The sequence below is a fragment of the Doryrhamphus excisus genome, chromosome 17, assembly GCF_030265055.1.
Source record: "Doryrhamphus excisus isolate RoL2022-K1 chromosome 17, RoL_Dexc_1.0, whole genome shotgun sequence".
Classification (NCBI taxonomy): domain Eukaryota; kingdom Metazoa; phylum Chordata; class Actinopteri; order Syngnathiformes; family Syngnathidae; genus Doryrhamphus; species Doryrhamphus excisus.
In genome coordinates, this window is record NC_080482.1 from 8,183,601 (window position 1) to 8,326,055 (window position 142,455).

At 39.2% G+C, this 142,455-nt stretch overlaps 9 protein-coding genes and 1 long non-coding RNA gene across 14 annotated transcripts in view; 3 read left to right on the plus strand and 7 right to left on the minus strand.

The window, feature by feature from the left end:
* The first annotated feature begins 4,001 nt into the window (after positions 1–4,001).
* bcam (basal cell adhesion molecule (Lutheran blood group)) lies at positions 4,002–61,768 on the plus strand. Of its 3 annotated transcripts, XM_058053154.1 has the most exons (16): positions 4,004–4,318; positions 43,762–43,889; positions 43,979–44,195; positions 46,840–46,913; positions 48,076–48,172; positions 48,247–48,429; positions 48,800–48,921; positions 48,993–49,134; positions 49,460–49,575; positions 51,827–51,968; positions 53,141–53,265; positions 53,704–53,845; positions 55,243–55,266; positions 57,070–57,211; positions 58,140–58,239; positions 59,428–61,768. In XM_058053154.1, exons 1-16 carry the CDS (start codon positions 4,252–4,254, stop codon positions 59,428–59,430), a joined length of 1,824 nt encoding a protein of 607 aa, XP_057909137.1. In that variant the 5' UTR covers positions 4,004–4,251; the 3' UTR covers positions 59,431–61,768. The 3 variants fall into 3 exon arrangements, with proteins under 3 accessions (XP_057909140.1, XP_057909137.1, XP_057909139.1); XM_058053156.1 differs by lacking the exon at positions 55,243–55,266; XM_058053157.1 differs by lacking the exons at positions 57,070–57,211; positions 58,140–58,239; positions 59,428–61,768 and adding an exon at positions 55,854–57,059 and having other exon boundaries at positions 4,002–4,318.
* A 12,169-nt stretch (positions 61,769–73,937) lies between these two features.
* Positions 73,938–76,902, minus strand: LOC131105436 (trypsinogen-like protein 3). Its single transcript, XM_058053551.1, has 5 exons — positions 76,393–76,902; positions 76,183–76,327; positions 75,835–76,085; positions 75,594–75,733; positions 73,938–74,406 (listed from the first exon to the last, which is right to left on the minus strand). Exons 1-5 carry the CDS (start codon positions 76,577–76,579, stop codon positions 74,212–74,214), a joined length of 918 nt encoding a protein of 305 aa, XP_057909534.1. The 5' UTR covers positions 76,580–76,902; the 3' UTR covers positions 73,938–74,211.
* A 1,375-nt stretch (positions 76,903–78,277) lies between these two features.
* Positions 78,278–80,414, minus strand: apoc2 (apolipoprotein C-II). The gene is made up of 4 exons (XM_058053425.1): positions 80,305–80,414; positions 80,098–80,153; positions 78,660–78,816; positions 78,278–78,583 (listed from the first exon to the last, which is right to left on the minus strand). The coding sequence occupies exons 2-4, from the start codon at positions 80,144–80,146 to the stop codon at positions 78,490–78,492; spliced, it is 300 nt and encodes a 99-aa protein (XP_057909408.1). The 5' UTR covers positions 80,147–80,153; positions 80,305–80,414; the 3' UTR covers positions 78,278–78,489.
* A 1,579-nt stretch (positions 80,415–81,993) lies between these two features.
* Positions 81,994–83,390, minus strand: LOC131105460 (uncharacterized). The gene is made up of 3 exons (XR_009119937.1): positions 83,359–83,390; positions 82,748–82,875; positions 81,994–82,319 (listed from the first exon to the last, which is right to left on the minus strand). It is a non-coding gene; the product is annotated as an uncharacterized LOC131105460 (long non-coding RNA).
* Positions 83,391–85,765: 2,375 nt separating this feature from the next.
* apoa2 (apolipoprotein A-II) lies at positions 85,766–87,086 on the minus strand. The gene is made up of 4 exons (XM_058053457.1): positions 86,970–87,086; positions 86,796–86,840; positions 86,243–86,456; positions 85,766–86,160 (listed from the first exon to the last, which is right to left on the minus strand). The coding sequence occupies exons 2-4, from the start codon at positions 86,836–86,838 to the stop codon at positions 86,004–86,006; spliced, it is 414 nt and encodes a 137-aa protein (XP_057909440.1). The 5' UTR covers positions 86,839–86,840; positions 86,970–87,086; the 3' UTR covers positions 85,766–86,003.
* Positions 87,087–89,298: 2,212 nt separating this feature from the next.
* apoc4 (apolipoprotein C-IV) lies at positions 89,299–90,106 on the minus strand. The gene is made up of 4 exons (XM_058053651.1): positions 89,984–90,106; positions 89,871–89,910; positions 89,704–89,788; positions 89,299–89,516 (listed from the first exon to the last, which is right to left on the minus strand). The coding sequence occupies exons 1-4, from the start codon at positions 90,089–90,091 to the stop codon at positions 89,330–89,332; spliced, it is 420 nt and encodes a 139-aa protein (XP_057909634.1). The 5' UTR covers positions 90,092–90,106; the 3' UTR covers positions 89,299–89,329.
* A 31,188-nt stretch (positions 90,107–121,294) lies between these two features.
* Positions 121,295–124,032, minus strand: apoeb (apolipoprotein Eb). 2 transcript variants are annotated; one of them, XM_058053193.1, is made up of 5 exons: positions 123,957–124,032; positions 123,822–123,885; positions 123,587–123,740; positions 122,061–122,348; positions 121,295–121,983 (listed from the first exon to the last, which is right to left on the minus strand). In XM_058053193.1, the coding sequence occupies exons 2-5, from the start codon at positions 123,862–123,864 to the stop codon at positions 121,638–121,640; spliced, it is 831 nt and encodes a 276-aa protein (XP_057909176.1). In that variant the 5' UTR covers positions 123,865–123,885; positions 123,957–124,032; the 3' UTR covers positions 121,295–121,637. The 2 variants fall into 2 exon arrangements, with proteins under 2 accessions (XP_057909176.1, XP_057909175.1); XM_058053192.1 differs by having other exon boundaries at positions 123,822–123,966.
* Positions 124,033–128,948: 4,916 nt separating this feature from the next.
* On the minus strand, positions 128,949–131,303 carry LOC131105381 (apolipoprotein Eb-like). Of its 2 annotated transcripts, XM_058053429.1 has the most exons (5): positions 131,205–131,262; positions 130,890–131,089; positions 130,753–130,803; positions 129,754–129,904; positions 128,949–129,679 (listed from the first exon to the last, which is right to left on the minus strand). In XM_058053429.1, exons 3-5 carry the CDS (start codon positions 130,790–130,792, stop codon positions 129,106–129,108), a joined length of 765 nt encoding a protein of 254 aa, XP_057909412.1. In that variant the 5' UTR covers positions 130,793–130,803; positions 130,890–131,089; positions 131,205–131,262; the 3' UTR covers positions 128,949–129,105. The 2 variants fall into 2 exon arrangements, with proteins under 2 accessions (XP_057909412.1, XP_057909410.1); XM_058053427.1 differs by having other exon boundaries at positions 130,890–131,303.
* Positions 131,304–132,708: 1,405 nt separating this feature from the next.
* On the plus strand, positions 132,709–135,240 carry LOC131105342 (apolipoprotein A-IV-like). The gene is made up of 4 exons (XM_058053359.1): positions 132,709–132,821; positions 132,890–132,941; positions 133,022–133,172; positions 134,498–135,240. The coding sequence occupies exons 1-4, from the start codon at positions 132,744–132,746 to the stop codon at positions 135,072–135,074; spliced, it is 858 nt and encodes a 285-aa protein (XP_057909342.1). The 5' UTR covers positions 132,709–132,743; the 3' UTR covers positions 135,075–135,240.
* A 2,607-nt stretch (positions 135,241–137,847) lies between these two features.
* LOC131105452 (meprin A subunit beta-like) overlaps positions 137,848–142,455 on the plus strand; it is a 12,450-nt gene continuing 7,842 nt past the window's right edge. Inside the window, exons 1-8 of the mRNA XM_058053585.1 lie at positions 137,848–139,072; positions 140,738–140,839; positions 140,928–141,000; positions 141,086–141,107; positions 141,678–141,716; positions 141,806–141,828; positions 141,906–141,984; positions 142,120–142,237. Of these exons, the coding sequence (XP_057909568.1) occupies positions 140,938–141,000; positions 141,086–141,107; positions 141,678–141,716; positions 141,806–141,828; positions 141,906–141,984; positions 142,120–142,237 (344 nt within the window). The 5' untranslated portion in view covers positions 137,848–139,072; positions 140,738–140,839; positions 140,928–140,937. The remainder of the gene's footprint in view (positions 139,073–140,737; positions 140,840–140,927; positions 141,001–141,085; positions 141,108–141,677; positions 141,717–141,805; positions 141,829–141,905; positions 141,985–142,119; positions 142,238–142,455) is intronic.

Genomic DNA, 142,455 nt, shown 5'->3' on the forward strand with positions numbered 1-142,455 from the left:
CTGAGGTTGGTGTCATTGTTAAGACAATGCAACACAATCTCGGAATCCTGGTTTTCCCGATCTTCTGATTATGGCAATGTTGTAACATTACGATGTTATTTGATTCACGGTAAAGAAGTTTAAAGCCCTTCTTTGTTGAAGTGGCGGCCCAAGCATGTTAAATAATGGGCCACTTCTCGTAACAGCAGTTGACACACATTCCAGTCGTGCTTGCTTCTCAATAACAGCTGGTTAATATTTTTTTCAAGCTCTTATGGACGAGGTGAAGCCATGAAACCGTACTCGCAAGTGCTTCTGCACCCCCACCCGCTCTTCTTTTTGATAGCTGAGCTGGCTGGAATCAACCCACAGCTGTTCTATACATAGCTTCGCCTGGCAGCACTTTATTCAGGCTGCCGAGCGTATGATGGCACCTAGTTTACCCTTTCACCTTCCCCGAATGTCTTTCTCCTTTTTTTTTTCTCTCTCCTTGTCTATTCTAGGCTTTCTCAGCAGGTGAAAGCAAGCAGGAGGAGGGTATCCCGCTGATGTAACATCAATACGTATCAATACAACCACTTTGTCCCTGATATGGACCCATGAGTTATCATGGATCGGTGTTGTGACATAAGTACCAGTTGCATGTACATAGCTTGGTGTACCCTTACGTAAGTCTGATATCATGCCGCATAACTGTGTCTATAGATGCTGATGCAGCCCGCTAAGGGCATCATTCTTACGTAAGGCTTCCATAGCGCAGCAGTGATTTACTGTATTGCTTCATTACTTAATGGAGCTGCAGGGAGGAGAAGGAGGGTGGAAGAGGATGAAAAACAGAGGTGACCGATAATAAGAAACGTGTGTGACGGCACAATATGGATGGATGGTAAAGACTCAAGGAAATGGGGTCCATCCATTCAATCACTGACTTAAATTACTTGATTTTTAGCCATGATAATTAGAGTACAAGGTTTCCACCATATTGTTTTATATGGGCCCGCAAAAACTCATGAGGAAAACTATTGTTATTTTAGTAACATCCATCCATTTTTTTATGCCGTTTATCCTCATTAGGGGTGCAACGTCATGCTGGAGCCTATGCCAGCTGACTTCGGGCGAGAGGCTGCCAACAGAAGAAATGTCAGATGCTATCACAAATATTTGGAATAATGGAATAATTATTATTGTAAGTAGAACTCCTATATATTTCATCCTTCCATCCATTTTCTGTATTGCTTATATGCTGGAACCTATCCCAGCTGTCTTCAGGCGAGAGGCGGGCTACACTCTGGATTGGTCGCCAGCCAATCACAGGGCACATATAGACAAACAACCATTCACACTCACATTCATACCTATGGACAATTTGGAGTTGCCAATTAACCTAGCATGTTTTTGGAATGTGGGAGGAAACCGGAATACCCGGAGAAAACACATGCACACACCGAGAATCGAACCCATGTCTTCCAGATCACCTGACTGTGTTAACAACATGCTAACAACTCGTTAATTGGACCACAGAGGTGTAATATTTGACCATAACATACTCGTATCCTGCAAAAGTATCCATAACATTATCCAATACTCTTTACAAACAAGTATTCCTAGTTGATACTAATAATATCCTTTGTCATCTATATCATAAAGCCGAGATGCATTTTTTTATGATAAGAATGTTAAAATGTCACCTAATAAATGTTTATTTCAACCACAATTTGATTGAGAGTTCCACTGAAATGGCAAGTTTTAAAAGTAGATACACTGAAACACTCTAGGGGGAGTCCAAGAGCAAAAAAAAAACTAAAAAAAAAAAAAACCTAAATTGCTTCTTCTTCTTGGTTTAAAAGATTTTTCCCAAGTCAACTTTATAGATTAACTTTGGACCTACAAAGCTAAGACCACTTTTGTCAATAAGCCACTTTGTCCCCCCTCCCCTCCTGCACAATAACTTTGCCTGCAGCATAGCCTGTAAATACCCAAACACATTGTGAAGGGATTTCATGTCTCGGAATGAATGGTATGTCTGCTAGTAACAGACAGCTTAACCCACTCCCAACAAATTGCTGCCACTTGCTTTGAAAATGAAAAGCATGTTTTCAGGGTGCATGTTGGGGATGCTGGCGAGGGAACTACAAAATACCCGACAAGACAGCTGGAGAATTCTGATCTTTTTTTTTTTTTTTAAGAGCGTTGAATCACGTGATTAGGGTTAGTTTAGTGTTCACACCAAAGTGTGATTTCTACTTGGACACCATGTTGTGATTTAATTTCAATTTTACAGAGAACTGACACAAAATAAATGCTAAAAAAAACTAATTGAGAATCTTAGAAGGATTAATTTGTAATATTCATAACAATATATTTTTACTATATTTTATTTATATTTTTTCCATTTATATTTTAGTTTATTTTGTTGTAAACTATTATTTTGAATTATTTTACTTGATGTAATTTGTAATTACCGATAGGAAGTGGCCTGTGTGGAACTAATGTTAATGTTAACATTAATGTTAAGTTGCTTTAAAATACTCGATTCAAATATAATTACAAGCTGACGTTTGCAAAGAACTGTGATTTAAAATAAACTAAACCCGTTATAATAAACTAACAAATAAACTAATAAAAATACTAATAAAAAAAAAGAAAATAAAAATAAATTAATAAATAAAAATAAATAAACTAACCTGTTAGCTAGGACATACGGTTTTAGCTTATGGTTTTAGCTAACACGTGCTGTGCTTCAATATTGGCTAACACCATGCGGTCTTACTGTGTTAGCTAGCTAACAAATAAAGCAGTTAGCTACGCGATTTAGCTGTAAATACAAGATGAATTATAAAGGTAAAGTCACTTTGGTAAACTTTAGTCAGCTAAAAGTAACCCTAAATTCTAATACTAAGCATTGCCACCCAGCTGAAACTCAAAATATTATATTCTAACTCAATAAAATATTGCTAGTTAGCTTGGTAGTTCTTTGGAAGCGTATTGTGATAGATGATGGGGTTTCTTTGGTGAAATGTGCATTTAAATTAGGGTTACCAACCGTTCTGTGCTTAGAAATACAAGTACGAGTCTCGTATTGAGTTGACAAGCCATGTACTTCATTTTAGTACTGTGAGAATCAAAACAGTCTGTAAAATATGCAGTCATTTGATGCCATTGTGTGTCTTTTATGGCAGTTTTACTTTTTTATGGCACTGTTAGCAGCTAGCTCGCAGGTGCTATCTGCTTAGCTTCTGATCTGGTCATATGCCTTCATATTAGTAGTTTTTTTTTTTTAACCACAGATTGTCTGAGATTGTATGTAAAATATGGAGTAATTTGACGCCAATGTGTGTCTTTTCTGGCAGTTTAGTTTACATACACTGTTAGCAGCTAGCTAGCAGGTGCTATCTGTTTAGCTTCTGGTCTGGTCATATGCCTTCATATTAGTAGTTTTTTTTTTTTAACCACAGATTGTCTGAGATTGTATGTAAAATATGGAGTAATTTGACGCCATTGTGTGTCTTTTCTGGCGGTTTAGTTTACATACACTGTTAGCAGCTAGCTAGCAGGAGCTATCTTCTTAGCTTCTGGTCTGGTCATATGCCTTTTATATTAGTAGTTTGTTTTGTTTTTTTACCACATTGACATTTTGTCCTTAAAATAGCAAGGGATTACTGTAATCATAAATAGTTTTCACTGATAATGGAAATTGTTTGTCGACCCTATTTCCATTTATTCTGTTGTTTTTAGGTGTTTGTTCCTGTTGTATTTGTTTTATAGTGTTTCTTCTGGATTGTTTGTGTGTTTTGGGTGCTTTGGACAAGACATAGTTGTAATATTTTTCTGACATCATTTAGCTTCTTGTCATGCTTATTGATAAAAATCAACTTCCGTTTCTGGAAAGCTCAGTCTGAGATTATTCAGGCTGGTCTTCCCCTTTTTTTTCTCTCTCTCTGTGCCAGTGAGGTGGGGGTGGGTTAAAGTGTGTGTGTGTGAGAGAGAGAGAGAGAGAGAGAGAGAAGAGGAGTGCTTGAAGAGGGGAGGGGGCCACCTTTTGTGCAAATATATCAAGAGAAGTACCACCCGCCTCAGATTACTAAGTGCGTGTGCGCGCGTACGAGAGCGAGAGTAAAAAAAAAAAGCTTTGCACTTCCAGAAAGATTGGAAAGCTCCACACAGCCTCTTCGCTTGCTTCATTGCTTGCTTGCTTGCTTTACCGACTGTTTCAGAACAGAACCGAGAGAAACAAAGTTGTGAGGAAAAAAAAAGAAAAGAAAAGCTGTCATCATGGACGTGATAAGAAGATTGGGACATGCGTCTTTTGCGTGCACCTTGCTGCTCTGCGCATTGCAACGTAAGTCCACTTATTATTCTCTTAAGTTTATTAGGAATCCAAGAATGCAATAGCACATCGAATTAATCACTTTATTTGTATGGAACAAAAAAAAGTTGCTAAGTTGGTGTCTGGTGTTTTTTTTTTTAATTTCTAACTTGCTTGTGTAGTTTCAGTCATTCCGTCTACTTTAATGCTGCCACTTCTTTGAAGTAGTGCGGGAAGTCCCCCCCCCCCCACTCTTGTCCACACTTGATTGCACTTGTTGGCGCACCACCACCCAGTGACCCTTTTCTATTGGGACACCACTGCAGGTCCACTGTAGCCTAATACATCCAGACACATTAGACTATGTCCTGCATCAGTTGGCAGTACTATAAATCACAATTAATCAGTCAAAATTAATTTAATTTTTTTTTTTTTTTTTAGCAAAAATAGGAATACTTCAGTCGTGTAAAAAAAAAAAATTGTCACATGTACCCCTACCATGTTTCCTGTGCTATAATTTTCCTGACAAATACACCACGGGGCCGCACAGCGAACGAGTGGTTAGCACGCAGGTCTCACAGCAAAGGGACCCGAGTTCAATTCCATCCTCGGCCATCTCTGTGTGGTGTTTGCATGTTCTCCCCCGTGCATGTGTGGGTTTTCTCTGGGTACTCTGGTTTCCTCCCACATTCCAAAAACATGCTAGGAGACCCGAGTTCAATTCCACACTAGGCCATCTCTGTGTGGAGTTTGTGTGGGTTTTCTCCGGGTACTCCGGTTTCCTCCCACATTCCAAAAACATGCTAGGTTAATTGGCGACTCCAAATTGTCCATAGGTATGAATGTGAGTGTGAATGGTTGTTTGTCTATATGTGCCCTGTGATTGGCTGGCGACCAGTCCTGGGTGTACCCCGCCTTTAGCCCGAAGACAGCTGGGATAGGCTCCAGCACTCCCCGCGACCCTTGTGAAGATTAAAAAAAAAAAAAAACATGGCCGCCATCAAGCAAAGTGATTTAGCAAGTAAGCCATTTACCATTTGTCTGATGATTATACAACTTTGAGCATTTCAAGGGCAACGCATAGGGGGCGCCACAAATGTCATTTAGAATCACCACTGGGGGGAGTGGGGTCCTAATTTTGGACTATGTTCATTTCCAGACTAGCTGCATGATTGTGGGTTCCCTTTACGCTCAAACATCTTCTTCAAAGCTAAATGAATACACCAAAAAAAAAGAACATTAGAGCTGAAAGCTGCACGGACGCTCCTCTTTTAATAGAAAAAAAAACTAACAGCATTTTTGTTGCTTTTCAATTAAGAATGCCTTTTTTTCTTCCCACTTAATGGTTCTCGAGTTGTTTAAAGTGGTCCAAGCTGGCTGTCAGCCGGGCGGGGCTGTGCCCCAAAGGTATAGCACAGGGGGGGAGGGGGGTTAGTGGAAGGTGGGCGGTTGCCTCGGGGTGCACATTTTTTCAAAAGAAGAAGAAAAATTCTAGTTGTAGTAATAGTAGTAGAAGCGCCGGTGTTGGTGGTGTTCTTTTTTCCCCCCTCTTAAAGGGGACATTTTTCCACTTTTCTGACCTATAAATGTTGTTGCAATGTTGTATTCTCCTGTTAAATGCTGCCAAAGGGTCAGATAATGAGGTTTGCTCAGATGGCTCGGCAAATTTTCTACTGACATCAATGCGATCCGGATTTCCTTATATTGGCTGCAGATTTCCTTCACTCAGTAAACCCCGACCTATGTATCCAGAAGTCCTCGGGAGCACTTGGGAATGTGACCAAACACAGTTGAGTGGCGTACCTAAACAAGTCAATTAAACAAACCATTTGGACAGAAAGCAGGAAGTCCATGGAAACATGACAGAAAGCTTCTTGTGTGGGTTATTGTGTGTAGCTGCTCTATAGGAGTCCACAACTCAATACAAAGTGCAGAAAATGAACATTCATTTATTCATTCATTTGCTACCGCTTTTCCTCACGAGGGTTGCAGGGGTGCTGGAGCCTATCCCAGCTGTCTTTGGGCGAGAGGCGGGGTACACTCTGAACTGGTCGGCAGCCAATCACAGGGCACATATAGACAAACAACCATTCACACTCACATTCATACCTATGGACAATTTGGAGTCGCCAATTAACCTAGCATGTTTTTGGAATGTGGGAGGAAACCGGAGTACACGGAGAAAACCCACGCATGCACCGGGGAGTACATGCAAACTCCACACAGAGATGGCCGAGGGTGGAATTGAACCCTGGTTTCCTAGCTGTGAGGTCTGCGCCCTGAAAATGAACATAATAGGTCCAATTTTAATCTGGCTGGCTATGTTAGTTGTGTATTTAAATGGGCAGACAGATACATGGTGCAACAGATTTGTTTTGATTCACTTCTGCATTGCCAACTATTACTATGATCTCCAAGGATCATCCAAAAATGGTGTTGGGTTTTATGGGTGACTTGTTCTCACGCTCTGGATTCTCTTGCTGTTTTTTTACTAAATGACTGGACTGTATCAATGCGGCTATAAGACAGTATTTATTCCTTGGAAAACAGTTGTTTGTCCTATATTGGGACTCCAGAGGTTTATACATGTAAACCAACAGATGGCACTTGTACTGTATCGTTCTGCAAAGTCCAGTTCCCTGTACATACAAAGTACCCTCTGTATTGCTGACTCACTGTCACTGTATGGTCGTCTTATATTCTGGTCAATACGTCATCATTTGAGCAGTATTTTAGTGATGTACAGTATATCATCAATCTTGAGTTTTTGGTTGGTGTTACCAGTTAACCTTTGTGCTCCATACACTCCAAAACAAACATATTATTATGGGATGTTAGAGACAGAGGTACTTTGCTGTCTGCTAGCTAATTGAAGGATACAGTGCACATCTTCTACTCTGCATTGATCTCTATCCTGAGGTCTGTTTTAGTTGCTGGGAACTGTAGGAATTTTGGCAAATCTCAGTTTTCCCCTCTATCTGTTCTAATATTAGCCGCACTTGTAAGGTCTCAGCGGGACAAGTTCCTCGTCTCTCTCACACACACACACACACAAACACACACATACCAACCAGACCTAAGTCTAGTATGTCCATGTACTAAATAGCATCATGGGACACATAACACGTCAGCATGACATGTGCATTTGCAGTATGTTCCCACGTTTTTGCCCTATGACCCACTTCAGATTTGTTAGTGAAAGGGGAAGCTAGTGCAACGTTTGTCTATAACTTCCAAGGGCAAAGAAGACAGAACTAAGAACGAGGAGGTGTAGCTAACAGTAGCGACTCAAAAGCAGTGGAAAGAATCACAGTGACAAGCTCACTTGAAAGTGTTAGCGACCACCGCACGGTGTCATCTTTGTCTAGGACCGCTTTAATTCCTGTAGTCATTTCCTCACTTTTAATTTCTGCACCCCCCTACACACACACACACAGTACCCCCTGTAGCTAGTTGTAATCATTATGGTATTAGGCCAGAAAAAAGGGCTCATTTAGCCATGAGGCCATAAAAGCCAGCAGGAATGCATTAAGAGAGGGAATCTGATTTTTCGGTATGTTACAGAGGTGGACCGATCTCCCACACGGTATACCTAGATTGACGGACAGGAAGTGTAACTATTAGTCTTAATGCAGAACTTTATACACTTCATTTTAAAATGCATTGACGCTGGTTACACAAATGCTACACAGCTTTATGTTTTGAATATGGTAATGTTTTTGGTATGTGATTATGTACGAGTATGCATTGTTTTTGACGATACACAAACACTGGAAACTTTGCGTAGCATTGTTTTTTTGCAAAGAGCAAGTCTATGTTTGCCCAGCCTGTCATTCAGGCATCTGGGAGTGGTGGTCCTGGAGTGTTGGGGTGGTAATTATTGAGGTGATTCATACCCCTCAGTCCATGAGGGGGGGTATGTTTTTTTTTCTGACAGCACCTTTGAGATGGAATAAGTGACATTCCCAAAGACGTGTTGGAGCCCGCTTTGTTAGGTTCGTTTGTCATCTCTTTACCTTCCGCATAAAATAACTTCCTTTCTTTCCCTAAAGCCCCCCCTCTTGCCGTCAATAATACGTGTACAAACAAGGAGGATAACATTGTGTTCCATCGCGGAGGTGTGAAGTTTTAAGAGTTTGAATATCCAGGAGAACCCACCCCCATTAGTGCTTTGAATGGGGGTTAGGGTTTGAAATGTCCTTTCATAAACCCACTTGTGCTTGTTTGTGTTTGCGGTGAACAACACATGAAACTCAATTATTGCAGCCCGGGTCAGGGTGATAAGCTGGCAGTCCCACCCAAAACTCTTCCCTCGTCTGGGTAGCATCCTCATTTTGTCTCAATCTTTTGTTATTTAACCCTTTTTTGAGATTTGTTTGTGTACATTCTGCAGTCTTCCAGGTTATAGTCCTGAAAAGTTGAGTCTCAACAACTTGGTTGCTGAGACGGTTTTCACAAAAGAGGGAGTTTTTCTTCTCTGATCCTAAAACTCTTGCTGCTGTAGTGTGATTCTTGTTGTGGTCCATGAATAAAATGTCTTGACTTTGTTTTACCCCAATGGGTTGTGATCAAAATGCTTTGGAAAACATGCCTGTATACATCTAATAATCTAATACCGATACAGAAGGTTTTATAGAAATGGTTAATGAGTTTTTTACAGGAGTAAAAAAACGAGTAAAACAGTGAGTAAATAAATACCAAATATATAATAGTTCAAACCTGACAGAGATTGTAAATGAGTTTTTAAATATTCTATATATATATATTAAAACTCTTGTGATTCTTATTGTGGTCCATGTGTAAAATGCCTTGACTTTGTGGTGCCCCAATGGGTTGTGATAAAAATGCTTTGGAAAACATGCCTGCATACATCTAATAATCTAATACCAATACTGAAGGTTTTATAGAAATGGTCAATGAGTTATGGACAAGTAGTTACTAAGTCCCATCTGTGACGTTTCGCTTGACATCTGCCATGTTTTTCACCCAATTTTGCTCATTTTTTTACACACTTCAGTCCCCGAAAAGTGGTGACTAAATTTCATGGTGATTTGGCTAAACACTCGAAAAATAATATCACAGACAACACATCCTTTTGTGGGAAGCCTTTCAGGAGTGGAAGCGTTACGAAAACTACATACAGTAAAGCCCATGGGGTGACCTATTTTTTTTTTTATTACATGCCTGGATTTATGAAACTGTCTCTGACTCATACCAAATATTTAAACCTACCCTTTCTCCTTCATAAGTATATATCTACAGCCATGACATCCAGTGGTATTCCTGCATGTTTGCTTGCCTGCCGGCTTCACTCTTTGCATGCTGTTTTCCCCATCAGTGACTAGTTTTAGCTGTTTTTTGCATTTACACTCAGATTTATGGCTGCTATTGATGATTTTTAGAGTAGGAATGCCCCCCCCCCCACTCCCTAGTTGACTTTGTTCACGATTATCCAAAGCTGATCTTTGCTATAGTGTTCAGATTTAAAATTTAATGCAATTCATAGGCGAAACAGAAGCATAGTTTCTTATCAGTGGCCTCATAATGTCAGATAGTTTAATCACTGAGGGGAAGCAAAAAGAAGGTGATTAAGACTTTTATTGTTGCTTCCTTGTCAGTAGGAGCTGAAGGAAGGAAGGAAGGAAGGAAGGATGGGAGGGAGAGAGGGAGGGAGGAAGGAAGGGAGGAAAGCACGGCCATGGAGAGAGATGAACGCACTGAATGAGAGATGATTAAAGCCAACCAATGTGTTGCAGCAATGGAGTCTCATGTTATTCTTTTCCTCAGGGGAGGACTGTGATGGTGATGGGTAATTTAAAATGTAGCCTTGAAATGAGAAAGAGGCTCTGCATGTCTACATGCATGTCCTTGTCTCCACTGGAGGTGGGGTTGCCCAACGCTCTTTCAGGAAGAAGAGGTGAAGTGCAGCCAAGCCATTTATCCATGCTAAATATTGCTGCCCCTAGATAGGAATAACTGCCTTTATTTGGAAATGTCATTCTTGTTGTGATGACTCAGAAAGAACAAAATAGTTTTGAGGCTCAGTAGAGTGAATCAGAACACATGCTGCTCTTTGTAATGGTTGTGGAAAATTTGCTTTGGTTAGAGTCTGTTTTGGTTTGAGTCGGATGTTAACCTAGGCATAACTGTATGCTGTATTTATGTAAATAACAACAGCAGTAAAACAGTGAGTAAATAAATACCAAATATATAGTAGATCAAACCTGACATAGAGATTGTAAATGAGTTTTAAAATATTCAGACAAAGTGATATCAGAAACTGTTGTATTCATTAAATTAAAAATGAGTGAATTCAGGGATAAATGATATCAGACACAGGGTTCTCAGTATTGTAAAGGATATTCCAGAGTCTATGATATCAGACACCATTATATTAATAAAATAATATACATTAATTCAGGAATAAATGATATCAAACACAGGAATTTATTAAGGAATAAATTATAAGACACTGCTGTTTGCATTGAATAATAATAACATTCATTCATTTCTACCGGGGTACACCCTGGACTGGTCGCCAGCCAATCACAGGGCACATATAGACAAACAACCATTCACACTCACATTCATACCTATGGACAATTTGGAGTCGCCAATTAACCTAGCATGTTTTTGGAATGTGGGAGGAAACCGGAGTACCCGGAGAAAACCCAAGCATGCACGGGGAGAACATGCAAACTCCACACAGAGATGGCCGAGGGTGGAATCGAAACCTGGTCTTCTAGCTGTGAGGTCTGCGCGTTAACCACTCGATCGCCGTGCCGCCCTAATAACATGATAAAGGAAAAAATATCAGATACTGTTGTATTTTCCTGTTGTATTTTGTATATATTTTTCCTCTTTCAAGCCATTCCATAGTTTTACTCCACACACTGATATGCTAAATGTATTTAGTGTGGTGGGACTTGGGTTGTTGTCATCAATCAATCAGAGATAAAAGGTAACACAAGAGATGACAGCAGGAAGAATAGTGAGCCCGCATTGAGAAATCCCAATTAAGAAAGGGGAATGCCATGCCAAAAAAAAAAGCCTTGAACCATGGACAGGGAGATCATTTTCCTGGCAGTAGAGAAGAAATCCTAACCCATCCAACCCTAAACCCACCATCTGACTGTTGGCTGGTGAGGAGCGTCCTCCGGGAGCATCACAAGCTGTTGCTTTTCAGACATCAACAGTTGCCTCAACAGCAGTTGTCCAATACATTGCTCCTTCCAGAAAGACCACCCCAAACCCCCTCCTCACCCTCACACAGATCACACTTTGGGTTCGGTTACCACCTCATGGTGATCCTCCATGCTGGTTTGGTGGCACAGTTGTGCAAGCTTGCATGCTTGTTTTTTTTCGCTTTGTGCTTCTTTGGGCTTTCCTCCCCATGTGTGGGTTACACTAGATGTCCCATTTCTGTTTGATTTCTCACAGTACAGTTCAGATTGATTAATCTTAATGTGTCAGATATGGAAATATCATACTGTATCTGGGGCTTGAATTAACAAAAAAATAGTAATTATTCCAGACTATGTATTTGTTCACACATAAATGGGTGAGAAGTAGGGCTGTCAATTGATTAAAATATTTGATTGTGATTAATCATATTTTGTCCATAGTTAACTCACAATTAATCGCAGATGGAAATGAGTTTTTATCTATAATAAGTAGGGGAAATAGGGCGGCACGGCGGTCTAGTGGTTAGCGCGCAGACAACACAGCTAGGAGACCAGGGTTCAATTCCACCCTCGGCCATCTCTGTGTGGAGTTTGTGGGTTTTCTCCGGGTACTCCGGTTTCCTCCCACATAATTCCAAAGGTTAATTGGCGACTCCAAATTGTCCATAGGTATGAATGTGAGTGTGAATGGTGGTTTGTCTATATGTGCCCTGTGATTGGTTGGCGACCAGTCCAGGATGTACCCCGCCTCTCGCCCGAAGACAGCTGGGATAGGCTCCCGCGACCCTCGTGAGGAAAAAGCGGTAGAAAATGAATGAATGAATGAATATCTTTGTGGTAAACAATTTGATGTTCAACTGTGACGATAATTACATCAAATCTTATGTCATGGGATATCAATTTGGGCCATTAATTAAAAAATAGAGTCAGCTAGCATATTTTTGTATTACTAGTTTTCTTTATTATTAGCATATTATCTCTTAAACTCGCCCACAAACGTTCAGCAAATACAAAATGTGAGCAAGTGAGACCTCTCACACTAACATGTTTTTGTTGTAACCACCTTTCGGGGGACTGACCATGGTCATTGACCAATTGACTAATGATTAAAAAAAACTTATATTGGATGTTGGTATTACATGTATGTTAGCATGTCCTCCAAAGCATTTTGACCACACCCCATAGGGGCTTCCACAGATGCCACGTCAAATCACACACAGCTGCACCGATATGCCTTCTTGGCTTGGTCCTGTGTAAAAGGCATTTGTACGTAGATAATTCTGGCTCTTCTATTAAAGCTATGATGTGACTATCTGTGTGACAAAGGCTAAAATGACCTTCATGGATCTGATTTAGTGAGCTCCACACCAAAATGTAAGTGGATTTTCCATGGGTCATGCCTTATCCCTCTACAAAAGTATTGTGGAAATCGTTGGACAATAGCCACCCTTGAACCTTTGCATCCATACATTCCCTTAGAAATTATCAGAAATCTCAAAATTCATGGGAAATTCATGCAAAAATTGTCAAGTAGTTTTTGCATTATCCTGCCAAAAATGCCATAATGCAGTCCATACCATGGCTATAGAACCACTGACTGTTTCTCTACCCCCTCTTCTCCGGCATGGAGGATTAATTTCTCCACTCCCGTCTTCTCAGCCCCCCCCCGGCCCAGTTAAAGCAATAAGGTCTCATTGTCAAACAGTGACCAGCCTTGGCGGAGAGGTTAAACACAGCTGCTTAACCATTAACTAGATTAAATTCACAGGGCTCTGCAGGAATGTTCTCGTGTCGATTGCGACGTGGAAGATTGGACACGAGAAGTGGTTTAAGAGTCGCCGTGATGTCGGCGGGTCGCTTTTATCACAGCGGCTTTGTCAATTTGCACATGTATATATGCAGACGTATTCGTAGGTAAACAGAAACCGTCGACGGCACCGTGAACTTTCGGTCACCCCTCGTGGTTATCAATATGCGACGATGATAAGCGCAAGAGGAAAATTCCTCAGGCATCCATAGGCCGATTTTGTCAAACCACTACACATTACAAGAGTAGTTGGCGCTACAGCCATGTGAATTAGCAGAAAAAGAGCAGTGAACAGGTTTTCTTATCTGATCAGCTCATTACCTGAATATTTTCAAAAGATATGGCAGTCTCAGATGGATGATGATTCATTACTCACACTTGATTGATGAAGTGAGTGATGATGAGTCTTATGGTTTGGACAGTCAACAGCTAACAACTTGTTATATCAAATGGAAACACTGTACAAAATACAGAATGAAGACTGACTAAACATTGTCGTGACCCTGAAGTTGCTAAAAATCCGGTTTTACACATGTGTAGTACCTTGGATGGGAATGTCAAAAATGCCTTCAATGCCAATGTTGAACGTTCTAGTTTATGTTCTAGTTTAACTTTAATCCAAAATTGACAATGACAATGTTGCTGTAGCTTGATTTATATGCAGATCAGTTATGTAACTAGAACAAAGTGAGGTGTTTTTCAGGCTTTACAGTCGAAATATGTATCTCGTAAGGTGCATCGTTTTTTTTTTAGCGGTTTTTGCCTTCCTATAACACAGACGAGAAAGACGTGTGGTCATGTTTCGCATAAGGATCCAATCCACTTTATTTATATAGCATATTTTATAATGCTACGTTCACACCGACGCCGAATCGATGGCGAATTAAATCGGCAAATTAAATCGGCGAGCAAAGCGGCGGCAAAGCGTAACAAAGCTTAATGAAAGCGTAAAGACCGTAAGAAAGGTTTGAGCAATTCGGGACATTCGGCAAGAGCGCCAAAAATTTTTAAACTGTTTAAAAATTTGAGGCGATCTGTCACGAATTGCGTAAAGCGGGGAGAGCGTATTAAAGCTTATCAAAGAGTCACAAAGCTTATCAAAGTTTTGCTCAAAGCGTAGGAAAGCTTAACAGAGCTTGGTTCAAAGGATCAATGGATCTGCTGCATCTTTATTATGCTCTGGATCAGAGGCGGGATGCAGTCGGGATCTCGAAATTTTCCATTGCGTAACAGAGCTTAACAGAGCATAAACATATCTGAGGAGATCGTGAGATTTTTTGAAAAATGACGCCGATTTCGTCGCCGATTCAAAGCGCGACATTCGGCGTCGGTGTGAACGTAGCATAAACAGTTCTGTACAGACTAGTAAAATAAAAAGAAAAGTAAGACTTAAAGCTTTCGATGTTGGGGGCCTTTTTTATGGGAGAGAGTTCCATAGCTTGGGGCCAACCACAGAAAAGGCTCGATCCCCTCTGGTTTTAAGTCTCGTCTTGGGCACCACAAGTTGGAGCTGGCCCTCGGACCTCAGTGACCGCGCTGGAGAGTAAATTTGGATGAGGTCTGAGATGTATTTGGGGGCCAGCCCATTCAACGCCTTAAAAACAAACAATAAAATCTTAAAATCAATCCTAAAGTGCACAGGCAAGGATTGTGGATGATGGGTAAAATTTCCCCCAAACCTGCATTTTTCCCTTAATTTAGCTTTTTTTTTTCTTTCTCCCAATTGTCGTTGACCCTGATGTTGGTACCCCCAGATTTCGAGGGTCTATTGCATTGCATTATTGCATTATTGTACTATTGCATTACTGTTGCATTGTGTTGCCCCATTGTAGAACTAAATAGGAATACTCCAAATAATAATAATGTGTGCGACTGCATCCATGTTTGGTGTGATCTATGTCGGATAGCTTTGTTGCTTTCACCACAACCGGGCTTGGGAAATGAATGTCAGATGGTAAACTATGAGCCGCCATTTTGACTTTAAAATAGTCCACTAAATCCCAAAGGTCTATGAAGGTCTACGATTGCGGAAGTCATGCACTCGACTGAATGAAATCCAAGTTGCTAACCATGACTTCATGTCTACTTGTATGGGAAAAAAAAGACGTTATGTTACCTGAGCGTTCTACCGGGGCGGAGCAGTGTCACAAAAAAAAAAACAGGTGTCAGTTTTCATGGCCTTCATGGCAGTCAGGCGGCCGCCTCAAGGACATAACTCGTCTTTTTATTGACAGTTTTACTTCCAGGAGGAGCCCCTTGTGAAGCAACCACCATGGGACCGGAGTTGTCTTTCTTCGCTTGTGTGAACTTGACTTTGTAGGGAAAGAGTTTAACTAGCATGCGTTGACTGCTAATGCTACTCAAGTCTCATCCTGTCCTTTACCTGAGTTGCTTCTCTATCGGTTCTGTAAAGAAAGTATTCTGCTTTTCCACCATTCATTATTGGCCTTGTATCCGAGTGGGGTCCAAAGCTATTAGGACTCTAATGACACGGAAAATATGTGCATTTGTTGTTTAATCATCAGTATTCCGAACAAGATCCAGAGAAAACAGTGCTCTCTCTCTCTCTCTCTCTCAAGTTTCCTGTTTTTGATCCATCCCAGCAGGAACAAGCACAAGCCTCCTGCTTTGTATGAATATTTAATCCAAAATCAATAGCATCCAATTGGGTTATAACCCCATCAGGCTAAATATTCCCAATTATGCGTCTGTACAATTCTGCAGAGCAACAACAACAGCAGTGATGGATGCTAATGTCCGACTTGGAGTGGTTAAGCGATATCGCCTGTTGCTATTAAAGGGAACATCATTTTAAGCCCGGCGGTTTCTCCCTTAGAGGCTTTTCATACGTTTCATGGAGTAGTTTTAGATTTAGTTAATTATTTATTTTGTCAGGCGGCATGGTGGTCGAGTGGTTAGTGCGCAGACCCACACAGCTAGGAGACCAGGGTTCAATTCCACCCTCGGGCATCTCTGTGTGGAGTTTGCATGTTCTCCCCGTGCATGCGTGGGTTTTCTCCGGGTACTCCGGTTTCCTCCCACATTCCAAAAACATGCTAGGTTAATTGGCGACTCCAAATTGTCCATAGGTATGAATGTGAGTGTGAATGGTTGTTTGTCTATATGTGCCCTGTGATTGGCTGGCGACCAGTCCAGGGTGTACCCCGCCTCTCGGGCTGGGATAGGCTCCAGCACCCTCGTGAGGAAAAAGTGGTAGAAAATGAATGAATTTATTTTGTCAAGCACGAGTCTGTATTTTCAGCAGTGCAACATGGATATTTGGTCTTTTTCCCGGACCCCCCCCACCCTTTTTTTTAGCCCCGCCCCCTCTCACACACATCACACACTTCAACATTGATCTCTGTAGACAATGATGAAAGACGTGCCGGCTCCCCATGTCAATTAGCGGTCCAAGAGCTTGTGTGTGCCGTTTTTGTGTGTCTATTGAAAGCAGTGTGCAAGGGTGGTGGTGGTGGTGGTGTACGTGCTTGGTTAATGGTCGAGGCAGACCGGACACATGTTCAATAATAAGGGCTGACAAAGGATGACAGGCAGTGGGAGGAGTATGATGGGGTGTTTAGTGTGTTACTCCTTTAAAGACCATGATGGGATTTAAATCTACAACACAATCATATATACAGCCATACTTTGGATAGTATTCAGGGCATTTATTAAATATTGGTCTTTATTACAAATAGTGCTTAAGGAATGTATTCGACCACCTCCCAATGTCAGGGTTATGACAGAGTTAACATACATTTTTTTAGATGTTCATTTATCCATTTTATTCATATGCATGTTGAATTGTTTTGGGCATATAAAACAGTAAAAACATATTGAGTCAACCACTGATGACATCATAGACAGGCAATGTATGTTCAGGTCCAGTTGCTATTTTGTTTAGCTACCTAATAGATAAAAATACACTAAAGAGGACCTATTGACTCTTTCCTATAGAGCAGCTACACACAATAACCGGCACAGAAAACTTTTTAGATTTTCCAGAATCTGCACCTATTCCAGCTGTACTTCTTGCCTAAACGCTCTGTTTTAATTTATTCCACCCACGGTCCGCCTCCCGTAATACCCACTCCTTTGTGATTGGTCACACGGCCAAAGTGCTCCCTAATTATGAACCATATAAGGAAGTCCACCCCTCTGTGACATCACAAAGGGACAGTTTTACCACGCCTTTTGAAACAGAGTGTTTTGAGCCATCCCAAACTTCTTTCCGGGCTCACTTCCAAATGCGTAAACCTCATTATCTGAAACTTTGGCATTTTTTAATACGAGAATACAACATTCTAACTACATTTGTAGGTCGGAAAAGTGGAAAAAGAATAATAGATCCCCTTTAAGAACACAGTTGGACTTCGACCACAACAGAACTTGCACCAAATTATACGTTAACTAGAGAATCCACTTAAGCCGAGTCAAAATGAACTGAAAAACACGCTAACCAAGGTTCCATTTTATATACAGTATAAATGCTTTATGAAGACTAGAGAAGGCCATGCAAATTAGGAGTTTTTTTGGTTATTATTTGTATTTTTGGTACTTTATAACATATAATAATTGAATAGTCTGTATTTATTACACTTTCCTTACATATTTATATTATTATGTTTTTGACATACATATAGTATGGTAACAACAGTTAAACCATTGGAGAAAAAGTTGCTGCATTATGTTTCCATGCATTTTTCATTGAGTACCTGAACAAGGACACATTGTTAAGACATTCCTCCAGGCTGTTGGAATTCAGGTATTAATGGTGGGCTCAGCACCCACATACACACACACAGTAGAGAAGGGGAATGAAATGGAGAAGGAAGTGCACAGGGAAGCAAAGTAAGGCACAGCCAGAGGTACAGGTGATAAACGCCAAAGAACATTTTTCCTGAAGGTCTGAGCCTGTCATGTGCCTCCAGAGTGCTTGGAAACACAGCAGTGGGAACATGACTTGGCCATGTGTGTGGGCATCCATCAATTAGCGAATCATGTGAACATGACTGGGATTTTAACAAAGGTTTTGAATAGGCGTGTGTATGTGTGATGGCAGTACCAGCTGCTGATGGGGGGGCGTAAGCTGAGGTGGCCTCCTTTTTAGCTTTCCTTTCTCCATCTCCATCGTTCCTTCATTTAATTCTTGCCTTGTTTTGCATTGTGTCGCCAGCTGGGAGAGAGTGTGATCCAGGCTGTCATAGTTAGACCTCCTTGGCAAAAATCCCCCCCTATGTTCCACACCCACACAGGACCAGCCCTACCCTGCTTGGGCCCATCTGTTTGTGTCGATGTCTGATGCCGGTTCAGGGTTCTGGCCGGCCTCTGAAAATTCTGCAAAATAAGCAATACAGTGTGGAACCTTCACAAGTCCAAACGCTCCAGTTTTGGCCCAGTGGGTGGGCAGGGTCTCCAATTCAAACATGACACTACTTATCCATGATTGTCTGCCTGTGGAAACAAGCGTCCATATCTGACTGAGCCAGGTTGAGTCTGCGGGTCCGCTTGTAAACACGCCACCCGGGGCTTGTTTGTGTTGCGCTAGAGTGCAATATGACGTATCAGATAAATACAGGAAGCTGCACTCTTCATATCATGTGATGACTTGTGGTCAATTGCATGTTGAAATATGCTGGTTTATATCCAAAATGGCCAACTTGTATTTGGCCACACCTTCACCTGTAGCTTCTTCAGCAGTTGTCATCTCGGAGGTGTGTTTGGGTTCCTTATCGTGTTGGGATCTTGGGTTTTCCAAGATGGAGAATCGTGTTCTTCCACACAATATCACAGTACATGCTGGAATTGATGTTTTTATGTCGGCTGCACTCATGCACCACCATGACTTAATTGTAGGCAAGACTAATTTATTTAGTCATTGAGTAATTTTCCATGGGCAGCAAATCCGTACTGCTGTACAGTGACTACTCTAAAGTATATCCAAGTTTATTTTCTACAGTATTTGGCACTTGTCGAGATATACTGTTATAGGTTACAGTATGTGAAGTAATCGGATTTGCCACCTTATGCGTCATCACTTGTCAAAGTTAAGGTTGCGGCGAAATTAGGCACATTTTCCATTCATTATTAAATATTTACAGTTTTGTTGTGTAATATTAGGTCCGCACGGTGGTCGAGTGGTTAGCATGCAGACCTCATAGCTAGGAGATCAGGGTTCAATTCCACCCACAGCATGCAAAATAGGCCGACACCGGAAAATACAAGATGGGGAAGTATCAAGAAGAAAAATGATTCAAAAGAATGGGAATCTGGCTGCACGGTGGTGAGTGGTTAGCGTGCAGGCCTCACAGCTAGGAGACCCGAGTTCGATTCCACCCTCGGCTATCTTTGTGTGGAGTTAGCATGTTCTCCGGTTTCCTCCCACATTCCAAAAACATGCTAGGTTAATTAGCGACTCCAAATTGTCCATAGGTATGAATGTGAGTGTGAATGGTTGTTTGTCTATATGTGCCCTGTGATTGGCTGGCGACCAGTCCAGGGTGTACCTCGCCTCTCGCCTGTAGACAGCTGGGATAGGCTCCAGCACCCCCGTGACCCTTGTGAGGAAAAGCGGTAGAAAATGAATGAATGAATGTATAATATTATGCAACAATTCTGAGTAGTTATGTTATTTTTACATCTATATGGCCCATATTGACCCTGGAACAGATTATGTCTATCTTCATCATTACCGATACTGTGTCCAACAACAAAAAGGAAATGCAGTTATGAATGAAACATCTTTCACATTATGAACGTGAACCCCCCCCCCCCCCCCCCCCCCCCCCCCCCCCCCCACAATGGCTATAAAATATGCTGGAAAATCCCCATAGGAAGACGAATCAGTTTGCCAGACGTGTGGCAGTTGGCAGAAGAGGAGAAGCAGCAGGAATCGGATGCTTCTGATATCACTCTTTGCTCAGCTGCTGCTGCTTCCCCCCCAACAAAAGATGGAGGGGGCAGGAAAATACATACTGTAAATCATGACTACATAAGGGAGATAGAAGGGGGGGATACCAAAATGAAGGGATTTTATGTATCATTATGAATAAGAATATCTATCTATTGCTTGTCATCACGGGTGTCACACTAGTGGTTAGCGCGCAGACCTCACAGCTAGGAGACCAGGGTTCAATTCCACCCTCGGCCATCTCTGTGTGGAGTTTGCATGTTCTCCCCGTGCATGCGTGGGGTTTCTCCGGGTACTCCGGTTTCCTCCCACATTCCAAAAACATGCTAGGTTAATTGGCGACTCCAAATTGTCCATAGGTATGAATGTGAGTGTGAATGGTTGTGTGACTATATGTCTCGCCCGAAGATAGCTGGGATAGGCTCCAGCACCCCCGCGACCCTTGTGAGGAAAAGCGGTTGAAAATGAATGAATGGTTGTCATCACTGGGGAGAGGGGTGTAGCCTATCATCTATTATTACTTTAACACAATAGAACATGGAAAATGTTTGCATCACGCCAATGATAGACAGCTTCCACATTCTCATGCCCCCCCCTCCCCCACCCATTTCTGTAACATTCCTGTGCTCACAGTAGTTCTCCCCTCATCCTGAATTTGACAACCCTTGTCTCCGCTCTTCCTGTTCTTGCCCTATACCTGAGTATACCCGTCCCCCCCATGCCCCTCACCACCTTCTTTCCTATTTCGTCCTCGTCCTTCCTGCTGTCTTGCACCTGCATGGACAAGCTTTAGCCTGCATCTCAAGTGTATAAATGTGACCCGAGGCGTCCAATCTAAAAGTGGAATGTGTGTAAGTCTAACCTCTTAAAAAAAAAAAAAAAAAAGCCGGCTGTTCTTAGATGACATTTCCTGACATACACTTTTCATGACATTCATAAGAAAAGACTCACACTGGTGACTCACATCCAAACAATGAAGTATTATATTAAAAGAAATTCCAGGTAGTTGAACCGGGGCTTTAACCTCAAACTCACCCCACCCTTCCAAGTGCTCGCCCACACCAAATGTCGCACCAAGTTTTTTAAAACGTCACCCCGGTGGGACGGTTTTAGTGGTATGGATTGCAGGGTGCAAAACTTATATCACTCACAAAGACGGGAAGTCCCGCACACATGGCAGACATGCTTGTTCTGGATGCTGCAATGGCGGGGCGGAGCTGATTGGCGTTATAAAGTATATAAGTATCGACCGATATCAATACCAATACCAATCGGAGCACTTCTAATATACAGTATACATATTTTAATCGAAATTATAATGTAAGAAAAAGTATATAGTAAAATTTAATAATGTACAAATACAAATTTACACAAATTTGTTTGTATATTTTATTTATCCAAAATATAATAAAAAATTGTTCAGCTTTTCATTTTATAAAATTAAAATTTTAAGATTTTTGTGTTTTTTAATTAAACAAAAAAAATATTATATCTAAAAAAAATAATGCTTTTTATTTGTTTTTTTATGTTCATTTTACCTATTGACAATTTGCCACTTAACCTAACATGCATGTTTTTGGAATATGGGAGGAAACCGGGGAGAACATGCAAATTCCACACAGAGATGCCCGAGGGTGGAATCGAACTCGGGTCTCCTAGCTGTGTGGCCTGCGCGCTAACCACTTGTCCGCCTCCACTCATTCAATGGATGCATTTTATCCCCAACCTTTTACGTCATGTTTTTATGTTGTAAAAAGTAAAAATCAGTTTAAAAAACTGTGATGCAGGTTCTGCTATTCCGTCTTTTTTAGGGGGGGGGTGAAGAAATGCTCTCTTATCGCTATCTAACCTCATCCGTCTTTCTTCACCTTCGTCTGACCAGTCGTCCATGCCTCTCCTCCTCCCTGCCTTCTTCATAAACTCCAAAGATTATTGCCAGATGCTTGGGAATGGAGGAGGATGAGGAGGTGGTGATGGTGCCAGGCTAGTTAAGGTGCTGATAGTTCAGTGTCAACACCCCCAACACAACTTCTTCAAAGCTGCCTCTGTGCATGCTGATAAAAGAATATACTGACATACTATACTATATATGTATGTGGGTATTTTCCACTTCAGAGTTCTCAGAGCTGGGAGTGACCTGAAGAAGTATTTTAGGAAGCTATGTCTGTTTCAAGATAAACTCTATTAATAAAGACAGACAGCACCACCACCCCCATCCTATAAAAAGTAATGTAAGGACACGCTCTTTCCATATACATCCTCTTTTTATCCTCTAATCTCTGCATCTTTTTTACAGTTTTGCCAAATTGCACAATGTATTCATCCATATTTTGGGGATTTTTACGATAATGCATATTTTGCATGTTCATAGCAATGTCAAGATAACTAAACTGTGGAGAAGTCTAATCCCAGGGGTCTGTAAAGTGTGACCCAGGGGCTATTTTGGGGTTACAGCCTATTTTTTATTGGCCCTCCACATACAAATAATTCATTTTTAATAAGATATATGATTAGATATTACACTGATTTTCTTGTCGGCTATAAGACAAATCAAAGATGTGATCTTTCACTTTTTCTGTTTGCGGCCCTAAGTGGAAAATGTTTGGACACCCCCGTCTTGTCGGTTTTAATGACGTTTTTCACAGCAGGTGTGATTATATAAATAAGCAGTAAACAATACTGCAGCTGGACTTTGCAGAACATACTAAAGTAGACCTACACTGAAGTTTGTAAAGAGGTGATGAAGATATGTGGTTGATTTTATTTAATTTAAGTCCTGTTTATTGAATTTTATTTTGTCAGATTTTTGCTTTATTTTATAACTTTTAATTTAATTTTAAGAATTTTTAAATGCATTTCATTGAATTTATATTTTTAAAATATTTTTTAAATTTATTTTAGTCATTTAAAAATTATTTAACTGTCTTTATTATTATTTTGTTCCATTACTTTGTATTTGAATCTGTATTTTTTCACAAAAAGGCTGAGTTTTCCCCATTTTTAGTTGGGAACTGAGATTTTCCTGAAAGTTACCTATGTTGTTCTGCTGATTACTAAAGAACGGAAACAGTACAGAGACAAAGTACTGAAAGGGTTTCCTTTAGAAAAATGGCTAAGACTTAATGATTTCATTTTACTTGGCCACACATTTTTAGTCGGGAACTGAGATTTTCCTGAAACTTACCTATGTTCTTCTGCTGATTACTAAAGAACGGAAACAGTACAGAGACAAAGTATTGAAAGGGTTTCCTTTTGAAAAATGGCTTAGACTGAATGATTTCATTTTACTTGGCCACACATTTTTAGTCAGGAACTGAGATTTTCCTGAAACTTGAGTACCCGTTTGGGTCGCCATGCTGATGAGATGGGTAGAGACCTGATTGAGGTGCAAATGTGTCCCAATATGGCGAGACTGTGTTGAGCTTGCATCTGCTTTGTTCATGCCGGTGTGTGACTTTCAAAGAGACAAAGAGCGGAGGTTGGCAGAGGTCACATGACTTGCTTTTGCGTGTATGCCGCAGACTCTACTTTCTTCATCACGTCAGCCCGCCTGGTTATCGGCCTCCCTCATCACTTGGAGGCGGGGCCGCGTGCAGGTCCAGACACGTGTTGTATTGTCTCTCTCTTGGGTTCCTCACATTCTTGATGTTATCAGTTGGCTCCGGTTAGCTTTAGCTGATACCATCTAGGACGGGGCGGTGTGTTATTTGGCGTGACTTTGACAGATGGTGTGGTCATGTCAGCCTTGATGCCCCGAGAAGGAAGGAGCACTTTACCGCTACTTCTTCTTCTTCTTCTTGCAGAGTCCACCTTCTCACGCTTATTTTGATTTGCAAATGTGCAGAATCACTTGAAATGCTAATCTCTGCTGATGAATATTGAAATCAAAAGCCCGTATGTCATAACTAATCACCTCATCATCCAAGCTATGAATAATAATCTAAACTCTTAACCAGTGTGGAAACAAAAAAATCCTGGGTAGCAAATTGGAATTTTACACAGTGGAATATTTTTAAAAGGGCTGTCAATCGGATAAAATATAAAATTGCGGTTAATCGTATGCTGACCGTAGTTAACTCCTAATCCATAGCAATTAATCACAGGTAGAAAGACGTATTTATCTATGAGAAGTGTATGTTTAAAAGATCATTTTAAGGTTTTTAATACACAGATCAACATTAGACTGGAATATATGTTTGTCTTATACAATTTTTTCATTATTAAACATCATTGAATGGACCTCAACGTATAAAAAACAAATACAATGTAGATCAAGTAGTCATTAGTCAAGTAAACTGTCCATCACTCGAGCAAATAATCTCACAAAATATAATTGTGACTAATAAATAAAGGTTCACGCCCAACGACTAAGTTAATCCTCATTAAAGGGAATTTCCGTTAACTCTTTATCCAAGAGCTAACATTGACAGCCCTCATTTTTATGTCAGAACATTTCAAGCATGTGTGTTTTGTTAAGATGACTCAGCATTTTATGCTAACCGATTACATGCAATCATATTTTTATAGTCATATATACACAAAAATAGATAAATCTTACAGCAACTAAGTAACTTTGATAACATTAAAATACAATAATTATGACCAGTAATTACTATTATATTTCACAGAAAATTGTCAATGAATTAGATTTTAAATATTTACATAACATTTGGAAAAATATAGGAAATTACAAATTTATTTTATTTTTGTTAATTTAACAATTCAAATATATAGTAAATTATTGAAAATCATGGAATTTTTTTACATTTTCAAAATAACATATATTCAATGATATGCCATAATATTTACTTATAATTTGTATTGCCATTTTTATTATTATTTGTATTGCTGATTGGCTGGGGCACACCACATGATTCTTCGGTCCCATTTAATAGAGATCTGTGATTGGGTTTCCATTGTAATTCAAGTTTAAGTTGCAGTGTATCTATTTTTTTATATCTTTAATAGCACGGGTGTTGTTTTGTTCTTTGAGCTGTAAATTAGACAATACTGAACAGCGCCTCTGCTGGTTGCACCCAAGTAGTGCACTCCATGAATCCATTCTGAATTCAATGTAGCACTGCTTCTATGTTCGGGGTATATAATCCAGCCTAGAGCATTTGGTGTCCCCTGCAGGCTTCATGTCAGCAGCTTGACTTTGATGTCTGGCCTCAACGTAATTCGTCCGTCTCTGTTTACTCCCCCTGCTGTACACATAATGTCGGTCGATCAATAATAATGTGACCTATGGCGATCCACTCTGGTTAGCTTTTCTTTATATTCGACCCCCCTCCGGCCTGAGTCAGTGCATTGTCTGACCCAGAAGAACCTCATGCATGCCCTGTCCTTGCCTTCTTTACCAATATGGGCTGTCTTGCTGTGATAAAATGGCCACAATGCCCGTTACCGTGGCAACATATAGCCCCCCTGGAATCTCTTACATACAAAATTAGGATAGGAATGGAATATAAGAATTAAATGAGAGGTTGGATCAGCTGTTTATTCATGAACCCCCCCCCCCCCCCAAAAAAAAACATACACACACCCACACCCCCGGCCCCACTGATGATAGTAGACGACAGGTGTGCCATTATTCTGCTGATTGGCCGGCATTTCTAAGAGGTTATAATACAAACAGACTAGCTAACAGTCATGAAAGCACATGCTAACCAAAGATGTAGGCGAATTAGTGTCTTCTGTATTAATTAGATTTTTATCCAAAAGGAGACTGAGGGCAAACAGTTTTGGGAACTTCCTACAGGATAATTTTGTTGTGTGTCTTTCTGAATGTTTGTGAGGTCACTGATGTTGGACCGGAGACAGAGACGTTGTAAACAGAAACAGTGAAAATCACGCCGTGTTAAACTTAAGGAATTACCTGCACATTTTATCCTATAAGGGGCTGCACGGCGATCGTGTGGTTAGCGCGCAATGGGGGACTGTTTCATAGACTAGTCCAAAAGGACTCATAATAGCATTTATGGAGTCCATTATGGAGTGGTTGGCACATCTGTTTCAGAGTGGATTCTTTTCGAATCTCTGTGTTCCGTTTGTACGTTTTCTTCATGTTTGTGTGTGTTTACAGCTAATTGGTTGAACAGTCATTGATCTCCAATATAAGTGTCCTATGATTGACAGGATTGTATGGATGTCACCTACTAATTTTGAGTACGCGGTGTCCATATAGTCCATAAACAGAACGGAATGTGTGGTGTATGCCTGTCTCTCTCGTTCTCTTCCCTCTCTTGCCCTCTAGCCTCATATCCTGCATGCATAGTAAGCATGAGCAGACACTCTTCGTTTTATTTTCTCCGGCCTGTCTTCAAGTGTCGTTGCAAAAATAGAATCTAACTCATGTGAAATATGCACTTGACATGCCGCAAAGTATCAAGCGTCAAGATAAGGGTGGTGCCACGTTTTATCTTTCCGTAATGAGCTGGCTGCCATCAGTTTGGAGACTTTTTTTTGAGATTGCGAGAGGAGGTCGTCGCAAAATGAATTGCTTGGTTTGTTACAGTGTAGTCACACAACAACACACCAGCCAGTCACCCGTGCCGTCTCCCATCTAATTAAACCTCACCCTGCTTCCCTACACACAAAAAAAAAACAGAAAGCCTGAAACCTCAACGCCAAGCTGCATGGTGTCAGCTTCTTCTGCCAAGAACTGCACAATTGTCTGCAGAGGCGCGATGTTTACCCTCTCGTTTAAACACCGTCAAGGCACAGCGTGAAGGCTTCTTTCCTGAGGACACAAAAGTGCAAGATATTCCACAGGGTGGATTTAGAAATCTACTAGAAGACAGTGAAGAATGCAGGAGAATAGTAATTAATGGAATTATCCTATCTCTGAGGTATAAAAGGGGGGATTAATAGACGGATTTGGTTGGGATTCTGCAACCCTTCGCTCCGTTTCATCATGGGAGTCTGGTTTGTGTTTCGAAAACGTGTGTGTGTTGGTTGTCGGCATGCGTCTCACTGTGCTGCAGAAGGCTCCATGTGTCTGTGCCAGCGGGCTTGTGACCATATCTGCCTGCCAGCCAGCCGGTGATTGCCAGTGTACTGATGTGTGACTCTATACCCCCCCCACACACACACTCACTGGGGTTCATCCAAGCATTATAAAGTTAATCCACCATAATAGGCAAAAAAGGCCCAAAATTGAGTGGTGCTGGGGGTAGGGTAGGGTAGGCGAGATGGAGGCTCAGATGGGAGGCGGAGCATGAAAAAGTTTTTCTAAGTGTGTGTGTGTGTGTGTGTATACGTGTGTGTGTGTGTGTGAGAGGTATGACACGCAAAAAGGCTTTAGATTTGGGGTCAGACTAAATCCCGGGCTTACGTTGTGTTTGGGGACAGCAGGTGTTGCTGGTCAATGTTGTTCTTGATAAAAATCAGGGCCCATGTGACTGCAAAGCTACATAAGTATAATAAGATTGATGAGCTAGATAGCAATGTAAGAAAATGTTGACAAATTAATCCTTAATGATAAGAAATGTGCCTGAAATAAACCAAAATAAGCATCATAACAAGGAATGGAAACAAGTCCAAAAGATTTAACATAGTAGCCATTGCAGTCATATGTTGTATTGTCCTTGAATGCATCACATCAAGCAACTCATTCATTCATTTTCTACCGCTTTTCCTCATGAGGGTCGCAGGGGTGCTGGAGTCTATCCCAGCTGTCTTCGGGCGAGAGGCGGGGTACACCCTGAACTGGTGGCCAGCCAATCACAGGGCACATATAGACAAACAACCATTCACACTCACATTCATACCTATGGACAATTTGGAGTCGCCAATTAGCCTAGCATGTTTTTTGGAATGTGGGAAGAAACCGGAGTACCCGGAGAAAACCCACGCATGCACGGGAAGAACATGCAAACTCCACACAGAGATGGCCGAGGGTGGAATTGAAGGGTGGTCTCCTAGCTGTGAGGTCTGCGCGCTAACCACTAGACCGCCGTGCCGCCCTCCACACAACATAGCGACTTCAAATGCGAAGAGTGGCAATTGTGAAAGGTGTGTGCATCTTACTGCATAGTTGTTTATTATTATCAGCCACAGCAACAACCGCTGGGATTTCATTGTTGGCGCACAGCGCCGACGGCGAAGCGCGGCGTAGAAACTGATGCCTGTCACGGTGTTCCAATTGCTTTTTAGCCACATTTCTGTTACATTACATTACATTACATTTACTTTTCTTTCTCTTCCATTGTCTTGCCATGTAAGCGATTATTCGAAAACATGGAAGGAGGCGTGGGTGCGCAGCGCTGCGCCAGACTGTGCTGTTCACGAAATTAGAGCCCTATAAGTTAACGCCACCTATCTTAAACAATACATTTACTGCTTGCATCTTTGAAAAAAAAAATGCATAGTCTTGTTTTTTCACACTTTTGGTGTGTGACTTAGCTAACAAAGGAAGAACTCTATTGATTTTGAATGACTTCATGAACACTACAAGCTAACATGGCATATCTTAAAAATGCCATATGTATGTTTTTGCTCACGATTTGCATATTTAAAAAATGGATGCGGTGAGTGCAATGAGGGGTTAGCGCGCAGACCTCACAGCTAGGAGGACCAGAGTTCGATTCCACCCTCGGCCATCTTTGCGTGGAGTTTGCATGTTCTCCCCGTGTATGCGTGGGTTTTCTCCGGGTACTCCGGTTTCCTCCCACATTCCAAAAACATGCTAGGTTAATTAGCGACTCCAAATTGTCCATAGGTATGAATGTGAGTGTGAATGGTAGTTTGTCTATATGTGCCCTGTGATTGGCTGGCGACCAGTCCAGGGTGTACCCCGCCTCTCGCAAGAAGACAGCTGGGATAGGCTCCAGCACCCCCGCAACCCTCGTGAGGAAAAGCGGTATAAAATAAATGAATGAATGAATGAAAAATGGATGCATGCCACCATTTTGCTACCTTTTTTCAACATTCAAAGACTTTCCAGTACATAAAGCAAGAACCCTATTGATTGTTTCACTGTTTTTCTTTTGATGATATTCCACTTTGTACTGTACCTTCTGTACTGTACATTTCCAACATGAGAGTAGTCCCAGTGAAACATACAGAATTCTCTCAGCAGTCACATGACGAGGCGTGAAAGACGAGTGGGCATGTGTAGGTCAGCTGGAGGTCATTCGCAGGTCAGGCATTGGCGAGAGTTTTCCTGGCACAATGACTGAGCTCAAGCATCAGCGGGGAGTTCCCTGGGTCTCCATGCCCTCCCTCCGTTTGAGCACTGCCTTTGTCATTACTGTATAACACTACACTGTTTGTCCCTGACCGAAGCGAGGAGGAGGAGGAGGACAGTAGAGTGCAGGGGCAAAGTGGGGGCTTGTATGAAGCCAGAGGGCAGGTGCGGGGCTAATTTGGTGATGCAGGAGTGAGTGGAGGTAAGCTTGATGCAGGCGCTGACCCATGCTGTGTGTTACACCCTTTATCTGCTGCCTTTCATTATTCTTTCTTGGGGTGGGGAGGGGTCACTGTGGCCTCTTGCTTGGATGGCTTTTCCAAGCTCCTCAAAGGTGGCTGTGTTTACGCTTTGCCCTTCTATATCCCTCTATCAGCGCTCCACACTTGGGGAGGGGCTTAGCCAGTCTATTGAACTCGGCGTACAGATAAGAAAAAACACAGCAAACTGATGAGGAGAAACGAAAGAAATGAAGGAATAATCCAAAACAGGCTCTCATATTGGCTTGTTATCTCATTACTGCGGGGGTTGGCTTGTCACGCCTGGCTGCTTGGACCCCCCCCCCTCTCTCTATACATAGAAAAGCACAGAATTCCCAGGTTATCCGTGCCGTATTTGTGTACCTATGATGGAGAATAACAGCAAAAATGGCTATCCATTTTTACCCTCCCGTGTATTCCCGTACTGTGTGGCCATTAGAGGAGGACTGGGAAAGGAGCGTCTGTCAGCTAAAGTGGTGAAGATGTACTTCTGCTACTTGTGCCAAAATGAGGGCTCATTAAGGAGGCAAGGGAGGGATGTTTGTAACAGAGATGGGCAAAGTGGTGCTCTTACAACACAAGAGGCACACGCCAAATAGACAACTCCATTATGTCTAATAATACAGAAGGGCACATTTTTCACATTTGGGGGCCCTACATATTTAATGATTTTCTAACAGTAATATATGTATATCCATACAGCCTTTTTATGAACAACAAAATCCATCATTCCACCCTCGGCCATCTCTGTGTGGAGTTTGCATGTTCTCCCCGTGCATGCGTGGGTTTTTTCCGGGTACTCCGGTTTCCTCCCACATTCCAAAAACATGCTAGGTTAATTGGCGACTCCAAATTGTCCATAGGTATGAATGTGAGTGTGAATGGTTGTTTGTCTATATGTGCCCTGTGATTGGCTGGCGACCAGTCCAGGGTGTACCCCGCCTCTCGCCCGAAGACAGCTGGGATAGGCTCCAGCACCCCCGCGACCCTCGTGAGGAAAAGCGGTAGAAAATGAATGAATGAAAATCCATCATATTCTTCAGGTGCTCCAACTTGCTGCTTTTAAAGTTATGGCTTTTCATGACAACATTTTATAACGTCACACCAGAAGGTACTGCCCTGGAGAGGCCCGCACTATGTACTATATATGCACTACAAATACATGAAGAATAGCCTTGTGTAAAAAGAGGGGCGGAGAGGCTTCACCACACATCTTTAAACTATACATTGGTGTCCTATACTAAAGCTATACGTTTTGTTTTTCTTCAGGAATCAGACTAATGTAGCATGATGTTGTTTTTATTTGATCATTTTTAATACTGTAATGTTTTGGGGGTGTCTGGAAGTGATTATAGAATAGGTTATTTGATGCTGAAGTAACCAGAATTCCTAAAATTCCCAATTAGTAACATCAGGAAGTCATGTACAGTACATCTCTCTGTTATTTGCCCTCATTGTTTGTGGAAGGGTGTGTGTGTGTGTGTGTGTGTAGCCCCACCTTCCTCACTTGGGAACTGACCCTTTTTGTTTGACCAAAACAGCACGGGGGTGCTAAAATCCAGCAACAGGAAAGAATGGAGTTGCTGAGATATGAAGGACAGTCAGGTGTGTTTGTGAATGCAGCATTAGTCGTAATGTAAATAGCCAGCAGGTTACCATGTTGTATATACAGTATATATATTTATATATATATGTGTGTGTGTGTGTGTGTGTGTGCATTCATGTGAAGTCTTAGCTCAGGCACTATTGCATTACAGTAAAAGCAGCATGTTGCTGTGTATTTATCTGTGCTTGGAAATGACTTTGAGAATTAATTGATTCAAGAGGGAGTGACACAGAGAGAGGGAGAGAGAAAGAGAGAGAGAGAGACAGTGCACTTTATATCCAAAGCCTTTTAGTGAGATTAGCTGCAGCCTTAATGTCTTTTCCTTTTTATTTATACCGACTCAGCCTTCCTCTTTTCCTCCTCCCATGTCTGTGTGTCTCACTTTGACAGAATACAAATGTTTTTTGTCAGTTTCTGGAATAATAGAACACAAGGCAGTTATCCATTATGAAACAACCCCATACTGTGTTCAAAGTAGGGATGTTCCGATCCGGATTTTATGCTGCCGATATCGATAATCCATGAATGAAATCGGCCGATACAAGGTTTTTTCTTGTTAGAAAATGGCAAAGAGATAACATTTATTTTCATAGTTTTTTTCTAGTCTAACAAAGCCTGTATGCTTGTTTTACCAAAGCATTGGCTGTAGCGTTTCTGTATCCTTGTTAAATCGTATTTCTCCTCTTGTAGAATTGTACTCCTCCTTGTAGTTCTTTATGAACTGAAGTTGTAGTTACAGTCGAGATCGCTAGCAAACAGGAAATACGACAGCGCTGCAAAGAAAATTGATGACAGTTGTCTACAGCCAGTCAGCACGCAGAACACAATGGGCTGGTTCTCAATTAGCCAATTAGCACAGTTGTGGCTGTATATTTAACCGACTGACAGATGGAAGAATGGCATCTTTACTTCAGCAGAACACGGACAACAGACATATAAAACAGAACACAGTTACAATACATGGTGCTCTAATACACCATAAGGACATAGAATACAATGAACGTTCATACACTGTTAAAAGAAATGTAAAATTACTGTTCTTTTGTATTTACCTACACTTTAAAACTATAGGGGGAGCTGTACAGCAGAATATATATCTTATTGATTCTAGCTTTCAGAGTGTGTGACAACCATCAATAACCCTGCCTCTCTCATTAACAAATGCACCTCGTTAGAAGAAGCCATAATGATTGGTGGCGACGTAGCTACGACATATGCAAGCATATTGCCTCTGTCTTGAATTCTCATCACTGCAGTCCATTAACGAGATTTGTTTTCTTTGACAAATAGGTGAAGACCCAGAGCTGACCTCATCTTAATCAGGGGTCTCAAACTCAATTTACCTGGGGGCCACTGGAGCTAGGATCTGGGCGAGGCTGGGCCGCATCAGGTTAAAAAATATATATAGAAAAAAATAAAAATAAAAATATTAATAAATATTAAGTATATTAAATATTAAGAAATATACATAATATAATAGTCTTCAATCCTTCTGCTATACCCTCCACTTTTTCAGTGCTTTGGTTCTTTGCAAAAGCTTTGATAAAACATTAAATTATAATAAATTATAATAAATTATTATAAATTAATTTTTATTTATTATTAAATTATTAAATAAATGTTTAATGTTAATTTTTATTTTTCGACACAAAATAAGATGGAAAAATAAATAAGCAAATCAAAAAGCAAATGAAACAAGTGAAATTAATTTTTATTTATTATTAAATAAATGTTTAATTTTTATTTTTGACATAAAATAAGATAGAAAAATAAATAAGCAAATCAAAAAAACAAAGGAAACAAATGAACAAATTATTTTTTTATTTATTATTAAATTATTAAATAAATGTTTAATGTTAATTTTTATTTTTCAACACAAAATAAGATGGAAAAATAAATAAGCAAATCAAAAAACTAATTAAACAAATTAAACTTTCATATCAAGACACGAGACATGAGTTTGAGACCCCTCATCTTAATCTTCAACTTCTTGTTGTTGCTTGTTGCCGTTCCTCCATTATTGCCTCCTTCTAAATGTCATTTTTGGCCAGCGGCTGTTAAGGAAAGAATAACGAATGATGTGCGAGATAGAAAAGGAGAAAAAAGGGCAGCCCTGTGTATGAATTGAAGGCCCCACGGGTTGAAGGAGGCCCATATTTTGGGGGGATGAGGGGCACCCTGAAACATTAAATATTAACATCGTCTCTCATCTTTGCCCCCTCTGTGACACCCGCTGATTGTTTTTTTTTTTCTTCCCCCTTTCAGTCCATCAGGACACTCTCTCTCTAGCGCCTGTTCATCAAATTGAGTTTCCAGCTGTACATAAATGAAAAGAGGCCAAGCGGGTGGGGGGGAGGCTAGCGCGCTAACTAGCTTCTCTTTTCTATTATCGTGCAATTTGATTTGAAAAGTAATGACCTTCCATTTCATATTTATATCCATCAGTATTGAAGATTTGTCTAAGAGTTGGATTTTTTTTTAAATTTTTTTTTTGTACAAGTACGTGCCCGTTTCCAAGCAGTTATGACGTGTTTTAGGTTACTTTCAAGTGTGAAGATGATATCTGTGCTTCATTCATGTAATTTTTATGGGCTCTCTGGAGCATCCGGAGGAGACGAGGTTTTGATTAAAGCTAGGAGACAGACCTAAAAAGCAGATGTAATGATTAGATCTATGTGTACTGCAATTAGATACAGGATATATGATGCTTTGATATTGTGTTAGTGTGTCTGGGCTTGTGGAGTGTCGCTACCTGAGCTAGCAAGGAAAAGTCACACCTGGAACCCCTGTGGCACAAACACACACTGAGGTCATAGGTGTTTGACTTTTTAGAATCATTTTTTTATTGCCTCTAAAATACCACAGCATGAGAATACACAATTTAATTTTGTGCACTGTATATTTGGGATGCTCCAATCTGGGTTTTACTGTTTGCTGCCAATTCCGATACCAGTTGGTAGTTTGATACTTATAGGTTATTACATGGTTTGTCTGGTATCAGGCCAGGTATCATGCCCACAAGTGTCAGTATCAGCCCGAGACCGAAGGTCTAGCATGCGGGGGCATGATACTGGGCCTGATACCAGACAAACCATGTGATGATCTTGTTATCACATACTATTTAATCATGAGCTTATTATCACATACTTTTGTTTTTCCATCATGTAACGTGCCAGAGAATTGAATTTTGATTTGAGAGAATCAGGCCATTTTCTTTTCTGATTGATAAAATAATGTAGCGACCCTGACGTGTTCATGTTGACATGTTGTGCTCTTGAGTGTCTGACTGTTCCGGGTGACTGTGAATGCACCAGGGGTGGGGGCGTGTCGTGTTAAGGAAGCACTGTTGCGTTGCTGGCGGTGGTTGCAACGGCGTGGTTACGGCCAACAGTAGCCAGTATTGTTGTGTAATAAAAGCTTGTTAGCGATCACAGTCGTGTCCTTTCCTCTCTATATTTTAATATTTTTATATAACTCTATATTTTATCAGTATCACTGCCCTGGGCTTTGACACAGTATCATTTCGGCCTTTTCCCGTATCATTCATGGGTGGTTTCTAGGGTACAGGGCCAATTAATACTGTAGTATGTGATAATAATCGGTGTCCGATTAATCGGGGTATCCCTCCTGTATTCTGTTTGACATCGGTTTTCTGCCTTGCTTCTTTTGCATTTTGAAGCACTTTGTTTTTGACGCAGTGTAGAACTTCATTTGGATTCAGTGGCTGTGCTTGAGGAAAAGGAGACACAGAGGACGTCAAAGGACAGGGAGGAAGGACATAGCTGAGTTTGTCTGATGATGTTCCCACGGATTTTTCGTAACACCGCAGAGTCAAACGTGAGGCTGTTAGTAAATTACCCTGCGGGGGGCCATAAATGAAACAATGTCTACTTCTTGTATTTCTTCTTTGCATTTATCCTCATTTTCCTCTTACGGGACAAAAACACTCGTTGACCGTACCGCCCTAAAATGTGACCTTTAACTCTTATCGCCAGGACAACAGGACCCGCAAAGGGGAATCCAGCAGTGGGACAAAAGAGTGTGTAAAGACCATGTTGCCCACTTCAGCTCTTTTGTTTGTTAGAGGAAAAAGGGGGCAGTGGAATAACACAGACACACACCAGGCAGAGTGTGTGATTTATCAGTTACAACTGCACACGCTGCCGCGTTAACGCTATGTGTCTTGTCACTCAGGAATGCTCATATGCGGCCAACAGACGGCACCTGCTGAGTCAGCGCGGCGATGACTTAAAGTTGGAGTCTGTTCCATAAAATGTTGACATAGTTGGAAAAATACAATTAGCAGCAACCCTTTCCCCCCCGTTCTCATGCTAGGTGGTCATTGCATTAACTGGAAAATATATTTTTTTTCAGGACAATCTCTGTCCTGAATGTCCTGAACTCCTGTTTCCATGTCAGTATCAGGTATCAAGCCAATTAATGCTGCCTGGAGAAGTATTTCTCCCATATGTTGGCTGTACGGAGACATAACAACCCACACCCATAAGGAAACCCACTCCTCTGTGACATCACAAAAGAACAGTTTTGCCACGCCCTCTGAAACCGAGTATTTTGAGCCATCACAAACTTTCTGTGCTCACTTCCAAATGTTTGTCAGTGACCGCTATCGAGCCAAATAATGCTGCCTGGAGAAGTATTTGTCCCATATGTAGGATGTACGGAGACATAAAACCCACACCCATAAGGAACCCCTCTTCTCTGTGACATCACAAAAGAATCGTTTGGCCACGCCCTCTGAAACCGGGCATTTTGAGCCATCCCAAAAATCTTTCAGGGCTAATTTCCAAATATTTGTCAGTGACTGGTATCGAGCCAAATAATGCCGCCTGGAGAAGTATTTGTCCCATATGTAGGATGTACGGAGACATAACACTCATGCCCATTAGGAACCCCACTCCTCTGTGACATCACAAAAGAACAGTTTTGCCACACCCTCTGAAACCGGGCATTTTGAACCATCCCAAAAATGTTTCAGGGCTAATTTCCAAATATTTGTCAGTGACTGGTATCGAGCCAAATAATGTCGCCTGGAGAAGTAGTCGTGCCATGTGTGGGATGTATGGAGCTTCACTTCTCATCACCGAGGTCATGTTGTTGACCTCTTTACACAGTTGAATCAACAGTGCCCCTGCTGTTTACAGTCACGTAGATTACTCCATGTTGCCTCAGTTGAGGGACGAATAAAGGCATATCTTGCCTCAAGGCACTATATTTCATCGACAGACTACTTAGTCTGTTATTATGTTGAGCCCTAAGAGGTATCATCTCTGCTTATTGTCAGATAATTGGGACATTTTGTCATCGTTACTCATGCAGCAAATGAACTGACTTGCAATGAAGAAGCTGAGTGGAGTTGTGTTTTCACTTCAAAAATGTTGATGGGGGGGGGGGGGCATTTATTTAGGGGAGTGTTCGCTTGGAGTGTTCGCTGAGCTTGTTTCATAAACAGAAAAGCAGAACTCATGGGATGTCAGAGAGCGTATCGCCTACAGCCACGTCCATCTGTGACATCACAAAAGAACAGTTTTGCCACTCCCTCTGAAACCCAGCATTTTGAGCCATGCCAAACTTCTTTTCGGGCTCGCTTCCAAATGCGTAAACCTCATTATGTGAAACTTCGGCATCATCCAACATGAGAATACAGTAAACCTCGGATATATCGGACTCGGATATATCGGAAATTCGCTCACAACGGACAGATAAAAAAGAACCGATTTTTCTGTAATGCATTTCCAATAAAAATTCATTGCATATATCGGATTTTTTATAACGGATTTCGCCTTTTTCGGACAAAATCTCCAGTCCCGTTCCAATGCATTTCCATTAAATTTCCCTCGCATATATCGGATGGCCGCATCGTGGCGCTCCGATTCGCCGAATCGTGACAGGCCGCTATACGACGTCATTTGCAGCGTTTGCAGCGTTGCCTGCGCGTCCAGGTACATTGGAAACATAGTCAAGGAAGTGCCTTTTTATAACGGATAAAATCCGATTTACGCATATACCGGATATAAATCCGATATATGCGTAAAACGGACATTTTCCGGTATACGCATATAACGGATTTCGCTTATATCGGACAAAACCAGTGGGAACAATTGAATCCGATTTCTCCTTAATTTATAGGTCAGAAAAGTGGAAAAAGAAACAAATTAATATTATCATTAATTGTTATCATCTTGAGAATGTACAGTACTTTCCGTGCAGAGCGAAACCACATGAGTTGCAACACAGATCTGCCCCACTCGGCTCTACTACTTGTAGCGTGACACTTTTTCGTTCCCGTGAGACTTTAGTGTTTGCTTTTTACAGTAACCCCCCCCCCCCCCGTACGTTTAACTTCCTCTCAGCGGTGTGTCACCACGCTTGCCTTTCACACTCGCCCTCGCTATTTGACGTTCATTGTTGGCTTGTATGTGTTGCAGCAGCTGCTCTGCACCTGTTCTGGTCTCATCAGCGCACCGCTGACAGACTTTAGGGCCGTCACCCCATTCTCTGGCCCCCAGCTTGATCCTGCCCACGCTCACCCACAAACACTTTTATGTCACTGTACAGTACAATATCACAGTCTCTGCTAAACTCACCTATCTCGTTCATTAATGCACCCGTGATACAAGTTAGAATTGCACTTCCTTTTTATTATCTCCTCTCGAGTGACTTTCAGCAAAGGGGCTCTAGTTTGTTTTGCAGAGTGAGGCTCGTTTATCACATTGGATTTCCTGCTGAGTCTTCCTATCTTGCAGTATGAGCTGAGCAACTGTGAAATGCTTCTTCTTTTTTTTTTTTTTTTTACTGGATGCCGTCCGAAGCATTAGCAAGCCATTATCCTGTATTATCACAGTGCTAATAGTGTTTCCCTCTGCGTGTACCAGTATGAGTGTACAAAGACTTTGTAATGATGCTAATAGCAGCCATCTCATGCTGGAAAAGAAGCCAAATGCAATTGGTAGTAGTGGAGGTCCCTGTTGGATGACATGATTCAGCTTGCAGATAAAATGATGGCCAACTGTATCGGACTGTGATACATTTGAAGTTATCTCAGCATGTGTCAAAAGATAGTGGGGTAGGGTCGGGTGGGGTGTTAGGGCATGAGAAACAGGAGGAACTATACTATTGTACAGTCGTTCCTCATTTATTGGTTCCAAACCCGACCGTCATGAATGAATTTCTGCTGTAGGATTACGATTCGGTATTTATAAACTGAATATTTGGTAATGGTAATGGTTTTATTTCATTTGAACATGCATCAGATTACAATTGAATGCATCACATAATTAGTTCACAGTTCCACATGTCCAAAAGGAGTAGGAAGAAGCAAAGCTTATTAAATCCTACCCCTCCATCTGGTACTTTTACAATCAGTAACTGTTACATTTGTTCACTTCCTGCTTTCCATAATACAGTTTAAGGTTTTTTTTTGTTTTTGATGTACGAGGTGATATGACCATATGATGACATTATGTGTACCATAGTAACTGTCAATATAGTTTTTAATATATATAATATATAATAATCCTGTGATTGGCTGGCGACCAGTCCAGGGTGTACCCCGCCAGTCGCCCAAAGACAGTTGGGATAGGCTCCAGCAGTAGAAAATGAATGAATGAATGAATAATATTATATTATATATTATAATATTATATAATATATATATATATATATATATATATATATATATATATATATATATATATATATATAATATATATAATATATATAATATTTTCCCAGTTAGAGATTACAAAACCTGTTTATGACTTTCTAAATATGTTTTTAACATTATTAGAGCCCTTGAGACATTAAACAACACCCCTATAGTCACTTTTGTTTACACCACATCACACAGAGAACATGATCACTGCAGGGACATAATAGATGGACATCTCTGTGTGGAGTTGGCATGTTCTCCCCGTGCACACGTGGGTTTTCTCCGGGTACTCCGGTTTCCTCCCACATTCCAAAAACATGCTAGGTTAATTAGCGACTCCAAATTGTCCATAGGTATGAATGTGAGTGTGAATGGTTGTTTGTCTATATGTGCCCTGTGATTGGCTGGCGACCAGTCCAGGGTGCACCCTGCCTCTTGCCCAAAGACAGCTGGGATAGGCTTGGGATGGGTTAGTTTTTTTTAACTTGTGTAACAGTTATGAATCATCCAAATTAGAATTTCATTCTTTTGGTATTTTTTTTCTTAATGGGCTTCATTGTGGTTTTTAAGTGACCTTATTGCTGTAGGTGACTCTTGAGGTTGCTTCTTGTTCTTGTTTGCTTTGCCAACAACCCACAGGCTCTTTCTCACACACACACACACACACACACACACCAATAATCCAGCTAAGGTTGTTTTGGACCACACACATTCTCTCATACAGGTACCCACATACACCGTAGGACTCGGACTGCAATGCACCAATCTGTGGTTGTATGGTCACCTGGCATCCAACAGCAGAGTTACTGTTTGGGTTAGCAAGCACACTGCAAGCTATCTTGTCCCGTTCTTTTTGTCTTACTTTTCCACTGGCCTGCATACTAAACGAAGATATGTGCACTGGGTATTAAAAAATGCTCTTTGAGAAGAAAAAGTGGTTTGATGTCCGGAATATGACAGTAGGTGAAATGGAAAAGGAGAGAGCGTTTCTTTTGGTCATGATGCGTCTGCGTAGTAAAGAAGAAGTAAAGAAAAGTACATAAAAGAGAGGCAGAGCATTGAAGATGTCTGGGCATTAACTTTTCAGGAGATGTGGGACTGATACAGTTCTCCGGGTCCTCCCCACTCTTGCCACGTTGCTTTGAATGTCTGACACACACACACACACACACACACAAAGTCTAATAGGGTGAAAGGAGCTCATCCTAGCATTTTTCTTTATGCGGACTAGCTCAAATAGCCTCACAATAAAGGTTCAATACACACACATACTGTACTTAAGAGATGCTCATAAATATAACATCCATTATAGATCAACTGTAGGTGTGTGTGTGTGTGTGCACATCACAGCCTGGTCGTCTCTTTACCATCTGTCTCGCTTCCCCCGGTCATGCACTCCCATCTCTTACACACACACACACATGCACACACAAACACTGTCCCCTCTCCAAATCGGATTATCTGGCCTGCTTCAGCTAACGAGACCCCCATGTTGCGGGCCCGTTTCTTCACCCCACATCACATAGTACCTCCCATCATCCATTTCACACACATTTGGCTCTTAGCTCAGAGTGGACAAAAAAGGACTGCCTAATTATACTCTAATTGCCCAGCTCTGTCTGTCCAGCTGCCTGCTGTGTAAAATGGATTGATCGATCACTGCAGGACCAAATATATAAAATGAAATGTGAACTGGATGGTTTGAAAATGTTCAACTCAACGGTGAATAATAATAGTTGGTCATGTATCACTACAGAATCTGGTATATATCTTTTACGGGACTGACAAGCACACGTACAATTTGAGGAGGATTGATTGAAAACATGGCCGCCATTAAGCAAAACATCTTTTCTGTGCTGTTGCTTTTTCCTTCTCTTTTCATATTCTGTTCATGTTGACGCTGCTCCTGGTTTTGGGATTCACTCAAGACACATTTTTGTCCAATATTTTAGCTGAAATTGAAAATTGTATGATCTCATGGTTTCTGCAAAATTCCACAAAATTTTATGTAACATTAAAAAAAATGGTTAGAATTTTAAAATACTGTCAAACTTAGGTTTTTGTATGTATATTGAATTTGCCTCACATTTTGTACACTGTAAGTACTGCACTTAGCATAACAGTCTGTTTGCCCTGGACTGTATGGTTCAGGAAATCTAATGCATTGCCGACTCACTGTCTGTCCATTTTTCATTGATTGTGGCTGCTAAATAACCTGCCACGGGGCCAAAGACAAATGCTAGCAATTTGATAAAGAAGGTAAAAAAAAACATAATTGAATGTCCGCATCAAAAACAACTTCCATTCATTCCTCATTTCAAATTATTTCTGCATATAAAAGTAGAATTATTATCTGTGAAATGTATTTTTGGTTCATATTATTACTATTATTTTGTTATTATACATACCTGTACGTTGCCTAATTTTGCTTAAATTGCCTTTTAAGCAAATGTTATGTATTCCTGGCCTAAATTAAGCATTTTCAAGCATAAAAATGTTCTAAATTAACTAAACTACAAAGACGATGATCTGTAGTCTACACTAAGCATTAAGTGTCACTAATATGGATTATGCAGCAGACGTGATGGCTAACAATAAACATTTATGATTGTATAATTATTTTTCTCACAACAGGCACAATATAAAAAAATAGTCGTCATCATCATAATAAATACAACTCTAAATCCCCATCTTCACTTCCTGTCCACACGTCCGAAAGACATTTATTGAAGGTTTATGAAGTCTTATATGCCTTAATTGGTTTATTTTATGTAATTATATAAACTACATTGGATAATATGAGTGTAAAGGTGACTATAGGGATGTTATTTTGCATTTAAAGGGCTCTAATAATGCTAAGAATCATACTTTCTATGGCTTTCGATGCTTTAATATTATGTTTGTTACTCTTAAATCCTACTTTGCAGAAATTCACTTATAGCGGTTGAGTCTGGAACCAATTAACCACAATAGATGAGGGATTACTGTACATATTTACATTTTTTTTTCCGTCTTTGCTGTCCCACAGTCTCTTTTCACTACAAGTAGCAAATTGAGTTGACATGTTTTCCAAAAGAGCAAACAAACGGCATAAGTGTGTTACATTTGGGCTCTTTCGACATGTGCCAGCGAGTCACTTGATCTAATATGCTGTGGGTGTGTGTGTGTTTTTCCCAAGCACCACTTACTGAAGTGTGGGGGGGGGGGGACTCTTAAAATCCTTAGGAGTGCTGCATTTGGTTTAGTTGCACATTCTTGGACGTTGGATGGTTGTTTGGCTTGCTTTTTTTTTTTTTTTTTTGCACTGGCAAGATATCAGATGAGTCTGAGAATCTGTCAAATGAAAATGTATTTCAAATGAACCATAACGTCTCAAATGTTGTAGGCTTTTTATGGTTATTAATTGTTATTGTTATTGTATTGTAAGTGTAAAAAGAAGTTAACCACAGTTGCAGTGGAGAGGAATGGTGGAGCCAACTAAGTGATAGTGATGATGATTAATACATAAAGTGAGGTTAAAGTGAAGTTAATGTTACATCAGCATAAATGTCAACACTTGACTCACCTTTGACCTCTGCCCGATCTGAGGGTCATGCTAAATTGTTACGTCTGGAATGCATCACACATTCCCCCCCCCCCATTGTCCCTTTTTATTTCCCCATTCCCGCTGCCCTCTATTTAACCTTCTTTTTCTTGCTTCCTCATAACAAGGCGTCAACTTCTTCTCATCCACTCTTTCATCTTTTCCTCGTTTTGTTATTAGGCCAAGACCCGTCAAGTATGATCCCCCTCAGATGTCCGCACTCCTTCTTTTTCCCGCTCCTCTCTGCAGCTTTCTCACAACGCATCAATTATTCAAGTGTGGATTTTGTAGCTGAGAAATTGCCGACATTGTTCATGTATTATTTATGAATGATCTCTGCTGGGTTAGTCAACGGCTTGCTCTCCCATCCGAAATGTGGATATTTCTTATATCTACATTTTTTTTTTCACAACAGTGAGTACAGGCCAAGCATTTTAATACAATATAGGAAAAGACAGGAAGCAGAACTGGAGGTAGCAAAGATAAGGATGCTGATGTTCTCATTGGGAGTGACCAGGATGGATAGGATCAGGAACAAGTACATCAGAGGGACATTACATGTTAGAGGCCTTGGAGTTAAAGTCAGTGTACAGTGTAGATTGACTATGCACTGAATATAAATACAGGCTCGCACGGCGGTTGAGTGGTTAGCGCACAGACCTCACAGCTAGGAGATCCGAGTTCAATTCCACCCTCAGCCATCTCTGTGCGGATTTTACATGTTCTCCCCGTGCATGAAAATAATGCAATGAAAATAAATAGTCTACAGTCAAGCTTGGTGATGGTTCCACCATTTGTCTCGGGCTGCACGAGTACTGCATACAGTACAGCGTTGAGGGAATTGCGGTTAATTGAGAATAAATTATACATTCCCACTTGTGCTATGACATTCTGAAGCGGGAAATTGGGCCACATGGCAGGTTTCCAACATGATCACGAACCTGCACACACCTCCAAGATCCTAAAGCAAGTGCAAGGTGTCTAAAATCCACCAGTGATGTCATCATGCTTGCATTAGCTGCCTAGCTAATCTAGCTAGTCACTTGTGTTGCCTGTTGTTTGGAGAATCGTGGCTGGGGGTTGGCTAATTTTGACTACTGCCATACCAGCTGTACACTGACTACTCTAAAGTATATCCAAGTTTCATTTTGTAGTATGAGGGGGGGTACTGTCTTTTTTTTTTTAGATAGAGTACATGTAACCACTAGTATGTAATCGACACATTTACCACCCATCCTTAACTGTCTTGCTTCGTGTGTCTCCACAGTGTGCTGCGCATCTGTGAACGTAAACGTGGCTCCCAAAGTGGAAGTGTTGAAGGATGAGAACGCCAAGCTGCCCTGCTCCTACACTATGTCACCGTCATCCAGCAACACCATTGTGGAGTGGCATATCGTAAGTGATGGCACGTCACTAAAGTCCGTTAGAACATTAAAAAGCTTTTGCAGAATAAATGACCTTTCATTTTTCTTTTCCTTTTTAAGGAGGATCAGGGAATCAGGAAGCGCGTCGCTTACCGTACTCTGGGCGGCGAGGCTAAAAGCGAGAAGGGAACCCAACTGAGCGGCCGGGTGAGCATCGATGAGGACTTCACCTTGACCATCACGTCGGTCCAACCCAATGATGAGCTCACCTTCCTCTGCTTGGTCAATGGAGGAACTGCTGGTGCAGGAGAAGCCTCCACGATGCTCAAAGTCTTCTGTGAGTTCACGTTTGTTGTGCTGTCATTCGTTTGTGTACAGATACAGGCGGTGTAACAGTACATGTAGTGCGTAAGACGAATTGTTAGGGATGATGCGGAACAGGGGGTACACACTGGACTGGTCGCCAGCCAATCACAGGGCACATATAGACAAACAACCATTCACACTCACATTCATACCTATGGACAATTTGGAGTCGCCAATTAACCTAGCATGTTTTTGGAATGTGGGAGGAAACCGGAGTACCCGGAGAAAACCTACGCAAACTCCACACAGAGATAGCCGAGAGTGGAATTGAACTCGGGTCTCCTAGCTGCGAGGCCTGCATGCTAACCACTCTGTCGCTATGCAGCCCATGATGATTTTCATTCATTCATTCATTTTCTACCGCTTATCCTCACGAGGGTCGCTGGGGTGCTGGAGCCTATCCCAGCTGTCTTCAGGCGAGAGTCCCGGTACACCCTGGACTGGTGGCCAGCCAATCACAGGGCACATATAGACAAACAACCATTCACACTCACATTCATACCTATGGACAATTTGGAGTCGACAATTAACCTAGCATGTTTTTGGAATGTGGGAGGAAACCGGAGTACCCGGAGAAAACCCACGAAAACTCCACACAGATATGGCCGAGTGTGGAATTGAACCCGGGTCTCCTAGCTGCGAGGCCAACGTGCTAACCACTCAACCACCGTGCAGCCCATGATGATTTTTGTTTCTTTTATTTATGTTGAAAACTCAAGCAAGTATCTTTTCAATATGAGCATATTCCACCACTACATGCTGACCAATTTGCTACAGTAAGTTCATCATAGGTCAATTAACCGCAATCTAATCACTCTTGACACAATTGATGAAAAGTTCAATCACACCTGTCATGTCTCATATTTGTCACATAAATAACACTTACCACTGAAGGCTGACCCCCCTACCACCACCACAACGCTTGCACCCCCCCTTGCGCCACCCCTGATTAGCCACTTGTCATAGAGTCCACACGCTACTGAGCAAGTAAGCGAAAGGGTAGTTTTAGTGGTTAAGCTTCAAAAAGCACCGTTACACGGCATCCATTAACTGTAATGTACTGGAGTTTAAACTCGTAAAAAAAAAAAAAAGGAGCTCAGTCGGTGGCCGGTGGGCGAGTTTTTATTAACAGTGGAGTGTTTGACAACGGCACAATGAAGTGCTGTTTGAAGCACTTAGTGCCCACAGCCACAGTTTTTCATCGGACCACATTTGTCCGCACAAATGTACGGGTGGGGGGGGGGTAAGCAGGGTGAATTATATGACGTCTGTTTTGTTACTTATCGAGAGTTAAGAGGTCTCCAGAGTGGTTAGCTTGCTTTTACTAGGCTCTGCGGTATGGAGTAAATGATAATCCTACTAAGTCATTTACAAATAAACAATACTTTGATTGGCATGACCAGGTACTACCTACAGGGGTAGAAATGACAAAAATAAGCACAAATTCTAATATTAGCGACCCCTGTTGCTGGGAAAAAAATGTGCTTTTTGTCGAAACATTTTACCCCAGTTTACATATATTTCGATTTTGTTATATTATTAATACTGCTCCACCCTCGGCCATTGTTCATTTTGGTTAATTGGTCTTTAGCCTAGTGGCACGGCGGTCGAGTGGTTAGCATGCAAACCTCACAGCTAGGAGACCAGGGTTCAATTCCACCCTCGGCTATCTCTGTGTGGAGTTTGCATGTTCTCCCCCGTGCATGCGTGGGTTTTCTCCAGGTATTCCGGTTTCCTCCCACATTCCAAAAACATGCTAGGTTAATTTGGCAATCCAAATTGTCCATAGGTATGAATGTGAGTGTGAATGGTTGTTTGTCTATATGTGCCCTGTGATTGGCTGGCGACCAGTCCAGGGTGTACCCCGCCTCTCGCCCGAAGACAGCTGGGATAGGCTCCAGCACCCCCGCGACCCTCGTGAGGATAAGCGGTAGAAAATGAATGAATGAATGAAAATCATCATGGGCTGCATAGCGACCGAGTGGTTAGCATGCAGGTCTCACAGCTTGGAGACCCGAGTTCAATTCCACCCTCGGCTATCTCTGTGTGGAGTTTGCATGGGTTTTCTCCAGGTATTCCGGTTTCCTCCCACATTCCAAAAACATGCTAGGTTAATTTGGCAATCTAAATGGTCCATAGGTATGAATGTGAGTGTGAATGGTTGTTTGTCTATATGTGCCCTGTGATTGGCTGTGACTGTGTTCTAACAAAAGCACCGCTGGTATAGACATTAGGGTTAGGGAAAGTGTTTTGCCAAGCGGTGGACAGCTGCCGGTGATAACCCGACCTTGCATTTGAGCTGGGTGAAAAAGCAAAAAAAAATACGAGGGGATCTTGCACCTGTGCTGTTGTTTTTACAGGCTCTGCAGTGTGTGTGTGTTTTTTGTGAGTTAACCCTTATCATGTTGTGACCGAGGTCACAGTAGGATGAATGACGAGCAGGATATTTACTGCTCAACTTAATGAACAAGGTCAGCAGCCCATGAATGTGGAAGTGATGTTTTTTTGTGTGTGTGTGTGTGTGTGTGTGTAGGGGGTTAAAGGTGCAAGCGTTGCTTCCTCTGAATCATAATGATATAATCGTTTATCTTCATCCTCTCTTCATCCTCCCTCAGTTGCTCCTGAGAAGCCAGACCTCACCCGGCCATCCAGTCAGGCCATTTCTGTGGGAGAGACGACCAGCTCAGAGGTGTGGCCACAATTTAGTTACACAATCTAATAAAAAGTATTTTGCCTTCATGATAATATAGTATTTTTTAAATATGTTTATATTGTGGTTTTGGGGTGCAGTGGTGAAAAACTGCATTGAGCTGTTTCGTCTCTTTATTTTTCCCTTTCCCATGTTTTTCTTTTTATGCAGTTTCCATTTTGTTTTTGTGTTTTTGTTTTTGTTTTTGTTTTTGTTGTTGTTTTATTTTATTTTATTTTGTTTTGTTTTGTTTTATTTTTATTTTTATTTTTATTTTTGTTTTTGTTTTTGTTTTTGTTTTTGTTTTTGTTTTTGTTTTTAGTTTAGTTTAGTTTAGTTTAGTTTAGTTTAGTTTAGTTTAGTTTAGTTTAGTTTAGTTTTGTTTTGTTTTGTTTTGTTTTGTTTTGTTTTGTTTTGTTTTGTTTTGTTTTGTTTTGTTTTGTTTTGTTTTGTTTTGTTTTGTTTTGTTTTGTTTTGTTTTGTTTTGTTTTGTTTTGTTTTGTTTTGTTTTGTTTTGTTTTGTTTTGTTTTGTTTTGTTTTGTTTTGTTTTTATTTTGTTTTATTTTATTTTTATTTTGTTTTATTTATACTTTTTTGTGCGTTAATATTTTGTCCCTGCATAGGGTAACAAAAAATTTGACTTTTCCCTTAAAAAATTTTTTTTTTTTGTATTCAGTTTTTTTTGCTTCTTGTTTTTAATTATTAAATTCCGAATATTATGCACAAAATAAGAGCAAATACATTGCCTGAAAACTTTATATTTATTTATAATAATTTATTTATTTATAATATATTTTTAGTACCACTATGTGACAGTCCTGTGCTGTAAATGCCTTTTTGATACCTTTCATATGTTCAACAAGTAGTTTTGTTTTATTTTAGTTTTATTATACAATTGTTAACTTCGCTTATACACTACTTTGATGGTTATAAAATGTTAAAATGTTATTTTAAAAAGCCCTTGTACAGTATATTAAAGGTTATATCATAGCAACACTTTCAGATTTTATGTGCAAATTTGATGCTAATTGTTTGATTATAATATATATATATATATATATATATATATATATATATATATATATATATATATATATATATATATATATATATATATATATATATATTAGAAGTACTGTAACTCTTTGTGAATGACTGCAGATCGGTACCTGTGTGACTATGAATGGACACCCCCAGCCAAGGATCATCTGGTTCAAAGATGGCAAGCCCCTCGCCGAGGTCAAAGACAGGAAAGAAAGTATGTTCATTTAAATACACTCATTTTAATTACATTTTAATGACTGTTTTTGTTTTTGTCTTTTCTCCATCCAGAGACTTACATGATTCCTTCGGTGGTGAAGGAAGCATCGGGTCTGTACACGATCAAGAGCACCTTGTACATGCAGCCCACCAAGGACGACAAGGACTCGGTGTTCCAATGCATGGTGGAGTACAGTTTGGTGGGAGGCCAGATCAAAGAGAAGAAGTCCGACTCCATCACCATCAACCTCAACTGTGAGCTCATGAAATTAGCTTTATTTGCACTTTCTAAAATAACAGTGACCCTGTGAACTGGAGGTATCTTTCTCCGCTATCAACCAATGGCGTCTTATCTTACTGAGACTGTCAAGATAAGTAAGCCGTCAAGAGTGAAGGTGATCCACACCAGGCAAGATAGCGTTACTTAAAGGATTATTTGAGATATCTGATAAAAATATGCTTCCTAGTTAACAAACATTTGTGAAAGTTTAGCTTCCTTGTAGCCCACATTCGGAACCACTGATGGAGAAGATGAGAAAAAGAGAGTGGAAATACCGGGAAAGTGGTTTCCGCATCTCTAGCTGTGGAATTTTATCCCCCCTATCGTCTGTCCTTGTCTGTCTAGATCCCTCAGAGACGGCGACCTTTACACTCCTCAACACCGATCCCGTCAAAGAGGGCGATAACGTCACCATGAAGTGCGAAACCGACGGCAACCCTCAACCGGAGTTTGACTTCAGCAAAGACGTATGCGTAAAAAAAACTAAACATAATATTCTTATATAAACATGTTTTCTTATAAAAGATATTCTCTCCAGGACAAATCCATGAACGGCGTTGGTGGTCTTCTGATGTTGAAATCTGCCAAACGCACCGACTCCGGCGTGTACACGTGCACGGCAACGGATTTCGACAACCTCGATGCCAACTTGAGAGGAGAGATCGCACTCAACGTGCACTGTGAGTGATTCCTTTCACCGACCGACCGTCCATCCTATAAAGCGTGGAAATGAAAGTCTCCGCCGGTCCAATTGGATTGTTCACGCTTGGCCGTGTTACTTTAAAGTCATCCTGAGCACGGAGCCCTAATTTGACCCTATCAAACACCTTAAGGAGCAGATAACCTCCCAATGGTTTTGAACAGGCTTAGTGCAAAGTGGGCTTAACGTCACAGTAAAAGGGGGCATTAGCTTTTGGACTTAACAATATTGTACATTGTATAACCTTCTTAGGAGCTTTATGACATGCTTTCTAATTGATTTTTTTTCTTCTGTGTCCCTGTCAGACATTGATCCCATGACTGTGACTCCAGTGGAGCCTCAGGTTGTCATGCTTGGAGACAACGTGGAGTGGCAGTGTAAGACCAAGGCCTCCGACATGCACACCGTGCAATGGAAAAAGGTTAGCATGTTCTCGTTTCGGGGGGGCACGGCGGTCTAGTGGTTAGACCTCACAGCTAGGAGACCAGGGTTCATTTCCACCCTCGGGCATCTCTGTGTGGAGTTTGCATGTTCTCCCCGTGCATGCGTGGGTTTCCTCCCACATTCCAAAAACATGCTAGGTTAATTGGCGACTCCAAATTGTCCATAGGTATGAATGTGAGTCTGAATGGTTGTTTGTCTATATGTGCCCTGTGATTGGCTGGCGACCAGTCCAGGGTGTACCCCGCTGGGATAGGCTCCAGCATACCTTGCGACCCCTGTAAGGATAAGTGGAATTAGATGGATTAGATGGATGGATATCACGACCGAGTCGTAATCCTTCATGCTTGCAAGAAATTTTTGGACCCAAGTTCGATTTTTTTTTCACATTATTAGAGCCCTCATAACATGAATTAACACCCCTATAGTAGGCTGCACAGCGAGTGGTTAGCATGCAGGCCACAGAGCGAGGAAACCCAAGTTCGATTCCACCCTCGGCCATCTCTGTGTGGAGTTTGCATGTTCTCCCCGTGCATGTGTGGGTTTTCTCCGGGTACTCCGGTTTCCTCCCACATTCCAAAAACATGCTAGGTTAATTGGTGACTCCAAATTGTCCATAGGTATGAATGTGAGTGTGAATGGTTGTTTGTCTATATGTGCCCTGTGATTGGCTGGCGACCAGTCCAGGGTGCACCCCGCCTCACGCCCAAAGACAGCTGGGATAGGCTCCAGCACCCCCGCAACCCTCGTAAGGAAAAGTGGTAGAAAATGAATGAATGAATCTCGTTTCTATGCAGAATTTTTATTTTTTTGCCTCACACAGTTTAGTTTGGTTAAAATACTCACATACCATACAAACTTGTCATGTCAAGAATCTTTCTATTGTTGTGTCTCCTTGACATTAAGTCCCGTTGTCCTTTCGGAATTTTCGTTTCTTATGTGGAGGGGATCTCCATGAGAAAAGCGACCCACTGTCATTCGTTATCACCGTGTTTGCACGTGTGAACTTGTGCTTTCCCACAGTACTGCTGCAATTACAGTATAGTCACAACATACCGTACAGCGTTACATTCTAAAGAAGGACTTTGTCAAAAATAAGGGAACCAGAATATTTGTATAATACAAACCACTACAATAATAAACATGCTTTTTCCACTTTTCTGACCTATAAATGTAGGAAGAATGTTGTATTCTTGTGTTAAACGATGCCAAAATTTCAGATAAGTGAGCCCTGAAAGAAGTTTGAGATGGCTCAAAACGCTCCGTTTCAAAAGGCGTGGTAAAACAGGCCATTTGTGATGTCACAGAGAGGCGGACTTCCTTATATGGTTCATAGTTATCAAGCACTTTGGGCGTGTGACCAGTTACAGAGTCACAATACACAACATACGGTACAGCCTTACATTCTAAAGAAGGGAACCAGAATATTAGTATAATACAAACCACTACAATAATAAACATGATTTTTCCACTTTTCTGACCTTTAAATGTAGGGAGAATGTTGTATTCTTGTGTTAAACGATGCCAAAGTTTGAGATAAGTGAGCCCTTAAAGAAGTTTCGGATGGCTCAAAACGCTCCGTTTCAAAACGCGTGGTAAAACAGGCCATTTGTGATGTCACAGAGAGGCGGACTTCCTTATATGGTTCATAGTTATCAAGCACTTTGGGCGTGTGACCAGTTACAGAGTCACAATACACAACATACGGTACAGCCTTACATTCTAAAGAAGGGAACCAGAATATTAGTATAATACAAACCACTACAATAATAAACATGATTTTTCCACTTTTCTGACCTTTAAATGTAGGGAGAATGTTGTATTCTTGTGTTAAACGATGCCAAAGTTTGAGATAAGTGAGCCCTTAAAGAAGTTTCGGATGGCTCAAAACGCTCCGTTTCAAAACGCGTGGTAAAACAGGCCATTTGTGATGTCACAGAGAGGCGGACTTCCTTATATGGTTCATAGTTGTGAAGCACTGTGGGTGTGTGACCAGTTACAGAGTAGTGGGCATGCCCGTGGGTGGAATAAATTAAAACAAAACTGTTTTCAAAAGGAAATACAGCTGGAATAGGTGCAGATACTGGAAAATCTAAAAGTCTTTGTGTCATTACGATGTGCATAATGAAGTGTCCACTAAGTGTCTTTGCTATGCTATGTGTCAAAATAAGATATAATAACGTTAATAATAACGATAATAATAACGTTTCCGGTGCTTTTTATCCCTGCAGGGATCCGAGGTTCTTTCTCAGGATGGAACCCTATCGATACAAGATGTGGCATACAGTCAAGACGGAGAATACATGTGTGTCGGAGCTGTGCCGTCAGTGCCAAGACTGACAGCCCAAACGACAGTCATACTCACCGTCAAAGGTAAAAAAAAAAATAATAAATTTTGTCCATTTAGTTTGAGAAAATTACAGTTTAATGTTGTACAGCATGACAAGCTACTAGTGTGATGATAACCATAGAGCAGGAAATTGAATTTACTTTATGTGGTATTTTAAACTGATCACTTGGTATGAGTAATGTTACTTTAATGTTTTTTAATGATGTTTTGGTGCTAGGTTTTTATTGCAGATTTGAATTATTTCACCACAGGAACAATCATAATAACATAAGTCGTCCCTCCTTTATCACGGTTAATTGGTTCCAGACCCGACCGCTATAAGTGAATTCCTGCCAATGTTTAACGTTGTGTGATGATAACCATAGAGCAGGAAATTGAATTTACTTTGATGCAGAAACGTAGTATGTGGTATTTTAAACTGATCACTAAGTATGAGTAATGTTACTTTAATGTTTTTTAATGATGTTTTGGTACTAGGTTTTGAATTATTGCACCACAGAAACAATAATAATAACATAATAGAGTTGGTGAATATGAATGGTTGTTTGTCTATATGTGCCCTGTGATTGGCTGGCGACCAGTCCAGGGTGTACCCCGCCTCTCGCCCGAAGACAGCTGGGATAGGCTCCAGCACCCCCACAACCCTTGTGAGGATAAGCAGTAGAAAATGAATGAATTAATAGAGTTGTCCCTCCTTTATCACTGTTAATTGGTTCCAGACCCGCTATAATTGATTTCCTGCCAATTGGGATTCAATATTAGAGCAGAGTTAGAGCATAGAAAACTTACTAAATGCAGTTTTTATAATTATTAGAGCTCTCTAGACATGAAATAGCACACCTATAGTCACCTTTACACTCCTATTATTGTTTGTTTACATCACATATAGGCAATCACGAAGCTGCAGTCACTTATTAATGAAATAATTTAGGAAAAAAACACTAACACTAAACATGAGTGTCTTGTCTCTGTAGACTTCAGAGGTATTTTCCAATAACAAGCTCGTGCACGCCAACAGGATGCTAACAATGCACCTTAGCTGGCAGTTGTGTTAGTCAGGAAGGACACAACACAGTTACAGGAAGCTACTTCGCTAGGGCGTCGCTTCCCTACCCTGATGGATACGCCCAACACAAATTACAACCAAAATGTTCCTTATGTCATTTTTTTTTTTTTTTTGGCTCTCCCATTTTAGGAAAACCAATGATCGAGATACCTGTAGCTGCTGAGGTGTCCAAGGAAGGAGACATGGTGTCCCTGAGGTGCTCGGCTTACGGTTCCCCCGCCCCTCAGTTCACCTGGAAGCCCTCAGGAAAACAGGTTAGGAGTGTGAAACGATACAAACCGATCAACACAAATTCCCTGAGATAGTTCAGGGATGGAAAGTCGTATTTTCACGACTATATTTAGCAATTTATGTGCTGAATGTGTGAAAAGAAAAAGCCCACAGGCAGAAAAGTCAGCTTGGAGAGACATGAAGTAAAATAACAAAACAGGATAAAAATATAATGAGTCCTCTTTAACTCGGACTGTTTCATGTGCAAATGATGACGGCTGCGATATTAAAAAATGAAAAGTTTCGGCTTTTCACTAATAACCATGTTTTAAGAATTCACTGAAGTTTGTGATTTAAATACGACGAAATCACGTTTTTTTTAGGGTCAAGGTTTGGGACACTAATGGAACAATAGAAAACTACACTTCCTGTCTCTCCCTAAATGGTTTGCTCCTATTAAATATGATATGTTGTCTTCTCAGTCGGTGACGGTGGAAGGCAACAAAGTGGTGAGCACCGTCATCCTGCCGGCCACCGCCGAGGTCATGAAGGACGGTGTGACCTGCGAGGTCACCAACGAACACGGAACAGATAGCAGGACCTTCGTCGTATCTCTCAAAAGAGGTCAGATGCCATTTTATCTTCATTCATGCAAAACGTCCAAAAAAAAAAGCAATGTTCTTTTTTTTTTCTTCTGTTCATAGAAATTAATGTTCATATTTATGCAAAGCCTCACTTTAAGACTCTTTGCTGCATGCGCATATTTGGAGCAGATTTTTTTTGGCACTATAATCACCCAAATTATGCTTTTTTTTTTAGAGGCACGTATTTCCTCTGGGGCTGGCACCCAAAATGTTCTATTCAGGGTATTTTTGCTTGAAATTACAAACAAGGTGGAGGGGAGTGACTTGAAGCAAACAAATGACAGTAATGGACTTATTATGTTCCAAGCAATGCTCAGATGGCTTTGGTTCTTAACAAAGAACTCGGGCAGAACACATTATGAAGTCACCACTGAACAAATGTGTTCTCAGTAGAAATGATGAGCAAATCGCACAAAAACAATCCAGAGGCACTGTTTATATTTCTATAAGTGCAGTATTTTTTTTATTTTTGTAGACATAATTAATTAAAATATAAAAAAATAAAAATAAAATAAATAAAGTACAGTCTTTAAAGCTAAAATTATTTGTTTTTATTATTTTATTCATAAAATGTATATTAAATATTATATAATATTATTGTTATTATTAAAAAATATTATAATAATAAAATATATTTAAAAAAATTATTTTATTTTTTTATTATTTGTTTCTGGTAATTATAGTTACTTTTCATTTTTTTTAAATCCACCTTTTCAAAATAATTTGGAAAAAAAATGCAATAACTTACTTTCATAATCCAATTAATTGAAATTAAAAAAATAAACAAGTCCCATCAAAAATATATAAAAAAATGCAATTAAATATTTTTTACAAGTAAATAAAATCTAAAGAAGTCTTTTAAAAATGTTTTATTCCATTTCTACCATTTTAAAATAAATTGAATTAAAAAAATACTATATAAAATGTTATCTTCATTAATTTAAAATCATTAATTAATTACAATGTTTTAAAATTAATTCAATTCATAAAGTAAAGTATTTTTAGAAGAAAAAAATACAGGATTTTTTTACTAGTTATAGTTACGGTACGTTTCATTTAAAAAAAGACACATTTTCAAAAATAATTGCAGTCAGTTATTTTAATAAACAAATGAATTAAAATAAAAATATATGGAATTTCAACCCTGTCAAAGTACATTCATAATCCATTTTTTAAATGGTTAATAAAATCTAAAATAATTTCATCAACCTCAAAATGAGTTTACTTTTTTTTTTTTTTTTACATATTGCAGTACATTTTTTCTACAAAACACTTTTTTTTTTTAACGCCAACCCTGATACCTTTTTTATTTACTCTTATTTTTCTCCTGCACTACCAACCCTCCTCTCCTTTGTTGTGATTCTTCTTCTGTTGCAGCTATTGACAACTCCGCCAACAGAGGTAGAGCCTTCTCCCTCCTCCTCCTCCTCCTGTCCCTCCTCCTCTCAGGACTCTTTGTTGTACAGACCCCATCATTTTAGAACACCTAGCCCCCTCCCTCCTCCTCCTTCACCCGCCTCCTCCTTGCCCCAGCCCCTCTATCACACACACACACACATACACACACATATATACATTTACACAAACCTACAGTCAGCTATACACACACATACACACACTTCCCTCTGCTGCACTGTAATCTTGTACATTAGCCCTCTTGCTACCAAACACTGTGGATATTGTATATTGTTCTTCTTCTTCTTCTCTTGTCACCTTTGTAATGATGTCTGTCCTATATTTTGTGGATGCTGCGACATGTTTTTTGTGGCCCTCAGGGGACAATAAAGGACTCTATTCTATTCTATCCCTTCCTTCCCACTCTGTGTGCGTCTCCTTTTGGCTCACCTCTTCTTTCTGCCTGCCTCCTCGTTTGCACGCTTTTCTCTTTTAGGGTGTCGTCGTTTGTGTTATTATTATTGTGTGTGTGTTTGTGTATGTGTTATTGTTTTGCTAAGCTACTGGACTGAGCAACTTTCTTTCTCTCAAAGTGCTGCTCTCTGGAAACCCTGTGCTTAAGTCAGGTCTGTACCGCTTAACCTCACTGACGTGCTTTTTGTCTTTACGTGTTTGTGTAGTGTTGTTTTTTTTTCTGCGCACGCGGTATTTGTGTTTGAGAGCGCCGACGTGTTTGTGTACACATACTTGTATTGCTGTACTTATGCCAACAGACGTTTTTTTTTGTGTAGACATCGGTGAAAGTTGACTGTCTGGAAATTGGGTACGTAATGCAGCGTGAAAATTCAGATTCATTCACAAGCTGGATTTAGCCAACGGGTTCACTTACTAACATTAGACATTAGTACCCCACCTCTCGCCCGAAGACAGCTGGGATAGGCTCCAGCATAAGCGATAGAGAATGAATGAATGAATGAACACACCACTACAAAAATAAACATGCTTTTCCCACTTTTTTGTCCTATAAATGTGTTAGAATGTTGTATTCTCGTGTTAAACGATGCCAAATTTTCAGATAATGAGGTTTGTGCATTTGGAAGTGAGTTTGAGATGACTCAAAACACTCCGTTTCAAAAGGCGTGGTAAAAGTGCCCCTTTGTGATGTCACAGAGAGACAGACTTCTTCATATGGTTCATAGTTCTGAAGCACCAGCACCCCTGCGACCTTCGTGAGGATAAGCAGTAGAAAATGAATGAATAATAGAGTTGTCCCTCCTTTATCACTGTTAATTGATTCCAGACCTAGAAAATGAATGAATGAAAACAACAGGAATATCCGTTACCGTCATGTCTCCACAAGTATAGCAATACAAGTACGGGCGGGGCCGAGGTTTTTTTTTTTTTTTTTGGTGATGTCATTGTTGTGTCGTGGCTGGTCAGCAGCTTCATTGTTGTGTGAATATGCAGGCCCCGTTTATTTGGGTCCCATCACATTTCAGTCGTTTGCATTTGAGACTAACTCCACATCCCACTTCCTCTTCCCCCCCTACCCGCCCCCATTTGGACCTCCCCTCTCCCTTCTTTCTATCTTTCCCCTTCAAAATATCATCCTAATCAACTCCAACCCGAATCAAACACCCCCTCCCCTTCATGATTCCTACCCTGCTTCCGAAATCAACACAACCCATTACCTCCCAAATTCTCCCTCCACTATGACCAACTTTTACCCCCTCCTCCACTGACCCCCCCGTCACCCACCCATCCATCCACCCTCCCCACCCACCCGACCCCGTCATTGCGGCGCTATAGCTGAAGAGCAGCAGGGAGGTTCCAGCGGGGTGGTGATAGCCGTGGTGGTGTGTGTGCTGCTGCTTCTGCTGCTGGTGGCGCTCATCTACTTCCTGAACAAGAAGAGCAAGTTGCCTTGCAGCAAGAAGGACAAGAAGGAAGTGTGAGTGTCTAACCGTCTCATCCATCGATTGACGTATCTAGGACAAGCTCACGATCCAACGCATAACACGATCCAACGCATACTGCATCATGTGTCAAACATTGCGTCTGTGTCATTGCTATGACGACCTCAGTCTTCTGACCGGCTCTTTAGTGTGAAACATGTATTTTCCCCAATGTCCATATGTAATTTTACTACAATTTGATAGTATTTTTCACCAATTGTAATACATCTCAGAGTATGTGTCTCCAAGATGCGGAATTGAACACTTTTTCCCACATATTTCCTGTAACTCCCTTCCTGTACTTGTCCAAGAATGTAAGAGATGCCATATATTACCTACATTAAGGACTGGGACAAGGCAACACAGACGTTAGCGACATTAGCTTAGCTTATATCAAGATGTGTAGCGAAGCCTGCTTTTCTACAAAGCTCTCACCATGACAGCCGAATAAGCGAGGGAGATAACAGATTTTTCTCATGTTTGGTGCTCATGAAGGGGCGGCACGGCAGTCGAGTGGTTAGCGCGCAGACCTCACAGCTAGGAGGACCAGGGTTCGATTCCACCCTCGGCCATCTCTGTGTGGAGTTTGCATGTTCACCCCGTGCATGCGTGGGTTTTCTCCGGGTACTCCGGTTTCCTCCCACATTCCAAAAACATGCTAGATTAATTGGCAACTCCAAATTGTCCATAGGTATGAATGTGAGTGTGAATGGTTGTTTGTCTATATGTGCCCTGTGATTGGCCCGCCTCTCGCCCAAAGACAGCTGGGATAGGCTCCAGCACCCCTGTGACCCTCGTGAGGAAAAAGCGGTAGAAAATGAATGAATGAATGAATGGTGCTCATGAACAAGGATGCACTCTAAGGACACAAAATTGTGTCCAGGAACCTTCTGATGGCTGTTTTGTCTCCTGCTTCCTCTCCAGGGCCGGTGGAGAAGTGAACAATGATATTGTGGTGGAGATGAAGACTGACAAGGCCAATGAAGAAGCTGGGCTCCTCAACAAGAGGTCACCCTCAGAACAGGTGAGCATGAGTACATGTAGTATCAGGGTTGGGGTTTGATACTCTGGTCTGGAACAAAAATTGCAATATTATACTTTTATTTGCTATCTACGTATATGCTTTAGCACAAACACACAGAAGAGTGGTGGGCAAAACCGTTCATTTCAGTGAACCGGATCATTCCGGTTCATTCAGTACTAATTTTTTTCATCATTTAGTTCATTTCGTTCATTTTGGTTAATTGGTCGTTAGCATGGGTTTTCTCGGTTTCCTCCCACATTCCAAAAACATGCTAGGTTAATTGGCGAGAAAACCCACGCATGCACAGGGAGAACATGCAAACTCCACACAGAGATGGCCAAGGGTGGAATTGAACCCTGGTTTCCTAGCTGTGAGGTCTGCGCGCTAACCACTCGACCGCCGTGCCGCTTGTTTAATTATATATTTGTCATTTCTGCAGTTTTTCCCCATACATTAATTTATTTTTGAAAGCCCGCAACAAATAAATTTGGACCGCGACAAATAGATTTGGCACGACCATCGTCCTCATTTATATAAATACACACCTGGTCTGCCAGATAATAAGAAGATGTAACAAGAGAGCACAATGTTACCAAGGTATCAGACCTCTCTAGATTTAATAAAATAATAATAATAAAGATGCGGTAGTAATTCTGAACATATTTGTGTAGCTTTTCATACTTTTTACTCACTTTTTACAAATGCGGCATAGCCAATTATGCTAATTCGATCATTATATCGTTACATCTGATAGATTTCAGTAATATTTCATTTAATACCGTTGCCGGTCTTTGGTCTATGTAACGGTCTCAAACCAGCAGAGTTCCTTTTTTAACGACAAGTATGAAGTCACGGAGCGAGTGGCGTGTGAACGTAGCGTGTGTATAATCCACACACGTCAGTCAGTTGTCGCTTCGGTAGATTGCCTTTTGAAAAAGTTGTCGCTGCAGCTCAGCGAGCGCGACAGCTTGTGTCCAAAAAATGCCATTTGCGAATGTAAGACCTCTCGTCAAACTTGCGACGGGGGGCTCGCATGTGATTGGCAGCAAGCTGACAGGCGCATTTCCTTAGGAAGACGACATTGAATTGAATCCGGGTTGGAATAAAAACATCATCATGCTGTTGACATTTTTCCACTTTGAATGTTGATGTTCTGTTTGTTGTTTTTCATACGTTTCTCTCCTGCAGTGATGATGAAACAAGACTCGACTGAGTGATGAAGGGAAGGAGTCATGAAGAAGAAACAACATTGGCTTGAGAGGACGGACATGGGGCATGGGACGTATGGAGCTGAGTTTGATTTCGGGGATTTTGGGTTTTTATCACCCGGTGTAAACCTGTTGTCCAAAAAACGACGACACACATGTGACACGACTGAATGAAGCTCATATTTAACCAATCACATCTTCTTTTTTTTTCTTTTTTTTTGAGTCGTGCAGTCATACACTTCCTTAAAAAACAGTACTTTCAAATCTACCCTGAATGCAACACTGTGGAGAATGTATGCTGTTACTATTTTTTCTTGGGGTCTGCACTTAAATCATCTTTGTGTGTACCTTTGGGATAAATCATTCCACCTTTTTCACAACTTTTCATCACTTTGGGCTTCTAATAATCATAATTTCTGTTCTGCTTCAGCAATGTTTGATTATGTCATGTTTTCCTGCATATGCTACATGGACAAAAGTACTGGGACAGCTAGCTAAATACACATATTTGATAATGAAAATGTACACAAAATGTACCCCTATCCACCAGGACTGACAGTATTGGGAGTTATAAGTCAAATTTTTCCAAACTCATAAAGCCAAGTATTATGGGATTTCCGGAAACTATCGGAAGCATAGAATTGAACAAAAGTACATTAGAATGATGAAAGTTTACATACTATGATGTCCCTTGATACATTAATAAATGAATAAAGGGCTGTGTCCCAATACTTTTGTCCCCACAGTGCAGGTTTTCCCAACCATAATCAGTTCAAAAACTGCCTGCACCTCAGCCTTGTGGTTATTGGATGGTTGTATCGCCATCATCATACATTTATCTACATACATTTTTGTATTTTAAGTCCGCCCCTAAATCTCCTTCATGATGTTCTGATGTTTCGATGTATATTTTTCTCACCCCCCCGCCCCACAAAAAAAAAGCTGCAGACATCTTGCATATAATCATGTCAAACTTTATTTATATATATATATATATATATATATATATATATATATATTATTTTTGGTATGTCCACCATATGTCCTATTTTGCTTTATATAAGTCCAAAATTCTAATGTAAGGATACGTTCACTATTATTCGGTTTGGTTAAAATATACTACAGTTTTCTCTCCTAGTACGTTGTGTTTCCTCAAGTGTGAAAACGATCATTCGAAAGACCGCCTCTGGTCCAGTTCGGATCGCTTGAGCTCAAACATGAACGCTACAAGGACCAAAGTCACAGACGAGCGTGAGAATGACGGGAAAAAAGCATGCCGAAATTACAACTATGTACCGTATTTTCCAGACTATAATATGGGGGGAAATATTTATTGTATACGGATACAGTAAAAAAAAAACCATACCAAAATACACACCACCATCCCACTTTAAAATAAAGTCAGCACATATTAAATTATATGAATATTTTGATGTAACTTTCACTTGACTACTACTTCCACAACCAACCAAACTATGAAAAAAGTGTGACTTGTAGTTTGGAGAATAAGAGAAAATGCAAAAAAAAATGTGAAATAGAAACAAAATCGGGGAAAAATATAAAAATAACCGGAATATTTGAGTTACCTCAAAAAAAATATGTTACGAAAGATCCCAAAAGAAAAATATACGCAAAAAAGTGCACACTAAGCATCTTTTTCCACATTATTACACCGAACCACAAGTGTGAACTCAGTAAACTGTGAGCCAGCTCTAATGGAAGCATTTTTCCCCCCCGACCAGAATAGAATGAAACCAATCAAAAGCCCCAATTTCGCTCCAGCAAGCTATCAATGCAAAAGAGGTGAAATTGAGGCTTTGAGGAGAGGAAAATGATGGACATTTTCTGCTTATTTTCGGACAATTAAAGGGCCCGGCAGTTATATGAAGAAATCAGAGGGAAGGGAACATGTTTGTTTGTTTTTTGTTAATATCACTGCAGCAAGTTGGGAAAGGGTGTGGGTCTAATTTTTTGGTACTGATTCTTGCCAGTAGCGGCTTGACGTGGCCTTTTACCTTTTGTTGTTGTACACTGGAACGAATGGCCTTGAGTTGAAATAAAAAATTAAAAAAAACATGAAAATAAAAATAAATGAAACAAAAAGGTCACATCAAACCACTATCCAGGGCTCGTTTTGTATTTTAATGTGTGTCTCTACTGATCTTGTCTCCAAACCTATTGACTGTTAGCCAACCTGTCCCAGCAGGCGTAAACAGGGATTTTTTTTTTTTTGGTTTGATTTAATGTTTTATAGCAGGGGTGGGAAACCTGTGGCCCACAAGCCCCCGCTAGTGCATTTGAAAAAAAAAAAAAACAATAATCCTCACAATATAAAACAATAACACTCACTTATTTGACTGGTGTATCATTTTGCATACAATTAGCAAATCCTCAAAGGTTCCCCACCCTTGTTTTATTATAAATATTTAAAAATATGTCAAGATTGGAACTACTGAATTGTCGTTTTTCAGCTAGCAGAATTTTTTAAAGGATTATTTTTTTCATGCTTTACTTCCTCTACTGTAAACTGTATATTTTGTGGTACGCTGTTGTGGTGTGTTGATGTATCTTTTTTTATTGTTATTATTTTGTTCCAGCTGTTTAGAATTTATAATGAAAAATGAAAAAAAAAAACATTTTGTTTTGTGATTTTATTCTTTATATTTATAAAAGTGTGAAAGTGATACAAAAAAAGGAAAAAGTGGATTTTTATTTCTTGAATACTAGATATTACTAAGAATATCTTAAAGATGACCTGATGAAGTTCTGGACTCCTATAGAGCAGCTACACATGATAACCAACACAGAAACCTTTCTAGTTCTTCCAGAATCTGCACCTATTCAACTGTACTTCATTGGATTTCGTGGTTGCTGCGAAAACTGTCTGAATACATCTGTTTTGATGTATTCCCTTCATGGCCCGCCTACTCTGCTGTGGTTGGTCACACTCCCAAGTCCTTAAAAGGACTTCTGGTATGTGCCGCTAGCTGTAAACGGTACAGGAGTTGATAATAAACGGCGATGTATCTTTTTCAAATGTCTGCTTTTAACATACAGCCATATGTCTTGGATTCCAGTAGTAGAGACTAGATAGTCTGAAGTTTCTCAAGAAAAGAGGTCACTTCAAGATGTCTCTCAATGGTAATTAGCTTTAGCATTTTAGCACTGTGACATTCATTTGTTCATTTTCTACCACTTATTCTCACGAGGGTCACGATTGTACTCCCAACAAGCTTGTCAACCTATTGGAAAATACAGGAGGTATAACAGTCATCCTACTGAGAACACTAAATTCATCACCCAACAACTTAACACCATACAAACATGTACCAATATCAAGTTTAAAATAAAAAATCCCAACATTTTATTTGTTTTCCCACACTGCATTGCGTCTGAGCAATGCATCCGGGCGTTACAATGACGTCAGCCTCCCTCTAGACTCTGTGCTCTGGGTTCCTCTTGATCCCTCAGGTGGACAGAGGCAGCATTGTAGGTAATTAGCTTTAGCATTTTCTACAGCTTTGGTAATGTCTAAGGTGGCCATTAATTGTAACTAATTCACTAACGGCTATTAGCAACCCCGCTCCCTTTATGCACACTCTATAATGCTACACAGACAAGTACATTTACTCCATGACTTACACAAAATAAACATGGTTAAGACACTGATAAATTGTCACTTACTGCTTGCTCTTCTGACTCTTCTGACTCTTCTGACTCTCCGTCCACTTGGGGGAGGGCAGAGAGCATATCTGGCTTACAGCCATGCCCATATAAGTAAGTCTGCTCCTCTGTGACATCACAAAGGTGCAGTTTTACCATGCCTTTTGAAACCAAGCATTTTGAGCCGAGTGCAGTTCAATACCAACTCTGAAGTCAGCTGGGATAGGCTCCAGCATACACCTGTGACCCTATAGAAAATGAATGAATATATCAGATATACTAAATAATGTTGAATAATAATGTTTTGTCACATTTTCCAGGAATATTGCAGTCAAAATTTGGCCTCAGTAACACATTAATTACATATAAAACGTTCTTCTTGTGATTTGCTGTGGCAGAATGTTGTAATTTTGCGTCAATGAGTGGAGACAAAGCCATCAGTCATGATCAGAAGCCCCGCTCACAGATCACGAACGGTAACCAGCATGAGTCATTGTACTCATTGCCATTGTTCAAATTGAAATTGAAAATGGCTTTCAAAGATCTGGCATCAATATCCTAACACACACACACACACACACTGAGCTGGCAGTCCATTAGCAGATTAAAAGTGTCTCCCATCAAAGTCACCTGCAGCTGTCAATCAAGCAGTACAACATAGTGATGCAGTATAGACTTTAGTATACTTTCAGTGGCCACTTTATTAGGTATGCCTGCTAATCAGGATAACAACACAGAACTCATAATAATTAATTTGTTTAATGTATTAGTCGTACAACTGATACTTTTTCACTTTGATTCACTTCAAAATGTGATGGATGCCAACGCAGCAATCTGATTGGCTGCTGCCAGGCATACAAAAATGAAGACGGTTTGTCTTTGTAATGCAAATTCCAAGTAAAAAGTGAGCCATGCAACAAAGACACCAGTGGCGAAAATATGAATGCCGAATATCGATGATAATTGACTGATGGATGTGCTAAACTACAGCGAGGAAGAGATGGGGCGGGGCTGCGATCAGGATGTCTTGTTATGATGTCATCAATCTGGATTAGCTCTCCTTGATTGAAACAAATAGGAACGCCGTGAGGAAATAAAGGAGAAAAAAGCGAGGAGGCGGAAGTGGGCAGACATAAAGAATGAAGAATGTGCTTATCTGACACACTCCTACACTTTCATATCCTGTGTGTGTGGATTTACAGTTGTGTCTCCTTTATGGAAGATTTGTATCAGCCACTGTCATATTGAGTTTGGGGTTACAACTACAATAAATACACTTATTATATCCAACATATTAAATCCTGCAGTAAAGCGCTGGGTGGCAGTATTACCCATCCATCACACGTTTTTATTTTTATTTACTTCTATTACACAGTGGATAACTTATTTGTACACTTCTAATAGTAAAACAATAGGAAAACAACAAACAGCTGCAATAAATAACAGCTTATAACCAGCATTGTGACAAAATTCATAAAAATAGAAAATACATCAAATATACATTCATTCATTCGTTCATTTTCTACCGCTTATCCTCACGAGCGTCACGCTTGTACTCCCAACAAGCTCGTCAACCTATTATATATAACAGTCATCTTACTGTGAACAACACTAAATTCATCACACAACAACTTAACACCATATAAACATATACCAATACCATTCATTCATTCATTTTCTACCGCTTATCCTCACAATGGTCACTCTTGTACTCCCAACAAGCTCGTCAACCTATTATTATATGTAATAGTCATCTTACTGTGAACAACACTAAATTCATCACACAACAACTTAACACCATATAAACATGTACCAATACCATTCATTCATTCATTCATTCATTTTCTACCGCTTATCCTCATGAGGGTCACGCTTGTACTCTCAACAAGCTTGTCAACCTATTATTATATATAACAGTCATCTTACTGTGAACAACACTAAATTCATGACACAATAACTTAACACCATACAAACATGTACCAATACCATTCATTCATTCATTTTCTACCGCTTATCCTCACAAGGGTCACTCTTGTACTCCCAACAAGCTTGTCAACCTATTATATATATCAGTCATCTTACTGTGAACAACACTAAATTCATCACACACCAACTTAACACCATACAAACATGTACCAATACCAAGTTTAAAATAAAAAATCCTAACATTTTATTTGTTTTCCCACACTGCATTGCGTCTGAGCAATGTATCCGGGTGTTGCAATGACGTCAGCCTCCCTCTAGACTCCAGGGTTCCTCTAGCTCCCTCAGGTGGACAGAGGTAGCATTGTAGCGCCATCCATCTATGTTGCTTGTCCTCCAATTAGCTGCTCTTCTGGCAGTAATGCATTATGGGTAAATGTTAAAATAGATGGTGTTTGTTATTCTGAACTCGTATTGGTACATGTAATGTATCTTTCCTAGGTCCTTTTTGAGTGTTAAGTTGGTTATTGGAAAATTCAAGTATATGCACATACTATATATTATAGTATGGACCGTATGTATTTATGTTGGTCTTGGCAATGTTTTGACATCAGGCTTTAACTCAGAACTTGAAATACTTTCAAAGAGACATAAATATTTCTTGTCTTGACCTCTGCTGTGATTTACTAAATGAGGGCAAAAACTGCAGAGTGGGAGATGGAGAGTGGGTGGGTTTTTGGGGGTTCACATTCCTAACTAATTGTGTTTGTGCCTCAAGGTGGGTGTGTATCCATGTGTAGACCCTACATCATCAACATCTCGCCATATTTTGGTTGATGAGGTGAGTACCAGTGTGAAAGCAGGCTAGCATGCATTATTGGTTGGCATAGTACTGCTGTTTTTATGCCGTTGTTGTTATTATTATATTCCACATTGGATTACATTGTTATTTCGTCGATATATATCGTCATGTCAATCAACAGGAAAGCTACAGACTCGTGTTTAGCAGTTTAATTAAGCTTTCTGCTTTTTTTCAGCTATTTAATGAAGCTTCTTACTCAATCCATTCCATAGTTTGATTCCACATACTGAAATGCTATGGCTTTTTAACGTAGTCCTAGCATATAAGTGTTTCAAATGTAGTTCTTCCCTGAGATCATATTTCTCCTCTCTTGTAGAGAAGTATTGGATGACATTTTTAGCTAATTGGTTATTTTTTTAGCCTTATGCATTATTTTAGCTGTTTGAAGATGAACTATATCAGCAAGTTTAAGTATTTGTGATTTTAGAAATAAGGAGTTAGTATGTTCTCTGTAGGCGGCATTATGAATTATCCTTACTGACCTTTTTTGCAGTACATTTTGGAGTGAAGATTCGTGTTTAGCTGTTTAATGAAGTTTTTTGTGCGGCTCTGTGGGCTTTTCCACATTTTTCAAGCATACCCACGACCCAAGTGAGGATAAGCGGCATAGAAAATCGATGAATGATAAAGCAATGCAACCAAATATTCAGTTTGTGGTTTGTATTTTTTTTTAAGGGTGCAGGAGTTGGGGGGTACATGACTTCCAGTCAGATACCTGAAAGGGTACAGGTCTACCACACTGGTCTACCACAAGGAGATTTCCAGGTGAACCCTTACAATTATATGTGTTAATTTATATGCATATTTTATTATATATTATTATTATATATTTTTTAACATTGCCTTTTATAGTTTTAATGGTGTATTTGTGTATGTATGTTGCAGCAGGTGGGTGACACATTAGCCCAATTTACCTAGTGTGTGTGTGTGTGTGTGTGTGTGTGTGTGTGTGTGTGTGTACCACGTGTAAGTAGGTGTGGACTGCATCTTCACTGCAGTTAAAAGCATTACGTATTTTTTAATATTTTTTTTCCACATCACAGGATTTTTTTTTTTTTTCCACAGTGCACCCTCAGGTGAAGCTTTTTTACTGCATTCCACACCCAAGCAGCAGAGGAACAGCCTTAGCCGCAAGAAACAACATGTTTTGGTATGTAGCCAGAGCTTTGACCAACCCATTGGGGGGGCTTACAAAAGTGGGGGTAAAAAAAATTGCACCATACAAAAAAAATGGCACAGTATAAGGGAAGTGGTGTGTCACTATGGCAACAGCTCCTTTTGATCTGTTTTGTGTTGAGAGCTTGTGAAAGCAAATTGATTCTTTGTAGAGTGTACCTTGAGCTGTGGGGGCCCCCGTTTTCTTTTATGCCAAATTCACCTTGTATGTGTGTGTTTGATCCCCCTAGTCCATCAATACTCCTGCATTATCAGGTTGCATGTGTCCATCTGTACAAACGGTTCAGGTCATGCAGTTTACAGTACATCATAGCAGTGTCCTGTATATGATCAAAAACAACCTCCATTGATCGTCAACCTCCATTGATAGTATGAATATTTGTGGATACAATAACCTCTCTATTCAACATTTTCTGTATGAGTAGTTTTTTTAATCACCCCACAATATGTACGTATATGGGGGGGACAGCATCCAGCTGCTTTACCTACATCCTCATGCGCTTCAAAATCTTGGTTTGCTCTTCATTGGCTCTGTTGTGCATATAATATATAATAATGTAATATAATAATAAACGACCAAGGGCTGCACGGTGGTCGAGTGGTCAGTTCGCAGGCCTCACAGCTAGGAGACCCGAGTTCAATTCCACCCTCTGGCATCTCTGTATGGAGTTTGCATTTTCTCTCCAGGTACTCCGGTTTCCTCCCACATTCCAAAAACATGCTAGGTTAATTAGCTGGTACATTCATAGGTATGAATGTGAGTGTGAATGATTGTTTGTCTATATGTGCACTGTGATTGGCTGGCGACCAGTCCAGGGTGTACCCCGCCTCTTGAGAGGCCCATAAGACAGCTGGGATAGGCTCCAGCACCCCCGCGACCCTCGTGAGGATAAGGATGAGCGTTAGAAAATGATTGGGGCAGGGCCAGTGCCACTTTGTTTCACAGCAACTATGGTGCATTCAAGGACTATCGAACACAGTGGGAAATTGCACCATTTGATGAAAAAAAACATTATCAGTCCAGTATAAAAACAGTCAAAATTGGAGCCTGGGGACCATTTGCGGCTTGCCCATCATTATACAAATAGAACATAACAAGGAAATAAAAAATCAGCAGTAATTTTACAAGAATAATGTCAAAAAAGTAAGAAAAAAATGATGTAATCTTACAAGAAAAAGTTAAAATTTTATGATAATAACCTAATACGAGAAAAAAATGTCAGTTTAGTAACATTAGCATTTAGCAGCATTTTTTGGAAAATTAGGTTGTAAAAAAAGTTTGTATGTATGTTACAAGAATAACACAAGCCAACATGAGCCAAGAGACTTGTATGTGCCCTGTGATTGGCTGCCGACCAGTCCAGGGTGTACCCCGCCTCTCGCCCATAAGACAGCTGGGATAGGCTCCAGCAGCCCCCTGTGACCCTTGTGTGGATCAGCGATAGAAAATGAATGAATAAACCACCATATTTGTTCAAGTTAAGAATTTTTCTTGTTATGATTTGGGAAATGAGATCTGCTAGCAAGGTGTGTGGTTCAAATGTCACCAAACCGAAACTATGAGATGTTGCCATAGCAACGGCTTTATCTGTCAAAATGGAGGAAACCCTGACCAAAAACTATTTGGCTTGCCTTCTGTGGATTTTTGCATTATTTTGTGAATATGTAATGTAGACAGGGGTTACATTTCCACTTGTATTCCAGTTAAAAATGTTTCCAAAACATTGCCTATAATCTTAATTCACTATTATTACCATGACTGGAATCAAATTATCTTATGAATGCATAAGTCCTCCTACCATCCACCACCATCACCCTCATAGTCGTCATCCTATAAGCTTCCCCATTATGCTCATCCACACAGCGGGGCCTCTCCATACGCTCTTGTAGCTATTAGCTTGGCGTCATAAAAGCTCTTTAGGCTAATTATCTCATCCTGATGAGCTGCTGGTCTCGATGGGACAACGTGGGAGAGACTCGGTGTGATTGACGTGGCCCGGGCTGATCTCATAGCGCCATTAGCCGGCGCAGATGCACATGCTCTATAACAATGGCCTCCATTCTACATGCATTACAATGAAAAGACCCGTCAGCTGTGATGAAAAGTACTGCCTGATGACTGCGAGTGTGTGCGCGTGTTTGGGAATGCACGTTTGATTGCACGTTAGTCACTTTCCCCGGAGTCTGATGTCACAGGGGAATGCTGGGAATGTGTTAGGCAGTGATGAGTGATGGAGAGTTTTCCAAAGGAGCCAAATGATAGAAAGAGGGAGAGGGGAAACTGTAACTCTTTACCTTTCACATAATCCAGCACTGATTTCACAAATTTCCTACCATGGATGACCCTTATTCTTAAATAAATTTATGGAATGTTGTTTGTAGGCCTCTGTTGTAAAGTTAGAAAAATAACAAAGCATGTCAATATTGATATTTAAACATTATATCCTTCATATTTTCCTGCACCTTCCATTAAAAGCATGTGGTTAAAATAATCTCATAAGATCATACATATTGGTAATTGGTGACTCCAAATTGTTTGTCTATATGTGCCCGCTTATCCACGCGAGGGTCATGCTTGTACTCCCAACAAGCTTGTCAACCTATCATTATTATATTATTATTAACCACTATTATTATATATAACAGTCATCTTACTGTGAACAACACTAAATTCATCACACATCAAATCAACACCATACAATACCAAGTTTAAAATAAAAAAAATCGCAACATTTTATTTGTTTTCTCACACGACATTGCGTCTGAGCAATGCATCCGGGCGTTACAATGACATCAGCCTCCCTCTAGACTCTATTCCAAAAAGGTTAATTGGCGACTCCAAATTGTCCATAGGTATGAATGTGAGTGTGAACAGTTGTTTGTCTATATGTGCCCGCTTATCCTCACAAGGGTCACGCTTGTACTCCCAACACGCTCGTCAACCTATTATTATATATAACAGTCATCTTACTGTGAACAACACTAAATTCATCACACAACAACTTAACACCATACAAACATGTACCAAAATAAAAAAAAATCCATGCCAACATTTTATTTGTTTTGTCTGAGCAATGCATCCGGGCGTTACAATGACGTCAGCCTCCCTCTAGACTCTATTCCAAAAACATGCTAGGTTAATTGCCGACTCCAAATTGTCCATAGATATGAATGTGAATGTGAATGGTTGTTTGAATGAATGTGCCCTGTGATTGGCTGGCGACCAGTCCAGGCTGTCCAGCATGCCCGCGACCCTCATGAGGAAAAGCAGTATAGAAAATGAATGAATCTTGTTGTTTGACTAAACATCATTAATTCATTCATTTTCTACCGCTCTATCACGGGGGTGCTGGAGCCTATCCCAGCTGTCTTCGGTTGAGAGGCGGGGTACACCCTGGACTGGTCGCCAGCCAATCACAGGGCACATATAGACAAACAACCATTCACACTCACATTCATACCTATGGACAATTTGGAGTCGCCAATTAACCTAGCATGTTTTTGGAATGTGGGAGGAAACCGGAGTACCCGGAGAAAACCCACGCATGCACGGGGAGAACATGTAAACTCCACACAGAGATGGCCGAGGGTGGAATCAAACTCGGGTCTCCCAGCTGTGAGGACTGCATGCTAACCACTTGGTCACCGTGCAGCCCATATTTACAACATAATTTTAAAAAGGGTCTTCTTATATTTGACTTAATACGGCATGGCAAGAACTGTAGACATGAAATTATTCAAAATTACAACAACTTTATCCAACAATGTATTTATAACCCTGAAAGACACAAACAAGAGTCAAAAGTATGGATCGCGCCGTGTGGGAGTTGTCTCCAGAATTTCTATCAAGCCTCCAAAATCCCTGTGGGCCTCCAAGGTCGTCTTATCTTTGCGACTTCTGATTACGGTGTTCCATTAAACTGTGAGTGAGAGCTCAGACGGGTCATCAGCAACAAGCCGCCGGGCCAACTTGGATGAAAGTTCTCCCGCCGTCGCCCACAATGATCCTTTTCTTTCGCACTATTGCAAATAAATCACCTCTTTATTCGGAGATAACGGCATTGCAATGTAGAGAGGTGGACCAGAAGGGATAAAACCTTCCAAGAAAAAAAATGACCCTGCATATAGGAAATGTGTTTTTCCGCCACAAAACTTCTGCAAACTCCAACTTATTATAAATTGTCTAAATATAAATGGGAGGAAATGGAGGGTCAAATATGATCGATGGTGTCTGAGCAGTCAAACAGAGGCGCACATCAATTAATATTACACTAGCTTCTAAAGTGACGTCCACTCCTTGCCAAAAGTCGGCGACTCGTATTTGCTTTGGGCCTCCTGCCGAGGAGAAGGAGCGAGGGGAGTGATGACAGATGGCACAGTGGCCTCCTTCTTCCACTGTCTTGGCTGAGTTGTGGATGCAGCTGTCACTCATTTTTCATGTGAGCGTGCACATGCTGCTTTTGTACCGTTGTTGCGATACGATATCCATGTCTTTATGGATATGGGGTGTGTTTCTGTCAGTGCACTTGTGTCACGACAAAAGCCTGATGTCACATTTGACTTGGTAGTGAAGACTGGAAAACATTTCAAGTGTCATGTCATCTACTCTCATAGAGAGTAAATTGAGTTGTGGCGTCATCTAGTGGCACTTTAGGGTGATGCAGCTCACATTTGACTATTATACAGTCATGGCCAGTAGTTTTTTTAATTGAATTTGAAAAAAAAGTCTGCTACTTCATTTTTCCCACTTTTTGGACCTATATATGTAATGGTAATGGTTTTATATCATTTGAACATGCATCAGAGTACAATTGAATGCATCACATAATCAGTTCACAGTTCCACATGTCCAAAAGGAGTAGGAAGAAGCAAAGCTTATTAAATCCTACCCCTCCATCTGGTACTTTTACAATCAGTAACTGTTACATTTGTTCACTTCCTGCTTTCCTAATATAGTTTGTTTATTTAATTTTTAGTATGAAGTATGAGGTGATATGAGCATCCAATGACATAATGTGTACCATAGTAAGTGTCAATATAGTGATATGTATAGCACATCATGACTGGTTCAAGACTCTTCATCCTTGTATTTAGCAAACATCAACTGCTTGTATTGTTTCTTGAATTGGCTCATCGTTGTGCATTGTTTGAGGGTCTTACTCAATCCATTCCATAGTTTGATTCCACATACTGAAATGCTATGGCTTTTTAACGTAGTCCTAGCATATAAGTGTTTCAAATGTAGTTCTTCCCTGAGATCATATTTTTCCACTCATGTAGAGAAGTATTGGTTGACATTTTTAGCTAATTGGTTATTTTTAGCCTTATGCATTATTTTAGCTGTTTGAAGATGAACTATATCAGCAAGTTTCAGTATTTGTGATTTTGGAGTTGTATGTTCTCTGTAGGCGGCATTATGAATTATCCTTACTGACCTTTTTTCAGTACATTTAGCGAGTGAAGATTGCTTTTATAGTTATTACCCCATATTTCCACACAATAAGTAAAATATGGTAGAACCAGAGAGCAATAAAGAGTGTGGAGTGACAAATTTTGCTTTGTTCAATATTGTTGTTAAATTAGAATTAAGTTAGAATTCTATATTCTCATGTTAAATGATGCAAAAAAGCGTATTCCCCTTTAAGAACTGCCCAATAAAGTCCAGCAAGCAATTAGGACTGTCTCCAAAAGTTGATTCAGCTGTGGGATTGAGGTACCACCAGTGCTGTGCTTGCTCAGGAATGGCTGCAGGCAGGTGTGAGTGCATCTGCTCACACGGTGAAGCAAAGATTTTTGGAGAATAGCCTGGTGTCAAGAAGGCCGCAAAGAAGCCACTTATGTCCAGGAAAAACATCAGGGACAGATGGTATGTAGGCATTGGATTTCTGAAGAAAACAATTTTCTGTGATGAGTCCCCTTTCTGATTGTTTGGGGCATCCAGAAAAAAAAAACTTGTCAAGAGAAGAAAAGTTGGGCACTCACAATCAGTCCTGTGTCGTGTCAACAGTAAATCATCCTGAAATCATTTATTTGTGTATTTGAACATTTTCGTCACACACACACTGCCTTCCTTCTTTGTGTTTTGCAGCGTGGCCATCTTGGTCTACGACCTGATGGAAGCCACTCAAACACAGGCTGTAGTGCGTGTTAGGGGTCATGATCCTGTGAGCATGAACGCTCTGGCATCAGTCACAATGCAGCCCAAAAGTTAATTGACAACATGGCTTGGTGCATTGGTCATCACTGCTAATATTGACTCAGCCCATACGGTAATTTAGTCCACTGTGCACAGCCATTTTGGTAATTTGGTAAACTGGACTGCATCAAGATGGCCGTTATTTATTCCGCTGTTAGCTTAGCCATGATTGTAGTGTACTGTGATATGAAGTTACAGTGCCCTCCAAAAGTTTTTTTTTTTTTACTTTTACTGTATACTCAAAAGGGCTGCACGGCGAATAAGTGGTTAGCGCAGCTAGGAGACCCGAGTTCAATTCCACCCTCTGCCATTTTTGTGTGGAGTTTGCATGTTCTCCCCGTGTAATTAGCGACTCCAAATTATCCGTAGTTATGAATGATTTGTCTATATGTGCCCTGTGGGCTGCATGGTGTAAAAGTGGTTAGTGCCAAGGCCTCACAGCTAGGGGACCCGAGTTCAATTCCACCCTCGGCCATCTATGTGTGGAGTTTGCATGTTCTCCTCGTGCTTGCGTGGGTTTTCTCCGGGTACTCCGGTTTCGTCTCACATTCCAAAAACATGCTAGGTTACCCCGCCACCAAAGACAGCTGGGATAGGCTCCAGCAATCCCCGCGACCCTCGTGAGGATAAGCGGTAGAAAAGGAATGAATGTCGACTCAAAATATTTGGGTTTGCTATCAAGCGAGCAACATTTCAGCTTTTATTTCAGGTAGATATTATTCTTAGACAGTACAGCCATTTGCTTGCTAGCTATTAACATTGTCAGTTGTGACCAATAAACATGTATTTGAAAATTGTATGCCAAAAGTAGAGTACAAAAACCAAATGTAATAGAGAGTTTTTTCAAACAGGTCAATTCAAATAATGCAGGTTCGCTGCAATTGTTCACATCAGCCACGAGGCATCTGTTGATAAAATAAACTGGGAGTAACAGCGTGGTACCTTCAATGTATCTTTGACGTCAACACCCGTGCAGTCGTAGTGGTTGGCGTGTAGCTGGCCATCACTCTGCGGATCCAGTCGTCATACATGCACAGCTTAGTGTAGACGCTGGGGTGCTCCGCGTTCTGGCAGCCATGTCGGAACCACTGAACACCCTGCAGCTGACCGTTGCACACTAGAACGGCGGATGCGTCATTCTGTGTGAGGTTGACAAAGTAGATGGTTTGGGAAAGTGAGTGAGTGAATCAACCAGTGTTCGGAAAATTACTGTAAAACAAATTACTTTCGTGTTAAGTTAGCTAAATTCAGACGGCAATTACATTCATTTATTTTCTATTCCGCTTGTTCTTGTCGTAATCTTCCATGACTGTGAGGCTAACATGCTAACTGCTACCATAAATTCCGGTGTATAAGCTGCTTGGAAATGCTTAATTTAGGCAAAACTTGCCAAATTTTCTTCAATATACTTTTTTTTTTTAATTAATTATAGGTATTTACCACAAAACAGCGTACTTCTTGGAGACTTAGGCTGTGTTCGAAACCGTATTCTAACTACTACATACTCCATACCGCATACCCAATCCATCAGACAGTATGCAAAGCGTTTAAACGACAGTGTACTAAATGATAACCAACAATGCATTGCGCTCCTACCCGAGCCGAAATCCACAGGCTGAAGCTGATTTCATTTTAGCTCTAAACTCTTTAAATACATTACTTTATTGAGTTTTTTTTAATCAGTCGAGAAAGTGACCGTTCAGATACCGAGTGTGCCATTTATTTGTCCAAATACCAAGCTTTTACAACTTCGTTCGGACGAATTCGGCAAAATTTAAGCTAGCCGAAGTGAGCAACGCACTTCCGGTTATTTTCACAAAATAAAACACCCCCTTACTTTTCTCATACGAAAAAAAACATTGTGATAAATCACTGCTTTTACTTTGAAAACAAGAAACGAACCAATTGGTAATATATCCTGATTGACACCGCTGTTTGGTCCATTCTGCTGCTCAGTGTTCAGCCAACATTTTTTTGTTGGCGCATTTTTTTGCGCGGTGACATCACGTCGCGTTGCATCCTGCGTAATTTGAGCGCGTAAGTAAGATGATAATACATACTCAACATTCTGGGAACTTCTCGCATACTTAAAAATCACATACTACCGGTGTAGACATACTGCATACTCAAAGAGTTTATATGAGTAGTATGCGGTTTTGAACACAGCCATAGATTATTTCAAAGACAAACTGCTAATTAGCATTAAAGCTATATACACACACATTTCCATTAAGGACCGCAAAAACACTTTAAAACTGTCTAAATTCAAGCATTCATAATGAGTATTTTTAAAGAGAGTAATACATGAGTTTGAGTCTCTGCTCACCAAACAGTTGTCGGTGCCATTGACGTCGCCGGTGCACACCATGCCCATGCTCCAGTACAGGAAGTCGGGGAAAGTGTTGATACACGTTTGGTCGTCCACGACAGGCACGGTCAAACACTTCAGCTGCTTAGGGGACTCGTCTGTTTTCAGAAAAAAGAAAATAAATTAGCTGAAATGTCCAGGGACCATCCATCACTGTAGTTTAAATAAATACAGTATTTATTTAAACAAATCCACTTACATTGATTTGGTACAGTGGAGCCCCAACCGCTAACACTGCAGCTCTCTCCAGGCTGAGGGCAGCGACCTGGCAGGCCGATCGGCCGCACATGCTCGGTAAAGTGGGCCGGCTTGGCCAGGCGAACCATGGCCAAGCTGTGGAGGGGCGAACGGTACGGACTGTGGCGGATGACCTCCGCCACGGGAATGTGCTGCTCGGATCCCTCGTCCACCGTGAGGTCATGTTCTCCAAGAGAGGCGATGACGTTGGACCTGGAAGTGATAGCGTTGTTGAATGGGATGGGAATTACATCACATATTCCCACCTAATGTACTGTAGCTACGTGTAAGCGTCAAAGTTTTTGCTTACGCTGGCGCACAATTGGCAGACGTCACTAGCCACCACTCGTTGATGAGGGCGCCGCTACAGCTTGTCCGTTGGCCGCCCAGAGACACCTGCCAGGGTCTGGAATGAGGCTGGCACACCTTGTTGTCCTCCTCCAGAGACGACACTCCTGTTTAAACACAAATAGTAACAATAGTAACTATAATTAAATAGCAACTTCCTGTCATTGTCTACCTGTGAGGCCCAACGCCATGAACAGAAGAAGAATCTCCATGTTTGTTCTGTAGTAATGGCGTTTGTCTGATGTCGTCCACCTTTTATAAGGAGGACCGAAGAAGGAAACGCTTTGTTTCCCGTCATTTCCAGGCGTGACCTTTGTAATGACGCTTACAGTCAAAGGCGTCATGTCCTTTCCCTTCATAAAGAACAAGAACACTCATTTACAGCACACAGCAGATATTAGCGATCCATACTGTCACGTTTCTAAGCAATTTTAGTGATTTTTTTCACCATTTTTCCAATATATCATCATCTAATTTTATGGATTTTATGGTACAACTTTTGGCAGGTGTGGCATCAGATTGCATAAGAACAAATATATGGGAATAATGGTGCCAAATTCTGTTAATAAAGTTAATATTCCACCGTGACACCTTTTTCTACACAGGTTCTCTTGCACAATCCAAATAGTGTTGAGCTTTGTACAGCACAATATTTGCTTGTCGCATTAAAAAACGCAATCAATGTTGGTAAGAGTACTGGGAAAACAAGTTAGGGTACAACATGTATAGTACTTACATGTTTACACACCTGAATGTTTAGTAAAGTTAACACCCAATCACAAAAACGTGTTGTCTCGATTGTTTGTTTGATTATTTTATTTCAGATTTTGACAAAAAAAATATGTCCTACTTTATTTGAAACCTTAATTGAATTATACATTTTCACAAATGGGGCTGCACGGCGGACAAGTGGTTAGCTTGCAGGCCTCACAGCTAGGAGACCCGAGTTCAATTTCACCCTCTGTGTGGAGTTTGCATGTTCTCCTCGTGCATGCGTGGGTTTTCTCCGGGTACTCCGGTTTCCTCCCACGTTCCAAAAACATGCTAGGTTAATTGGCGACTCCAAATTGTCCATAGGTATGAATGTGAGTGTGAATGGTTGTTTGTCTATATGTGCCCTGTGATTGGCTGGCGACCAGTCCAGGGTGTACCCCCGCCGGGATAGGCCCCAGCACCACCCATGAGCCTCGTGAGGATAAAATGGATAGAAAATGGCGGTAGAAAATGAATCATTCATTCATTCATTTTTTACCGCTTTTCCTCACGAGGGTTGCAGGAGGTGCTGGAGCCTATCCCAGTTGTCTTTGGCATGAGGCGGGGTACACCCTGGACTGGTCGCCAGCCAATCTCAGGGCACATATAGACAAACAACCATTCACACTCACATTCATACCTATGGACAATTTGGAGCGCCAATTAACATAGCATGTTTTGTTTTTTTTAGTAGCCGGAGAAAACCCACGCATGCACGGGGAAAACATGCTAACTCCACACATAGATGGCCGAGGGTGGAATTGAACTCAGGTCTCCTAGCTGTGTGGCCTGCGCGCTAATCACTCGGTCTCATATCAACCAATTAACCAATTTTTGGGATGTGGGAGTACCCGGCCAAAACCCACGGAGAGAACATGCAAACTCCACACAGAAATGCCCAAATGGGTAATCGAACCTGGGTGTCTTAGCTGTGTGGCTTAAGCGCTAACCACTCTCTACCATGCAGAAATTATAATTAAATTAATATAGAATTATGTAATAACTGAGAATAAGTTGCCCTGCAATTGGCTACCCTGCCTCTCCCCCAAAGACAGCTGGGATAGGCTCCAGCATGGATGGAATAACTGATAATCGACATAGAAATCTCATTAACAGCATTAACAAAACAAACTTCACATTGTTTGTAGTTTTCTTCTGGTTTGTTTATACTCAAACTCAACATGTTTGTTATTATATTATTATTGAAGCTCGTCATCTCAACCTGTTGCTTTGCGGATTAATACAAATGTTTTGAACGGCAAACTAATTTAATGGGGGAATAACTGACCGCATACACTCATGGCAAGGTTTATGTATAAATACTTTTAATGTTATAAAGCATGAGAAAAACTTGTTGAGGTTTGTGGTGGGGAGGCGTAAGATGACAACACTGTTGGCTGGTTTTTCCTCATTTCATGGCATTTATAGGAATGTTCTTCTTCCTTCTTTTGTCTACATAGCTGCGGTGTGTTCACTGTTGCTCAAGTGTTAAAGTCCTTCAGTGGCCGGTGAGGGTTTATGCATCTTGGGAGTAAAAGAGGTGATAGAGCTGGTCCTGCAGGATTCCATTGTAGGTGCTCAAAATTGTGGTCGTTTCTGTGTAAAGGTTGCTGCAAAAAAAAAAAAAAAATGGAGATGAGGTATAGCATTTGAACAATTCCAACTCCTTTTCATAAAACGTCTTACTTGACTTTCTCCTCGATCTTGAGGTTCTTGAGGGTCTCCATATAATCAGAGGCCGTGTTGACCACGTTGTTGTAGTACGACTTGATTGTGTCGCTGATCATGGTCAGGGTGCCTTGATCTTCCTCGGCCTGCCTCGGCATACGGAAGCTTTCAACACCTGCATTAGACCAGGACAGTGTTGTGACATCTGTTTTGAAATGCAGTGGAGTGTCTGTTTGTACTTTTTCTTTGGCTTTTTTGTGGCTATTTTGTGATACGTAAAGAGCAGCAGCATCAACGAGGAACGTTAGGGAACGAATATACACCTAAAGTTACATAATGTTTATAATTCAATGTAAGTTACTGGTTTTTACAGTACTTGTATGGTAATTAATAAAGCTAAAGTTTTGTATGGCGGCCACAGTTTACCCAGCAACAGAATATTTGTATTTCTGTTATTTTGATAAAATATGCTTAATAAAATCTCACAAACTGCACAAAGTCAGAATTAATTGCGGTCATGTTTAGGGTTTTTTTGGGGGGTACTGTAAAAAATGCCATGAAGCCATGAAAAAAATAATATCCACTTGTTATCAAAGTTAATATAGATTGTTTTGTTATTGTTTTACATTTTACACTGCTTAATTTCTTTTTACAATTGATACACTTAAGTACGTTATTGAAAAGCTAAAATGTTGTATGGCAGCCACAGTTGAACCCAGCAACAGAAAATTTGTATTTCCGTTATTTTGAGAAAATATGCATCATAAAATCTCACAAACTGCACAAAGTCAGAATTAATTGCAGCCATGTTTAGTTGTTTTTTTAGGGGGGTACTGTTTTGTCCAATACTAAAAGTGACCTCAGCCATGAGAAAACATGAAACAAAAATAATATCCACTTGTTATCAAAGTTAATGTAGACTGTTTTGTTATCGTTTTACATTTTACACTGCTTAACTTCTTTTTACAATTGATACACTTAAGTACGTTATTGAAAAGCTAAAATGTTGTATGGCAGCCACAGTTGGAACCCAGCAACAGAATATTTGTATTTCCGTTATTTTGAGAAAATATGCGTCATAAAATCTCACAAACTGCACAAAGTCAGAATTAATTGCGGCCATGTTTAGTTGTTTTTTTTGGGGGGGGGTACTGTTTTGTCCAACACTAAATTAAATTAAAAGTACACTTTTACACTTAAGTACGTTATTGAAAATTGATGATTTAATTTTCACTTATTATTGAAAGTCATCATCATCACATCATGTGTAAGCTTGGGATTAATTCTGGCCTTTTTCTTTCATAATGTTTCTATTTTTGAAGCCACCTCATTGAGGTTGGGTTTAGTTGTGTAGCTTGACCCTTCTATTTCCCATAATTCTTGTGGGGAAAAATGGTACCAAATTGTGTTAAATCAAAGGTCGCCCACATTGTAGAGTGTTAGAGTGACCACTTACTAATGGCAAGGAGTGCAAGCAGCACAGTGACAAGCAGCAGTTTGTTCATGGTTGATCTGCAACAAGAGAGCAAATATTTATGCATGTTAGCCACTAGGGTGCAATATTGTCCAATTATATAAGCCACATTTGCTTTGCCTTTTCCTTTAAAGGTCCCGGATTCAGGTATTTATTCAATATTTAATTGACTAAAATTCATGTACTCACTTTATTCCCTCCCAGAGGTGTGATGATGAAGAAAAAGCAGAGCATCTGTAGGCCTGATCAGTTTATATAGTGTCGGCCATGTGTTGACTTGTCACTCCAGGAGCCAAAGTGCACTGTGGGGGAGATAAACTGGTGGTGTTGTCGGCCCACTGCTCCGGTGTGTTTGTGGCAACTGTGTGTTGATGAAACTTATCTGTGCAAACACGTGGAGGATGAGGATGATGAGCAAGGGGATTTTCTGGGAATTTTATAAATTAGGAATGTGGCGGACTTTGCTTGACTTTGGACTTTTACAGTATCGCCCACAGAACCCATGTTTGCGATTGTTTCGTTATGACTGACTTTATGTCATCTATTTGGTAAATGCATCACACTCGACAGGACCCCCCCCCTTCCCCCCAACCCTCCTTGTTCCTTACATAAAGGCCCTGATGCGTTCATGTCACGTCACAACAGTCCCAAGTCCCATTGAGATAGACTCTAGTCTAGAGGGTGTTGAACACGTCATCGGATTAATTGAGATTATGAAAGATTTAAACTAGCTAAATTAGATTTAACAGGATGCAGTTTGTCTCTTTATAGGGTTAAAAGCACTGCTCTCTCCTTTCCAGTAGTTGAGATGAAATGTGTTTATTTCATAATCATAGCCTATTTATTAAGAATCATTCTATTACAATTTCCTTTACATTTCATATTTAGTCCCTTTTACTTTGTAGAACACAATCCATTGTTAAATACTGTATAGTGGAACAAAATATCCTAAATTGTAGTCTATGAGTGATTAAATATTAACAGATTTTTCAAGGTACACAGAATACTGCATTCTTGGGTGAATACCAAAAGAAACATTTTATTCTCATTTTTTTTAATCAGAAAAAAGGTTTTATTGTATCTTTTTCCATTCTTTAGTAATCAGTAGTAGAACATACGTAAGTTTCAGCACGTTCTCAACAAAAAAAAGTTTTTTTGTCAAAATTTGACACAAATTTAGTCATATAAATATAATATATACTATATATATTTTTTTTTTTTGAAAAATTTTGACAAAAAGCCTTTTTTGCCCCCTTTTTATTATTTTCTTCTAACATTTAAGCAATAATGCCACAACATAAACAACACAAAATGTTTTTTTAACATGAAAATAGCATGCCTTTACAAATATAACAAATATACAATTTTCGCATTTAAAATGTCGCTTCTATGTGTAACTTCCCTCGCACAACACAGCAAAATGCCTTTCCAGTTCCCGGTTGTTGCGGAGCATGTATTTCCGTGGAAGAGATATATACCGAGGTCTTATAAAATGCACCTTTCCCACCTTGTGGCCATTTTTTGGCCTTTAAAACTTCACCAAACGGACTCTCTTCCATTGTGGAGTTGCATCATTACCTCTTTATCTCTCTAGTGCAAAAATAAAGTAAAACATGTATAAATATGTCTTTGCACTCTTAAAAATGCTGGGTTAAAAACAACCCAATCTGGGTTGTTTCCCAACCCAACGCTGGTTAAATATAGGACCAACCTCGCGTTGGGTTATTTTAACCCAACAAGTTGGGTTGGTTCTCTTAACCCAACAATTGGGTTGTACATTGGGTTGTTCAAATGACCCAACGCTGGGTTCATATTTACTACACGGCTGGGTTATTTCAACCCAGCAAGTTGGGTTGCCAATATACCATATATATTTATATATATATATATATATATTTTAATTATTTATTTATTTTTATTGTATGCTAATACTATTAATAATATATTACAATGATAATGACACCAATGTAACAATAAAATATTTCAAAAAATTCAACATTTCCAGAACATACAAATATAACAACTCACAACATTTCCTTCACATATGAACAAATTATGTACAAAAAAAATAACATTTTAAGAACAAGTGAGGGGGACAGCTATGAGAGAGTGATATATACATAGAACAAGAGGCTCTGTGAGCAGCAGCACAAATGGGGAGGCGATTCTGCCTGCTGCAAGTATTCCACCATGTTAGCTCCGACCTATGATGAGAAAAGAAAAAAAGGTAAGTATTTTGTAAGTATTTCTAGCAGTGCAGAGCAATTGTCATCAGCTCTCTACTGAAGCTATTTCAATATACATTCTACAGGGAGAAGTATGACACCATTAAATTCAATGGAGTGTTCAACAATTTATTCAGGGGGTTTGGCCAGTCTTATGTTTGGTCTGTGGTTTATACGTCACACATCACTATGGAGTAACAACTTACACCAAGTTACAACTTGTAAGAATAGTGCTTCATGAAATGAGAAACACAGCCAAATGTTACGTTGTCACACATTCCACGAAATACAATCTTTTCAAGTAGCTCCTCATAAAGAGTCCTTCTTTAAAACTGTGTAAAAGAACAACTGGAGTCATTTCACAATTCATTTACATTTTAATTTCTATTGAAAGGTAAATTACTTACGGGCTTAACATCGAGGAAGGCTCTCTTCACCTCCTGAATACTCGCCCGGACCAATTTCCTGCCCTTTTTAAACACAGGCGGAGGGAGCAGGATGGGCAGCAGAGTCAGGGCGACTTCTCCCCTGGCATCTGTAGGACAATTATGGGTGTCATTACCAGATTGTTGAGAACATGAGTTTTAAATAATATAATATAATATTACAATTTTAGATACAACTGTCTTGTTTTCAATATGTCCCACTACTGTGCAGTGTTGTCGTATTGCAATCAACCCTAACATAATATTAAGAAAATGTCTCGATTATGTTTACTTGGTCTATTTTAAAACACAAAAACACACCCCAAACATTTTTTTACCAATTGGGATCATGATGTGTACCATAGAGAGTTTGTCATCATTGTCTAGAGCAGTGGTGAGCAAACTTTTTGACTATAACAGCAATATATATTGGAATCACAAGATGGATCACAATCAAAATCAAATCAAAATTTGGGTGTTGGTACAAGCTACAGTGACTGACCCACCGCCATTTCTTATGAATAGAGCATATAGTAGGCACAGTAGCTACTGTAAAACAATACCCATAAAATGAAGGCATGAAGATGACTTACCTTTCAATCAGCCCTGGTAGCTGCCACTCAGTCAAGTTGGAACTGACAAACTCATCCATAGATGCTTTTCAGCGAACTGAAACATCACAAAGAGGGTCCATAAGAACAAACGTACCATGAAATGAACTAAGATTCAGTAGTCCAAACGTATTCTGCACATTTATATGCGACTTATAAAACTGTCGTCGAATTCGCGCCCAAACTAGTTGAAACTGCTAAGTATACAGTGGACTATCGGTGGCTAACGGAAGCCCGCTAGCATGCAGCAGTCTAGCGTAAAAAAACACCGGTTCATCAGCACGCTCGTATTAATTCACGAGATTCTTTAACTTGATATCACATAAAATGGCAAATTGACGAGATAACTGACGTTGTCCTCATAACTATCACACATAGTGCACGTCTCTTGTAACTTCAACAACATAGTTTGGTTCCTACATAGCTCGCCAGCGAATGTGTTCGCTTGCCACTTTTGGAGGGAATGGAAGTTTGCTAAGGTTACCGATCCATTCATGAAGCTAGTACTCAACAGTGCTTCACGAACTTACATTTTAACAAGTTTATGAAGTTTTATATAATAATATAAAGTCAATTCTACGGTAAAACAATAGTGGGCATGTAACAAACCTTGCTCCGTGCTGAAATTGGTCTCCTCAGATGAAATGTGGGGTCCGAACGAAGTAAGTTTGTGGGCGGGGCTTTGTTGCTCGAGTTCAAAATTCTACCCAACGCTTTGGGTTGTCCAAAATAACCCAGCACAAAATAATGGAAATCACAACCCAGCAGCAAATAACTCAGCACCCAACAGAAATAACCCAGCAAATTGGGTTCTCAGAATACCCAACTCAATAAAAATAACCCAATTAAATGACCCAACAGGCTCAACCCAGCGATTGGGTCAAAAAAATAACCCAGCATTTTTAAGAGTGTGGGAGTGAGCGGTCGGGTTGAAAAAAAAACATATAAATACGTCTTTGGTAGCGAATGAGTTAATATTGGGTATCGGTCCAATATCAACAAAAACAAACAAAAGTATAGTTGTCCCTTGTTTATTCCGGTAAATTGGTTCCAGACGTGACCGCAATAAGTGAATTTCCAAGAAGTAGGATTGAAGATTAATAAACAGAATGTGTTCGTGGCATAGAAAACCTGTTTATGACAGTCTAAATATATATATTTTTTATCATTATTTAAACCCTGTAGACATGAAATAACACTCCATTATAGTAGACATAATATAATACGGCATATTAGACACACTGTAAATAAGATATGATATAAGATGTTGTTGACAGCATGCTTCCTGGTGCCTGTTACCTCAACAATTTAACGTTACTGACACCTAGAGACCAGGGATGAATACTACTCTACTGCCACTGTTTATAATGAAGGACAGACTCGTAATACACTCCCATCGCTTTAACACACATATGCAGTGAACACGCATACAGGAGCTGCTGTTGGCTACTCTCTACACTGCTAACCTTCAGGGCTGCAACAACTGCATGCAGCAGCAACACAACTGAAAAAGACCACTGAGTGTAAAAATTGTCATGTAGAAGTCTCCTGCGTCTCCACAGATGTGGGGAAAGATCTTTGCAAAACAAACCTCCAATGCCCCGAACCAAAGTTCAAGATATCAACAACGTGTGAGAATTTTTTTCTACTTGATTGTTTGAGTAGTATCACTTCATCAAGTCTTTTCTAACGTTCCACACTACAAAAAGTCTGTATGATTCATGCAATACCATTATATATATCTTGTTTATGTGGAAAATATATGGGGATATATATCGATATTCAACCTTACGTAAATATATTGGGATATGAGTTTGGTCCATATTTCACTACCCTATCAAAAATATGTAAAATTAGCTTGAATATTATTTTCTAAACTAATAATAAACTAGGATATGACAGGAATGATTTATTCATTAATATACTTTTTAAAAATATAATAGAGTGAAGCCTTAAAATTGGACGTATGAAGTGGCGGGGACAACTGTAATGTATATTTAATGATATTGTGTGTTGTACTGAGCAGCCATACTCTTTCTTATATTGCAATGCTAATTTTGCAAAGTAAATTTTCAGTTCTATGGTTATCGCATTTCTTCTTCATCACTGCTAAATTCCCCAAAACTTTTTAAACTATCCCACGTGCGAGCGTGCATGATAATTTTACTTTAATAACTATTTTTAATAATAATTAATATTTGTGCATGGCTAAATGACATGCAGGATTTTTTTAATGAACATCTATTGGTGTAAACATCGGTCCAAATCATGAACTAAGGTTTTCAGGTTGTCTTAGAAGATGTTTCGCATCTCAAAGACGAAGTGAGACTAGATAGGACAGCTCTAGTCTAGTTCATGCTCAAAGGCTAGGACACACACCTTTCCAGTATTTCATTCCAGTTCATTTTATTGAACACATTCACACATACAAACATACACAATCGTACAAAGACTACAGTTAGTGTACCAAACACAACACATTGCACATGCTGAGTACATTTAGTGTAGGCGGCGCTGGCGAGTTTATGCTGCCTCGCCACATGAATACAAGACGATGCTCTTTGCTCTCCTGGGCTTTGAAGGCGCTGTGTGATCGATGCCGAGTTGCAGCAAGTGTGATGCGCTCTTTATTGGGCGGGCATGAACTTGTCCAGGTAGATCTTGATTTGGTCGATGGAGTCGCTCAGGTACTGGCCAATGTGAGGGCGAAGGTAGTGTCCGTACACACCCAGAGCAGCCATACGGGCTTTCTCCACCAGTGGGTTAATCTCCTCAGCCATTCCTCTGCACAGTACACAGTGCAACAATTATTCCAGCGGCGTGGATTTGTATTTGTATTTGCAGCACATTCTTTGCAAACACTCACTTGGCGACTTTAGCGATGGCTTGGACCTGAGGGTTGGCCTGCATGTCCTCCATGACGTGCTGGTCATCACCGATTTTCTCAATGACGGGAGCAATGGCCGCCTGCAGCTTGCCGTAAGCGTTCAGCAGCCTTTTGTAGAATGTAGTTCTGTAGGCTTCGTATTTTTTCACCAGCTCCTGATCAGGTTGGGGAACTTCACACAGGCTCATGGAGACTGAAAATGACAGATCATTGCGGAACGTCTCAAAAAAAACACGTTGCCGTAAATCACCCTTTTTTCCCAGTCTTGACCCAAAAACAACAAATAAGAACGACGTTACATGCATTTGTTGTTATTGTAATACATAATGTTCTTTGGTAAGTTTGACCACATATATAATTTAGGTCTTCAGTTGCAAATATTTGCTTGTAAATAGACATTTAGTACATTTAAAGCAGTGCGGGGACCACTATACTAACAATATCTATTCAAAGCAATAGCCAGTTAAAGATGAAATTAAATTAAATGCATCCACTCTATGTATATTTAGATTGCTTGTTTAAGTTTTCTTACCCTGCAGAGCCAGGATCAGTGCGACTGCGTATTTTGCATGCATGTCTGAAACAAATAAAACAGTTATTAAACACATACTAATCATTATAAATGCAAATTAACCTGCATACTTTATGCATATTGCATGTGTAAGAGTAAAGGAAAAATATGTAAAAAAAAAAATGGAACCATTACCTGCAATTGATTAGAATCTGGAGCCCAGAAGTGACAGTCTGCTCTGAAAGTGAGTTGTCTGTAACTGGGAGCGCACATCTGGACCGGATGATATAGGGGGAGACTGTAAGCACACGTCATCTGATGAGGACACACACACACACAGACGCACACACACACATGCACACACGCATAATCACCTAAACAAAGTCCAGTGTACACGGTATTCCCTTCAAACCCCAAATGTGTCTTATGCAATGAGTGACAATGTACTGTATCTACTGTATATTCACAACGTACACGCACCCGTAGACCCTCCTGATATGTACCGTACGCAGCGTATGTTGTACCGTATGTCACAATCTCCACATCATCTGCAGTTTGTCTGAATAGTGGTTGTAAAACGCAACTTTTGATTAGATTAGCTTAAGATCATCAGCGTTTCTGTTAGGTCGAGGCCTGTCTAGACGCAACCTTGCTGACCTTTTGCCCTCATAGACTATCACTGAATCCATGTCAACTTTAAAAATGATTAATTGTTCTTAGTTTCAATTAATCTCAAAGGAACTGGCACGCTTTGCCAAGGCCCAACATCAGTGCCAATTATGATTGGCAATCGGAAGTTAAGTACAACCTCCACCAAAAATGCATAAAATCAATTGGAATGTCTTATTCCTTGGCTTTGGGCACCACCAATCTACAAGGTTTTGTCCAATTCAGTATCGTAGTAACCTGTAAAAAAATATGCTCCAAAAGTCAAATAATACAATTTTTGAAAGTCACAATGTGTGACATCATTGCCGGATATCTTCTCTGAGATTTTACGTATTCTTAATTAATACCATCAATATCCATAAAATACTACAAATTGACAGTATCGCTCTGCAAACACCTTCCTGTTGTCTCTCCATTCCACTGATCCCTAATTAATTGTGATTAATTAAGACTAACCCATGATAAGTCAATTTCCACAAAGTAGGATTCCTTTATAGATAATTTCATAGAAAACATGTTTTCAACCTTCGAAATGACTTTTTTTAAACATTATTACAGTCCTCTTGACACAGTAGTGACTGTATTGTCGCCTTTACACTCATACTACCGAAAATAGTGGACATGATGAAAGAAATTAAGCAATTTAATACGTAAATAAGACCCATACTCTTGTGTATTGCTATAAAGGTGTTCTCGTGCTGAGGGAACTGAGTTTTGAGAGTTTTAGCATGGCTTGGGTTACTGCAGAAACATAGCCCGTGTTTTTATTAGCGAGGATAATGCCTCTTACGATATACATTAATTCAAACATGTTGTTCGAGCAATCAAGTCTGGTGCTTGTGTGTCTGAATGCATTTTAGTTAGTTTGTTAGTTTAGTTAGTTTGTTATGCATGAAAGTGTTTAAATACATATATATGCTTATTGTCGAGAATTCGTACCATGAAGTGTCCAGAAATGACGATACATCTGTTAAATGTCTTGTCAGAGTAACTTTTACTTGATTTTAGCGTTTAATTTAGTCAACTTTAGAGTTGAGTTGATGGCGACAGTGTGATTAATCCAGTCTGTTGTTATACAAGACTCCAATTATTTCAAGCATAGAACAGTTAGAGCTGTTTAATGGCTAACGCTCTCTACTCTACTATTGGTTGGTTTTGACCTTTTAGGGTCACTGAAATTCTTTTACAGTGCCGTTGTGTCTTCAGAGAGCTACTTAATATCAGTTAACATGCAAACGCCACACAGAGATGGCCGAGGGTGCAATTGAACTCGGGTCTCCTAGCTGCGCGCTAACCACTAGACCGCCATGCAGCCCACTAGTAAACATCTCAAATTAAAAAAAAAAAATACTGCTATGAAACGATTAAAAAGTCTGATCACAATATTGTGGATTAATTGTGATTAATCCTGATTAAATGATATTACTTTTTAATCTAGACTAATTGTTTGTTGCAATCCACTTGGTAATTGTGTTAGTCAGTTTGTCCAAGGGCGATTTCATGAGGACCGATTGTCACCCATCTTGCGACAGAACCGATGATTATCGGTACAGATTATATATCGGACCGAAATAAGCATAAAAATGCGATATCGGTTAATATCAGTCATGCTACACATATCAGTATCGGTATTTGCTGATATCTGTATCGAAAATTGAGAGTTGGACAAAATCGGCATATTGTTTTTTTTTTTAAAAAAAAACGATATCGGACATCAAAATCAAGCTGATGAAATTGTGTGCTAATATAAGTTCTCACATCATGTCTGACTATGACTAGCTAGCGCTAATATTGTTGCTTAAGTCACCATTTGCGTTTCAGGTATTTATTTTGCACGAACAAAAACAAAAACCAACCAGTTTACACGTGTTTGATTTATTATGCAATTAAGAATCAGTCATGTTTGTAGCCATAAAAGGCATGTAGCTTTGAATCTTCTCCTTCAAAGAGTCCTGGATGCCCGAGGCCCATTCGCTGTAGCTGTCAGCTACCGGCTGGATGTGGTCTTCATAGTAGGTGCCCATATAACCCAGTACCACCTCTCCCACATTCTGGACTTTAGCTTTGGCTGCACTGTGGGATGTGCAAGTACACAGCATGAGTAATAATGTACACAGAACCACAACTTCAATATTAAGAAAAAAAACAGAACATTTGCAATCATTAACAGAGTCCCTGTGTGATATGCATGCTTGATATACACTGTATGCTGTGTGTGTGTGTGTGTGTGTGTGTGTGTGTATATAATTAGAGGAAATACCGAGCTCTCTCCATCAGGCTGTGCAGGAATCCTGGAGAGTCAGGTTGACCTGGGTCTGGTGTCTGAGCCCAAAGGGAGCCGCATGCTGAAAAGGGGAAATATTGTTAATTGGAAAGAAAGAAAATTAGCATTAAAAAAAAAAGCTGCATTAAAAAAAACACACACACCTTGAATCAGTAGAATGAGAGTGATGACAAGAAATCGCATCTAACATCAGACAAACAAAATATATATTCATAGTGTATACTTGATGTAGGGAAGAGGAATAACATGATAATACCTTTATTTGTTTTTCTGTCAGCTGCTCCGACCAACTCAAGTTGAATGAAATGAGTGTTACTGCTCCATTGTATTTGTATAAGCCAACAGGTTGTACATTGGTCACCATCGCATGACTTTTCTGTTTGGTTTTCATTTGGTTGCTTTTTACCTGTCTAAGTACAGTTAGATGCAGTTTGTAAGTATTGAGAAATTAATTTTTTGTGCTTTTATATAACAAATGCACAAAAAATATTTAAAAATGGGTACTTAATCCTGAACCTAACCATAATTTGAACACTTCTTTGTAGTCAATGACTGATTGTCTTAAAAAATTCTTTAGCGGGCATTGTAGTACCTTTCAGTAAGATAATTAACCTAGCATGTTTTTGGAATATGGGAGGAAACCAGAGTACCCGTAGAAAACCCACTCACGGAAGAACATGCAAACTCCACACAGACATGCCCAAGCGGAAAATCGAACCCAGTTCTTCCGGATATCCTGACTGTTTGGCCTACATGGTAACCACTCTTCCACCATGCAGCCCACCAGTAAACATCTCAAATAAAAAAAAATATTGCTATAAAACGAGTAAAAAGTCTAATCAGAATATTGTGGCTTAATCGCGATTAATCCTGATTAAATATTAATTTTTAATCTAGACTAATTGTTTGTTGCAATGCACTTGCTAGTTGCTTGTTAGTCGGTTTGTCCAAGATTGACTTCAAGAGGGTCGATTGTCACCCATCTTGCGACTGAACCCCCCCCCCCTCCGCCTCCGTACAGAACATAGGGGCATTATATCAACAGATATGGTGCTTCCTGTAATTGTCATACTGCTATAAAATTATTAAAAAGTCTGATCTGAATATTGTGGATTAATCGTGGTTAATCCAGATTAAATTATATTAATTTTTTAATCTAGACTAATTGTTTGTTGCAATCCACTTGGTAATTGTGTTAGTCGGGTTGTCCAAGGGTCAATTGTCACCCATCTTGCGACTGAACCCCCCCCCCCCCCCCCCCCCGCCTCCGTACAGAACATAGGGGCATTATATCAACAGATATGGTGCTTCCTGTAATTGTCATACTGCTATAAAATGATTAAAAAGTCTGATCAGAATATTGTGTATTAATCGTTGTGATTAAATGATATTAATTTTTAATCTAGACTAATTGTTTGTTGCAATCCACTTGGTAATTATGTTAGTCAGTTTGTCCAAGGTAGATATCATGAGGGTCGATTGTCACCCATCTTGCGACAGAACCCCCCCCCCCTGTAGAGAACATAGGGGCATTATAGCAACAGATATGGTGCTTCCTGTAAATGTCATATTTGAACCTGGAAGTATTTTGGCGAAATGAAAACTCCTTCCTGTACAGTGTGCACAATACCGTTCCATCAAGGGGTTTTTGGACTCAAATTTGCCAACGTCAGGACCAACCGTCTTTTATATTGAACTGTTAGTTGTGCAGCCTTACTATGGCATCAACTAGTGGTTTGCGCATGCGCGACAGTAACACTGTTGAGTCATAAACAATTGAATCAGACAAATAATGATGATACACTGACCCACATCGGTGTGTTAATTTTGACAGCCCTAAAAAAATGCTTCTATGAGATTCTTTAGTCAGATAAAAGTCAGCTTGTATCAGAATGATATCAATAGGATAATCAAACATGCTCTTTCCTTCTGTCCACCTACATTTGCTGCATCAGACAACCATCCAAGCGCCCTTTGGATCAAGTATCTGAGCCCATTTACCAGACGCTGATGTGTTTGTGGACCAGTCAAAGTCTGTGATTGAGCAGAACAGATAGGACGTTAAGAGAAGATCGCAGGTCATCCATGTGATATGATAAACAGGTTCAGCTCAGCCAAGAAATTCTGCGGGCAGAGTCCATGGTAGGCAAAAAAAAAAAAAAAAAAAAATCAATTTGATCTCATCAAACAATCCTCATCCCACAGCTGTCTAAACACACAGAGGGGACGGAATTGTTTGTTTGATTAAAAACAAATGTGTCTTAAGCACAAGTTGTATGTGGGACACGTTTGTGGTACATGGGAGCTCGGTATTAATTGTGTAAGTAGGTTATCAAAATTTAGTTCATTTAGTTAACGGGATTACACAAAAAACAACTTCATCATTTGACGTTCAACCTAGCACAGGAGTGGGACAAGTGCCAAGGACGAACCAGTTACATCACAATGCGGACCCGGATAAAAGTGCAAATGCAGGATTTTGTTCATTTTGCATTATGATGCATGAATGTTAACAATTAAAAACAAAGTCTAATTTACTTCGAATCAAATGCAGTAAACTTATATTGACAAAAGTAATCATCGTTAAGAAGTCGATGAATGCACGTACTCCATGTTAACAAAATCACAGCAAAAGTCTTGAAAATAACCTCAAAGCTAATGCTAATGCTAATGCTAACACAACACAACCACTCAATTTGGTTCCATTACTAAAAATATGTTGTACTCCTACTGCATACTACTGCTCTAAAAATGAGCTTCAAACTGGAAAGGACTTTTTGGGTTTAGTGTAACAAGTAAACATTATTTTATCCTTATCTTGTTCTGCAATAATGGATTCCCTAATTAGGTTAGGTTGCTAGGTGGCAGAACGGTCAGATGTGTGACCGCCATTCTCAGGATCAGCCTTCAGTGAAGAGACACAGTGAGTGGATCATTAACCACCATAAACTTTCGCTCATTTCTTGTGAAATCGGTCGAGAGAGCAGCCATGTTGGCACTTGGCCTTTGCTCCGACTGACTATTGACACAAATAAACAATTATCTTTTGACTTCATCATCGGCCTATTTGTTGGCTATTATAATAATTTGCTCTGATATTTGTCACCCTGTAGCCCTTCATGTTACAATATAAGACAATACATGTTTTGTTTTGTTTTTTACCAGAAAAGTGCATTAGAAGCAAGTTGAAAAAAAAAAAAAAACGACATGCTAACCCCTTATGATTTTGACCGCCCCTCAAATACTGGCATTTTCTGCCGTTTTTGGATGCTTCTCAGGTCCCTGTTGAGTGTGTGTGAGGTTTTGCCTGTTTGTTTTGGACCAGAAAAGTGCATTAGACGCAAGTTGAAAAAAACAAAAACAACAGTGAGGTTTCCTCTGTTTTTTGACCAGAAAAGTACATTAGAAGCAAGTTGAAAAAAACGTTAAAAAAACGACATACTAACCCCTTACGTTTTTTTGTCAAAAATCACCAAATCACCAAATTGATACTCTGGCATTTTATGCCATTTTTGTATGCTTCTCATGCCCCTGTTGAGTGTCTGTGAGGTTTGCACTGTTTTTTTGACCAGAAAAGTGCATTAGACGCAAGTTGAAAAAAACGACATGCTAACCCCTACTGATTTTTGTTAAAAATCAGTGCCCTCAAAAACTGGCATTTTCTGCCATTTTTGGATGCTTCTGGGGCCCCTGTTGCGTGTCTGTGAGTGTCTGTCTGTCTGTCTTTTTTTTTTTTTTTTTTACCAGAAAAGTGCATTAGAAGCAAGTTGAAAAAAACAGAAAAAAACGACATACCTTATGTTTTTGTCAAAAATCACCAAATTCAAACTCTGGCATTTTATGCCATTTTTGTATGCTTCTCATGTATGCTTTTGAGCGTGTGTGAGGTTTCCATTGTGTTTTTGAACAGAAAAGTGCATTAGGAGCAAGTTGAAAAAAACAACCAAAAAAAAAACGACATGCCCCCTAATCATTTTTGTCAAAAATCACTGTCCTCTAACACTGCCATTTTATGCCGTTTTTGGGTGCTTCTGTTGAGTGTGTGTGAGGTTTCCCCTGTTTGTTTTGTTGTTGGTTTTTTTGCCAGAAAACTGCATTTGAAGCAAGTTGGTAAAAAAAACAACAACATGCTAACGTCTTATCATTTTTGTCAAAAATCACCGCCCTTTAACACCGCCATTTTGGATGCTTCTCAGGCCCCTGTTGAGCATGTGTGAGGTTTCCCCTGTTTTTTTTTTTTTTACCAAAAAAGTGCATTAGAAGGAAATTGAAAAAACAACAAAAAAGTGACAAAGATTTTTGTCAAAAATCACCGCCTGTCATTTTATGTCGTTTTTGGGTGCTTCTGTGGCCCTTTTGAGTGTGTGTTAGGTTTCCCCTGTTTTTTTGACCAGTAAGTAAGGCATTTTTTAGGACAGGCATTTTTTTGGACACAAAGACCTTTTTTTGGACATTATGTATAGTTAAGCATTTTTTTTGGACATTATGTATAGTAAGGATATTTTTTGGACATAAGGCATTTTTTGGAACATGATGTATAGTAAGGCATTTTTTGGGACATGATGTGTAAGTAAGGCATTTTTTTGGACATGATGTATAAGTAAGGCATTTTTTGGGACATGATGTATAGTAAGGCATTTTGGGTCATGATGTATAGTAAGGCATTTTTTTGGACATGATGTATAGTAAGGTTTTTTTTGACATGATGTATAGTTAGGAATTTTTTTGGACATTATGTATAGTAAGGATATTTTTTTGGACATAATAAGGCATTTTTTGGGACATGATGTATAGTAAGGCATTTTTTGGGACATGATGTATAGTAAGGCATTTTTTTGGACATGATGTGTAAGTAAGGCATTTTTGGGACATGATGTATAGTAAGGCATTTTTGGGGACATGATGTATAGTATGGCATTTTTTGGGACATGATGTATAAGTAAGGTTTTTTTGGACATGATGAAGTACACAGCACGAGTACTTGAAGTATGAAGGCCTCATAGCAAGGCTATTTTTTGGATATGATGTATAAGTAAGGCATTTTTTGGGACATGATGTATAAGTAAGCCATTTTTTGGGACATGATGTATAAGTAAGGTTTTTTTTGGGACATGATGAAGTACACAGCACGAGTACTTGAAGTATGAAGGCCTCATAGCAAGGCTATTTTTTGGATATGATGTATAGTAAGGCATTTTTTGGGACATGATGTATAAGTAAGGCATTTTTTGGGACATTATGTATAGTAAGAACTTTTTTGGACACAATGTATAGTAAGGCTTTTTTGGGGGGACCAGATGTATAGTAAGGCTATTTTTTGGACATGATGTATAGTAAGACCTTTTTTGAACATGATGTATAATAAGGCATTTTTTGGGACATAATATTGTGTAATGTACAGGTAAGGTGTGATGTGTGTTTATTTTTTAATAAAAAATAACATAAATGACACCACACTGGCCTAGACCAGGAGATATGTTTTTTTAATTCATATTTATTTGGCACACACACAGCATTAAATGGAATTATGGATATCCAAAATAGTTACTGATTCTTTTTTTTTTATGCATACAATACACATTGTGACTCCCTTTTCTCCTGTTGAGTTACACTTGAAGCGAATTGGAGTCATGTAACCATCTTAGCAAGTGGTTTGAATGAGGATGGGATGTATACTTCAAAGTCTACTGGGTGAGATCCTGCACCTGTTCCTTCAGTTTCTGCCAGCCATTCCTAAAAAAGTTCCTGTTGAAGGGGAAAATCATAGCGTCAATTTTCGTAGATATAATGCATGTAATAATATGAATACTTATGTTAAAGAGTGTACATACGAGGTGCTGACGGCAAAATCGCTCTGCTGGAACTTCTCTAAGGCTGTCTTGGACTTCTCCACAACGGTTCTGCCAAACTCAGATAACCGTTCACCAGCCTGGGCAAAATGGTCCTCCATTGTCCTATCCTGAGCCTCTGTGTGTGTGCAAACCCCCCCACCCCGATAGTTAAAGTCAAGCGAGCTAGAAATTCTGACATCGGTTGTGTTCAGTGAACGCAACACTCACCAGTGTATGCGACCAGAGCCAGCAGGAGCACGGCTACTGCAAGGTAGAGTCTCATCTTGACTGAAAATTAAATAAACAAAAAAAATGATTAGCACATGTAAAAAATAAACAACTAACAATAAATAAACTGTTTTATTTACATCAATGTTTATAAAATGTTAAATACCTGTTGTTGCTGTTGTTGATCTCAAGGAGGACACTTTGGTGTGTGTGTGTGGGCGTGTGTGTGTGTGTGTTTGTCTCCTTATAAGCATGCCGGCTTGCAGCACTGTGACGTAATGACCATGAAGTGTAGCTGCCCCCTTTTATTGACCCCTCACCGCATTATTAGAACTGTTTGTTTTTACAAGGAATATAAGAATGTTTACTTTGAGCAGAGGTGCTATTTTAACAATTTTTACATTAAGTTTACTCAATATGTTTGTGTCATTGTTTAGCCAAATGAGAGGTAAGTATAAGTACAAAATATGTATGTCATGGCCAGACATATAGCTATTTTATCGGGAACATTTTTCTTTTAAATATTAAAAGAAATAATTCAAATTTAAATTTAAATTAGCTTATGTATTTATTTGATTTGATTTATTTGACAGCATAGCATTTACTCAAACAATTAGTCCATCAAAAGTTATGTTTATTTTATCGGGAACATTTTTTTAAAATATTAAAATAAATAATTCAAATTTAAATTGAAATTAGCTTATATAGTTATTTATTTATTTATGTTATTTTATTTATTTGACAGCATGATGTTTATTTTATTGGGAACATTTTCTTGTAATATTAAAAGAAATAATTCAAATTTAAATTGAAATTAGCTTATATAGTTATTTATTTATTTATGTTATTTTATTTATTTGACAGCATGATGTTTATTTTATTGGGAACATTTTCTTGTAATATTAAAAGAAATAATTCAAATTTAAATTGAAATTAGCTTATTTATTTATTCATTTTATTTGGTTTATTTGACAGCATAGAATTTTCTCAAACAATTAGTCCATCAAAATTATGTTTATTTTATCGGGAACATTTTTTTTAATATTAAAAGAAATAATTCAAATTTAAATTGAAATTAGCTTATGTATTTATTTATTTATTTGATTTGATTTATTTGACAGCATAGCATTTACTTAAACAATTAGTCTATCAAAAATGATGTTTATTTTATTGGGAACATTTTTTAAATATTAAAAGAAATAATTCAAATTTAAATTGAAAATAGCTGATGTATTTATTTATTTTATTTGATTTATTTGACAGCATAGCATTTACTCAAACAGTTAGTCCATCGAAATGTTTATTTTATCGGGAACATTTTTTAAATAAATACAAAAAGAAATAATTCAAATTTAAATTGAAATTAGTATATATTTATTCATTTTATTTGATTTATTTGACAGCATAGCATTTACTCAGTTAGTCCATCGAAATGTTTATTTTATCGGGAACATTTTTTAAATAAATACAAAAAGAAATAATTCAAATTTAAATTGAAATTAGTATATATTTATTCATTTTATTTGATTTATTTGACAGCATAGCATTTACTCAAACAATTAGTACATCAGAAATGATGTTTATTTTCTCTGGAACAGTTTTTTTAAATAAATACAAAAAGAAATAATTTAAATTGAAATTATCTTATGTATGTATTTATTTATTCATTTTATTTGATTTATTTGACAGCATAGCATTTACTCAAACAATTAGTCCATCAAAATGATGTTTATTTTATTGGGAACATTTTTTCTTTATAAATATTAAAAGAAATAATTCAAATTTAAATTGAAATTAGCTTATGTAATTATTTATTTATTTATTTGATTTGATTTATTTGACAGCATAACATTTACTCAAACAATTAGTCCATCAAAATGATGATGAGGACAATCTCGGATGCTACTTTGGACCCCGTGAAGTGTTGGCACAGCTAACGTTTACACGTAATCAGTCTTTTTTGTTGAGATTACATAAAGTGTCTGCGGCATGTGTTGTTTTTTTTGTTGCATATTATTACTTTTCACATACATGCCAAATTTGGTACATGCAAGTTTGCCTCACTTTTGTGTCTGTGACACAAAAAGACGTTCCTCTTTTCCTAAAAACGGAATTAAGCCAGACGAATCTTGTGGAGTTGAGACAACCTGACCTGCGTTAACCTCCATTTTTGCAACAGTGCTTTGGGGCCGGAGCCAGGAAGTCTGTCTGTTTTTTTTTTTTCTCTTTAACACATTTCACACCATCAACGACTACAAATCGCCCTCTTTTGTTGCGGTGAGGACGTTTGAGCTATTTGTTGCAGAAAGGCCACCGTTAGTGTTAATCTCCATCTCCATTGTGGAGATGCATGAGCTGCTGCTTGCGTGCGTATAAATTCCCTTTTGAATAATTGCAGGAGGCATGAAAGCGCACATTCCAGATTAACAAGCTTACAAAAATTTTGTTTTTTTGTGTGTGGGTCAAGAGCCCAGCAGTGATAAGACAGGGAGAGACAGGATGGAGGTTATTTTTTTTATTTTTTTTTTTTTTAGTCTCCACAGGTTCTTTATTTATTTGGAGGGGTTACTCGCAGTCATGTAACGGAACGTTTTCAAAGAATTAATTATTATTACAGTGCAGATGGAGCAGGCATGCTGAGCGAGGACTTTTTGCCCAATAACTGAAACTTTTTACTTTTTTTCCACCTCACCCAGAGTGCACTCTGACACACACACACACACACACAGGCTTGTTGTTTGCGTCATAAAGTTGTTTTCATGGAATCGAAACATTATATTTTATTCATACGCTCACTCTGCACTGCATCACATGACATATTTTATCATATCGTATCATTTTACATGCACTCTTACTTTAATGCTCAACCATCCAATACAAAGTTTTATTTTCTTTATTTTTAAATATTTTTATTTTCTACACTTGATTACCTCAACCTTCCAGAACCTTCCATAGTTCCATTTCTGCAGATGTCATTGTTTTTGTTGCTCTCCAAGGAAGATCCTGTCCTAAAAAAGAAAATACAGCTGTCAGTGCAGAATAGATTGGACAGCAGAGGTCAGAGGTCAGCAGACCGGGCAAGATGGGGGTGTGTTTCCTCCTGCAGGCTTCATCAAAGTCACAATTTATGCGATCATAATAAAATAATATTTTTCTGATTTAATGTCGCACCCTCCTGATGGCAGTTTTGGTCCACATGAGAAATCCAAATATAAAAGTGATTATTGTTAAATGATTCATGTCTAACCAGGTCCAGCAGATGGTGCTATAGTTAAAGTAAAAGTATTATTTTGTATTATACAGTATAAAAAACAGTGCTTTGTAGCCAAAACAACATAAAAATCCACAATAAATTGCAAGTATACTGAAATGAGTCGCAGTTAAACCAACCTCCATTGTACAATATAATTATTTGCATATTTAAATTGAGGAGTCTGAATCTGAACTGTATATTAAATAGGACAGTAAAGATTTGAATGTAAAATTGGGCTGGAAAAATATCTTATAGTCCTGATCATTATTGTATTAAGTATTGCCATTACGATCAGGCACTCGGACGGTACGGGAAAAAGAAGGTACATTTGCACAATCGCTGCATCACAGTGTTGTGTAAATACTGGAATGATGGGAAATCGAGACGGGGCTAAGAATGTTCCTGAAGCTCAGCTTTCAGAGCAGGTCCCAACTGGTCGATGAACAAAAAAGCCGATAGGATGAGGTGATGCAGGTGGTGTGATATTGAAAGAGAGGATGTCTTTCACATAGTACGATATGAACATTTGTAAGTGAATATCATCATTAAAATTATTTTAGAATATTTACATTATATTCTTCGAAAGTCTTTGAATCGTTTGTGTTCCTTCAGATGCTCCGATCAGGGATTTATGCTGCAGATTCTGATACAAATCATCCATAAGTGATGAACAGATAACAGTGCATTTTTTTTTATTTATGTATGAGATAGTGGTGGGAAAAACTGTTCATTTTTTTCAAAACACCCTCAAACTTTGGCATTTTATGCCATTTTTGGGTGCTTCTGGGCCCCCCGTTGAGTGTGTGTGAGGTTTCCGCTCTTTTTTTGACCAGAAAAGTGCATTTTCAGCAAGTAGTAAAAATGGAAAAAAAATTTGTGATTTTTTGAAAAAAACGTAAGGTTTTTTCAAAAATCACAAAATTTAAAACTGGCATTTTATGCCATTTTTGGGTGCTTCTGGGCCCCCCGTTTCAGCAAGTTGAAAAAATTGAAAAAAACGACATACTAACCCCTTACGTTTTTTTCAAAAATCAACACCCTCAAACTTTGTCATTTTATGCCATTTTTTGGGTGCTTCTGGGCCCCCTGTTGAGTGTGTGTGACGTTTCTGCTGTTTTTTGACCAGAAACGTGCATTTTCAGCAAGTTGAAAAAATTGAAAAAAACGACATACTAACCCCTTACGTTTTTTTCAAAAATCTGAAAATTTAAAACTGGCATTTTATGCCATTTCTGGGTGCTTCTGGGCCCCCTGTTGAGTGTGTGTGAGGTTTCCGCTGTTTTTTTGACCAGAAAAGTGCATTTTCAGCAAGTTGAAAAAATTGAAAAAAATGACATACTAACCCCTTACGTTTTTTTCGAAAATCAACCCCCTCAAACTTTAGCATTTTGGTGTGAGGTTTCCGCTGTTTTTTTGACCAGAAAAGTGCATTTTCAGCAAGTTGAAAAAATTGAAAAAAACGACATACTAACCCCTTACGTTTTTTTCAAAAATCAACACCCTCAAACTTTGGCATTTTATGCCGTTTTTGGGTGCTTCTGGGCCCCCTGTTGAGTGTGTGTGAGGTTTCCGCTGTTTTTTTGACCAGAAAAGTGCATTTTCAGCAAGTTGAAAAAAATGAAAAAAGGCGACATACTAACCCCTTACGTTTTTTTCAAAAATCTGAAAATTTAAAACTGGCATTTTATGCCATTTTTGGGTGCTTCTGGGCCCCCTGTTGAGTGTGTGTGAGGTTTCCGCTGTTTTTTTGACCAGAAAAGTGCATTTTCAGCAAGTTGAAAAAATGGAAAAAAACGACATACTAACCCCTTACGTTTTTTTCAAAAATCACAAAATATAAAACTGGCATTTTCTGCCATTTTTGTGGTCTTCTGGGCCCCTTGTTGAGTGTGTGTGAGGTTTCCGCTGTTTTTTTGACCAGAAAAGTGCATTATCAGCAAGTTGAAAAATTCAAAAAAACGACATACCAACCCCTTACGTTTTTTTCAAAAATCAACACCCTCAAACTTTGGCATTTTATGCCATTTTTGGGTGCTTCTGGGCCCCCTGTTGAGTGTGTGTGAGGTTTCCGCTGTTTTTTGACCAGAAAAGTGCATTTTCAGCAAGTTGAAAAAATTGAAAAAAACGACATACTAACCCCCTTACGTTTTTTTCAAAAATCACAAAATATAAAACTGGCATTTTCTGCCATTTTTGTGCTCTTCTGGGCCCCCTGTTGAGTGTGTGTGTGTGAGGTTTCCACTGTTTTTTTGACCAGAAAAGTGCATTTTCAGCAAGTTGAAAAAATTGAAAAAAACGACATACTAACCCCTTACGTTTTTTTCAAAAATCTGAAAATTTAAAACTGGCATTTTATGCCATTTTTGGGTGCTTCTGGGCCCCCTGTTGAGTGTGTGTGAGGTTTCCGCTGTTTTTTTTACCAGAAAAGTGCATTTTCAGCAAGTTGAAAAAATTGAAAGAAACGACATAATAACCCCTTACGTTTTTTTCAAAAATCAACACCCTCAAACTTTGGCATTTTATGCCGTTTTTGGGTGCTTCTGGGCCCCCTGTTGAGTGTGTGTGAGGTTTCCGCTGTTTTTTTGACCAGAAAAGTGCATTTTCAGCAAGTTGAAAAAATGGAAAAAACGACATACTAACCCCTTACGTTTTTTTAAAAAATCAACACCCTCAAACTTTGGCATTTTATGCCATTTTTGGGTGCTTCTGGGCCCCCTGTTGAGTGTGTGTGAGGTTTCCACTGTTTTTTTGACCAGAAAAGTGCATTTTCAGCAAGTTGAAAAAATTGAAAAAAACGACATACTAACCCCTTACGTTTTTTTCAAAAATCCCAAAATATAAAACTGGCATTTTATGCCATTTTTGGGTGCTTCTGGGCCCCCTGTTGAGTGTGTGTGAGGTTTCCGCTGTTTTTTTGACCAGAAAAGTGCATTTTCAGCAAGTTGAAAAAATTGAAAAAAACGACATACTAACCCCTTACGTTTTTTTCAAAAATCAACACCCTCAAAGTTTGGCATTTTATGCCATTTTTGGGTGCTTCTGGGCCCCCTGTTGAGTGTGTGTGAGGTTTCCGCTGTTTTTTGACCAGAAAAGTGGATTTTCGGCAAGTTGAAAAAAATGAAAAAAACGACATACTAACCCCTTACGTTTTAAAAAAAAAAAATTCACCCTCAAACTTTGGCATTTTATGCCATTTTTGGGTGCTTCTGGGCCCCCTGTTGAGTGTGAGGTTTCCGCTGTTTTTTTGACCAGAAAAGTGCATTTTCAGCAAGTTGAAAAAATTGAAAAAAAAAGACATACTAACCCCTTACGTTTTTTTCAAAAATCAACACCCTCAAACATTGGCATTTTATGCCATTTTTGTGCTCTTCTGGGCCCCCTGTTGAGTGTGTGTGAGGTTTCCACTGTTTTTTTGACCAGAAAAGTGCATTTTCAGCAAGTTGAAAAAATTGAAAAAAACGACATACTAACCCCTTACGTTTTTTTAAAAAATCACAAAATATAAAACTGGCATTTTCTGCCATTTTTGTGCTCTTCTGGGCCCCCTGTTGAGTGTGTGTGAGGTTTCCACTGTTTTTTTGACCAGAAAAGTGCATTTTCAGCAAGTTGAAAAAATTGAAAAAAACGACATACTAACCCCTTACGTTTTTTTCAAAAATCAACCCCCTCAAACTTTAGCATTTTATGCCGTTTTTGGGTGCTTCTGGGCCCCCTGTTGAGTGTGTGTGAGGTTTCCGCTGTTTTTTGACCAGAAAAGTGCATTTTCAGCAAGTTGAAAAAATTGAAAAAAACGACATACTAACCCCTTACGTTTTTTTCAAAAATCTGAAAATTTAAAACTGGCATTTTCTGCCATTTTTGTGCTCTTCTGGCCCCCCTGTTGAGTGTGTGTGAGGTTTCCACTGTTTTTTTGACCAGAAAAGTGCATTTTCAGCAAGTTGAAAAAATGGGAAAAAACGACATACTAACCCCTTACGTTTTTTTCAAAAATCAACACCCTCAAACTTTGGCATTTTATGCCGTTTTTGGGTGCTTCTGGGCCCCCTGTTGAGTGTGTGTGAGGTTTCCGCTGTTTTTTGACCAGAAAAGTGCATTTTCAGCAAGTTGAAAAAATTGAAAAAAACGACATACTAACACCTTACGTTTTTTTCAAAAATCACAAAATATAAAACTGGCATTTTCTGCCATTTTTGTGCTCTTCTGGGCCCCCTGTTGAGTGTGTGTGTGAGGTTTCCACTGTTTTTTTGACCAGAAAAGTGCATTTTCAGCAAGTTGAAAAAATTGAAAAAAACGACATACTAACCCCTTACGTTTTTTTCAAAAATCTGAAAATTTAAAACTGGCATTTTATGCCATTTTTGGGTGCTTCTGGGCCCCCTGTTGAGTGTGTGTGAGGTTTCCGCTGTTTTTTGACCAGAAAAGTGGATTTTCGGCAAGTTGAAAAAAATGAAAAAAACGACATACTAACCCCTTACGTTTTTTTCAAAAATCAACACCCTCAAACTTTGGCATTTTATGCCGTTTTTGGGTGCTTCTGGGCCCCCTGTTGAGTGTGTGTGAGGTTTCCGCTGTTTTTTTGACCAGAAAAGTGCATTTTCAGCAAGTTGAAAAAATGGAAAAAATGACATACTAACCCCTTACGTTTTTTTCAAAAATCAACACCCTCAAACTTTGGCATTTTATGCCATTTTTGGGTGCTTCTGGGCCCCCTGTTGAGTGTGTGTGAGGTTTCCACTGTTTTTTTGACCAGAAAAGTGCATTTTCAGCAAGTTGAAAAAATTGAAAAAAACGACATACTAACCCCTTACGTTTTTTTCTAAAATCACAAAATATAAAACTGGCATTTTCTGCCATTTTTGTGCTCTTCTGGGCCCCCTGTTGAGTGTGTGTGAGGTTTCCACTGTTTTTTTGACCAGAAAAGTGCATTTTCAGCAAGTTGAAAAAATTGAAAAAAACGACATACTAACCCTTTATGTTTTTTTCAAAAATCTGAAAATTTAAAACTGGCATTTTATGCCATTTTTGGGTGCTTCTGGGCCCCCTGTTGAGTGTGTGTGAGGTTTCCGCTGTTTTTTTGACCAGAAAAGTGCATTTTCAGCAAGTTGAAAAAATTGAAAAAAACGACATACTAACCCCTTACGTTTTTTTCAAAAATCAACACCCTCAAACTTTGGCATTTTATGCCGTTTTTGGGTGCTTCTGGGCCCCCTGTTGAGTGTGTGTGAGGTTTCCGCTGTTTTTTTGACCAGAAAAGTGCATTTTCAGCAAGTTGAAAAAATTGAAAAAAACGACATACTAACCCCTTACGTTTTTTTCAAAAATCACAAAATATAAAACTGGCATTTTCTGCCATTTTTGTGCTCTTCTGGGCCCCCTGTTGAGTGTGTGTGATGTTTCTGCTGTTTTTTTGACCAGAAAAGTGCATTTTCAGCAAGTTGAAAAAATGGAAAAAAACGACATACTAACCCCTTACGTTTTTTTCACAAATCTGAAAATTTAAAACTGGCCTTTTATGCCATTTTTGGGTGCTTCTGGGCCCCCTGTTGAGTGTGTGTGAGGTTTCCGCTGTTTTTTTGACCAGAAAAGTGCATTTTCAGCAAGTTGAAAAAATTGAAAAAAACGACATACTAACCCCTTACGTTTTTTTCAAAAATCAACACCCTCAAAGTTTGGCATTTTATGCCATTTTTGGGTGCTTCTGGGCCCCCTGTTGAGTGTGTGTGAGGTTTCCGCTGTTTTTTGACCAGAAAAGTGGATTTTCGGCAAGTTGAAAAAAATGAAAAAACGACATACTAACCCCTTACGTTTTTTTCAAAAATCAACACCCTCAAACTTTGGCATTTTATGCCATTTTTGGGTGCTTCTGGGCCCCCTGTTGAGTGTGTGTGAGGTTTCCACTGTTTTTTTGACCAGAAAAGTGCATTTTCAGCAAGTTGAAAAAATTGAAAAAAACGACATACTAACCCCTTACGTTTTTTTCAAAAATCACAAAATATAAAACTGGCATTTTGTGCCATTTTTGTGCTCTTCTGGGCCCCCTGTTGAGTGTGTGTGAGGTTTCCACTGTTTTTTTGACCAGAAAAGTGCATTTTCAGCAAGTTCAAAAAATTGAAAAAAACGACATACTAACCCCTTATGTTTTTTTCAAAAATCTGAAAATTTAAAACTGGCATTTTATGCAATTTTTGGGTGCTTCTGGGCCCCCTGTTGAGTGTGTGTGAGGTTTCCGCTGTTTTTTTTTACCAGAAAAGTGCATTTTCAGCAAGTTGAAAAAATTGAAAAAAACGACATACTAACCCCTTACGTTTTTTTCAAAAATCACAAAATATAAAACTGGCATTTTCTGCCATTTTTGTGCTCTTCTGGGCCCCCTGTTGAGTGTGTGTGAGGTTTCCACTGTTTTTTTGACCAGAAAAGTGCATTTTCAGCAAGTTGAAAAAATTGAAAAAAACGACATACTAACCCCTTACGTTTTTTTCAAAAATCAACACCCTCAAACTTTGGCATTTTATGCCGTTTTTGGGTGCTTCTGGGCCCCCTGTTGAGTGTGTGTGAGGTTTCCGCTGTTTTTTGACCAGAGGAGTGCATTTTCAGCAAGTTTAAAAAATTGAAAAAAACGACATACTAACCCCTTACGTTTTTTTCAAAAATTTGAAAATTTAAAACTGGCATTTTCTGCCATTTTTGTGCTCTTCTGGCCCCCCTGTTGAGTGTGTGTGAGGTTTCCACTGTTTTTTTGACCAGAAAAGTGCATTTTCAGCAAGTTGAAAAAATGGGAAAAAACGACATACTAACCCCTTACGTTTTTTTCAAAAATCAACACCCTCAAACTTTGGCATTTTATGCCGTTTTTGGGTGCTTCTGGGCCCCCTGTTGAGTGTGTGTGAGGTTTCCGCTGTTTTTTGACCAGAAAAGTGCATTTTCAGCAAGTTGAAAAAATTGAAAAAAACGACATACTAACACCTTACGTTTTTTTCAAAAATCACAAAATATAAAACTGGCATTTTCTGCCATTTTTGTGCTCTTCTGGGCCCCCTGTTGAGTGTGTGTGTGAGGTTTCCACTGTTTTTTTGACCAGAAAAGTGCATTTTCAGCAAGTTGAAAAAATTGAAAAAAACGACATACTAACCCCTTACGTTTTTTTCAAAAATCTGAAAATTTAAAACTGGCATTTTATGCCATTTTTGGGTGCTTCTGGGCCCCCTGTTGAGTGTGTGTGAGGTTTCCGCTGTTTTTTGACCAGAAAAGTGGATTTTCGGCAAGTTGAAAAAAATGAAAAAAACGACATACTAACCCCTTACGTTTTTTTCAAAAATCAACACCCTCAAACTTTGGCATTTTATGCCGTTTTTGGGTGCTTCTGGGCCCCCTGTTGAGTGTGTGTGAGGTTTCCGCTGTTTTTTTGACCAGAAAAGTGCATTTTCAGCAAGTTGAAAAAATGGAAAAAATGACATACTAACCCCTTACGTTTTTTTCAAAAATCAACACCCTCAAACTTTGGCATTTTATGCCATTTTTGGGTGCTTCTGGGCCCCCTGTTGAGTGTGTGTGAGGTTTCCACTGTTTTTTTGACCAGAAAAGTGCATTTTCAGCAAGTTGAAAAAATTGAAAAAAACGACATACTAACCCCTTACGTTTTTTTCTAAAATCACAAAATATAAAACTGGCATTTTCTGCCATTTTTGTGCTCTTCTGGGCCCCCTGTTGAGTGTGTGTGAGGTTTCCACTGTTTTTTTGACCAGAAAAGTGCATTTTCAGCAAGTTGAAAAAATTGAAAAAAACGACATACTAACCCCTTACGTTTTTTTCAAAAATCAACACCCTCAAACTTTGGCATTTTATGCCGTTTTTGGGTGCTTCTGGGCCCCCTGTTGAGTGTGTGTGAGGTTTCCGCTGTTTTTTTGACCAGAAAAGTGCATTTTCAGCAAGTTGAAAAAATTGAAAAAAACGACATACTAACCCCTTACGTTTTTTTCAAAAATCACAAAATATAAAACTGGCATTTTCTGCCATTTTTGTGCTCTTCTGGGCCCCCTGTTGAGTGTGTGTGATGTTTCTGCTGTTTTTTTGACCAGAAAAGTGCATTTTCAGCAAGTTGAAAAAATGGAAAAAAACCACATACTAACCCCTTACGTTTTTTTCACAAATCTGAAAATTTAAAACTGGCCTTTTATGCCATTTTTGGGTGCTTCTGGGCCCCCTGTTGAGTGTGTGTGAGGTTTCCGCTGTTTTTTTGACCAGAAAAGTGCATTTTCAGCAAGTTGAAAAAATGGAAAAAAACGACATACTAACCCCTTACGTTTTTTTCAAAAATCAACACCCTCAAAGTTTGGCATTTTATGCCATTTTTGGGTGCTTCTGGGCCCCCTGTTGAGTGTGTGTGAGGTTTCCGCTGTTTTTTGACCAGAAAAGTGGATTTTCGGCAAGTTGAAAAAAATGAAAAAACGACATACTAACCCCTTACGTTTTTTTCAAAAATCAACACCCTCAAACTTTGGCATTTTATGCCATTTTTGGGTGCTTCTGGGCCCCCTGTTGAGTGTGTGTGAGGTTTCCACTGTTTTTTTGACCAGAAAAGTGCATTTTCAGCAAGTTGAAAAAATGGAAAAAAACGACATACTAACCCCTTACGTTTTTTTCAAAAATCACAAAATATAAAACTGGCATTTTCTGCCATTTTTGTGCTCTTCTGGGCCCCCTGTTGAGTGTGTGTGAGGTTTCCACTGTTTTTTTTACCAGAAAAGTGCATTTTCAGCAAGTTGAAAAAATTGAAAAAAACGACATACTAACCCCTTATGTTTTTTTCAAAAATCTGAAAATTTAAAACTGGCATTTTATGCCATTTTTGGGTGCTTCTGGGCCCCCTGTTGAGTGTGTGTGAGGTTTCCGCTGTTTTTTTGACCAGAAAAGTGCATTTTCAGCAAGTTGAAAAAATTGAAAAAAACGACATACTAACCCCTTACGTTTTTTTCAAAAATCAACACCCTCAAAGTTTGGCATTTTATGCCATTTTTGGGTGCTTCTGGGCCCCCTGTTGAGTGTGTGTGAGGTTTCCGCTGTTTTTTGACCAGAAAAGTGGATTTTCGGCAAGTTGAAAAAAATGAAAAAAACGACATACTAACCCCTTACGTTTTAAAAAAAAAAATTCACCCTCAAACTTTGGCATTTTATGCCATTTTTGGGTGCTTCTGGGCCCCCTGTTGAGTGTGTGTGAGGTTTCCACTGTTTTTTTGACCAGAAAAGTGCATTTTCAGCAAGTTGAAAAAATTGAAAAAAACGACATACTAACCCCTTACGTTTTTTTCAAAAATCACAAAATATAAAACTGGCATTTTGTGCCATTTTTGTGCTCTTCTGGGCCCCCTGTTGAGTGTGTGTGAGGTTTCCACTGTTTTTTTGACCAGAAAAGTGCATTTTCAGCAAGTTGAAAAAATTGAAAAAAACGACATACTAACCCCTTATGTTTTTTTCAAAAATCTGAAAATTTAAAACTGGCATTTTATGCAATTTTTGGGTGCTTCTGGGCCCCCTGTTGAGTGTGTGTGAGGTTTCCGCTGTTTTTTTTTACCAGAAAAGTGCATTTTCAGCAAGTTGAAAAAATTGAAAAAAACGACATACTAACCCCTTACGTTTTTTTCAAAAATCACAAAATATAAAACTGGCATTTTCTGCCATTTTTGTGCTCTTCTGGGCCCCCTGTTGAGTGTGTGTGAGGTTTCCACTGTTTTTTTGACCAGAAAAGTGCATTTTCAGCAAGTTGAAAAAATTGAAAAAAACGACATACTAACCCCTTACGTTTTTTTCAAAAATCAACACCCTCAAACTTTGGCATTTTATGCCGTTTTTGGGTGCTTCTGGGCCCCCTGTTGAGTGTGTGTGAGGTTTCCGCTGTTTTTTGACCAGAAAAGTGCATTTTCAGCAAGTTGAAAAAATTGAAAAAAACGACATACTAACCCCTTACGTTTTTTTCAAAAATCACAAAATATAAAACTGGCATTTTCTGCCATTTTTGTGCTCTTCTGGGCCCCCTGTTGAGTGTGTGTGTGAGGTTTCCACTGTTTTTTTGACCAGAAAAGTGCATTTTCAGCAAGTTGAAAAAATTGAAAAAAACGACATACTAACCCCTTACGTTTTTTTCAAAAATCTGAAAATTTAAAACTGGCATTTTATGCCATTTTTGGGTGCTTCTGGGCCCCCTGTTGAGTGTGTGTGAGGTTTCCGCTGTTTTTTGACCAGAAAAGTGGATTTTCGGCAAGTTGAAAAAAATGAAAAAAACGACATACTAACCCCTTACGTTTTTTTCAAAAATCAACACCCTCAAACTTTGGCATTTTATGCCGTTTTTGGGTGCTTCTGGGCCCCCTGTTGAGTGTGTGTGAGGTTTCCGCTGTTTTTTTGACCAGAAAAGTGCATTTTCAGCAAGTTAAAAAAATTGAAAAAAACGACATACTAACCCCTTACGTTTTTTTCAAAAATCACAAAATATAAAACTGGCATTTTCTGCCATTTTTGTGCTCTTCTGGGCCCCCTGTTGAGTGTGTGTGAGGTTTCCACTGTTTTTTTGACCAGAAAAGTGCATTTTCAGCAAGTTGAAAAAATGGGAAAAAACGACATACTAACCCCTTACGTTTTTTTCAAAAATCAACACCCTCAAACTTTGGCATTTTATGCCATTTTTGGGTGCTTCTGGGCCCCCTGTTGAGTGTGTGTGAGGTTTCCACTGTTTTTTTGACCAGAAAAGTGCATTTTCAGCAAGTTGAAAAAATTGAAAAAAACGACATACTAACCCCTTACGTTTTTTTCTAAAATCACAAAATATAAAACTGGCATTTTCTGCCATTTTTGTGCTCTTCTGGGCCCCCTGTTGAGTGTGTGTGAGGTTTCCACTGTTTTTTTGACCAGAAAAGTGCATTTTCAGCAAGTTGAAAAAATTGAAAAAAACGACATACTAACCCTTTATGTTTTTTTCAAAAATCTGAAAATTTAAAACTGGCATTTTATGCCATTTTTGGGTGCTTCTGGGCCCCCTGTTGAGTGTGTGTGAGGTTTCCGCTGTTTTTTTGACCAGAAAAGTGCATTTTCAGCAAGTTGAAAAAATTGAAAAAAACGACATACTAACCCCTTACGTTTTTTTCAAAAATCAACACCCTCAAACTTTGGCATTTTATGCCGTTTTTGGGTGCTTCTGGGCCCCCTGTTGAGTGTGTGTGAGGTTTCCGCTGTTTTTTTGACCAGAAAAGTGCATTTTCAGCAAGTTGAAAAAATGGAAAAAAACGACATACTAACCCCTTACGTTTTTTTCAAAAATCACAAAATATAAAACTGGCATTTTCTGCCATTTTTGTGCTCTTCTGGGCCCCCTGTTGAGTGTGTGTGATGTTTCTGCTGTTTTTTTGACCAGAAAAGTGCATTTTCAGCAAGTTGAAAAAATGGAAAAAAACGACATACTAACCCCTTACGTTTTTTTCACAAATCTGAAAATTTAAAACTGGCCTTTTATGCCATTTTTGGGTGCTTCTGGGCCCCCTGTTGAGTGTGTGTGAGGTTTCCGCTGTTTTTTTGACCAGAAAAGTGCATTTTCAGCAAGTTGAAAAAATTGAAAAAAACGACATACTAACCCCTTACGTTTTTTTCAAAAATCAACACCCTCAAAGTTTGGCATTTTATGCCATTTTTGGGTGCTTCTGGGCCCCCTGTTGAGTGTGTGTGAGGTTTCCGCTGTTTTTTGACCAGAAAAGTGGATTTTCGGCAAGTTGAAAAAAATGAAAAAACGACATACTAACCCCTTACGTTTTTTTCAAAAATCAACACCCTCAAACTTTGGCATTTTATGCCATTTTTGGGTGCTTCTGGGCCCCCTGTTGAGTGTGTGTGAGGTTTCCACTGTTTTTTTGACCAGAAAAGTGCATTTTCAGCAAGTTGAAAAAATGGAAAAAAACGACATACTAACCCCTTACGTTTTTTTCAAAAATCACAAAATATAAAACTGGCATTTTCTGCCATTTTTGTGCTCTTCTGGGCCCCCTGTTGAGTGTGTGTGAGGTTTCCACTGTTTTTTTTACCAGAAAAGTGCATTTTCAGCAAGTTGAAAAAATTGAAAAAAACGACATACTAACCCCTTATGTTTTTTTCAAAAATCTGAAAATTTAAAACTGGCATTTTATGCCATTTTTGGGTGCTTCTGGGCCCCCTGTTGAGTGTGTGTGAGGTTTCCGCTGTTTTTTTGACCAGAAAAGTGCATTTTCAGCAAGTTGAAAAAATTGAAAAAAACGACATACTAACCCCTTACGTTTTTTTCAAAAATCAACACCCTCAAAGTTTGGCATTTTATGCCATTTTTGGGTGCTTCTGGGCCCCCTGTTGAGTGTGTGTGAGGTTTCCGCTGTTTTTTGACCAGAAAAGTGGATTTTCGGCAAGTTGAAAAAAATGAAAAAAACGACATACTAACCCCTTACGTTTTAAAAAAAAAAATTCACCCTCAAACTTTGGCATTTTATGCCATTTTTGGGTGCTTCTGGGCCCCCTGTTGAGTGTGTGTGAGGTTTCCACTGTTTTTTTGACCAGAAAAGTGCATTTTCAGCAAGTTGAAAAAATTGAAAAAAACGACATACTAACCCCTTACGTTTTTTTCAAAAATCACAAAATATAAAACTGGCATTTTGTGCCATTTTTGTGCTCTTCTGGGCCCCCTGTTGAGTGTGTGTGAGGTTTCCACTGTTTTTTTGACCAGAAAAGTGCATTTTCAGCAAGTTGAAAAAATTGAAAAAAACGACATACTAACCCCTTATGTTTTTTTCAAAAATCTGAAAATTTAAAACTGGCATTTTATGCAATTTTTGGGTGCTTCTGGGCCCCCTGTTGAGTGTGTGTGAGGTTTCCGCTGTTTTTTTTTACCAGAAAAGTGCATTTTCAGCAAGTTGAAAAAATTGAAAAAAACGACATACTAACCCCTTACGTTTTTTTCAAAAATCACAAAATATAAAACTGGCATTTTCTGCCATTTTTGTGCTCTTCTGGGCCCCCTGTTGAGTGTGTGTGAGGTTTCCACTGTTTTTTTGACCAGAAAAGTGCATTTTCAGCAAGTTGAAAAAATTGAAAAAAACGACATACTAACCCCTTACGTTTTTTTCAAAAATCAACACCCTCAAACTTTGGCATTTTATGCCGTTTTTGGGTGCTTCTGGGCCCCCTGTTGAGTGTGTGTGAGGTTTCCGCTGTTTTTTGACCAGAAAAGTGCATTTTCAGCAAGTTGAAAAAATTGAAAAAAACGACATACTAACCCCTTACGTTTTTTTCAAAAATCACAAAATATAAAACTGGCATTTTCTGCCATTTTTGTGCTCTTCTGGGCCCCCTGTTGAGTGTGTGTGTGAGGTTTCCACTGTTTTTTTGACCAGAAAAGTGCATTTTCAGCAAGTTGAAAAAATTGAAAAAAACGACATACTAACCCCTTACGTTTTTTTCAAAAATCTGAAAATTTAAAACTGGCATTTTATGCCATTTTTGGGTGCTTCTGGGCCCCCTGTTGAGTGTGTGTGAGGTTTCCGCTGTTTTTTGACCAGAAAAGTGGATTTTCGGCAAGTTGAAAAAAATGAAAAAAACGACATACTAACCCCTTACGTTTTTTTCAAAAATCAACACCCTCAAACTTTGGCATTTTATGCCGTTTTTGGGTGCTTCTGGGCCCCCTGTTGAGTGTGTGTGAGGTTTCCGCTGTTTTTTTGACCAGAAAAGTGCATTTTCAGCAAGTTGAAAAAATTGAAAAAAACGACATACTAACCCCTTACGTTTTTTTCAAAAATCACAAAATATAAAACTGGCATTTTCTGCCATTTTTGTGCTCTTCTGGGCCCCCTGTTGAGTGTGTGTGAGGTTTCCACTGTTTTTTTGACCAGAAAAGTGCATTTTCAGCAAGTTGAAAAAATTGAAAAAAACGACATACTAACCCCTTATGTTTTTTTCAAAAATCTGAAAATTTAAAACTGGCATTTTATGCCATTTTTGGGTGCTTCTGGGCCCCCTGTTGAGTGTGTGTGAGGTTTCCGCTGTTTTTTTGACCAGAAAAGTTCATTTTCAGCAAGTTGAAAAAATTGAAAAAAACGACATACTAACACCTTACGTTTTTTTCAAAAATCAACACCCTCAAACTTTGGCATTTTATGCCGTTTTGGGGTGCTTCTGGGCCCCCTGTTGAGTGTGTGTGAGGTTTCCGCTGTTTTTTTGACCAGAAATGTGCATTTTCAGCAAGTTGAAAAAATGGAAAAAAACGACATACTAACCCCTTACGTTTTTTTCACAAATCTGAAAATTCAAAACTGGCATTTTATGCCATTTTTGGGTGCTTCTGGGCCCCCTGTTGAGTGTGTGTGAGGTTTCCGCTGTTTTTTTGACCAGAAAAGTGCATTTTCAGCAAGTTGAAAAAATTGAAAAAAACGACATACTAACCCCTTACGTTTTTTTCAAAAATCAACACCCTCAAACTTTGGCATTTTATGCCGTTTTTGGGTGCTTCTGGGCCCCCTGTTGAGTGTGTGTGAGGTTTCCGCTGTTTTTTTGACCAGAAAAGTTCATTTTCAGCAAGTTGAAAAAATTGAAAAAAACGACATACTAACACCTTACGTTTTTTTCAAAAATCAACACCCTCAAACTTTGGCATTTTATGCCGTTTTGGGGTGCTTCTGGGCCCCCTGTTGAGTGTGTGTGAGGTTTCCGCTGTTTTTTTGACCAGAAATGTGCATTTTCAGCAAGTTGAAAAAATGGAAAAAAACGACATACTAACCCCTTACGTTTTTTTCACAAATCTGAAAATTCAAAACTGGCATTTTATGCCATTTTTGGGTGCTTCTGGGCCCCCTGTTGAGTGTGTGTGAGGTTTCCGCTGTTTTTTTGACCAGAAAAGTGCATTTTCAGCAAGTTGAAAAAATTGAAAAAAACGACATACTAACCCCTTACGTTTTTTTCAAAAATCAACACCCTCAAACTTTGGCATTTTATGCCGTTTTTGGGTGCTTCTGGGCCCCCTGTTGAGTGTGTGTGAGGTTTCCGCTGTTTTTTTGACCAGAAAAGTGCATTTTCAGCAAGTTGAAAAAATGGAAAAAAACGACATACTAACCCCTTACGTTTTAAAAAAAAAATTCACCCTCAAACTTTGGCATTTTATGCCATTTTTGGGTGCTTCTGGGCCCCCTGTTGAGTGTGAGGTTTCCGCTGTTTTTTTGACCAGAAAAGTGCATTTTCAGCAAGTTGAAAAAATTGAAAAAAACGACATACTAACCCCTTACGTTTTTTTCAAAAATCACAAAATATAAAACTGGCATTTTCTGCCATTTTTGTGCTCTTCTGGGCCCCCTGTTGAGTGTGTGTGAGGTTTCCACTGTTTTTTTGACCAGAAAAGTGCATTTTCAGCAAGTTGAAAAAATTGAAAAAAACGACATACCTTACGTTTTTTTCAAAAATCAACACCCTCAAACTTTGGCATTTTATGCCGTTTTTGGGTGCTTCTGGGCCCCCTGTTGAGTGTGTGTGAGGTTTCCGCTGTTTTTTGACCAGAAAAGTGCATTTTCAGCAAGTTGAAAAAATTGAAAAAAACGACATACTAACCCCTTACGTTTTTTTCAAAAATCACAAAATATAAAACTGGCATTTTCTGCCATTTTTGTGCTCTTCTGGGCCCCCTGTTGAGTGTGTGTGTGAGGTTTCCACTGTTTTTTTGACCAGAAAAGTGCATTTTCAGCAAGTTGAAAAAATTGAAAAAAACGACATACTAACCCCTTACGTTTTTTTCAAAAATCTGAAAATTTAAAACTGGCGTTTTATGCCATTTTTGGGTGCTTCTGGGCCCCCTGTTGAGTGTGTGTGAGGTTTCCGCTGTTTTTTTGACCAGAAATGTGCATTTTCAGCAAGTTGAAAAAATAGAAAAAAACGACATACTAACCCCTTACGTTTTTTTCACAAATCTGAAAATTTAAAACTGGCATTTTATGCCATTTTTGGGTGCTTCTGGGCCCCCTGTTGAGTGTGTGTGAGGTTTCCGCTGTTTTTTTGACCAGAAAAGTGCATTTTCAGCAAGTTGAAAAAATGGAAAAAAACGACATACTAACCCCTTACGTTTTTTTCACAAATCTGAAAATTTAAAACTGGCCTTTTATGCCATTTTTGGGTGCTTCTGGGCCCCCTGTTGAGTGTGTGTGAGGTTTCCGCTGTTTTTTTGACCAGAAAAGTGCATTTTCAGCAAGTTGAAAAAATTGAAAAAAACGACATACTAACCCCTTACGTTTTTTTCAAAAATCAACACCCTCAAAGTTTGGCATTTTATGCCATTTTTGGGTGCTTCTGGGCCCCCTGTTGAGTGTGTGTGAGGTTTCCGCTGTTTTTTGACCAGAAAAGTGGATTTTCGGCAAGTTGAAAAAAATGAAAAAAACGACATACTAACCCCTTACGTTTAAAAAAAAAAAATTCACCCTCAAACTTTGGCATTTTATGCCGTTTTTGGGTGCTTCTGGGCCCCCTGTTGAGTGTGTGTGAGGTTTCCGCTGTTTTTTTTGACCAGAAAAGTGCATTTTCAGCAAGTTGAAAAAATGGAAAAAACGACATACTAACCCCTTACGTTTTTTTCAAAAATCAACACCCTCAAACTTTGGCATTTTATGCCATTTTTGGGTGCTTCTGGGCCCCCTGTTGAGTGTGTGTGAGGTTTCCACTGTTTTTTTGACCAGAAAAGTGCATTTTCAGCAAGTTGAAAAAATTGAAAAAAACGACATACTAACCCCTTACGTTTTTTTCAAAAATCACAAAATATAAAACTGGCATTTTCTGCCATTTTTGTGCTCTTCTGGGCCCCCTGTTGAGTGTGTGTTTGAGGTGTGAGGTTTCCACTGTTTTTTTGACCAGAAAAGTGCATTTTCAGCAAGTTGAAAAAATTGAAAAAAACGACATACTAACCCCTTATGTTTTTTTCAAAAATCTGAAAATTTAAAACTGGCATTTTATGCCATTTTTGGGTGCTTCTGGGCCCCCTGTTGAGTGTGTGTGAGGTTTCCGCTGTTTTTTTGACCAGAAAAGTGCATTTTCAGCAAGTTGAAAAAATTGAAAAAAACGACATACTAACCCCTTACGTTTTTTTCAAAAATCAACACCCTCAAACTTTGGCATTTTATGCCGTTTTTGGGTGCTTCTGGGCCCCCTGTTGAGTGTGTGTGAGGTTTCCGCTGTTTTTTGACCAGAAAAGTGCATTTTCAGCAAGTTGAAAAAATGGAAAAAAACGACATACTAACCCCTTACGTTTTTTTCACAAATCTGAAAATTTAAAACTGGCCTTTTATGCCATTTTTGGGTGCTTCTGGGCCCCCTGTTGAGTGTGTGTGAGGTTTCCGCTGTTTTTTTGACCAGAAAAGTGCATTTTCAGCAAGTTGAAAAAATTGAAAAAAACGACATACTAACCCCTTACGTTTTTTTCAAAAATCAACACCCTCAAAGTTTGGCATTTTATGCCATTTTTGGGTGCTTCTGGGCCCCCTGTTGAGTGTGTGTGAGGTTTCCACTGTTTTTTTGACCAGAAAAGTGCATTTTCAGCAAGTTGAAAAAATTGAAAAAAACGACATACTAACCCCTTACGTTTTTTTCAAAAATCACAAAATATAAAACTGGCATTTTCTGCCATTTTTGTGCTCTTCTGGGCCCCCTGTTGAGTGTGTGTGAGGTTTCCACTGTTTTTTTGACCAGAAAAGTGCATTTTCAGCAAGTTGAAAAAATTGAAAAAAACGACATACTAACCCCTTATGTTTTTTTCAAAAATCTGAAAATTTAAAACTGGCCTTTTATGCCATTTTTGGGTGCTTCTGGGCCCCCTGTTGAGTGTGTGTGAGGTTTCCGCTATTTTTTGACCAGAAAAGTGCATTTTCAGCAAGTTGAAAAAATTGAAAAAAACGACATACTAACCCCTTACGTTTTTTTCAAAAATCAACACCCTCAAAGTTTGGCATTTTATGCCATTTTTGGGTGCTTCTGGGCCCCCTGTTGAGTGTGTGTGAGGTTTCCACTGTTTTTTTGACCAGAAAAGTGCATTTTCAGCAAGTTGAAAAAATTGAAAAAAACGACATACTAACCCCTTACGTTTTTTTCAAAAATCACAAAATATAAAACTGGCATTTTGTGCCATTTTTGTGCTCTTCTGGGCCCCCTGTTGAGTGTGTGTGAGGTTTCCACTGTTTTTTTGACCAGAAAAGTGCATTTTCAGCAAGTTGAAAAAATTGAAAAAAACGACATACTAACCCCTTATGTTTTTTTCAAAAATCTGAAAATTTAAAACTGGCATTTTATGCAATTTTTGGGTGCTTCTGGGCCCCCTGTTGAGTGTGTGTGAGGTTTCCGCTGTTTTTTTTTACCAGAAAAGTGCATTTTCAGCAAGTTGAAAAAATTGAAAAAAACGACATACTAACCCCTTACGTTTTTTTCAAAAATCAACACCCTCAAACTTTGGCATTTTATGCCGTTTTTGGGTGCTTCTGGGCCCCCTGTTGAGTGTGTGTGAGGTTTCCGCTGTTTTTTGACCAGAAAAGTGCATTTTCAGCAAGTTGAAAAAATTGAAAAAAACGACATACTAACCCCTTACGTTTTTTTCAAAAATCACAAAATATAAAACTGGCATTTTCTGCCATTTTTGTGCTCTTCTGGGCCCCCTGTTGAGTGTGTGTGTGAGGTTTCCACTGTTTTTTTGACCAGAAAAGTGCATTTTCAGCAAGTTGAAAAAATTGAAAAAAACGACATACTAACCCCTTACGTTTTTTTCAAAAATCTGAAAATTTAAAACTGGCATTTTATGCCATTTTTGGGTGCTTCTGGGCCCCCTGTTGAGTGTGTGTGAGGTTTCCGCTGTTTTTTGACCAGAAAAGTGGATTTTCGGCAAGTTGAAAAAAATGAAAAAAACGACATACTAACCCCTTACGTTTTTTTCAAAAATCAACACCCTCAAACTTTGGCATTTCATGCCGTTTTTGGGTGCTTCTGGGCCCCCTGTTGAGTGTGTGTGAGGTTTCCGCTGTTTTTTTGACCAGAAAAGTGCATTTTCAGCAAGTTGAAAAAATTGAAAAAAACGACATACTAACCCCTTACGTTTTTTTCAAAAATCACAAAATATAAAACTGGCATTTTCTGCCATTTTTGTGCTCTTCTGGGCCCCCTGTTGAGTGTGTGTGAGGTTTCCACTGTTTTTTTGACCAGAAAAGTGCATTTTCAGCAAGTTGAAAAAATTGAAAAAAAACGACATACTAACCCCTTATGTTTTTTTCAAAAATCTGAAAATTTAAAACTGGCATTTTATGCCATTTTTGGGTGCTTCTGGGCCCCCTGTTGAGTGTGTGTGAGGTTTCCGCTGTTTTTTTGACCAGAAAAGTGCATTTTCAGCAAGTTGAAAAAATTGAAAAAAACGACATACTAACTAACCCCTTACGTTTTTTTCAAAAATCAACACCCTCAAACTTTGGCATTTTATGCCGTTTTTGGGTGCTTCTGGGCCCCCTGTTGAGTGTGTGTGAGGTTTCCGCTGTTTTTTTGACCAGAAATGTGCATTTTCAGCAAGTTGAAAAAATGGAAAAAAACGACATACTAACCCCTTACGTTTTTTTCACAAATCTGAAAATTTAAAACTGGCATTTTATGCCATTTTTGGGTGCTTCTGGGCCCCCTGTTGAGTGTGTGTGAGGTTTCCGCTGTTTTTTTGACCAGAAAAGTGCATTTTCAGCAAGTTGAAAAAATTGAAAAAAACGACATACTAACCCCTTACGTTTTTTTCAAAAATCAACACCCTCAAACTTTGGCATTTTATGCCGTTTTTGGGTGCTTCTGGGCCCCCTGTTGAGTGTGTGTGAGGTTTCCGCCGTTTTTTTGACCAGAAAAGTGCATTTTCAGCAAGTTGAAAAAATTGAAAAAAACGACATACTAACCCCTTACGTTTTTTTCAAAAATCAACACCCTCAAACATTGGCATTTTATGCCATTTTTGTGCTCTTCTGGGCCCCCGGTTGAGTGTGTGTGAGGTTTCCACTGTTTTTTTGACCAGAAAAGTGCATTTTCAGCAAGTTGAAAAAATTGAAAAAAACGACATACCTTACGTTTTTTTCAAAAATCAACACCCTCAAACTTTGGCATTTTATGCCGTTTTTGGGTGCTTCTGGGCCCCCTGTTGAGTGTGTGTGAGGGTTCCGCTGTTTTTTGACCAGAAAAGTGCATTTTCAGCAAGTTGAAAAAATGGAAAAAAACGACATACTAACCCCTTACGTTTTTTTCACAAATCTGAAAATTTAAAACTGGCATTTTATGCCATTTTTGGGTGCTTCTGGGCCCCCTGTTGAGTGTGTGTGAGGTTTCCGCTTTTTTTTTGACCAGAAAAGTGCATTTTCAGCAAGTTGAAAAAATTGAAAAAAACGACATACTAACCCCTTACGTTTTTTTCAAAAATCAACACCCTCAAAGTTTGGCATTTTATGCCATTTTTGGGTGCTTCTGGGCCCCCTGTTGAGTGTGTGTGAGGTTTCCGCTGTTTTTTGACCAGAAAAGTGGATTTTCGGCAAGTTGAAAAAAATGAAAAAAACGACATACTAACCCCTTACGTTTTAAAAAAAAAAATTCACCCTCAAACTTTGGCATTTTATGCCATTTTTGGGTGCTTCTGGGCCCCCTGTTGAGTGTGAGGTTTCCGCTGTTTTTTTGACCAGAAAAGTGCATTTTCAGCAAGTTGAAAAAATTGAAAAAAACGACATACTAACCCCTTACGTTTTTTTCAAAAATCAACACCCTCAAACATTGGCATTTTCTGCCATTTTTGTGCTCTTCTGGGCCCCCTGTTGAGTGTGTGTGAGGTTTCCACTGTTTTTTTGACCAGAAAAGTGCATTTTCAGCAAGTTGAAAAAATTGAAAAAAACGACATACTAACCCCTTACGTTTTTTTCAAAAATCAACACCCTCAAACTTTGGCATTTTATGCCGTTTTTGGGTGCTTCTGGGCCCCCTGTTGAGTGTGTGTGAGGTTTCCGCTGTTTTTTGACCAGAAAAGTGCATTTTCAGCAAGTTGAAAAAATTGAAAAAAACGACATACTAACCCCTTATGTTTTTTTCAAAAATCTGAAAATTTAAAACTGGCATTTTATGCCATTTTTGGGTGCTTCTGGGCCCCCTGTTGAGTGTGTGAGGTTTCCGCTATTTTTTGACCAGAAAAGTGGATTTTCGGCAAGTTGAAAAAAATGAAAAAAACGACATACTAACCCCTTACGTTTTTTTCAAAAATCAACACCCTCAAACATTGGCATTTTATGCCATTTTTGGGTGCTTCTGGGCCCCCTGTTGAGTGTGAGGTTTCCGCTGTTTTTTTGACCAGAAAAGTGCATTTTCAGCAAGTTGAAAAAATTGAAAAAAACGACATACTAACCCCTTACGTTTTTTTCAAAAATCAACACCCTCAAACATTGGCATTTTATGCCGTTTTTGGGTGCTTCTGGGCCCCCTGTTGAGTGTGTGTGAGGTTTCCGCTGTTTTTTGACCAGAAAAGTGCATTTTCAGCAAGTTGAAAAAACAGGAAAAAAAACGATGTTTTTTTTCAAAAATCACCAAATTGAAACTCTGGCATTTTATGCCATTTTTGGATGCTTCTCATGCCCCTGTTTAGTGTCTGACAGGTTTCCCCTGTTTTTATGACCAGAAAAGTACATTAGAAGCAAGTTGAAAAAACAGGAAAAAACTACTTTTTTGTCAAAAATCACCGCCCTCAAACACTGGCATTTTATGCCATTTTTGGATGCTTCTCATGCTCCTTGTTGAGTGTCTGTGAGGTTTCCCCTGTTTTTGTTTTTTTTTTACCAGAAAAGTGCATTAGAAGCAAGTTGAAAAAACAGGAAAAAACGACTTTTTTGTCAAAAATCACCGCCCTCAAACACTGGCATTTTATGCCATTTTTGGATGCTTCTGGGGCCCCTGTTGAGTGTCTGTGAGGTCTGTTTGTTTTTTTCCTTTTGACTTCCTTAAATGGAAATGCTACACAAAAAACGACATTTTTGATCCAAAACAAAAACTAATGCAATGCTTGTGTGTTAAGATTTCAGTTTGGACAATTGTAAATGTTTATGTTTGTCCACCAGATGGCGGTACTTTTCCCCATTCAAAGCATGCAGTTTTTTCTCTTACAGTTTTTGGCGAGGGTAAAATGTGTATGTGGTTAAATACAGTGTGGAGCTTATTGACGTTTAAAAAAACACACAAAAAGGGGCAGAGTTTTCTGGCTTCTTTATTCACTTTTGTTCACACCAGACAGCAGCATGGTGGACAGAGCTACATGCTAACAAGCAACTAGCGGCAGATGACGGAACGACTCATAGGAGCCCCCACCATGGTTTTAAAAAAAGTGTTTATTGAAATGAAGAACTTGCATTTTGGGTGCATTGATGGTGGTTTCGCCCTGTTTGGCCCACTGGGTTCGTGTATTTACAACAAAATGTTGACGTAAAGATTACAAAAAGAGCAAAGCTATAAGTGAAGACTGAATCAGTAACGCTCAACTTCCTCCTTTTCCAGGGTTGTGAGACATCACAGACCCTTTTCAAAGTCTCTTTTTAAACTGTGGCGGTCTCCTTGACCTTCTCAACAATGGTGTCGAACTTTTCACGGATCTGAGTGGCAAGAGGGGAGAAGAGCTCGGTCAGCTCATCGATCTTACCCTCCAGAGAGGTGCGAAGCTCCTCGGCGGTGGCCTCCAGCTGGGTCCTGAGACCTTCGGCTTGGCTCTCCAGCTGCTGGCCCAGACCCACGGCCTGGCTCTGCAGCATGGTGGAGATGTCGGTCAGCTTCTGAGAGGCAGTGTCGCCGGCCTGTTGGACGTAGGGCTGCACGTTCTGTCGGACCGTGTCCAGATTCTGGGAGGTGCGGGACTGTATCTCGCTCAGGTAGGTGGTCACAATGCTGTTTTTGATAAATGGTTAGTTTCCACGTCAAAAACGGAAGCGTTCATTTTTTTAAAAAGCTCAAATCTATCTTACTTGCGGATGTCTTCGGTGTCCTTGGTGAGGCGTTTCCTCAGCTTGTGTGTGTAGGAGCCGATGCGGCCGCGCACGTCACCGGAGTTCTGCTCCACCATGGACTTCAGCTCACCCAGGTACTCGGTACTGCGCTCCTTGGCGTCCAGCATGTCCTTCTGCAGCCTGTTGGCCAGCAGCTGCAGGTCGGTGGTCAGCTGACCGGTGGAGGCGGTGGCATAAGGACTCAGTTTGGCCTGGATGTCGTCTTTGTATGCTGTCAGCTCAGCCATGGTGTCTGTGATCAGGGTGCTGCCAATAAAAGAAATGTCAGACGGTACCACAAATATTTGGAATAATTATGGAATCATTATTATTATATTATTATTATATTATATTATATTCATATATACTATTTTATTGTATTGTATTGTATTTTATTTCATTATTATTGTAAGTAGAACACCTATATATTTCATCCATCCATCTATTTTCTGTATCGCTTTTATGTCATATGCTGGAGCCTATCCCAGCTGTCTTCAAGCGAGAGGCGGGGTACACCCTGGACTGGTCGCCAGCCAATCACAGGGCACATATAGACAAACAACCATTCACACTCACATTCATACCTATGGACAATTTGGAGTCGCCAATTAACCTAGCATGTTTTTGGAATGTGGGAGGAAACCGGAGTACCCGGAGTAAACCCACATACGCATGAACAGCGATACCAAGCAGAGAATCAAACCCAGGTCTAACATTTAGCTAACATTTATTACATTTTAATTTAATTTAATTTAATTTAATTTAATTTAATTTAATTTAATTTAATTTAATTTAATTTAATTTAATTTAATTTAATTTAATTTAATTTAATTTAATTTAAAGAATATTACATTAAACATTTTCACAGTACAAGTCTACATTATCAACATTATTATGTGTTAGTTAATTATGCATTAATATTAATAATAATTACCTAAAAACATAAAATTAAGCCCAAATTGGTGATATATTTTTTTTCTTTTTGGGGTACATGTATTCATGTATCTTGCTATTATAGGCAATTAATTATTTTATTTTATTTTATCATTATTATTGTAAGTAGAACACCTGTATATTTCATCCATCCATCCATTTTCTCTATCGCTTATATGTCATATGCTGGAGCCTATCCCAGCTGTCTTCAGACGAGAGGCGGGGTACACTCTGGACTGGTCGCCACTCAGCCAATCACAGGGCACATATAGACAAACAACCATTCACACTCACATTCATACCTATGGACAATTTGGAGTCGCCAATTAACCTAGCATGTTTTTGGAATGTGGGAGCAAACCGGAGTAAACCGACGCACGCATGAACGGAATCAAACCCAAGTCTAACATTTAGCTAACATTTAACCCCGATTACAACAACCCAATAAAGGTTTGTACACAAAACAAACCACCGCTAATGCTATCAGTGACTTAATACTAGTACTAACCAAGTAGTATTCTTCTATTAGAACTACTAATTTAACCATATTTATGTTAATCAGATTTACTTACTCGAGCTCTCTGTTGAGCTGAGAGGTCTTGATGGTCTGCACCACGCCATCGGCCTTCTGGTTCAGCTCAGAGATGTACTGCCAGAAGCGTTCCACGCCCTCCTCCCAGTTCTTTTGGGTGGCATCGGCCTGGCGCACCACACGGGCGTTGCAGCCTGTGATGGACACCCATACAGTGTGTTAGATATACAGTAATCGATATAGTATGTGTTTATTGCCGCATATAAGACGCATACCAGTGATGACTGCCAGGGCGAGGATGAGAGCTACAGCCTTCATGGTTGTTGCAGTCACGAACACCTGGAAAAAAACAAACAACACATGAATTATTACTTGTTCTGTTTTTCCATAATGTTTCCTCTTCATCTTACCTGAAGTGAAAGAAGTTTGTCCGTGTTTCCTCTGCAGTGGCTCTCACTTTTTATAGGCTCACTGAGGCAGGGGAGGGGTTTCTAGGAGGTGGGCGTGGCTAGCAATCATTGCATCCTGCTGTCTTCTCTCCTTTCCTTCCACGCATATTGTTTATGCAACGTCTGCGTGGACAAAGAAGGTTAAAGGTTGCATGTACAGTAAGGGGTAAAGAAAAATGACAACTTAATAAATAAAATATAGTATTGTTGCAATATAATGATGCATAATAAAATAAACAACTACAAACAGGACCAAAGCATGTCTGTTCAATGAATATTACATGAAAAAATATTTAATTTAATTTAATTTGAGCTGTGTTTAATTTAATTTAATTTAATTTGAGCTATGTTTAATTCAATTTAATTTGAGCTGTGCTTAATTTAATTTCTTTTCATTTGAGCAATGTTTAATTTAATTTAATGAATATTACATTAAACATGTTCACAGTACAAATCTACATTATCAACATTATTATGTGTTAGTTAATTATCCATTAATATTAATAATAATAATTTGAGCTGTGTTTAATTTAACTTAATTTAATTTGAGCTGTGTTTAATTTAACTTAATTTAATTTGAGCTGTTTAATTTAACTTAATTTGAGCTGTGTTTAATTTAACTTAATTTGAGCTGTGTTTAATTTAACTTAATTTGAGCTGTGTTTAATTTAATTTAATTTAATTTAATTTAATTTAATTTAATTTAATTTAATTTAATTTAATTTAATTTAATTTAATTTAATTTAATTTAATTTAATTTAATTTAATTTAATTTAATTTAATTTAATTTAATTTAATTTAATTTAATTTAAAGAATATTACATTAAACATTTTCACAATACAATTCTACATTATCAACATTATTATGTGTTAGTTAATTATGCATTCATAGTAATAATTACCTAAAAACATAACATTAAGCCCAAATTGGTGATATTTTTTTTTCTTTTTGGGGTACATGTATTCATGTACCCCAAAACAATCAGGTTAGAGGACTCCCCCGACGCCAAAAAGGCCAGTTGGAGCTCAGCAGGTGTTAAACCTCCACATTTGATCATCAGCATCACTAAAACAAGTAAGTGTTTTCACGTGAATAGAAACACTCGTAACGGCAGGATGTCAACTTGGTGTCTTTTTTTTTCATGTAAATGATGCTCAGATTCACACCTCCCTCCCCCAGTTGGCACTTTGGGGTCTAAACAGCTTGTTCTGAATTGAAGTAGTTCTACATAGTAGGATAAATACTTCAATTCCTTAGAACACAATGGAAGGGAGTCAGCAAGTTGGGGTTTGCTGTATGTAAAAGGTTTGTGTACATTGTGTACATTTTTCAAGGTACACAGAATATTGTGTACTTGGGCTATAAAGACATGGTAGATTAGACTCTAGTCTTTCATCAGAAAGTTTTTTTCTACCTCATTCTTTAGTAATCAGCAGTAGAACATAGGTAGGTTTCAGCTAAATATCAGGCTTTTTGTGAAAAGATACTTTTCAAGTATAACACAAATATAGCCATATTTTGCCAAAATGTAAACACCACTATAAACACAAATATAACACCATAAACTATTTGCTACACTACACTTTACTACACTCTACTACTACGGACGTGGATGTTTTTTTTATCAGTTTAAAACTACACCAAACATGAGCTCGGCTATTGTGGAGTAGCATCATCACCTCTTTGGGCCTCTCATGAAAAAAAAAAAAGTTTAAAAAATGTATGAATACGTCTTTCGAAAGGAGCAGTGCGGTTGAACGTCTTTGGTAGCGAATAGGTTAAGAATACTCATGTTAACTTTTAGTATTTATTGTACACATGCACTCACTCTACACTTTATTGCGTAAATGTAATGCAGTCCAATCCAAGTGGTGTATTTTAATTTATTTGAATAAAGGTTTTATCAGTTGTACATTGTTTTATAAAAAAAATATTTTTCTTTAGTTGATTAATCCGATGAGGGAAATTATTAATACATTGCTAAAATGTTTTTTTTTTTTTTTTTACAAAGAATTTATTTTAATTGAATTTACTTTTATTTAAGTTACATTTAAGGTGTTGGTGTCATGTGTCCGTGTGTCTATGTGTCGCGGTCCTTGCCCTTTTGAGACTTTGACATGTTTCTGAGCAGGAGCAAAGATTAGTTGAGTGGGTAATTAGTGTGAGGTCATGATAAGACATGATAACCTACTGTAGTACTTTGGGTGGGGGTCAACCATTCTGATGTTTAACTTGCCACTACTTCATGTATTGTAGTGTACTTCTGACTTATTTCTCTATGTTGGTGGACTGGATAGCATGTGTTTTTTTGTTTTGTTTTTTATCATTCAGAGGAAATGAAAGCGTCTTTCACAAGGCCAAAATGCGCACAAACGGGGATGGGGGGGGGGGGTGAGAAAGTCATGACAGTAAAATGCCTGACAAAGTTAAATGAAGACAAAAACAAAGCATGACAGGACGGAGTGTGTACAAAGGCTCGTCTGAGCTAACGTGATTTTTTTTTTTGGATGACGTTACCACCACAGTCCGAGTCAGCGAGGTTACTGCCGTTTAAAAGTACGTCATTTGAAATCTCAGCTAGATTTGTGTCGCTACTTATAAAGTTAAATCAAACTAAAACAAAACAAAAATACTCACAAGATGGGGAAAAAAACCCCACAAAGGTCACCAAGTAGTTTTTCATGTGACTTCACAAGGCTTGTTTAGTTTTGGTGTCTTGGGGCGTGAGGCGGGGTACACCCTGGACTGGTCGCCAGCCAATCACAGGGCACATATAGACAAACAACCATTCACACTCACATTCATACATACGGACAATTTGGAGTCGCCAATTAACCTAGCATGTTTTTGGAATGTGGGAGGTTCCTTCAATAAATACTCTAATTCTTCTGAAGGGGTATTTTCTACAAAAAGTCTTTTTTTTTTTTTGGACCAGCCAGGACACCTCTCATAATGTAACTGTAGCCTTAACTGCAAGGGAAGCTTTTTTGCGATACAGCAGCTTGGATAAACTCTGTACAGTAGGGCGTTTATTTTTATCTTGCTCACTGGGATAATGTTGTTCCGAAAGCAGCTGGAGGCGGGACAAAGGAATGTTGTTTGCTGCTGTGTGGCACAGCGTGGGAGCAATCAGGCACGCCGGCTAAGCCAGCAGGGATTGGCACTAAATAGACCCGAGAAAGGTGCAAACAGGATGTTTCATCAACGTTCTATACGGGGGAAGAACACGTCCAGTCCAGTCCTTCGTGATGAGGCAAGACTCTTTGCTCTGACACAACCCCTATGTACTTTTTTTTTTTTTTTTTTAAGTTTGTGCTTCAAGAAAGTTGTCAGCTTGCAAATAGGAACAGAAAGGCCCAATTACATACATCTTGTAAAATAGTGGTAAAAAAAATGAATGAATGAATGAATGAATGTAAATGAGCCTTCCTGCTACTCTTTGCTCACTAGGTGGCAATCATGAGTAAAGTCTTGCTTGTGTTGCTGTCAACAACAAAGAACAAAGAACAACAAAGGACTATCGTAAAATTCCAAAAGGTTGTAAAAATTGTTATTTGTACAAAAGTCAGAAAAGTCAATTCAGGAAATCGCATAAGACTTTGGCACAGAGTTACCCGAAATGTGACCCGCAGAATACCGCAAAATATCGCAAAATATCGCAAAATATCGCAAAATATCGCAAAATATCGCAAAATACAAAAGTAATCTGAATAAAGTTAAAATATTAAAATGAACAAAATAAGAAATAAAAAAATTAAAAATATGAAAATAACCGAATAAACCATGGTGTACCCCCCCCACCCACCACCACCCAAAGACAGCTAGGACAGGCTTCAGCGTGAATAAATATTATGGCAATTAAGTCAAAATATTATGCGAATAAAGTCATAATATTACAAAAATAAACTTTCTGAAAATTATTTAAGAAGAAAATTGAAATATTAGACTAATAATCGCAATTCTGTTCTTGAAATCTATATTTTACTGATTGTAAAAGTACCAGATGGAGGGGTAGGATTTAATAAGCTTTGCTTCTTCTTACTTTAGCATAATGAAAGGAACAAATGTGGGGGAAAAAGGAAGGGTTTGGCTGGTATTTGTTGAATGTACGGCAACGTTGGAAGATTTTTCACAGTGATATATATTTTGACAAAAACCTAGTTATCTTGATCAATCAACTACAATGTATCATTATGTCATTGTATGGTCATATCACCTCGTACTTCGTACTAAAACTATATTAGGAAAGCAGGAAGTGAACAAATGTAACAGTTACTGATTATAAAAGTACCAAATGGAGGGGTGGGATTTAATAAGCTTTGCTTCTTCCTACTCCTTTTGGACATGTGGAACTGTGAACTGATTATGTGATGCATTCAATTGTAATCTGATGCATGTTCAAATGAAAACCATTACCATTACCATATATAACTTCTTAGCCTATGTACAAATGCCGCTTTAAAACATACAATAAGTGGTGCTCGCATCCTTTCATTTTTCCGTATGTGACCCTCAACACCTCAAAAGTTTAGTCACTCCTGCTTCAGCTTTTGTTCAACTATCACAAAAGAGTTGACTCTGCTTGTGTTTTGGGCTTTTCTGTTGGCATTTCTTTCAACTTGGATGTTTACGTTAGCTGCTCAATACCTAATCACCACATGTCGCACATCAAAAGGAAAATTGGGGGTTGGTTTAGGGTGTTAGAGGTCTGGCAAGGACTTGAGTCCCTGTGATTGTTGGGTTGAAGTGGCCACACTATCACTTTGGGAGTGGGGGGGGGGGGTGGTTACCATTCAAAAACATGACCACATACAGTAGATTACAATTTTTGTTTGTTAGCAGGCTGCTTCCTGTTTTTTTTTATAGACTGTACCATTAACACTAAATAAAAAGACGCAACGAATTAAGAAGTCAGAAGTCAGATTGTTTTTTGTTTTTTTTTGAGTCTTTATTTAAATAGTGATGGAAGACTGCTTGGTGGTCACAGACCAAAAACTGGGTACTACTGTAAATGTTGCCATGAACACCAGTAAATACTGATGGGAAAGTGTCCCCCCCTTGTTGACAAACTAGGAGAATCTTATACTCATGTTTCAGTTTGTAGCTGACTTAGTTGGTTTTGACGAAGGACTCATAGAGAGCAATCAGACGTGCCTGGAGGTCCTGGGCGTAGGGGTCCAGGGTCTCCCTCAACTCGCCGACGTAAGGGGTGGCAAGGTCTTTCACCTGCTGGGCTCTCTGCATCAGCTCCATCTGGACCTTCTCAGCCAGGGGGGTCACACTCTCCTTGAAGGTCAGCAGGTGCTGGTCCACCTTCTGCTTCAGGTCGTCGGTGTGGGGTCCGAGCTGAGCCTGCAGATCAGCCACGCTCTGTTCCAGGTTGGTCTTCAGCTCTTCGCTCCTCTTCAACAGCTCGGTCTTCAGGGTCTCGGCATCCATGGTGAGGATTTGGTTGAGCTCGGTCTGGAGCTGCTCCACCCTCTGCTGGACCTGGACTCTCATGTTGTCGGTGTAGGGCTCCAGACGACCGCGCATGGTGCTCAGCTCCACGGCGACACGCTCTTTCAGGAGGTCGGCCTCAGTGCTCACTTTGGCGATCATTTCCTTAGCGACGGGGGGCAGCTGGTCGTGCAGGGTGACGGCGTACTGGTTGGCTGCGTTGGTACCATCGGCAAGACGAGCGCTGCAGGGGAAGGAGACGGGACCGTAAGGGGACACATTCCTTACTCTTTAAATGACGTCCCGAGCGTGCCGAACCTCATGTCCTGTCCGAACTGAGACTTCTTGATCATTTGGAGGGTGTCTTCAGCGGTCTGGGTGGCCTTGGCCACGTACTCCCAGAAGGCATCAGTCAGGACCTCCAGCTGAGGCTTGGGGGCATCAGCGTGGAAGAGATTGGCATTGCAGCCTGACGCATGAAGATGACATCAGAAGTGGCAATGTTACCAAAAAAAATGATGAAAAATTTGCCACAAAAGTGGTAATGGTTTACAATTGATTACAATTGAATGCATCACATAATCAGTTCACAGTTCCACATGTCCGAAAGGAGTAGGAAGAAGCAAAGCTTATTAAATCCTACCCCTCCATCTGGTACTTTTACAATCAGTAACTGTTACATTTGTTCACTTCCTGCTTTCCTAATATAGTTTAAGTTTTTGTATTTTATTTTATTTTTGTCATGTACCGAAGTACGAGGTGATATGACCATCCAATGACATAATGGGTACCATAGTAAGTGTCAATATAGTGATATGTATAGCACATCATGACTGGTTCAAGACTCTTCATCCTTGTATTTAGCAAACATCAACTGCTTGTATTGTTTCTTGAATTGGCTCATCGTTGTGCATTGTTTGAGGGTCTTACTCAATCCATTGAGAAGTATTGGATGACATTTTTAACTAATTGGTTATTTTTAGCCTTATGCATTATTTTAGCTGTTTGAAGATGAACTATATCAGCAAGTTTACGTATTTGTGATTTTAGAGGGTATTATAAGGAGTTAGTATGTTCTCTGTAGGCGGCATTATGAATTATCCTTACTGGCCTTTTTTGGTCTATGTGTCTTTGGTGTTGCTCTTAGGCTGTCTGAGATGGAACTGATTTCATTGAAAAATGTGGAATTGAACTAATGATGACTTTTAGCACTTTTAGACTTTACACAAAACAATGTGTTCCCAGTAGGGATTACTAAAAGTACTCCAGCATCAAGGGACATTTCCAGTACAAAAAATATGTGTGTCATTGACTCACCAGTGAAGACGGCCAAAACCAGCACAGCAAGGACCTTCATGGTTGTTGGATCTATATATATATATTTTTAAAAGAAGACAAGCGAGTTAGTGAGTGCATTTAGCAAGCAAAAAAAAAAAAAAAAAGTTTTGTCTTACCTGTGAGAGTATCTGCGAGTGAACTCTGCAGTGCTACTGCTCAACTGATGCTCTCCTGCTGCTTTTATAGCAAAGCGGACGGTAATGATCCCAAAGTCCAGGTGCCTCTTGCCTCGCTGTCACTCAGCCCCGCTATCTTCATTGATGTCCTCGGCACACACACGTACGAAGGTGTGATGTAGCCATCACATATATAATCACTGCAGTAGAAATTATTTATTTGACGTATGATTCGGTCCATTTTTACTTGAAATTGATTTTTCTTTCATGTCAAGTCACACTATGCCAGGTAGCCTAGCCAGAAAAAATGCATACATTCTTTTTCTGGGTCAAAGTTCCAATGACGGTCCCAATGAGTCAGTCAGCCCAAAGGTCAGCACACTGCGCCACCGTCAGAGGAACATCTGTGACATCAACACATTGTTTCCTAATTAAAACCCGTACAGCAAACGATTCTCCTTCTTGGTGTCCGATAGGGACACGGACAGAAGACGAGTGAAGCATGATCGCTGCTTCGCTATGAAACTAATATTAGCGTTCCAAGATTCTGAGACGAAATCCAGTAGATATGTTCGACAGTCGAATGTCTTTTGGGATTTGGACTTTTTGTTGATCAGTGCTTGCGTTTTCCCGGGTTTTGGTCAAGGGAAGTTAGTTGGGACATCTGATGGTAGAAGCACCTTCCGGAAAATACACATTGGGTCCCCAAATTTTCCTTTTTCCATTAAAACAGCCTCACAATGTGCCGAATAAAAAACCAAAGAATCTGACATGGCAAATGGCATCTTTTGGATGCTTACTCCGTCTCCTTGAATGTTACAGCAAAAGCCTGCCACCCAGTAAGTGGTACAATATCAAAAAATATAGACCAACAACCCAAAAAAAACCCAAATGTGTTGTGTTTATTGCTAGTTCTGGAAAAGACGGTTCTTGACACACCAAAACAAGACGAAAAAATAAAATAAAATAAAAAAATAAACAAAAAAAACTTAAACTCTATTATGGAAAGCAGGAAGTGAACAAATGTAACAGTTACTGATTGTAAAAGTACCAGATGGAGGGGTAGGATTTAATAAGCTTTGCTTCTTCCTACTCCTTTTGGACATGTGGAACTGTGAACTGATTATGTGATGCACTCAATTGTAATCTGATGCATGTCCTAATGAAATAAAACCATTACCAAAACAATGTAAATATATCACCATTTCAGCACATATGCAACACAAATATGCCTTTAAGTGTTATTTACATTAGATTAACATGACAACTTGAGTTTTTTGTTTTGTTTTACAGTAGTTTGATGACGGAAGTGACATGAATTATTTTATTTTACAGTTAAAACCCTTGTATGATGATACAATATTAAATATGACCTAAAATGTAACCTGTAGAGAAAATACTTTGTTGGCCACACACTATTTCTTCTTACACTGTGCTAGTCTAATTTGGTGTATTTCATATAGTATACATATAGCATATGTATATTTAGACTTAGCATATAGCATATTGTACTATGACAATTCCAAAGACAGTAAGACCCGCTTGTCTCGACCCTGTTTCAAAGTCCAGCGGTACCATCATAGCGCTGTTATCTTCCATTATCTGGCCGCCATTTACTGCCGAACATGAAGAAATGGGCGCTATATCTTAAGTACTTTTTTTTTTTTTTTACAGAAGTCCAATCTTTGCTTTTAGATAGAAAGAGGAAAAAGCTACTGTCATTCGCTAAAGTGACTTATTCCAAAAGGTGGCTAAGCATGGGTTGTGCATTATAACCGCAATGATCATGTGACCTATTTGTGACAACATGGCAAGGACTCCTGGACTTTGCCTCCTGGAGTACAACTGTCATGAATGCTCAGTATATATGCACACAGACGTTCAGCAGCCAAACACACTCACACACATACACTGTTGACCAACAACGAGCAGGTGAGGATTTTGCACCCCCAACCCCCTCAAAAGAACGTTCATACTAACAATTATGTTGACTTTTCCAGCAAGACGCAATCATGAGGATCTTTGTGGTGCTTGCTTTAGCTGTGTTCTCTGGTAAGTCTCAACCTCCATAACCCGTTGATGTCTTTAAAAAAAAAAAAGAATAATAGAAATCAAACCTCTCCATGCTTCAGGCTGCAATGCCAACCTCTTCTACGCGGACGCTCCCAAGCCTCAGATGGAGGTTCTGACCGATGCCTTCTGGGACTACATCGCCAAGGCCACCCAGACAGCCGACGACACCCTGCAGATGATGAGAAAGTCACAGTTTGGAGAGGAAGTCAAGTAAGCATTGATAAAAACAATGTTACAGTCTCAGTACACTATATTGATATTATTGTTTTGCTACATTTTTGAGCATTATTGAATGTCTATTTACTGTCTCTGGTTCTACCATATCTTACTTACATATTGTATGGAAATATGGGGTAATAACTATAAAAGCAATCTTCACTCGCTAAATGTACTGCAAAAAAGGTCGGTAAGGATAATTCATAATGCCGCCTACAGAGAACATACTAACTCCTTATTTCTAATACCACAAATACTTAAACCTGCTGATATAGTTCATCTTCAAACAGGTAAAATAATGCATAAGGCTAAAAATAACCAATTACCTAAAAATGTCATCCAATACTTCTCTACAAGAGAGGAGAAATATGATCTCAGGGAAGAACTACATTTGAAACACTTATATGCTAGCACTATGTTAAAAAGCCATAGCATTTCAGTATGTGGAATCAAACTATGGAATGGATTGAGTAAGACCCTCAAACAATGCACAACGATGAGCCAATTCAAGAAACAATACAAGCAGTTGATGTTTGCTAAATACAAGGATGAAGAGTCTTGAACCAGTCATGATGTGCTATACATATCACTATATTGACACTTACTATGGTACCCATTATGTCATTGGATGGTCATATCACCTCATACTTCATACTAAAAATTAAATAAACAAACTATATTAGGAAAGCAGGAAGTGAACAAATGTAACAGTTACTGATTGTAAAAGTACCAGATGGAGGGGTAGGATTTAATAAGCTTTGCTTCTTCCTACTCCTTTTGGACATGTTCAACTGTGAACTGGTTATGTGATGCATTCAATTGTAATCTGATGCATGTTCAAATGAAATAAAACTATTACCATTATTGTAAATGTACTATCAAAATGGAGACTTGATCTATTAAAAACATGTTTTTTTACAGTGTAATGTTAATCTCGGGATGCAGCAATCAGGGTTTTATGCTGCCGATTCCAATACCGGTCATGCATGAGCAAAATCGGCCGACACCGATCACAGATGAAATGTAAATAAATAAAAAAAATCTAAGTTGGCCTGTAGTGCCAAGGGGAGAAGGGGGAAAGGTTAGGACAATTCCAAGCCGTAAAAAGACGTAATTATTAAGTAATAAAGGGGCGGGGCAGGTGTGGGGCGTGGGACAATGTAATTTTTTTGTTTTTCCAAGGTGGCCAGATTTCCTGGCTGCACCTCTGCTATGGAATTTTTCATGGAAATCATCCGATTGATTGGTGGCCGATCAACCGGGGCATCTCTACATTCTCTTTTGATGGACTAATGGCATCTCATTGATCCACCTTGTAGCGCTCGTCTGGCGGAGAGTGCCGACATGGCTAGCAAGTACGTGAGCAACCTGAAGGAGAAGCTTCCCACGGCAGCCCACAGCCTGATGACCAAGATCAGCTCCGAGGCCGATATCTTGAGGAACGTGCTGAGCCAGGAGCTGAGCTCTGTCAGACAGAAGCTGGAGCCCTACACCGAGGAGATGAAAGTCCAGATCCAGCAGAGAGTGGAGCAGCTCAAGCAGGAACTCGCCCCCTACGCCGACACCCTGGATTCGGACGCCCTGAGAGCGATCCTCATGCAGAGGAGCGAGGAGTTGAAGGCCAGCCTGGATTTGAGCGTCAGGCAGCTGCAAAACCAGCTGGGACCCTACACCGATGACTTGAGGGAGAAGGTGGACCAGCACATGGTCAACTTCCAAGACAGCATCACCCCCATGGCCAATAACTTCCAGCAGGAGTTGAGCCAGACAGCCCATCTGGTGCAACAAATGGTGGCCCCCTATGCTGAAGACCTGAAAGAAAAGCTCGACCCGCTGGCCCAGGACCTCCAGGAAAAGCTTATGGCCCTTTACCAGTCCTTTGCCCGTGGAATCTAAACATCAACCAAAAGTTGGGAATGTGGAATCTCATCAAATAAATACCCGAATTGTACACAATGTAATATTGTATATGTATATTGCTAAGCTCAATTACTCAACTATTTATTGTTTGTACTGCTATTTAAACAGTAATAAACACAATCCTCATCAAACAAAAATGTCACACAGCTCTATTCTTTTCTATTAATATTTCAATTTCTATGGTTATCATCACACTATCAGAAGCAACTATGAATAACTTTTAGAAATAATTTAAATACAAAAAAAGGTTGTGAGTTTTCTCTGAGAGGTAAGTCTTATTATTTTGACTCCGCTTGCCTCGTCCTGACATGTTGTGCACTACACAACAGTTCCTCTTGTTCCTCCCGTGGGCCCCACATTGTTGATTTCATCCAACATGTCACGGCTCGCCGACAATCCACATGCATCACTCTGTGTCGGCACGCAGAGGCCGAAACGTCAGCAACACCAATGACCAGTACGTCTATAATTACGGATTTGTGTCAAAAGCTCAGCCTACAATTTGCAATAACAGTTAGTCTTGTTGTGATGTTGTGTGCGTCCAACGTGGAAGGTCAGAGTCCAATGACACTCCTGCACATAAAGGATTCCTGCTCCTTGAAGGTTCTTTATCTTATTCTGGCTCTAACTCACTAGCTGTTACACTTCAGAATAGCAAATGGTAATGGTAACAGTTGTAATTAATTTCAACATGCATCAGATTACAATTGAATGCATCACATAATCAGTTCACAGTTCCACATGTCCAAAAGGAGTAGGAAGAAGCAAAGCTTATTAAATCCTACCCCTCCATCTGGTACTTTTACAATCAGTAACTGTTACATTTGTTCACTTCCTGCTTTCCTAATATTTTTTTTTCATTTTATTTTATTTTTGTGACGTACCGAAGTGCAAGGTGATATGACCATCCAATGACATAATGGGTACCATAGTAAGTGTCAATATAGTGATATGTATAGCACATCATGACTGGTTCAAGACTCTTCATCCTTGTATTTAGCAAACATCAACTGCTTGTATTGTTTCTTGAATTGGCTCAGGCTTGAATCATTAACTGTTGCATTTGTTCACTTCCTGCTTTCCATAATATAGTTTAAGGGTTTTTTTTATTTTTCTTGATTAATCAACTACAATGTATCATTGTATCATTATGTAATTGTATGGTCACATCACCTCGTACTTTGGTACATGACAAAAAAAAAAAACTATTAGGAAAGCAGGAAGTGAACAAATGTAACAGTTACTGATTGTAAAAGTACCAGATGGAGGGGTAGGATTTAATAAGCTTTGCTTCTTCCTACTCCTTTTGGACATGTGGAACTGTGAACTGATTATGTGATGCATTCAATTGTAATCTGATGCATGCTCAAATGAAATAAAACCATTACCATAAATATAGTAAATTGAAATAAGAAATCTTGACGAAATCTTGTAAAGTTATATAATTTCATAGATAATAAATGTAAAATTAAGTTTATGGTCTGGGACATTGTTGTTTTTTGGACCGATTTGACCTTAATGGCATATAAGGCTACAAAAACATCATGGGATTGTGGTTCGTGGCTCAGGGTGGGTTAGGGTTGTGGGGACGGGGTTTGGATTACGGCTTAGAATTGGGGTCAGTGTTAGGACTGGGTGAAGAGGTCAGAGGTTTGGGTCACCTTAGTGTAGGTTAGGAGTTATAGTTATAGCTCAGTTGTAAGGGATTAGAGTAGAGGAGTTCCAACAGAGTTCAAATAGGGGGGGGCAGGGTTTGGGTTTGTAAAGGCCACATTTTGTACTTTCCTGATAAATTGTAAGGCGTGATTCCAAGAGTCAACCACAAACAAGACTGATTTGATGTCAAGTCACCGTGCTCCGACATGTCTTGCCCTCTTGAAGTACTAATCACAACATCAATGCCATAAGGTATCATAAAAGAAAGCCATAGGCCACTTTCTAATCCCGGAGCCAAGATGGATGTCTGTGATCAAGTAAGGGAGGAGGGTGAGGGGGGTTGTTTTTGTTCCTGTGTTCTCTCTTTCAACAAGATGCGTCTTGTAGCTCCATTTTATGGCGATGGGTTTGAGTCGTTTGGATGTAGATAAGAGTTTGTAAATGGACGACTGCGGTCTGGTTTGTAATCAGCAGATGACAAGAGATACTCTTGTTGTTCCGCCTTGTTTGTGCTTGCGCCCACACAGGATGATTACGGGATGTGGATATGTTCAAAACTATTTATTTGGAATATATCTAGGGGAAGGTTTTATATGGTGTATTGTCTCTTTGCATTATTGGAGTAGCCAGAACTCCAGGAAATTAACTTTTTGCACTTCATTGATTGTTTAGTTGTCAGTATTGCTAGTTGTATAGCTGGTTGGTGGTTAGACGAAAACCTGAACAGTTTTTCCTGTTCATCTACTACGGTGGCTGACAAGGGCAAAACCTGCTCCAAAGAGGAATGATCCAAACCAAAAACACACAATCAAAACAAACACTACGGGAAAAATGCTGCAAATACCAAAAACACACACAAACCCCCAAAACAGAAATGCTGCAACTTTACAGAAAAAAACCTAAGGTAGGCGACAACAAAATGTCTCTGTCATACTCCAGTCGTAGATAAACAACAATGAAATAGAAGTGAAATTAAGTGGTGATTTTTGACCTGCGGCCCCAGGGTGTTTTTCTGAAGCGGTGCCATTTTGGCTGGGACGTCACAAACAGAAACTTTTTAAAGAAAAAAAATTTTTTAAAGACTGATGTGACTCCAGTAGCCTGACATAGTATGTGGCAGCATTTACTGTATGTGGTTGCAGCATTTTTCCCATTTCATGTTGAATCATACATTGCTACAGTCCCTGCAATCATCAACTTCAAATAAAATGTGAGTTTACAGTTGTGGGTGGTACACTAACAGAAGGCTATGTTGCCATCTAGTGGTGATGAGCTAAAAGTGCACAGACAATTATTGCAGTAGTCATGAATTGTCGCATGCTCATACAGCACAAAACTACAATTCATTCGGAATTGAAACCTGGGACCTTTCTCACCGTATGCAAGAATCATACTCCTAAAAGTTGGTGTAATGATGCTGTGCAAACTGATGTGAACGAGTAAAGTCCTCCAGTTGTACGTCTTACACTTTCCTGATGTTTCAAACACTCGACTGAACCTTTCAACATGTTCACACGGCACCATGGGAACATGTTGAATGGGTATGAACGACACGTCAACTCTTTTTTTTTTTTCTTCGAGGCTGACAGACATCCACTCTAATTGAGATACTCGACTATTGTGGGAAAAAAAAACCCCAAAACAATGACCCCACATAGACAGCCAACATCCATCATCGTCTTTTTGTGCACCGGTCATAATGGAAGTTATGTAACCAGCAATACACTTGATGTTGACCCCAGATCAGACGCTAGCGACGAGTGTGCTAAAAAGGTCCTTTACACTTTTAAGTTCCATTTCATTTCCTTTTCCATATTAAACAACACATTACATTGAACACATATTTAAAGCTGGAAGGATGGACTGTCTGACTCAAAGGGTGTTGAGAGAAGAAACGGTTTATGCACTGAGGCCCATATACATTTAAAAAATTACTCTATTTATTAAAACTATTAGAGTAGTTTAGAAGCTGTGTAATGTTTTATGGCTACAGACTATTGTTTTTAGTGAAGGATGAGGCAAAATGTCTCTTTTGACACTAAAGGTTGCTGACATAACCCTAAATTAATTTCCAAAAAGTCAAATCACATGTCATTTCTAAAGAAATAAAAGACTCCAATTGAGGTGAATACTTTTCATAACCATTTTATATCAGGTTGTGACGTAATGTTGCCATCACAAAAGCTAGATGAACCAGTTTTGAGACCAAATATTGTCATCTTGTTTTTTTTTTTTAATATATTTTCTCCAACTCCTCCCTGTTTGGGGCAAATGCAGTATACAATACCACTGATGCATTTTACATGACAACTATGTTGGTAAGTTTCCAATAATTCAAATGGATTACATTTATCAAGTTTTTAAATGTGCTCATGCTAGCGGTAGTGTTTGTGTATCGTGTGTATACTGGGAAACCCAGCTTGTTTACATATGGGTTGAAGTCTGCTGAATGCATGGTTTAGCATAATGAAAGGAACAAATGTGGGGAAAAAAGGAAGGGTTTGGCTGGTATTTGTTGCATTTACCTACTGAAATGTACATTGGAATGTTGGAAGATTTTTCACAGTGATATATATTTTGACAAAAACCTAGTTAGTTATCTTGATGAATCAACTACAATGTGTCATTGTATCATTATGTAATTGTATGGTCATATCACCTCATACTTTGGTACATGACAACAACAACAAAAAACTATTAGGAAAGCAGGAAGTGAACAAATGTAACAGTTACTGATTGTAAAAGTACCAGATGGAGGGGTAGGATTTAATAAGCTTTGCTTCTTCCTACTCCTTTTGGACATGTGGAACTGTGAACTGATTATGTGATGCATTCAATTGTCATCTGACGCATGTTCAAATGAAATAAAACCATTACCACTACCATGTGTCTTCATACTTACATATGTTACCAACAAGTAGTTTAGCAGAAAGAGGGGCAGGTTGGAACACTGAATGTACTCCAACATTCTGCCCCTTCCTTCAACTGGGGGTGAATATGTACCAGAGACTATAAAAAAAGTAATAACAGAGAGAGTAAAAAAAATAAATAAAAATTCATTTTAACATCTTATTTATTTTGACTGCATGGCAGAAGAGTAATTAGCGCGCAGGCCACACAGCTAGGAGACCCGAGTTCAATTCCACCCTCGGCCATCTCTGTGTGGAGTTTGCATGTTCTCCCCGTGCATGCGTGGGTTTTCTCCGGGTACTCATAATCATATGCGTAATAGTATGACATATATTGCATAATATATGCAAAATAGTGTGTTCGGTTGTCAAAATAGTCATACCATGGATGATTCTCATTGGATAGATTGATTATTTGAGGTTTATGTATGTGCACAGTGTCCTAGTGGTTTGGCATGTTGGCCACACAGTCAGATCTGAAAGATCAGGGTTCAAATCTGTTTTCCTGGGTACTCCGGTTTCCTCCCACATTCCAAAAACATGCTAGGTTAATTGGCGACTCCAAATTGTCCATAGGTATGAATGTGAGTGTGAATGGTTGTTTGTCTATATGTGCCCTGTGATTGGCTGGTGACCAGTCCAGAGTGTATCCCGCCTCTCGTCCGAAGACAGCTGGGATAGGCTCCAGCACCCCCCGCGACTCCCGTAAGGATAAGCGGTAGAAAATGAATGAATTAATCTTATTTATTCCAACTTTTGGTGTCCTAACTATGAACTATGATAGTCCCTTGGGTGATGGCATCCAGAGAGGATTATTGCTTAATGACAGATCATTCAATTAGTCAGGATCAACAAGTTTCTTTTTGCAGCGCTTTGTTGTTGAGCACAATGTCATTACGTTCGTAATCATCTGGCATTGAGAAATACTGAGTTGGAACACGTTACATAATCTTATTGGCCAGTTCACCTTTCTCTTTGCTGGGCACCATCACAACCATTAATGGTCATGGATCATTTAAGATGATGTCTATATGCATGTTTGGAATGTTTTAGACATTGTGTCGTTTTCAACAGGTGCATGTGACAAAGGATACAATGATGCAGCGGGTACCAAGGGAGGCCTTATAAGTTCTCCTCCAGCTCATTTGGACAATCAAGGTAGCAGAGGTACGAGAGGTAAGGTAGCAGATACTGCATGACATTCAGTGATGAGTAGATGTCAGTGTAAGTCAATTGGTTCTCATGGGGTTTATGTTTTATTTAGACTTCTTAAAATGAAAGGCTTCATTTTCCTGCTGGTGAACTTGATGGTTTCAACAGGCTTGCCTATAATCAATGTAAGATTTTGTGCTACTTTATTTCCCCCAAAAATTGACAGTTAAATTTGATTGCCTCTGATACATTACATTTGACTTTGAACAGATTTCTTCCTCAACGATCGTGGGTAAGTCATTTTTATTTCTGTTTTTTTTTAACATGTATTTTGAGTGCAGTTATTGTATATAATGTATATTTCTTATTTTTTATTAGTTTTTAAATAAATGTTATATCTATGCAAAATTAAGTGGCACATTTTGTTTGAAGTTTTTATTTTTTAAATTATTAAATCTGAAATTAGATACATTATACCATATGTTCCACATTTTAAGGCGTACTTAAAAGCCTTAAATTTTTTCAAAAAAATGACAATGTGCCTTATAATCCCATGTGCCTTATGTGTGCACCTGAGTTCCAAAATCTGTAAAAATGTCTGCTTGATTGAAAAAATGTAAAAAAATGTACACTGGCAGGGATAAACCAGTCAGAACATGACATAATACGTACAGTATGGGCTGAAAGTGATAATACACAGGCTAATGCCGACTGTTATTCAACTAGTACATTATGTATTTGTAAAAGGCCTAGCGCTTCTTTTTATATATATATATATATTATATATATATATTAGTCAAATACATTTGCTATTATACATTATATGCTTGTTCAAATGTCATGTGTTTTTTTTTTACTGTAGAAATGGGTGAAGAGAAAGACATTATGGAAGCAAACAAGGGTAAAGTTGGCATGTTCAAACCTCAGTTTAAGCCGGTAACCATCTTCCAACCAAAGATTCAATATTGACCTGTATCCTATTTTTCTTAGACTTACAATATGATGACATTGTGGTGAGTATATTATTGATCAATACGTAAAAAAAAAAAGAAATGCATATTTTCTCCATTGTTATTTATATTGGCCACAGCAAATACAAAGGAGTGCTGTTTATTCCGAGAGCCGGTTGTGGACTTCTCCTGTACCTTATGTGCTGGATAAAGGCCTTGGTAAATATTGTTTTCTCTTTAAATTACTCAAAATAAACATTGTGTGACTTAACTATGTAAACAGTCCTCCACACAACCAAAATATTAGAATTATTCAACTACCAAATGCAATTAAATGTTAACTTTTTTTTTTAGATATGAATGCTAAAGGAGTCACCCTTCAAGCTTTTGAGCATTTCAGGCTCAAGTCATGCATTGACTTCAAACCTAGGAATACTGAGAAATACTACATTTCTGTGAAAAAAGGCAAGGGGTAAGATTTCTCTGTATGTTCTTCATGTTTATTACTATTTCTCATTGTTGTAAAAGATGAAATGCATCGTTTGAACAACACATCAAATATTATTCTGTTTGCTGTTATTTTTCAGACCCATTTTTAAAATTGGACATATTGTGTATTATCAAAATGCTAATGCTAATAATAAGCTGTATTTTAATAAACAGTACTGAATAGTGATAAATGTGTCATTA

What these genes read in the sequence shown, in the direction of transcription:
- LOC131105381 (XM_058053427.1), bottom strand. Translation starts at nt 130,792, where the DNA reads ATGAAGGTCCTTGCTGTGCTGGTTTTGGCCGTCTTCACTG. An exon ending in GGTTTTGGCCGTCTTCACTG is followed by an intron (nt 129,905 to 130,752) that starts GTGAGTCAATGA and finishes TTCATGCGTCAG; the next exon opens with GCTGCAATGCCAATCTCTTC. An exon ending in CAGTTCGGACAGGACATGAG is followed by an intron (nt 129,680 to 129,753) that starts GTTCGGCACGCT and finishes CTTCCCCTGCAG; the next exon opens with CGCTCGTCTTGCCGATGGTA.
- apoeb (XM_058053192.1), bottom strand. Translation starts at nt 123,951, where the DNA reads ATGAAGAGGAAACATTATGGAAAAACAGAACAAGTAATAATTCATGTG. An exon ending in CGCCCTGGCAGTCATCACTG is followed by an intron (nt 123,741 to 123,821) that starts GTATGCGTCTTA and finishes TGTCCATCACAG; the next exon opens with GCTGCAACGCCCGTGTGGTG. An exon ending in GACACCGAAGACATCCGCAA is followed by an intron (nt 121,984 to 122,060) that starts GTAAGATAGATT and finishes TATCAAAAACAG; the next exon opens with CATTGTGACCACCTACCTGA.
- apoc4 (XM_058053651.1), bottom strand. Translation starts at nt 90,091, where the DNA reads ATGGTGACCAATGTACAACCTGTTGGCTTATACAAATACAATGGAGCA. An exon ending in TCTCATTCTACTGATTCAAG is followed by an intron (nt 89,789 to 89,870) that starts GTGTGTGTGTTT and finishes TCCCCTTTTCAG; the next exon opens with CATGCGGCTCCCTTTGGGCT. An exon ending in AGCCTGATGGAGAGAGCTCG is followed by an intron (nt 89,517 to 89,703) that starts GTATTTCCTCTA and finishes CACATCCCACAG; the next exon opens with TGCAGCCAAAGCTAAAGTCC.
- apoc2 (XM_058053425.1), bottom strand. Translation starts at nt 80,146, where the DNA reads ATGAACAAACTGCTGCTTGTCACTGTGCTGCTTGCACTCCTTGCCATT. An exon ending in GCTTGCACTCCTTGCCATTA is followed by an intron (nt 78,817 to 80,097) that starts GTAAGTGGTCAC and finishes GGTCTAATGCAG; the next exon opens with GTGTTGAAAGCTTCCGTATG. An exon ending in AAGATCGAGGAGAAAGTCAA is followed by an intron (nt 78,584 to 78,659) that starts GTAAGACGTTTT and finishes TTTTTTTTGCAG; the next exon opens with CAACCTTTACACAGAAACGA.
- LOC131105342 (XM_058053359.1), top strand. Translation starts at nt 132,744, where the DNA reads ATGCTCAGTATATATGCACACAGACGTTCAGCAGCCAAACACACTCAC. An exon ending in TGCTTTAGCTGTGTTCTCTG is followed by an intron (nt 132,942 to 133,021) that starts GTAAGTCTCAAC and finishes TCCATGCTTCAG; the next exon opens with GCTGCAATGCCAACCTCTTC. An exon ending in CAGTTTGGAGAGGAAGTCAA is followed by an intron (nt 133,173 to 134,497) that starts GTAAGCATTGAT and finishes TCCACCTTGTAG; the next exon opens with CGCTCGTCTGGCGGAGAGTG.
- LOC131105436 (XM_058053551.1), bottom strand. Translation starts at nt 76,579, where the DNA reads ATGAAGGGAAAGGACATGACGCCTTTGACTGTAAGCGTCATTACAAAG. An exon ending in CATGGCGTTGGGCCTCACAG is followed by an intron (nt 76,328 to 76,392) that starts GTAGACAATGAC and finishes GTGTTTAAACAG; the next exon opens with GAGTGTCGTCTCTGGAGGAG. An exon ending in CTCCACTGTACCAAATCAAT is followed by an intron (nt 75,734 to 75,834) that starts GTAAGTGGATTT and finishes TTCTGAAAACAG; the next exon opens with ACGAGTCCCCTAAGCAGCTG.
- bcam (XM_058053154.1), top strand. Translation starts at nt 4,252, where the DNA reads ATGGACGTGATAAGAAGATTGGGACATGCGTCTTTTGCGTGCACCTTG. An exon ending in ACACCGTGCAATGGAAAAAG is followed by an intron (nt 49,576 to 51,826) that starts GTTAGCATGTTC and finishes TTATCCCTGCAG; the next exon opens with GGATCCGAGGTTCTTTCTCA. An exon ending in TGACAACTCCGCCAACAGAG is followed by an intron (nt 55,267 to 57,069) that starts GTAGAGCCTTCT and finishes GCGGCGCTATAG; the next exon opens with CTGAAGAGCAGCAGGGAGGT.
- apoa2 (XM_058053457.1), bottom strand. Translation starts at nt 86,838, where the DNA reads ATGCATGCAAAATACGCAGTCGCACTGATCCTGGCTCTGCAGG. An exon ending in ACTGATCCTGGCTCTGCAGG is followed by an intron (nt 86,457 to 86,795) that starts GTAAGAAAACTT and finishes TGTCATTTTCAG; the next exon opens with TCTCCATGAGCCTGTGTGAA. An exon ending in GCCATCGCTAAAGTCGCCAA is followed by an intron (nt 86,161 to 86,242) that starts GTGAGTGTTTGC and finishes TGTACTGTGCAG; the next exon opens with AGGAATGGCTGAGGAGATTA.